This window comes from Nipponia nippon, unplaced genomic scaffold, assembly GCF_047370975.1.
Source record: "Nipponia nippon isolate SJK-2023a ecotype South Korea unplaced genomic scaffold, ASM4737097v1 scaffold_11, whole genome shotgun sequence".
Classification (NCBI taxonomy): Eukaryota; Metazoa; Chordata; class Aves; order Pelecaniformes; family Threskiornithidae; genus Nipponia; species Nipponia nippon.
Genome location: NW_028262302.1, coordinates 14,977,539 through 15,121,717, shown reverse-complemented (window position 1 = coordinate 15,121,717; position 144,179 = coordinate 14,977,539). Strand labels below are relative to the sequence as shown.

Below are 144,179 nucleotides of genomic sequence, written 5' to 3'. Positions count from 1 at the left end.
ATTATAAAAGTACCTTTACATTTCAAAGAAGGGACTAACAGAGTGGGTCACTTTTACCTTCAAGGCTTGAACAACAAAAAAGACCTCTAAAAACTGCAGCTTCTGAGTCTTTTATAATCTTGTGATTTTTTTTTTCTTGATTATCAAGATTTTTGTGAGGGCTGACTCATGAGTCTTGACTGTTTGTGATTGGACAGTACTGAGTAACAGATGGATGATTCATATTCAGATTGTATTTAATTATCTGTGAATTCAGAGCTGTAATAAAATGAAATTAATTCCCTGAAAGTACATAAATCAACCACAAAATGCAAATGTGTCATAAATACATAGAGCAAAAATATCAGGATGGGAAGAAAACCTTGAGAATACTGTAACCAGTATTTTACAGAACCCTTACAGCAAAACCATGCTATATCCATTAGCCGTAATTTTAAGACCAGGTCAGTTAAATCTCATGTCTACTTTGCATTCCAAATAAATAGAAATTGGCAGTTCAATGTGTGTATAGAAAAGTCCGTGTATCTGCTGTGTTTTGTAATAAATATTAAATGTGCTGAGATAGGGAACAGGTGGTGACTTATGTTTAAAATGAAATGTTTCATTCTTTGGTATTTATGTTATTCTTAATAAATTATGACCGCAGCTGAGTAAATAGTTCACAATGAATAATTTATCCAGAGGCAGCTTCTGAATCGGCCTGCTGGATATGTGGAAATAGATTAGGCTTAGCTCTGATGCTTTTGTTTGGGAGCTGATTTCTTTTCAAAGTCTGAGTAATACATTGGCTCACTGATAGATGGTTTAAAATATTCAGAACTGGAGCTCTTATGTTGAGTTACAAGTAGCTACATATATTGAGAAGTAGCATTTCAATGTCAAAATCAGAGGAGGAGGCCAAACTATAATTTAAAACTACTGTGCACAGTAATTGAAAATGTAGTTACCAAGCACCCTTATGGTTCTTCCATTTGTCAACAACACAGTAGATGTTTATTTAGAAATACTTATATCAAACCTGTAAATGTTTGAATATTTGATTGTAGCTCAAAAACCTTTTGTCGTTTTTATGCAGGTCTAACTGTAACTGGATATTCAACTACTAATACAAATTGCTCCCTCTGATGTTACGGAGAAAGCAGGACCGTGAGCATAGCACTTTCTGACAACAGTCTCTCAAGTTGAATGATGCCAGAACAGAAAGGTGCAATTGGTTTAATATGCCTCTCCTAGCACAAGTTTTAGCAAATCTGGCTCATTATCTCCCCAAGTCCTTTGCAACTCTCTCACCGTTTCTTTGCCCTAGATTTCTCCTCCGAAATGAGGCCCACTGGGACATTCACATCCACATTTCCAAGGTCTCTTTGTAAGAGCATATACAGTGCAGAGTGTCAGCTCTGCAAAGGAATGTAGATACCATAGCCAAGAGTAACAGGTTAAGATAAATTTATTGCCCTTTGACCAGTAGAACATCTGATAAAAGTAAGGCCTTGTTTTTGTTAATGACATTGACTCCTTCTGCTGTGCTGAAAATTAACTCACTCCAATGGTTTGGTTTGTCTATTAAGAGACAACACATTACTTCAGGTTCTTATTTAAAACGTTACATCATTTTTATTCAGAAGAAAGAGCACCTATTCCTTAGAGACATAGGGCTTTATATTCGGTTTGCTACTGAAAAACAGCCGCCACCATTTGTTCTCTTTTGAAATAGGGTCCCTTATCAATCTGACCAAAAGTTTACTTAAAGATTTCCTTCATGCCTGTTTGCTCAAATTCTGTTTGTATGTAGCTGTTGATTGGTGCCCACTTGCATGAATTTCCTCTTTCTGCCTTTACTCACAGAATATCCAGACTTCTCCTGTGATGCACTTTCCAGGAATTCTCTTAGACCATTAGTGTCAAAGGCACAGTGGCCTCACAGCCCTCCAGTGATTAGCCATGGTGTGTTTTGTGATGGGATATGCTCCGTTCTCTGGCCTGCTGAGGGTGCTGTGTATTCAGCTGTTCCATGCTGAATTTTGTCTTTGCAGGTATTTAGTGTGAAGGTGGCAGAAAGAGTTGGCAGAGACTTGCCAGGAGGCCTGGGAAAATAAAAAAAAAAAAAAACCAAACAAACAACTGGCAAGAGTTGGAGAACGTGGAAACTGAGGACAAAAGAAAGACATAAGATTTCTTATTCAGTGGGAACGACAGAATAACTGTTTCTACTTAATTAATTTACTTACCTTAGTAATAGATTCTCCTTTTTTTCATAGGATTTTAATACAAGAAGATGAAGACCACATTCTACATAAGTTTGCTACTGGCTGGGCTTCATACTGTTGCCCATGGTCAGCTCCCACCTAACCACCACAATGGACATGATCCAAATGAACCTAAACACCACATGCATCACAGAGGTGAAGCGATCGCTTGCCTCAAACTAGTGCCAAGCAATGCTGACTTTGCATTTCAATTTTTTAAAGAGGTTACACTGGAGGCACCTAATAAGAACATTTTCTTCTCTCCTGTAAGCATCTCCACTGCATTTGCGATGCTGGCCCTAGGGGCTAGATCAACCACTCAGACTCAGATCCTGGAAGGACTCACCTTCAACCTTACAGAGATTCAGGAAAAAGAGATACATGAAGGCTTCCACAACCTTATCCACATGCTGAGCCATCCTGAGAGTGGGGTCCAGCTCAACATGGGGAATGCCATCTTTCTACCAGAGAGGCTGAAACCTCTAAAAAAGTTTTTAGATGATGCTAAAGCTCTATATCAGCTGGAGGCTTTTACCACTGCCTTTAACAATCCCATGGAGGCTGAGAAGCAGATCAATGATTATATAGAGAGGAAAACACATGGGAAAATTACTAATTTGGTCAAGGACATAGATCCACAGACTGTAATGCTTCTGGCTAGCTTTGTTTTCTTTAAAGGTAAGTCGTCTAGGATTTTCATTCATGTTATTCATTCTTATCAACTGATCTTATGTCAGCTACCTCATTTGGAAATTGCTCTGGGGGAAATTTCAAATGCTCTTTGCTGGGCCAGAAGAGCCCCTACTGGCATCCTAGAGGTGGTGGAGAGGTGGCAGGACCCCGCGGCACAGGGAGGCAGCCGGGGACCACACAGGCTTGGTTCTCTCTGTGGCAGCCGCGGGAGCTCTGCTCCAAGCCACAGCCTCCTGTGCAGCCTGAGCTCGCTTTCATGGGTTTACCTGTAATGCCAATTGCCCCATGTTCTTCTACTTTTCAGTGAAGGCAATGAGAAGTATGCATGACCTAATCCTTTTAATGCCTCTCTTTAAAAGTATGCATGATTCAATGGCCTAATTTACTACATACTCCATTTTTTTTTCCTATCAGAGTCCTTTATGTGCACACACTGACATATTTATATATGGAAGAAGCTAGTGATGAACAGGGGAGGACATTTTAAGTAAAAAAGTGGAAACACAGTGCATTTCTGATGTGGGTTAGATGATGTGCTCTTAAGCCTGACACAACAGCACTCAGATATGAGATCCTACATTAATTTTATCTACAAATTGAGGCTTATGATTAAAGTCAATAGAAATGAAATGCATACAGCATATGAGTACACAGATGATGTCAGGTAAGCCCTTAAAAGACAACTTACAGAAAGGGCACTCAGGCCACCTGAACAGAAAAGTAATGGTAGGTACAAAGAAAATGCCAAATTAGTTCATTACTGCTATCTGAAAAATAAAGTGAAATTGGAAACTAATGCACTCTTTTGACCAGGTAAAAGATTCTTGCTTCACTGTAATACACATTTTAAAATGTTATGTTTGAAAACTCTGAATTTAACAAATGTAGGAATGGGTGAATATTATTACTAGTTATATAAAAATCAATTTATGATGGGATGGGACACAGAATATTCAGTTGCATTCTCCTTCTCTTTGTCAGGCAACTGGGAAAAGCCTTTTAAACCAGAGCATACCGAAGAAAAGGAGTTCTATGTGGATGCTGAAACTACTGTGAAAGTCCCTATGATGCACCAGACAGGCAGATTCGACTTTTATTTTGATGAGGAGCTGTCATGCACCGTGGTACGGCTTCATTATAATGGGAGTGCTACTGCGTTTCTGGTTCTGCCAGCAAAAGGGAAAATGAAGCAGTTAGAGCAAACTCTGGTCAAGGAAACCATCCAGAAATGGTCAGACCATCTCTTCCAGAGGTAATCTTCTGCCAGTCAGCTGCAGCGGCACCTAGATTTATAGTCTTTTTTCTTTTTTGGGAATGCAAACATTATGAACTTGCTGATTCTGGGAACTGAGTGGTTTATTTTTGGCTTGTGTGCCCTAGCTGTAAAAATCTTGCAGCTGGTTGCTATTTAACTATTCTCTTGATGTCTGAGTGACTTGCTGCTCCCCCCACCAGAGCAGAGACCATCCTGATGGGCTCCCAGGGGTCCTGAATAGCAAGCCTAGATTGGTGTTTCTAAAACAGTCCACCGACTGAGTGGGAAGGTGGCAATTCTAAAGCAAATCTCCTATACTGAGGTTTCAGCTAATGTGTTTTACCTCTCGTATGTCACCGACACACCGTGACTCAGACATATGTCTAAACCTTAAATAAACCATAACTGAAAGTGTTTGTAGTAATGCATACATACATATGTCCTATATAAATATCTTCCTTACAAGGACCATTGCAGCACACATTGGTTGTTAGAACAGGCTAGTGATTAATTGTGGGTGTGCTGATTTTCTGGCATTTTGTTTTTGAAACTATAAAAATCTAATGAGGTTCTGTTAGCCCCTACCATTGACACTAACATCAGCTAACACATTTTACTGTTTGTCTTGGAGGGAAGAGAACTTAGCACCAGCAGATGACTAATATCAAGTTAATTCGTGCCTAATTTACCAAGCTCTGCCCTGATTCACAACTAATAAGGCTGTGCAGTTCACACCCATGATTCTTGGTGCATTGTTATAGAAATGCCAGCACAGTTAATAAAAACATAATGGGTAGCAAACTGGATATGAACTAATAACATGATACCTCAAATATGAAAAATAAAAATGTATAATTTTCAGCTGCAAAATCAGGAAAATCCTTATCTAAATGAATTCTTGGTGCGAGTTCCTTCAAGATCAACAAAGGAATAAGTTCTTCATAGGAGAGGCTGTGAAAACCAAATGGCAATTTCTGTTCTACTATTATGTTGATGCCAGTGCTAATACACTTGGTCCCATCATCTTCCAGTGCACTAGGCAGTATCACATAAAGGCTACAGCAGTGGGGTTTGGATCCTGTCCATTTTGCTGTTCAACCCAAACTGTCTCTGGATGAGACAGCAAAAGACTTGAGCTACCTAAAGCGTAATCACTACAGTAGGTTACTTGGAGGGTCTGCAGATCCCGAGGCAGTGCATGAAGAGAAATCCAACAGAATGCATACTAAGCAGGAGCTGCCTACAGATAGCTCACAGTCAAAGGCAAACTCAGTTGTGGCCAGCCCATGGGAGGAAGACGATTAAAGGACAGGGTGTCCAAAGGTGCAGGCAACCAGGCACAGACCTTCCCTGGAGCCATGCCAAATGCCACAGCTGTGCCAAAACCACTGCTTTGCTTTGAAGTGCTGGGGTTTGCCACACTTCCCCCCCAGCAGACTCAGTCTGTGCCCCACGTCAGGTCTGTACCTGCTTGGGCAACACGGGCTGTTACCTCCACACCTCATCTTCTCTGGCTGTAAAGAGGGGCTCTCATTGCTGTCCTCCTTTGCAGAGTGCTTTCAGATTTGCTGAAGCAAATTACCAGGTAGATATTACTATTATTATTGTTATTATTATGAGTGACAGTGCCTCTATTACCATGAGAAGCACCAGCAATTGAATTAGTGCTCATTGTACACTCAGGGCTGGTCCAGCCCCCTGGGGTTTGACCCTCATGGGAGTTACACAGCTTTCTCACCATCATTTACCTCAGAGAAAGATCCTTCTCACCACCTTCTGTATTTCTCTTCTGCCTAACAGCCTAGTGAGCCTCTGCTTCCCCAAATTTTCTATTTCTGGGAGCTATGAAATAACGAACACCCTTAGCAAGATGGGAATTGTGGATGTGTTCACTGACCAGGCAGATCTCTCTGGCATCACCGGCGCCCCAGAGCTGAAGGTTTCTAAAGTAAGTCTGTGGCTGTCAGCCCTTTCCTTTCTTTCACGAACATGCAGGAAAACCACTCTGTGGTAGCATCCAGAAACACCAGCTAAATACAGCTCCCAGCTTCCCAGCTTGCCTGCAGCTGGGCCCACACTGGCCTCAGCCTGCAAGCTTACAAGAGGAGTTCGTCCATCAGTGACAGTGGAGATCAGATTAGTTTGCTACACATCTTTTTTTTCCAAGACTGGTATTGGCCGAGATCTCTTGGGGGGTATCTGGAACATGAGAGGAACATCAACCCCTGGCTCCTTGAAGGAAGCTGCTAATGATTCTGGACACACAACAGTCTGTCCTCCCACCCTGGAGACTGTTTTGGAGGTGCAGACAAGCTCTTACAAGTGGAGCCTCCATACTTCATCCAGTCTTTTGGACAGAGGAAAAATAGTCTGGGATTTTTTTTTTTAGGAGATTTCTGTAGCTCCGTCCTGGTCCTCATTTAAAGCAGCCATGACTACAACAACACAGCTCGCATCTCTGCTGCCCCTACTCACTTCTCAGTGGATCCTCCAAAGCAGGGCTGCTTTAAAAGGGTTTGATTGATCTCTCAGATGGCTGTTGTCCGCCCAGAATGACTGTCTGTTTTCTTTTTTCCTAGGTTGTTCATAAGGCTGCTCTGGATGTTGATGAGAGAGGTACTGAGGCAGCAGCAGCAACTGCTGCTGAAATAGTGACAATGTCTCTTCCTCCCACCATTGAATTCAACCGACCCTTCCTCATGCTGATTTTTGATAGAGATACAAACAGTACGCTCTTCATAGGAAAAATAGTTAACCCGACTATTACTAGCTGAAGTGACATATGAATTCTGCTTGCTATTACTGATTAAAGAAGATGTGAAACTGCATGACATGGTTTATTTCCATTTGTAGCAGCTTAGTATATGGCTCCTTTTTAGCAAGAGTTTTCATTCTATGCCATTATCAAAATCTTTTGGTATTGACCATGACACTTGCTTAAGAGGAAGAAAGGAAAATATTTCAAATTCAGCTAGCAAAGATTCCATTTTTACTTGACTGAAAGCCAAGGAAAGACCTAAGATTTGCCAGCATTCAGAGAGAGACATTTGTATTACAATGGAAGACTCCTGCTTAATAGGTGGTTGTCAGCCAGAATAGCAGATAAAATGATTAACACTCTTGCAAACAAAGCAGAAGTGGTTGTAATTTACCATAAGTAAGTGAAGAAGAGATGGGGAGAGTTGGATCAACAATACAGCGTCATGGGAGACTGAAGCTTCTAATGGAGACAGCACTGGGAATGCGAAAAGCTGTCTTCAACGGAGAAAGAAATCTCCTTTCTCCACCAGAAACCTTGTATCATCTGTAGCATTAATCTAGCCACAAATCTTCCTGAGTTTCTTGCAGCTCAAAACAGAGCAGGAGGATCAGATCTGCTCTTGAACCTGAAGACTTTCAACCATGTATTGCCAATTCAACAGACTCAGATAGCCCGTGCGAGTAGCTGACTTCGCACACATGTGGTCAGAAGGAGGATGTAGCTGGATGGGCAGGTGAGGTATTTGGATGGCAGTTACACAAGCATACTGTCAGCTGAGATTTGTGGAAAACGTATAATGAGGGTCTAGAAAATTGTAGATATTCCAAGTGCTGTCCTTTTACAGCCAACAAAGTAGATAGGGAGCACCCAATAAGCAGGTCACCTGACCCAGGGGGTGGTGGCAGGCACCCAGGTAGGACATAGGGCAGCTTGAGGGCTGGCTGGTAACCGCTTTCACCAGACCTGCCTTGGCAACAGGTACCAGAAAGAGCACAGTTATCCCTTTCTTCCCTACAGTTGTGGTTTTTGGAAGGAGATGAAATGGTGTTACGGCATCAGGAATTGCATCAGGAGCAGTCAAGTGGCTTGGGAAGCTAACACAGCCTCAGCAAGGTCTTGTGCGCCCTCTGTGAAATTAAGAACAAGTGTGATTTTATCAGTCTGGTGCAAAGCACTGTCTCCCCTTTCACAGTCAAAAGGAAAGCCCCCTTTCTGCTCTGTGTTCCTAGTAAAACGCTCTTGTTAACTCTCATATATGGTGCTTGCCAGAGGTTTTTGACTAAATAGACACAGTCTCTGTATAGACAAGCGTATGAACAACTCACAAGCATCGATGGCAGGACTCCCAGTGAAAGAGATGCATGTGCACTACATCAGCTTCCTGGCTCCTTCCTGCACTCGCCTCCATCTGTTTGGGTGGCTTTGTGGCCTGACATCCACACGGCGATAATTCATAAGGCACCCTGTCTGACTGTACAGGTTTCTTGTCTTCCTGAAATATGGCTGCATGGTGCAGCATCGATAGGGTCAGCCTTAGCCATTATCACTCCTACTGTTAACTGCTGCTAAAGAAAGGGCATTCAGCAAAGCAACAGTAAAACCCTTAGGGATGAGAGAGCTCAAAGAGGTGAGATCCTTAGCTATGTATTGAATGCCCCAGAGTCTCACCAATTTGCACCAGTTGAAAAACTGACATAATTGATTTTAGTAGAGTGATCCTCAGTTTACATCAAGAAATGTGGAAGAGACAGAGGTCCCAGATGCACAGTTACCCGTGTCAGCCACAAGACTAAATATTGCTCACTCTCTTGTAAACCATTTTGGAGTGGACGGAGACATATACATAAAAACACAGCGTAGTAGGAGGAAGGCTGTCCCCATGTGGTTCTGGGAGAAATTTGAAGATCAAGAGAATCCTTCACATCAACTACATCAGCTTTTGCAGGCTGTTAATCCATAATTTGGGAAGGACACTCCTTTCTTTCCTACCCTCAGTATCTTGGTGTTCTCACAGACACGTGCCCCATTCAGAAGCAGATGTGGGAATTCTGTTCTCCTCCCGTATTCCAGGAAAATGAGGCCACAGGGCCGTAGGAGGGAGGTGCAGGGGCAAACGTGCTGCCACACAGAACTGATTCTCCGCAGGTTGTGCTTTCCCTCTCGCTGCATCTCCTGTATGATTGTGTGTGTGTGTAAAACGTGCTGGGGATGTTGCAGGGGCAGCAGGTGCAGTGGTACCTGCATGCCAGCCATGGGAAGACAGAGTGGAGGCGACGAGGGGTGTCTGTCGTTCCCACAGGGGATTTCCTGCCAATGCCAAGATCGGGAGCCGTCTGCCAGACTTGTTTCATCAGGCAATAGCTCCTGGTGTATTGACATCGTGCTGTGATTTTCCACTGCAGGATTTGCCAGAGACAGTGTTGAAGAAGAGGCAGGCACCACACTTAGCACAAAAGAGCAGCAGACAGCTTGCTCCCTGCCTACATCCGTGCTGCGCTGCGCCATTTGTTACGTGGCCCATTCTCATCTCTCCCCCCGCATCCACCAAGCCCTACTCTCCTAATCCTGCTCTCATCGCTGCAAGCAACACCAAACAGATTTTCCCTATTATGCTTGCTCTTCGTGTTTCCTCTCCGCACCAGATCTTTTTCACAGCCTCCCACCCTCCCTCCTGCAGACTAACATTTTATCCCTCCCACCCACTGGCACCATTTGTTCATGCGGGAAGTGAACGCTGCCGGCTCGGCTGTAGCGCCTGCTCCAGCAGCAGGTCCTGCTCTCCTCCTTCCGAAGAGATGGAGGGTGGGAGGCAGTGGGGCTCCTTGCCTCCTGCAGACCACCTCGAGGGCACTCACAGCAGAGCGGGAAAGGCTGGGCAGGAAGGCAGGGCTTCAGGCCATTGAGCTATTCCCATTTGGTGTGATGGGCAATGTGTTGGTATAAACGAGCCAGAGGTGCATCTCAGGAGCAATTAACGACCAGGTTAGTTAGCCATTGACACAGCTGACACAGCTAATGAGCATGGGGATGGGACTTACAGCTGTGCTTGTGGTGATGCCAGGTTTGGGTGACCTGGTTGTCCCCTAGCCAGGCAGAAAGTCCCATTTCATTGACTGCACCAGGGCCATGCCATCGGCTGTAGGCCAACAGCCTCCAAGGCTCCAAGTCCCATGTCCCAAGACTCCAACAGCCTCCCTGGCTCACACACCGCTTCTGGAAGGAGGCATTTGAGGTACGTTCTGCTCTTTTCTGGCCATCATCCAAGGCTGTACCTGGAGGAGTGGAACCGAAATACCCCTCACTTCCCACCCCACGTCCTTCTGCTGCCCTGCAAAGGGAGAAACTCCCCATTTACATTTCAGGCAGGTGTAATCTGATAGCTCTTTTTCAGCATGAAGACATGGGTCAGCATAACCTTTAGCCTTGCAAACACAGCGGTGTTGTTGCTTGTAACACAGCTACCTGCTTTGTGTTAAACTAACAGCTCAGGCCTCGGGTCTCTGCACTTGTCAGGCTTTGCTTGGACTTGTCCTGGCCTGCCTGGGGTTTTGTTTTAGCTTCTTTGTTTGTAAGAGTAATTATCCAGCAATCAGGTGCTATTACCTAATTTGTTTAAATTTTTCCTTAGCTTTATATGATTGTATGGTATAACATTTACATATTGTTACAAATATAGATATTTGTCTAACTAGGAGATATTAAGAACAAGTAGTTATTCTGCATAGAGTGAAGTGTCTATGGCCCTAGAATAAAAAATGAAGTACAGGCATGGCGGGATGATAGCAGGGTACTCGAGAGTACAGGCGCAGGATGATACTGGAGGCCTCAGGGCTACAAACAGCTCGCCAGTGCTCCGTTACTGATTATCAAAGGATTGCAGCCTTTGGAGCTGCGTAAAACCTGTTTGGGGGCTAACTAGGAGAACAGAGATTGAGTACCCAGTGTATGTAAAACACAGCACAGGCAGTAAACTCAGGTGTAATGTGGACCTGTGAACTAATGAAAGAAGAACAAGGAGTAGAGCATGCAAGGAAATGTATCAAAATGACCCCAAGCAGACCCCAGAACTCAGAGGTTGTACCCACCACCCTCCCGGCATACTCCTCCTGGCAAGGATGCAGGATGCGGCCGTCCTGCTGTCCCCTCCCCTGAGGGCTGAAGCCATTGACCTGAGGAACCAGTGGAGCAGAGAAAGGGTGAGCATAACATCAGAGAATGGGGAAGATACTAAAAAGATACAAAAAAATTGTTTGAACTAATTTTAACTATACTTAACCTGAACTGCAAGTCTTAGTATTGTAACCAGACTAATAATTCTTGGGTAAGACTGTTACAATTTTAAATATACTACTGATAAATTCTCATCTTTGCACACAAGGCATGGGGCTTTTTTCACCTTAACAGGATTTTGAGCATAAGAAATTGGTGCGAATTCAAGCCACCTACTATGTTACTTGGATGCCAAAAAAATGGTAATATCAGCGAGTCCCCTGCACACCTGGGTAGAGCCAAAGGACAGAACAGCCCTACTGCTTTCTTACTTCCTATATGCAATATGAAAATACCCCATATAGTGCAAGGTAATCTCTGAAATGAGTGGATCTGGAGGAGGAGCATGACCAGAGCCCTGGCCTTAGGAGAAGAGACAGGGCTGCCAGAAAACATAGTGCTCCCTTGACTGAGACTCAAGGTGGGGGCTGTTGCAGGCCACAGATGTGAACAAGCATGACTAATATCTCACTTGCTCTCTGTCATTGTAATTACTGCAGGATGTTCAAGATACCAAACAAGACCCCAGGGCTGGGGAAAACGGGAGCTTTCAACGCAGAGGCACCAGCACCCGCTACACCACGACTGTCCACAGCTTCTCTTCCCTCTGCCAAGCGACACCTGAAGGGCTGACATACCACATGCAATGATGTATCAGTGACAACAGACCTGTCCAACTCGTCTCTTTGGCAAAAGGGGAAGGTGGCAGCTGAGCAGCCCCAGGGCGCACCAAGGCTGTGGCATCACAATCCCCATTTCAGCAGTAAAGTCGGAGGATGCCGGCACCCATAGGGAAGCAGAGAACTTGGTGCATGCAGCGCCCCAGCTATGGTAGGATGATCCCAGAGGTTACCTAGTAGGGAAGAGGGGCAGAAGCCCATGAAATACACAAGAGACTCACATGTGGCCACATGCTGGGTCCAGAAAGGGAATGGTAAAGCTGCCCTGGATGCCAGCTTTTGCGGTATTTGGAGCAGGAGCAGGAGTACATCATGGGTTTACCCAAAAAGCAGTGTTTCAGCACAAGATCAGCTTCACAGAGTGATACCAGTGTTCCAAAGGCCCCTTCTCTCAGTGCCTAGCTGATGGCACATAAAGAACCAATGTTTTAGAAAGAAAACATCCCTCCAAAAAACACCACTCCCATCCTTCTCCAAGGACCTTTGTCTGGCCCGCCCTCCCATTGAGGGCCCCTGCCAGGTGTCGGACCACAGGACTTCCAGCTCTTCCCCACAGCTGGGTGGCAAGACCATAGGGGAAGGCTGGCATGGGGCCAGCCATGTCACGGAGTGGTGAGCTCTGGGCGGCTGCAGGGAGGAGACCCTGAGCACCCCCACTCCCCCTGGGTGCAAGAAGACAACCCCAGTGGGAGGCTGTCCCTGAGCCCAGGGACCTTCTGGGTGACCACTCCAGGGCTAGCAGGCTCCCCTCCACTCTGCTGAGGTGGTCAGAGGAGACCTGTCCCATGGACAGTATTTCAAACTGCTTCATTAGTCTGGAAACCGAGGAAGGCAATACAACAGGCAGCAGTCCGACTCCTTTTTCCTTGCCTCCTTATCTTATCTGATACACTGATACTCTGTTATTCAGTCACTAGATATTTAGCAACTTGATCAAAAGCACCTTTTTTTTTTTTTTCTGGATAGCAATAAGAAATAAGATTTCATCATTATTTATTCTATCTTATCTTCAGTAACTGAGCCAGTCAGCTACAGATTAGTGAGAGGCGTCAGCATGCCTCTACTCACTGGCATGGGACAGCAGCCCACCAAGAGGAGGTGCAATCACAGCTAAAAACTCTAGTAGGTTGCTTTCTTCATGCTTACATGGAAAAACTATTTAGAAACAAATCTTCCCAGCCCTAAAGGACTGTGACTGTTCTACTGTGATAGCTACACAGAAGTTGCTGTGGCAAAACCCCTGTGTGCTCTTCCACCTGTGTAAAAATCACTGCTCCTAGAGTGCTCAGCCTCTAACCACAACTGACATTGATACACACAGTCTTGTTGGTGCTGGGGCACTGACAACAGCCAGCATTTTTAAGGACAGCTTGTTGCAGGCCAGGTGTGAACATGGTTGTGTGGGTTATTGGTTGTAGGAGACCAGCATGAGAATTTGGTTGTGTTTGTGATTGCTCTCCAGGCAATCTGAAGATATGAAGTTGAAGTACTTATGTTACAGCTTGATCTAGTTCTATCCATTATTTTATATCCCTGGGTTTGCTATGGTTTTTAACATAGAGAAGTTATTTGCCTGCTAAATGGTGCAGCTGAGAGGTTATTAGACTACCTAGTGTGTTGAAATAGCTGGCTTCAAAGCGAGTGAGATGACTGTTTACTAATGTAACATGTTTGGCCACAGGTAAAAGTCTAGCATGACTTAATATTTGTATAACATCCAAAACTTTAACAAAAGCTTTAGCAATATATACTAGAGGGGTTTATTTTTCATATATTCTCAAAATACATCCTGAGTTCCTCATACAGTACTGGGGAAAAGATACACTTCTGGAATGGCTTTGCGGTGGAAATGAGCTCAGCCTGTCACGCTGGGCAGCGAGGGTGATGGCATCCCCCGTAGCCCACCAGCATCGCTCAGGGGAGCCTGGCTGACTCAGCAGTCTTTCCCAACAGGCAGATCTCGTATGCATTTTTCTTCATGAATTTGGCTTCCTCTGGTCACAGAAGAAAAACTTTCTAATGATTCCAGACTTTAACGAAATACAAACGCAAGAAAGAAACAAAGGGTGTGTTTAATCTGGCGGCTGCAGAAAGCTCAGCCTCCCTGGTTAGCACAGGACATTTCCTCAGCTGCCTTCTGCCCATGGCCACTAGGGCCAGTGGTGCCATGTGTGAGGCCACTTTGGTCGGAAAACTGGGGATGTCCCTGCGGTGAGGGCTGAGGATAAACAGGAGCTCAGGTGGAAGGAGCCACGGGGTTGTGGCTCCCAGCCTCACTGCCAAGCAGAGAGCCACTGACCGTGATGCAAGAGCCCCAGTGTCACCCGCCCTGTGCCCCTGCCTGTGCTGTCCTTCCCCAGGCAGCACAGACGGGGACCACGGGGGAAAGGAGAGACTTGCATGAAGCTGGAAGTCTGAAGTCAGGAGTATAAGTGTGTTTGCTGCACATTTGGAGGTGCGATCTCCCCTGTAGAAGAAATACCAACTTCCAAACGTCCCCTTTCACCTGATATGAGCAAAACCCACATCTTTAGGGTATGACAACTGGGATCACCATGTCATTGCAGAGTCAAAAATACACACTTCAAGACAACAATCTTAGTTCTGTCTACCACGTATATCATACGGTAACCAGTGCAGGTTACATTTACCAACACAGGGCATATCTCAATGGCTTGGTAAGTGCTTCAAGAAGAGGTGAGCCCTGCACCCCATGCAGACGGGGAAATGAGCAAGACGGTACAACAAAGTAGCACAAAATCTGGGCATTTTTGAGATTACTGGGAGACTGTGATGACAGCACTTTATCACAGAGATTTCTCCCCAGCTCAAATGCATCCCTGTTGAGATACAGGAGGAACGGTGGTTCTTAGGACTCTGCTCCCTCCTGCCTGCTGCCCCCCACCACTGAGCGGTGCTGGTGCTGCCTGATGCGCCTGCAGGGCCTCCCTGGCTGGAGTGTGCTCCACCAAGGCATGCTTTCTTCTCAGCTTCCTTCCCCAGATCTGCCTTCAGGTTGACTGCAATTTGCCACCATTCCTGAGCAAAACCTAACGGGCAAAGGGGCACAGCCCAGGTCCTGCCAGCTCTGCGCCTGTTTGCTTGATGTCCTGGCATTTAGCTATGATGTTCAGTGTCATCATATTTCTTTCCTACAGATGCATTCACACACAATTGTGCATGCATGTGCGCACGTGCACACACACACACACACACACTCTCATCTTTTTTGTATGTTTTGGGGTCACAAAAGTGTTAACCGCTGTTATTATAATTAAACCAAATGACTATAGAAGATTGTGGCTAAGACACTCTCAGTGCACAGTGGAGATTCTATGAGAAAATGCTTCGCTAGCTTCTATCGTTGTTTTCCACTCTCTCAGGGTAAATTTAAGATAACCCTCATGTTTGCATTGCAGCTAGCATGCTGACTTTGCATACTTCTTCCATGCCCTATTGCTCGATTTTAAACTAGGAGATAAAACTCTGGGCAAAGACTCCATTGCACAGCTTATTTTTCTTTCCAGAACTGAAAAAGAGAAGAGGCATTTACATTTCATGAGTGCTTAGAATGAAATTTCCCGCCTGGCTTCAGTTGTTAGAGCTTGTTTGCCTGCAGGCTTTCAGTAGCATGCTGCAGACTGGCCTCAACACCTGCATCTATCACATGTACTTGAACTAGATGTGCTGTTACCAACATAAACAACAGCATGTGCATAATTAATTACTAAATTGGTCCTTGCCTGAGCAAGGGCAGTTAAACCCACAGCCTGCTCAGTGAAGTAATACAGTTATGTCATTATACAACTGCTTTATATGGAGACTGTTTATGCCACTTGCCCTGAGCAGCACGAGCTGCGCTGCTCTAAGCTCAGCTGCACCAGTATAACTGCTCGTCCAGGGAGTCTCTCGCTGGCTCAGCTCTCAGTGAGAACTCAGAACCCATCACGCCACGGCAGGTCTGGGCACGCCCAGGGTAAGAGCTGCTCTGTAAGTCAAGGAAGCATGGGAGTCCCACAGACACGGGGGGGGCAATATATCTACTCCTGTGGTGCTAGCTAGCAGTGGAAGCCGTGAGTTTTGAAAGGCTTCACATGTTGAATTTGGTCAAAAAGGCAGAAACAGTTGCACTGATTTCCAAAAATTATATTTGATTAATAATTCCACCTTCACATTAAAATTGTATGCACACAAGAACAAGGTTCTGCTATGATCTGAAGGATTAGTTTAAAACAATATAGTTCTAGAGTTTTAAATTTGTCACCTGGCAAAGAGTTTAAGCTCAACTAAGAAGTCACTCTTACGCTGGAATGAAAGACCACACAAGGATTTGGGGTAGTAACATTTTCCCACCACAGTTCTACTGCATTATTTCCTCACGTAGACAGCCCTATGTCAGTTAAATTGTACGGATACAACGATAAAACCTACCCACACTGGAAAGACTGTTAATTTTCCTCTCTTTGTTATTGTAATGGTCTTCATCTCCTAGCTTTCTTTCTTCAGATGAAAAACATCAGTTCTCTGTTTTTCATGTTCTCTCTAGTGCTTCTGACGTGTCTGCTAGCAGACGTCCATCTTCTGTGGCCCATCATGTAATACATTACCTGGGAAGAACGATTTGATCTGGTACACAATAGCAGGAGTCTGAGCGTCCGAGCACATTGTCACATACAGTCCACGTTACTCATATACGAGTCTAAGAAGGAGTTGAGACCTGACATCTGGAGCATGTTAGACGCAAAGATATTTGCCTATACAGGCTAACCTATATGGAGTACAGACAAGGTGGATTATCACTGGCTCTGACCTACCACAAGTATCAAAGTAGGTCCAATGACTGTATTCTTACTACAGAAAGGGACTGCAGAACATCTTCGTGTCCAGGCTTAGATCTTCCAGTGCGTATTATGGATATGATGAGCCTAAGCTATAAGATAACTATGGTCAAGCTGAAGATATGAGTTTGGGTGGCAAGTGTATGAACCATGATGCTACAGAGTAAAGTCTGTTCTCGAGCACTCTCTTGATACAGAGTCCTTGATTTCATGCTATTCGTGGCGCTCACAAGAGCACTTGTTTTCCTTTTGGTCAGAGAGAGCAAAGTCTTGTTAAAAATAGCCACTCGCTCAATAAAATGTAGTTGAAATATCATATTCAGCCTACGTTTATCTTCTACTAAATAGAAATGCTGGCTGACAAGAAGTCTGACCACAGGACTGGCTGTCCTTTAGAAGGACAATGACTCGAACTTGAAGACACCACTGCTCCCTGAAGAAGAATGGGTGGTGAATTGTAATTTAAACCTCCTGTCAATGCAAATGCTTCCATGCTCTTTACAATGCCAAAAAGAAAAATGAATACCCCCATCAAAGGCAAATTATATGATGCAGAAATCTCACATTCATTCTATAATCAGCCGCTGGCCAAGGTTACTATCATTCACTATGGAGTGACTTCAGTGGTATCCAAAAATTGTTTCATTATATAGGGAGCAAAATAGGTGCTTTCATTCAAAAATGACTAAGAAGGAACAACTGAAGATGCTAGATGAGGCCTTCTGGGAGGTAAGGAGGATGTCTTGGATGTGTTCAGTGACTTATTCTGATCCGGCCACAGACCCAGGAAGTGTCTGAAGTAAGACTGCTCCCATGCTGGAGACACCACTCTCTTTGAAGGAATATATAATACAGTGTATTACAGGCTTTTTTCAGTTTGGCACAAAATCCTGACTGTAGGAGACCGGGAATCTTTCCAAGAACAGGCATATAGAGCAGTGCTGATATTGTGCTTATGGCTGCAGCACAGAAAAGCAAGACTGACCTGCAGCTGGATCTTCACAGAGGCCCTGACGGTGAAGGTACTTTAAGCTGGCCCATGGTCCACGTCCTGCAGGAACACAACTTTCTACTCCAAGTGAGTCAGCGTCCAAAGAGACTGCATTGCCAATGCCAACTACGTGGCAAAATGCTGCCACTAGCCAAGGAACAGTCCTTTAATGGCCAGTTATTCTTCATGGATTGATGAAATCTTGGGCCAGGTTTTGAACGTCTCCAAGGATGGTTACTATTTCTGAGCTCTGTTCAATAAAGTCTCAGCTTCCTGCTACCCTGACTGTCTTCCTTTTCTTCTCCCCTCCTTCCAGCTGTCCTATCACCCTCTAGGTGTGGATACTTATATAAAAACTGCTCAGCATGAACATGTCACACTACTGCTTGTTATCCAGCAAGTGAATATTAAGGTTGCATTTACCTCCAACACACTGATGGGCTTAACTTACCAGCATAAAAATAAATATCCGAAAGCAAACCCATGCACTATTTTTTGTGTATATAAACAGTTGTATGGCCTACAGAATCAGTGAAACCTGGTTTCCATAGCTGCTCTGTTGTGGATTCTCTGATGTCTAACAAAGACAAGCTCATCAGCTCCTCCACAGTGCAGGCCGTAAAAGTGTTTGTGTCCTAGATCAGGTCATTCAGCTTCATTAAATTTGTATGAATTTGGTGTGTTTCAGATTGGATGCAAAAAGAGAATACTTTCAAAATATATAAAATGGAATGGAGAGAAGGCAAGAGAGAGAGAATGAGACAGAGAAAGTATAACCTGAATTTCCTTAAAAAAAACAAGCTCAAAATTCACTGGGTCACAGTTGCAAAGTTGGATGACACATTAGCCAGAAAATATCAGGAACTGGGAAGAGCAACCAAGTGCTGTAGTACTCTAAGGAAGCGTCTCAAAAGAACTATAAACTGTTCACCTGGTTCCCATCAGAAGTGAAAGAGATTCATGCATTTGCTCCATTTCCCAAATAATTTTTCTAATATAAATGTTATTCTCACTAGCAATGTATGTGCATCCTGAAAAAGTTCCATTTCAAAGGTAAGGTTGCTAAGTGACATTAGCACTTAAATCAAGGAAATGAATAATTAACACCTCACATCTGGCACTGCCCACATATTAAATGCAATATTCTTATGAAATATAAAGAAAAGCATATTTTAGTCCCCACAGAGCTCATAGGCGGGCGTTGCTGTCCATTTAACTAGTTCACTGTCTAAATATTTTTCCTTATGGGAAGGAAACAGTGGAAATATTAGTTACAAATTTTCAACTGATAGTAGGTCATCAGTATAATATGTCTGCTTCTTGAAAATTAATTTTATGTATGTGATCGAGTGACAGACACAAACATCCAGTGTTTCTGGCCTTACATTTGAGACTGATCATTATGGATGTTTCTTATATGTAGCAGCATATAATTTATTATCCTTTCAACTCAAACTCACAAGAACTATGCTGTTGCCATATGACAGCTTCATATGGTATTTGAAGAAAACATTCATGTCTTCTTAAAGATTTGTGTATCTGCCTTGCTTCTCCACCTTAGTTTTATTGTTTTCTGGTAAACTCAGATATTGTCTTTAAAAATCTCAAGAAGGGACTAGTCCTAAGACCAGCATGCAGAAATGAATAGAAGCACATGGATGCTGACTTGTCTTATTGAAGACCAGGTAGAGTAAAGTGCTGGAGCAGTTTAAACAAAGATACCAAGTCCCATATGAAAACTAACCCCTCCTTAAATACTTTGTGAAAGCACAGCCCAGTAGGTACATACTTTCTCTAGGAAGAAGAGTTGCTTTTGAATACCCACCCCACGCAGCCTACAGGAAGCCCACGCTCAAGCCATAAGAACTAGTACCAGACCTGTAGCAGCTTACTGTATTGATATCCATGTTTAAAAGGCAAAAACAAACAAAAAAACCCAACCTCACAACACAGAGCTCTTTGCCAGCCACTCTGGGCAATGGGGATAACATTAACTTGCATTCATTTGGTACTTAGTAAATCTCACCACATTTCACAAATGCAGGCAGGCATCTTTTGCTTGTCTTTTACAGAGGCCAAAGTGCAGAGATTTCTTCATTACATCAGGTAATTGCTTCATGACAGACAGTCAAAGAATGCAAGTCACAGGAACTTAACTTGATTACCGCAGCAGTAAGGAGATGCATGCACAGTGCATGTAAACATGGAATTTGGATAAGGAATAGTGGGAAAATACATCATATTCCAAGTTCAGGTGATCAGAAGTAATTGATGTCAATATTTTCTGCCACTCTGAAGATGCAATAATAACTTTTTTTCCCCTTAGACATACCAATCTCTTAACGCACTTTGTAATTCCTGCCTTTAAAGTTGACTTTTTTGCAGGAATTTAAAATAGAAATGCACTTGCATTTCACATCTACTGGAGAAACTTTGAGATGCCCTCCCAGGAAAACAGAAGTATCTTCCAGTGCCGGCTCTTTAACTTTGTGTCTCCTGCCTGCTTAAGTCCTGCCTCATGAGACAAACGTAGTAAGGCACAGGGAAGGGCAGATGTCCAAACACACAAAATTATCCTTCTTGCCATCAGAGAAATAAAGGTTCTGATGACACCTGCTGGCTCCACGGGGACTAGGCAAACACCAGCCACTCCTGCTGCAGCTCTTGAATTCTTGTATGTAAAAAGGCGGGCCAAATAAATTATTGAGGATGCAAATGTTCCTTTGCTGTGACTCAGAGAATCACAGGAAACAAGGCTGGGAGTGATTTTCAGTGTCATTTACTCCATCCCCTGGAATAAAGCAGGATTCATGCTACTTCCATCATACCTCATGGATGATTGTCTTACCTGCTACTGAAAATTGATAGTACTTCTCTGGACACACTATTACAGTGTTTCATCATTTTTGCATTCCCTATAAAAGCTTCCATAGTAAGATGTCCTATTAACAGATAATTATAATTTTATTTGTGTGTTCAAGGACAATTAGACAGCACTTGACTGTGAAGCTGAAAATATAAAGGAGATAGCTACTTCAGCCCTATGTGATGAAATACTACAGCTTTACTGCTTTGTCCATCTGGCATGGTAAGGCACCCAGCCCACCCCAGGTAAGACGCAGGAATACATACCTTTCAAAGATGCTTTCACTACAGGAATCCTCCCGGATGAACAATTGCATAGGCCTAGTTCTCTACAAAAAGGGTCAGGCTTATGAACAGTGTAGGTATGGAGCCACCAGGGTGTTTGCATCCAGCTGATTTCAATTATAATGTGCACTCTTTGAGTGGGAGAAGCAGCAGCCACCTTGATGAATCATCTCGTTGACAAACTATGTTCAAGAGACTGTATAAAGAGCTGTTTTATAACTGTTAGAGCATGTTAGTTTATGTGTTATGAGTAATTTCACAGTGAGACTTCAGAAGAAATATAGATCCTTGAAAATCATCTCTGTGTATCATCTCCTGCACTACTCCTGGTACACTGGTATTTTGTTTAGTCTAAGGAACATGGAAGAGTTTAGATCACATTCAGCCCAAATATTTTCCTAAATTAACACTTTTTATCTTAATTCTTCTCATCAAACTCCAGCCTGGAGAATATTTCTGACTGATCTCAACTAGCTCCATCAAGACAGGGGTAAATATCCTGCATCTACCCTTGAGAAACCAAATGGGCAGCCAGTAGCTGGGAACAGAAATTTGCAGGGCCTTGAGTGAAACGTATCTATTTGGTTATTACCTTGGCTGAGCAAGGCAAGAAACTCAGTTCTAAAAAATCTCTTACTGGGAACCTGGGAAGACTTAATTAAATCACCAGTTTCCTTCACAGAACCTGATCTCTTGGTACTGCAGTCCTGCCCATCATACCTCATAGCCCATTTTGCAGCTCAGCTGTGGTCAAGTTGTTACAAACATTCCTAAAATGGGGCACGGCATGTGAAACAGGGGCATTACCGAAGCAAGCACTATTGCTGTACCAAGGAGCTTGTAATTGGAAGGAACCACAGTTAGCACAGGGAACCTAAGCCCAAAATAAAACAAATATTAAGATGACTGGTTGCTCCACAGTCACTGAAGGTTTCCTAAACCAGACTTGGGAAACTAAGAGGAAAAGCAGCCACTGAAGCAGAAGTGTTGCCAGCCCCGCAAGGAGAACTACAAAAGGATGAAAGGGGCTTATAACAGAAATCCTCTGAATATTTGGAACAAGCAGCTGAGCCTGCCTCTGCAGTATCTACCTCCAGGTACCCGAGAGTCACAGGGCCTTTGGCAAACAGATTGGTGAGAACCTGGACTACATAATCACTGCCAAGTTTTGCAGAGTTGTATATGCATCCAAAAAAACTTGTCTATTAGAGAACAGACGGTCTTTAGCTCAACTGCTGACATATCAGTTGCCTATTGCCCAGCCTCAGCACTGTGCTGGCACAAGCTCCCAGCAGAGACGCAACTGGGCAGCAATACACGTGTATTGCCCTTCCTTGTTTTGGTCTCAGGGGTGGTTTTGTCTTAACCTGTGGAAAAGTACAATTCTGCCTGTGTGACACACTGGCAACCCTCTCCCAGTAAATCACTGTATATGTATAGTTTGTCAGAGTGTTACCCATATGTTGTGTGGTGTTTTACTGCTCAGAAAGCTCTGTTGAATCCAAGGGGCGACTGAAAATATAAATAGCAGTTGGTGGGAGGAATACGTTACTCACGATAGTGTGTGGAGGATACTCTCAGCAAGGTGTTACCCAGCACGAAAAACTAGCAAGGGCTTCATGAGTAACTAGACAGGACAACAATTCCCTCAGATCCCTGTGCGCAGCCAGTACATCTCATAGCGGCTTTCTTTTTCTTCCAGACAAAATAGGACTGATGTGGGTTTTGTGGTCCAGAAAAGATTTAACTGAGAGATTCAACGACTTTCAGATTTCTTCAAACCCTTCTTTTCACTACCATCTAATCAAGACTTCAGCTTTTGAATATTAAATATCAATATTGTTGCATCTTAACTCAGGGAGGGCTTCCAGCAGTGACCATGCGTGCCAGGGTCCTGGTGGGAGGGCTAGGAAGAGGCTTGGGTGCTATTATCATTGCTAATAACAACGCTAATTTTGCTGAGCACGAAAGCTGGGTATGGTTTTGTGTGCATCAGGTTTTCCTTGTAGTGTCTGCTTGGGCCACAACCACAGTACAGCAGTCTCCAGAAGACGCACAGATTCAGAAGCGCATCACAGTAAGACAGCTTTGTTCGACTGTATCAGAAGCAAATTTGTTCCATGCAATGAGAAGACATTTGAATTTCAAATCCAACTGAATTAACCACAAATAAATATAGACTAGGAAGTAGAAAAAAAAAATGTCCAGTCATCTGGACAGAGAACTGAAGTTCTGGAGTCACTGGTATATTCACAGTGAAGCTTTTCATGTTTAGGGAATAGACCGCATGATGTTAGGTCAGGACCTTCACTCAGTAACCCTGTCTTACGTTCCCGTGTTCTTTAATACAATGCCTATACTTGGGGCCTAGTATGATCGGGATTGTTTCTAACTGGAAGAGTATTTTAAAAGAATTTAAACCAAGGAAGAATTTAGGTACCTAGAGCCTGCGACCCTTCACGATCCCTCCGTTGAACTTCTTCAGTGCTTAACACCCACAAGTGCCCTCCAGTAACACGTCCTTGCAACGTGGATGCAAACCTTGTCAGACCATGGAGGGGCTACCTTCAGGTCTTAAGTACTTCCTAATCAAATCTTGCCCTTTGTAAGCAAACACTGTTGTCGCTTTTATAGAAGTAATACTCACCAGCAACAAACAAGAGCCTTTTTGCATGGAGTCCTGGATGCCCAAGTCCTTTATGGGCTTTCTAAAATTTCTTCCTTTTCTCTGGCAATGTTTCCACTTAGACTGCATATAATCTGGTTTTTTTCAGGTCAGTGGAAAAATAGAGACTAGTCCCCTTATCTCAAGTTTTAAGGCCAAATTCTTTGTCTTTTACAATCCAAATCAGAATGAAATGGTCCGTTTCATTTGGGAGTATTTTAAAAAGTAGTTTAGGAGCATGAGGGGAAGATAGGGAGTTCCATGTTTATATTTTATTTGGAATCAGGCCAACGATCAAAATAGTGAAGAATTTAGATCATGCCCACGCTACAGAAATTGCTGAATAAACTATCTGTCTTAAACAATGTGCCTCACCCAACTGATAATGCTCAAGACCCAAAACCAGCCTGTCAAATCTGTCCAAGCAAGACCAACTAAAAATTAAAAAAGTTTATTCTTACTTCCCATAGCTCTGTACAACTTTTGCAGGAACATCAGTTTCCCCCATTTTGTCTTTTATAGGAGAAACATCACTCAGTGCTTATCAGTCAGTTAATTTTGGCATACTGATATGTTATTGAGTAGTCGGCATGCTGTTGAAACAGGGAGTGGAGCCCTGGTCTCTCCTCTAAAAGGGATGGCCGAATTGCAGGGCGAGGGAGCTGACAACACCCCTAAAAACGTTCTGTACCTGCTGCCGCCCTCTCTTTTGTTCCCCCCTGCCTTGGTGAAGAGTGACCTGTTCTTTTACAAAAGGGGATTGGATGCTGCTTCCACCACTGAGTAGCTCAGAGCCTGCCTGTGAAATAACTCTCATGAGCCATTGGATGTGTGGGGCCACATCCTGCCAGGGCGCTGAAGGGCTGGATGCAAAGAGTTTACTGTTCTCTTCTTTCTCATGAAAGATATAGTGTATTTACTGGAATATAACCCTCCCTCATTATGCCATTTATGGGAAGCACAATACTCGGTGTTTATAAAGCAGTTAATTTATAACAGACAAAACCAGATTATCACTCTTTGGAAGAGCAAATATTTGTTGAAAAACTTCTATATGGGACAGACATCTTCATCTGGTTTTTAAACGTAGTTGATTGAGAAAAGTAACAGAGGAGCTACCTAATAGGTAAGACAAGATTTATATGAAGATTTTAGATTGTAAAGGGAAGGATTATTATATTTTTTATATATATACATAATCATATATATTTATCAGCTGTTCTCTAAATGTGATGTTTCAAATGGTTCTAAACCTTAATTAGCATTCTAATATATTTGATTTTTCTCTTGCTCTAATGCCTTCAGAAGAAAAATGCATTTGAGCAAGAAACTCCTTTTCTGATATTTGAGACTACTAGAAACAAATATGTCTTAAAATGGAAAGAATGTTAACTTTGCTCTACCAGTTATGTTTCTTAATGAACTGTCTACTCTATGCATAAAGTGGGTTCTCTAAAATTAGCAATAAGCTTCACTCAGGTCTGAAAATACAAGCCTATAATGTGCAAAAATATCACTTTATTATTTTCAGAACTGTCTTTCCTAGTCCTAGAAGACATGCTCTATTTCTGTTGCTAAAGGCGCACAACAAAGCTGCTGTAATGTTAACTTTAAATTGTTGCAATCTCAAATTTGCAGTGAATGCTTAGTGCAATTGTGACGTTCTTACTCCCGTGATGTTCATAACGCCCAAATCAGTAGCATTTGTGTATGCCTGAGGATGCAGGACTCTTTTCTTGAGTGTTAAATGGTCTGGGATGTGCCTGTAAACAAGGGCTTCTGAGTTTGCCCCATCCTTTCAGTCTGAAACCCATTTGTGCTAGGAAGGCAGAGCCCTCTGGAAGGCAGCTCACCGCTTTCCCCATTCTGTCCCTTCACATGTCCCAGTGGGGATCTGGTGGCCTTCCCGAGCCAAGTACTGTCCCAGACCTCTGAGAGAGAGATGCAACAGTGACGTCTGCCACACACAACACTGTCAGATGTTGCACAGGAATTGCACTACCCCCAGAAAAGATGGGGAAGAGATGGTGCTCTGCAACGTCTAGTGAGCAGTGAGGCCTGATGCTCTTAGAGGGACTGCTGCTGTTGCAGAAAGCCCTTTCTCTGTGACTGAATATGGTCAAAAGCAAAATTTTCCAATCTCTGTCTCTATGCTAGAGCTGACTCGGCAGTGTCCAAGGATACCTCTTTGAAGTAGGGATGACTCCCAGGGGAAAGGACCTCCTTCTTTGCTGCCAGGGCAGGCATAGCATTGTGGCAGGAACAGTACCTCGGTGCCTGTGTTACTTCCCACAGAAGTGGGTCACTACCCAAGGAGTGGAAATGCCTGCAGTTACTGTAACAGCTCTGAACAGCATTGCTTGCCACCCATCAGGGGAGAGCAAGTATCCCAACCCTGCAGAAATTGCATGCACCACTTGGCCAGCAAGGCAGCAGCTGAAGTCAAGTCATCCCCTTTCCTATTCCAGTCCTGCAGAATCCAGACACTGGGAATCTCATTGAAAATAAAGCAAGAGTTAATGGGAAAGAAAAATAAAGAAAAAATATTCACAATCACAGTACGCTTGCATATTTTACTCTGTTCCCTGGCTGCAATGCACTCAAGAGAAGGCATAACATTGAGATTTCACTGCATCCCGATTAAGTCATTACAACCCATCTGTGTTGCACCAAGTACAGAACGTGACCTATTATCTCAAAAGAAAATAGCACAGCACCTGACTGCCAATAGCACCCTGTGACTTGGCACCCAAATGTCTCAGCACTCACATCGACATACCTTTTCAGGACTAACTCCCACAGCCTGAATCAGGCAACTGTGAAATTCAGCTGAACTCTGAATAAACAGCAATCAAATAAAACCAGCTTTCCCATATGCCAAATCACAAATTATACAATAACCATAATTTGCTGATATAGATCCTTAACTTAAAAGGAGTAGTTAATAGTTGCCATGTGTTTTCTAGATTGTTGAATCACTTACTACTTTAATGATGGGCCATATAATCCATCTTTTCATCTCATTTATCCATTTGCATGCCACTGCTATACAAAAGGATTCTGTGCAGGCATGCTGGTCTTGAACATCCTGTTTAATTTACAATGGGCAAATGTGTCTCCAAAGATCATGGCCATTCAAGATTTTTCCATAAGGTGCAATTCAACGCCACTGTATAGGGCAGAAATTCATATATTGCTTTGATGGAAAGATGAATGATAAGCATATTTGCATTTTATGCTTGAAAAGTGCGTTTGCATGTGCAAATTTACACAAGCAAAGCCTGATGCTAAAGTTTGCCTTAGGCCTTCTGTAAGATGTGTCTAGTTCTCTCCAAATGTTGTTGGACAGATGAGAGACCCTGTATTAACTTTGCTCAGAAATCACATCTTGTGTAGAATATTGTATTTTTAAGCACAGAACAACAGTTTCATCCTTGTGCTATTTGATATTGAAACATGGTATTTTCAGGGAGGAGACAGCACTGCCAAACCTGCTTCAGCATTTGCTGGACAGTGAAGTATAAAAGAACAGGGAATCCTATGGCACGTGATCAGGAGAATCATCTGAATGGAGTAATAAACAACCTATAGCAGAAGGATGAAAAGTAAAATGATGAAAGGCAAGCATTCCTCACAATGACATTGTATTTTCAGTCCTGGGCCCCATAATCTTTGCAGGGCGTGGTTAAATTTCACATCGACTCACTAGAAACAACAGTTCACACCAGGCTCTCGACAGAAGTACACTGGCAGCTGCAACACCTTGCTCTGTACAGATACTGAGGTTAGAACTTCAGCCTTGTTCTCTTGCTGAGCTAGAGGCTGGTCCTCTTGATGCAGCCATATATTAAGGTGCTATCCCTAGGGACTCAAACACAGTAGCCATAATGTCTCCTTGACCACTGCTGTGCACGTTGCATACAAAACCTGGTATGTCTTAACAATGTTTATCTAGGTTTTCACAGAACTTTGACTTTCTTTCTGAGGTTGCTTTTGGCAGTGGAGTGCCGATCAGGTTCACTGGCAAAAATTTCCTACGTCTAAATCATTCCTGATTCTCCAGGGTCGCATCAGTACGCTCTTCACATTTGTAGAAATGCTTTACCTATTCCTTCTCTACTAAGCTCCAGATGTTTTATCGATACTAAAAATGAACTAGACGATAGAAGGTTTTTTATACTTGTCATGAGAGCTGAAGCCCAGCGCTCCAACAACCTACAGACACAACGTATCAAGGGAAGAGCTGACCGGGCAAGAGGTATGATTGCAGATACCATTAAAATCTGCACAGTGCCTCATTTTTTTCCCAAATGAACTTTTCTGTAAGTAAGTGAACCAAAGAGCAAGATACAGGATAAAAGCACTTAACTATGGGTGTCTTTGAGCACAACCTTTCAATAATAGTATCCCTGAAAGAATAGCTGCTTGACAAAGAGCTAGTGGTGCCACATTAACATTACGATCTTTGTTTTCCTTCACGTATGCGAAAACAGCTCCCCTTGACTAGGTGTCATTACTTTGTAATTCCCTGTTATGCTATGGCTACCTATTTCAAGACTGTGTTTTTTACTGGTTTAGATGAATGAATGGCTAAACGTCCCACAGGCACAGATTCTGCCTTGCCTTAGACCAGCTTTGTGCAATCTATATATCAGTGGAGTTAATCCTGATTTATTCTGATGAGTTTGGCTTAAGGCAGTCTCCTAAAGACAGACTGGTTTTGTCCGATTTTAATTTTCTACATAACCAGATAAATACATCTTTCTAAAAGAATTTTCTGGGAAAACAAGGCATAAATCACATGGCAAAACTCTGTTTTTCAAAGTCTGTAAAAATAATCTGCATTGCAGAACTCCAGCATTCTCTGAGTTACATCTGACATATTTAATAAATATTTACATAAATAAATATTTTTCTGCATGGTTCTTGGAAGTTACCATTTCTGGAACAAAACCTAGTGGCTGTAGTTTGATTTTTGTGTATACAGGTATTTAAGTGTCTGTTTTAGAAAGACAATTTTTAATATAATGTTCCCTAACTCTCAAAACCAGATTGTTTGCTGTGTTGGCATTTATCGTACTAGAAAATCAGACACTTTTTGTGCTTCTCAAGTGTTTTTTTCCCTAAGGAGTTGAATCTTGTTGATACAGCTTGCCACTAATATAAAACACGTAAGGCAACAGATGTTAAGGGTCAGCATTTCTACAGACGGGATGGTAACTGTCGGGCCACTACCACTATCCAGGAAAAGATGGATCCAATAAGAACGGCAATCATGATTAAGACACATACCATGGAGAACACAATCCACCTGCCAGTGCCAATGAAGTGCAGAAAGGGAGTTACAGGTCTCTCAGCTTTCAGTAGGTCACCATCCACATTTTCTAGGATTAGTCTGTGTCAGAGCTCTCCGGGGAAAATGTCATTTCCATCACATGCTGCCTGGAATTCTTGTGCTTATAGATGGCATCAATTTCACAGGAGCGAAAGCTGCAACACAGGTCCAACAAGCCAAATTTTTTATCTTTGAGCTGCATATTGTACTTGAAATCAGGGTTTGATTTTGTAAAGGATTACAAGTTAGCAAGGGAAGATCAGTGAAATACTTCCGACATGAACCACCAATACCAGAAGATCATGATATTTCTTCTGGATTTACTTAATGATGTTGGAAACCTCTCTTTCACTGATCTAAACTTGACCTTTCAGATAGGAACCAGAACTTAGGTTTAGATTATATACACGGAAGATGCAGAAAGACCACCTCGCTACATCTATGAACTTTTTGCATTGTGAATAGAAGAACAAACTAAAACATCATTGTGTTGCCTTTTTTTTTTCTTTCTCCATTTTCTTTACTAGAAAAAAAAAAAAGAGCTCGTTACTGGATGTCAGCATGAAAACAGGAATTTACCTACTTCTCTTGAGTGAAATATGTGTTGAAATCAGCAAGGCTGGTATCAAACCTAAAACTCCAAAGAAGGAAAAAGAGAATAATTTCTTGGAAAGAAATAAAAATGTCAATATTTCTGAAGAGTGGCATCATCCTAAAAATATCTCTAAGCCTTTTGAAGAGCAAGGTCTCGAAGAGTTCACTCTATACAACTTCACTGAAAAGACTGCAAATTTTGGATTTAACCTCTACAGAAAAATTGCAATGACACATGACAACAATGTAATCATCTCTCCTCTTTCTGTGTCAGCTCTCATGACTGCATATATGCTGGCAGCCAAAGGGGAAACACACAGACAAATAGTAAAATGCCTAAACTTCCATGCTTTGAAGGACAGAGTGGATCGCCATCATTTACCAGCTTTGTTTAAACAACTGAAAGATAACATCACAATGAATGAAGAACTTCTCCTTGTGCAAGGTACTCTTTCTTTTATCCAAAAGGACTTCAGACTCAAGGAGTCTTTCCTCAACTTATCTAAGCAGTACTTTGATATGGAATTCCTGCGAGTGGACTTTCAAAACTTTACACAGGCAAAATTTGTCATAAACCAAAATATTAACAAAAGTACCAAAGGAAAAATCCCAGAGCTTTTTGAAGAGCTTGACCGCCATAATAAACTGGTACTTGTGGACTACATTGTTTTTAAAGGTAACTGTTGTTTTTATTTTGCAAAATGATAATTTATTAGAAGAATCAGACTCTAACTTCAGCTACATTAGGGGAAGTTTAAATGAATTCAGATGTCCTCTTTTCTCTACGTCTCTACCTAGATTTACTTTCTTCTATTAGGTTTATTTAATAGGAAATTATTTTTCATGATAGGGAACCACAACTTTTCTATGCTTTCTTCCATACAATAGAGTCTCAAAAAGAACAAAAAGCCCTGCATCGAACTATCCCACTCCATCTCCACACGATCCCTCTTTATGACTAAAAAGGATGTTTAATTTTCACTCACCAATTAAAATGAAAAAGCCTTAATCATGATAGTCTTTTGAATGCTGGATATTGGGCATAAAAGCATTGTCTGATTTTACATAGTACACAAAATCATGAAGACAAAAATAATTCCCTATTTCAGTCGAAAGAATCTTTTTCCCCAGAGGAACAAAGTACCCCATTATATTACCTTACAAGGTGAGGGAAAGAAACAGAGACTTCTGTGGAGAGGTCCTCTACTGCCAAATATCTTATGCTCCTTTTCCTGCTTTTGCGGCCTTTCTGACTGTTGGCTTAGAAGATAGATAAGGGACCCCAAAAGGAGGTCCTGGCAATGACAGGGAGCCCTAGCCCACCCTTCACTCTGAAACAGCTGTACAGAAGCCAGAGACATGCAGTTAGGTAACAAGCAAAGACAAAGAGCTAGGGCGACAAAGGGAGTGAGAGGAATGCTGTGCAGAGAACCCACCGTCACAGCCACTGCTCCAGTCCAAAGCACTCAGCAGATACCACCCACAGAAACACTACTAAAATAAATGCACACAGGAGAAGAAAGAAAATTACCCCTCAGCCATACAGCCTCCCTACAGACTGAGTTTATTTTTTCATATTTACAAAAGTGCAGTTTGTCCAGTGCCAAGGTTACTATCCCTGGCAGAAAATCAGAGAAAAGAGATAAATGGCTGTTGCTACGTTTAAAGCAATGGTAGAGATCAGAAGCATTAGTATAGAAGAGGTCACATTCCGGTGCACCTTACAACTAAGTGCACTGCTGAATCCCCATCCAAGACTGTATAATTAAGTTAAAAACAGGATGTTGAACAGCTGGTAGAGAATATCAGAGAAGGTGACAAGTTAATAAAAGACAGATGCTGATATGGCATTCAATAAACAAAAAATATATCAGTTCTGTATTTGACTGGCAACTAATCAACCTTAGAAAAAGATTTCCCTTCTTTCCCTGCAAATGAAGGAGTTTATTTTGTGGATTACTTCCTTCTCCTGCTGTAAAAAATTTAAAGCATATACACTAAATATACTGCAATTGTCATCCACTTAGCACAGACAAAATTGGCATCCACTTCAACTAGATACAGAAAATATCCTATATTTTTATTTTAAGGGTTTCTGAACATTTTTCTGAACAAGTCTGAATGCACATAATTATTTTCTTTCTGCCCTCAGGGAAGTGGGTCTACCCATTTAATTCCAAATTCACAGAAATGGAGACTTTCCACATAAACAAATACAGAAGCGTACAGGTACCCATGATGTTCAAGTCAGATAAAGTTAATTCAACTTTTGATGAGAACTTAAGATGCACTGTGATAAAGCTACCCTACAAGGGGAAAGCCCACATGCTGATTGCCATCCCAGAGAAGGAGGGAGATTACATTTCACTTGAAGACCATCTGACTACAGAGCTTGTGGAATCCTGGCTTGGAAACATGAAAACCAGGTATTGCTTTGACACCTGTTGGTCTTAATGTCTGTCTATTGCAGAAAAGCAACAAAGCACAAGAAAGATCAGCTGGTTTTCCTAACCCTTTTCACATGCTGGTGTCTCTGTGGCATTAGGTATCTACAGAGTAGAGGACCTTTAACGGCCTACTCACAGCCCAAGTGCATGTGAAAGTTTCTGCTCTGAGGTGGCAAGGCTCACTTAGAAATGTCTGTCTCTCTGAGGGCATAGCCGACCAAGTGGTGAATGCAGTTAAATCCAGTTGGCAGCCAGTCACAAGTGGTGTTCCCCAGGGCTCCACTATTGGGGCCAGCTCTGTTTAATACCTTTACCAATGATCTGGACGAGGGGATCCAGTACACCCTCAGTAAGTTTGCAGATGACACCAGGTTGGGTGGAAGTGTCAATCTGCTGGAGGGTAGGAAGGCCCTACAGAGGGATCTGGACAGGCTGGATCGATGGGCCAAGGCCAGTTGTACAACGTTCAACAAGGCTCAGTGCCAGGTCCTGCACTTGGGTCACAACAACCCCATGCAATGCTACAGGCTTGGGGAGGAGTGGCAGGAGAGCTGCCTGGCAGAAAAGGACCTGGGGGTGCTGGTCGAAAGCCAGCTGAATGTGAGGCAGCAATGTGCCCAGGTGGCCAAGAAGGCCAATAGCATCCTGGCTTGTATCAGGAATAGTGTGGCCAGCAGGACTAGGGAAGTGATTGTCCCCCTGTGCTTGGCACTGGTGAGGCCACACCTCGAGTACTGTGTTCAGTTTTGGGCCCCTCACTACAAGAAGGACATGGAGGTGCTGGAATGTGTCCAGAGAAGGGCAGTGAAGCTGGTGAAGGGTCTAGAGCACAAGTCTGATGAGGAGCGGCAGAGGGAGCTGGGGTTGTTTAGCCCACATAAAAGGAGGCTGAGGGGAGACCTTGTCACTCCCTACAACTACCTGAAAGGAGGTTGTAGCGAGGTGGGGGTCGGTCTCTTCCCCCAAGTAACAAGCGATAGGACAAGAGCAAACGGCCTCAAGTTGCACCAGCGCAGGTTTAGGTTGGATATTAGGAAAAACTTCTTCACCAAAAGGGTAGTCAGGCATTGGACCAGGCTGCCCAGGGAAGTGGTTGAGTCTCCATCCCTGGAGGTATTTAAAAGACGTGTAGATGTGGCGCTCAGGGACGTGGTTTAGTGGTGGACTTGGCAGTGCTAGGTTAATCGTTGGACTTGATGATCTTAAAGGTCTTTTCCAACCTAAATGATTGTATGATGCTATCATTCCAAGTCTTTCCAAATTCTTCCTTAGGACTTCCCTTGTCTCTCCTTAAATTTAGCACTGCCAGGCAAAGTGCACAATAAATCTAGATATGCAGTATATTTATGAAACCCTTCCGACCAGTGGAAACCCAGAGTAATGGATAAATTTGAATATGAAAATGTGAACTCAAATTATTCCTGTGAAATGTGATTCCTGAAGTCACAATTCTTTTCACTGGTATCAGGGCACTGTAAGTGCTGGTGGAATTATTTTATACAGAGAAGGAAATGATTTCTAGCACCTTTGGCAGCCAACAGGTCAGAGATGATGTTCTGCCAAGCTAAATTCCAGCAAAGACTTTTTAGTTTTTGCCCCTTTTTTTCCTGCATAAAGCTTAATTCCTGAGTAGCGTGCATTTCAGCAGTCAAGTGACCTACTATATAGTCCAAGTTTGCATTGAACTTTTTTTTTTTCCAAACAGAAAAGTGGATATTTCATTTCCAAAGTTCAAACTAGAGCAAAAATACAAAATGAAGAAATTGCTCCATGCTCTTGGAATTAAAAATCTCTTTACACGTACGGCAGATCTTAGTCATCTCACAGATCAAGGATATGTAGGAGTTTCACAGGTAAGTCTTCTAAAATTATTTGCTATTTGGATTATAATAGTATATAAATGGCCCAGCCAAGAGACTACGTCATATACACTTACAAGGGCACTAATAGGAAAGAACCTCATCTTCCAAGTATATGCAATCTGCACACCTTAATCAGTATGGATCCCACTTCAAGTATGAGGTGTGTAGAAGTAAGGGGTGGTTACATTTCACATGTGCTCAACACCTTCCAAAGCTAACCCATCACAGGAGGAAAGCTCTGCCTCAAGAAGAATATAGCTGGCAGGGAAGGAGTACAATTAAACAAAAATGGTGAACAAGAAAGATATTGTAAATGACAGTCAAATGGCAAAAGCCAGAGGAAGGAAGGAAATCCAAAGGGGGAATCCTTCACACACACTCCAGGAACAGGTATTCTTCTTAACAAATAAAGAACTTTAGAAAGTTCAAATAATAAAATCTAAAAAAGGTAACAGTGAGAAAGGAAAGGCAGTCCTGCCTTTTCTTCTGCATACCTTGGCAGAGAAAAACCAGAATCTCACAGCAAAGCATAAGCACAACACAGTTGTATTCCAACCCATTCCAGTGTTCCATTTCATACACCGAAACTTTTAAGGATCAATACTTAAAACAGGCAAATGCAAGGGTGGTGAATGGCTAAGAAGAGAGGAACACAGCCCACATGAAAAAGAGGAGGAGAAGATAACTCAGTACCACTGTTTAAGGGAGAGCAAAGATGAATTTCAGAAGACCGACAGAAAACAGAGGCAGAAAAGAATGGAAGAGAAAGGACTTGACAATCACACCAATGTCAAGAAGGAACAGGTCTATGTGACCAGAGATGTCCCATTAAGAAGAAGTGGCTAGTCTATACAAAAGACAATTTGCTGATGATAGAAAATTAAGAGGCATGGTCAAAGAAAGAAGATAAAAGAGATACCACATAGAGAAACTGGTGACCTCAAGAACCGCAGTGTCCAGAACAAGATGAAATGCAATTAATGCTAAGTGCAATGTCACACATTAGAGTAAAAGTAACAAAATTTCTGCAACAAGCTGGATTTATAAACAGTTGAGGAAAAAAGAGGCAAATGAGATTAATTTGACACAGGATTTAAAAACATAGCTTTATAAACCTATGTAAGGAATTTATATAATGCAACTGCTTGTGGTTGTATAGCGTTGATAACCTGGGACCATAACTCTGGGAAAGACTTCACAGAATCACAGAATGGTTGAGGTTGGACCTTTGGAGGTCAGATGGTCCAACCCCCCTGCTCAAGCAGGGCCACTAAGAGCCGGTTGCTGAGGACCATGTCCAGATGGCTTTTAAATATCTCCAAAGAGGGAGACTCCACAACCTCTCTGGGCAACCTGTGCCAGTGCTCCGTCAGCCTCACAGTGAAAATGTGTTCCCTGGTGTTCAGAGGGAACCTCCTGTGTTTTGGTTTGTGCCCACTGCCTCTTGTCCTGCCACTGGGCACCACTGAAAAAAGCCTGGCTCCATCCTCTTTGCACCCTCTCTCCAAGTATTTGTACCCTATCAGCAAGAATCCTTCTAAGCTACTGGTGCTGCTGTTACAAGTCTCCCTACACCTACTCCTTACAGAGGCCTTTGTGATTTGCCAAAACTGTTACTAGGTGGTATGATAAACGCTTCTATACAAGCTTCAAAAACTCTAGACCCTGAACTACAGATTTTCAAAACTGTGCTGACTTAACAAAATAACGTTTCTGGGAAAATGTAACATCCTAAGAATAAATATTTAACAGATAAAATTGCACTGATTTTCAGTTTGGTATAAACTATTTCACTTTTGGGAAATACAATGGCAAACGGCAGCACTTTTCTCCCTTCCTTTTGATCATATAACTATTCCATGCTGATTCTCAGCAGTTAATTCTGTTGTCTTATGAAAAAAAAAAAAATCACACTCGAATCGTAGCTGCTAACTGATATTAGAAGCAATATGTGCATCAGCTACAAAGTGCCAGAGGAGCATCCTGTCGCTGTGAATCATGATAGCCAGCTTCATTATTTAAGAATGTTTAGCTGAGAGCTCAACACTGAAGTCCTTCAACTGTCTTCACATAAGTCATTCCTAGAATTAGGAGTCTGGGAGTTGGGAATGCACTAGCTGACTAGGCAGTTCATCAATACAGACCCAAATACAGGGGAAGTACTCAGAGGTACACGCAGGCTGAAAGAACAAAAAGGGAAAAGAATCAGATCCTGCCAGGCTGCAATTTCAGTGGGAAGGGGAAGTCCTCAGACCAATCCAGGATTGTACCTCATTGCTGTACATATTTACTCCGTGCTACCAAATGTACAAATTAGAAATATACAGGAAAAAAGCCAAGGTTGGTGCATTTGCCTAAGCTCTCACAAAATCAGCTGTGAATGACATATCCAGCCAGTCAGTGTTTGTGACTGATGAAAACACACCTCCCACTTCTGAGAAACTCTCCCTTGTACAGCCAGGTGTCAAAGAGGAGCACTGTACAAATGCAATGGCTGCTTCACGCTACCACCTGCAACAACAAAATCTCTAAGTGAGGCCTATACTCAGAAACATGTAGAAGCACAATGACACCTGAACTAGTACCCACACTGTAAGTACTGTGGTCACGGTGGCTGTACCACCTCCTTTGCTGCTGAAGTAGACAGCATATGGGTCTACCAGTCTGACAGACAGAGCTAGATTGCACAGACAGACTCATTTTAATCCTTAATAGAAGCCTACTTCAATGAAATGCCCTGCACTTTGCAAAACATTCTTCATGTTAATATTTATTTCTGTCATGTTTTATTTCTACTTTGCATTTCAGGTTGTCCAAAAGGCAGTAATCGAAGTGGATGAAGAAGGAACTGAGGCCACAGCAGCTAGTGGGTCAGAAATAACTGCATTCACAGTGCCTCCTGTCATCAAGGTGGACCGCCCATTCCTTTTCATGATTTTTGAAGAAACTTTTAAAACATTACTGTTCATTGGCAGGGTGGTTGATCCAACACAGATGTGAATAAAGGTAACAGTTTCTATTTTGGGGTATGTAAGAGGCTTTTTTTCTATTTGATTAATTTACATTAGAATAAAAAGACAGTGAAATATGAAAATGTGAAAACCTGTTTTGTCTCTCCAACTAGCAGTAGGTCATCCTCTTAGTATTTTATTAATGCCCAAGTGACAAGGTAAATTCACTAAGGCACTAAGTGACAAAAATATGTTCTGTAAAAGCTACTATGCAAATTAAAAAATCCCCACAGAACTGAACTTTTAAAATTCAACGTTTTAGTGATAAGTCTGAATGAAAACCAAAGATTCATATGCCAAAATATTCAGGAAGCTCATTCCCAAACACTGGAGCTTGATATTCCTCAATGTTATCTTCGGTTGCAATGAGACTTAAGAGCCTACTGACCTCAATGTTAGCAGAATTTTGCCAAAATGTTTCAGAAAAATATTTCCATGATATAAATACAATTCACCTTATTCAAGTAGTGCAGTGATTCCAATAGAACAGCAAAATCTTTAACATTTAGTGAATTTTAATTAGTGGCAGAGTCCTATATATAAAGTTTTAAACAACACAAAAAGCTACTTCTAGCTCTATATAACAGATCTAAGCATTATTCTACTTGTTCATACAGCCTTCACAAAATAGCTGCCCAAAAGGGGGCAGAAGAGTTTTCAAAATCATTTGGCACAGAAGCTTCAAAGGTGTCTATCAGTAAATGCACAGACAGATGCATCCGCAAGAGAAGATACAACACATACATTACAGGGTAAAGCTGGCAAACATCACCTCACTTACCATTAGATGCCTACCCACAGCAACCCAGACACTGGTGTAAGCCACTCACAAAAGGATTTAGCAGGCAGACTGAGGTATCTGACTAGACTAGGAAGGTGCATCTAACCTAACTCCACACTGCAATATGAACGTACCCAGAAAGAAAATCACTCCTTCCTGCCTCCGAATGATTAACAGGAGGACTGTTGCTACAGAGAACCACTCAATTATCACTGTACACTTGACCTCCAGCTGTTATTCTGAGTTGCAGGTAAAAACAATGCTACGAAAGGTTCAAAAGTATTGGCACTGTCCAACAGAAGTAACCCAGAAGTAAGCAGCCCCGAAAAAGATTGCTGGGAAGGAGGTCTGTAGTGTGAAGGACTGATGAAAGTATACACGAGACAGCAAGAGTATTGTACAAGAAAGATGTGCAGACCAAAAAATGTCTAAATAGAGCATTTAAAGATTACACAGCAAGAATTTAATACATTGTAGGCTTATTGAGTGGAGCACGTGTTATCAGCATTAAATAAATCAATCAGTTAAAAATGACAGACAAATGACAGCCAATAACAAATGACAGACTGTATACAGAACTCATTACATGCTTATTAAGGGGAGAAACAGCTTGGATTCAAGTTTCTGAACTTACTGGCTGTTCTACATTGCTCTACTAAAGGCATCTGAGGGTCAAACACAGTTTTGAGTACTGTCCTGCAGCTGGGTACTGCTGACCTGAGTTTGGTCCCTGGCAGAAGTCAGGCTGAGGACAGATTGAGCAGTCTCCTGTGGCCCATGGGTGAGCAGCTGTAGCTGTACGCTGAGTTAGTTGTCCCTGGGGACCTGGGAGTATCTGCTTTCATTAATGAGACAAAAGCAGAACCTGGGAGGAGCCAGCATAAGTCAATCCATATATTTGCATCAATATTGCATGTTAAACATCATAATACTTGAAGAAGCTTTTAAAGAAATCTGTGATTTACAAGATCCTATGCCAGGCTGCAGAACAAACTGAAAACCTGAATGTTTCCACAGAATCCAAACAATGTCTGTGACTAAGGACAGAGAATACACCTAAATCCAACTGCACTGTGAGAAGCTTAAGAATTCAGACAGTAAAACACTGCTAAATCCAAAGACGCATTTTGTACTTCACACAAGACAGTGTACATCCAGTATTATTACTATTTAAAACAAATACCTTCTATAGGCAAATGCTTTTATTTATTTTAATTATAAAAGATGCCCTGAGAATTTTTTTTCAAGAACATGCATGTACAGCATTGTCCTAGGTTTTATTTTGAGTAAATCATCATTCATATTTTTACATTATAAAAAGTAACCACACACGCATATGCATTCACAGATCAGATCATCTTTATCATACACCAATAAATTTTAAAAACCACATATTTCTGATATCAATATATTTATGCTGCTTCCATTCTGAAATAGAGAAGCTGACAATAGCTTCATAGGCTCTCTCTCAAGTATTGGCATAAATAGAACTTTTTAAAATAGAATTGCATGTTTTTCCACAGACAATTTTGATAGAAACATTAGCATTAATACAAACAAATGCAGATGACATCACTGAAGCATGATAGCTTGCAATAGCAGCTGATTAAAAACTAGATTCATCATTATAAATTATTCAAGTGAAAATACATTCTGAAATACTAAAAATGAAAACAAGTATTTATACAACAAAACTTATTAAATAAAACTTTTTTTTATATCATCTGGAGACATCTGCTTTTAGACTGCTTTGAAACTTACACAGGATTTTTATGAACTTTACCTAGTACTTGCAAAAACATTACCTCCAAATTCACAGCACAATGCTACTGAAGTTTACGTTTTTTATAGACTGCTCAATGGTTCTGGACTTTGGTTTGAAATTAGGTTTGAAGGTTCTTTAAAATGTGTGATTACTTTTTCACATTCATAACAATTCCTTCTCTTTCTTGCATAAAACATGGGTGCTAAGAATTGCTAGAATTGTAAACAAGCCAATTAAGTAATAGATATGTGCATTCTAAATCCAAGAATTTGAACTACAAAGGCATAATTGAAGAAAACAAAATCCTCTCTTTAGCTGCAGCAGTTAAGAGCACATAGCTGAAGTTATATTTCATAACATTTCACTACAACGTTAGAATTCTGCAACCATTACATTACTTATCGGGACATATTTTACAGCTTGGGATTTTATTTAAAAGATAAAAAGTTTTAACATTGCAAGATGCATTTTATTCATTCCAGGCATTAAAGAGTCCCATCTGCTGCTCCCACTTCATCGCACCAGAACGTTGCTTCCACCAGTCTCTGGTTCCCTTCTTTTTCTGTCAGAAGATCTAAGAGTTTGATTTTCTGTTTTTTCTTCATACAAAAGAAGAAACACATATACTATGTTGTTGCTATATTATTAAATAACATAACACAATAAACTGCTATTGCATGCAACATTTTAATATAACTCTTAGCTGCTGTACTTGAAAAATCACTAGCTGCTCTACTGAACCCACTGAAAAAGCCAGATGGACACATTCTGAGGGCATTCTTCATAAGCAGGGTGTGTTTCTCCATTAAGTTTTCTACAGAAGGTCATGTAGACATCCCTCTAAGTGGGATGGTTAAGGTAGTACAAGCAGTCTACTCGTGGCTACAAATAATGCCAGAGGTCTCCAGCTTAACCCATGATAAAATCTGAGGAAAGTGGAGACCAGGAAGAGAGAGAAGCTTAGAGCTCTTTACAGTGTTATTTCTAGGTCTTCTGTTGATCATGTCACTTGAGCAATTTCTGCACTTGTCATAGCCTTGATTTTTTAATCTTTAAATATACTGTTCTTCAGGTTTGCAGAGTTGTGGCTATGTCAATTAACAACTGTTTGTAATGGTCAGAGACTTTTGGAAGAACAGGGCTTAACTTTCAGAACTCTGTGGAAGTATTTGCATCAATATTTTACAATATCATTTACAAACAAAGCAAGACATTGTTCTGTTTCACCCTTTTAAAACTGCTGATGGAATCTTTCATGATAATACACCAGTGTTAGGATACCTACTAGCTTCGTCTTAGAAATGGCACCTAAATCACATGCCAGTCCTGCTAGACCTCAGAACTCTTACCAGCTTAAACAGCAGAAGGAAAACATGATTAGAAGCTGTAAGTAACCACTCAAAGCGTAGTAGATCAGTGGCAGAACTACTTCATCTTGTGCTCAACTTCCTACGCAACTATAGGACTGGATGAAAGACACTAAGATACTTATGCATGTAATTGTTACAACATGGTCACACACCCATGTGGATGTCTTAAAGGTCAGTTGTGGACATCTTATAAAATACTGATATCAATTTATTAGTAAGAAATTGATTTCTATGCAACAATAAATCTACTCCCACTTTTTACAGGATGGAAAACCTGTACCCCTCTTCTTGAACTAGGTTTTAATTGAAAGTCAAATAAAATCAGGCACTATCTGTATGTCTATAGGAAAGAAGCAAAATTCTTAAATGCTGTTTATAAAGCTGGGTATTTTTATTGATGAATCTATAAAGTTCTGGAAAATAGTTTTAACCAATTGCGTGTTGAAATCAGTCATATTACAGTAATGTAAACTCAAGCAAAACAGCAATTCTCATCCTAAAAGAAAATATCTTAATCTCATAAAAATGAAAACATTTAAAAGAAGATAATAAAGCTGCATAGCCTAATAATACAAGATCGGACTACTTGATGGAACGCATTGTTTATGAATCATATCAATTTCTGCACTAGGATGATTCATGATCTAATGGCAACTCTTCAACAGAAAATTAGAAAAGCACGTTTGCTCTACAAAAGTAAGGTCTCTTGTGGGATGAAATACTCAACCAGTGCTCTTTGTGATTCTTTCCTATTCCATAAGGTGCTTAAAATCAGGTACTCATCTCTTGTGATTCACCACATCTTCAGCATAATTCTTGCATTTTCTATTGTCTGAGTATTACCTGAGGTCTAGCAAATGACACTAAAGCTAATGGTCATTTTCTTATCACCTCCTTGTGAGTGCCGGATCAGGATTTACTGAGCTTTTCTTTTTCTGGCATCTATGTTATTTTCAAAAAGCAGGAATATTTTAATTGGCATAAATATCTCTGAAATGGGGCAAACAAAATGTTTGAACTCATGAGTATGGTAAGTAAAGGCCTCGGTTCTGCACCAAAGTAACTTTGTGTTTTGACAAGTTCCTGGAACAACATGAATATATGAAATGAGAAATTCTTCAGCCCTGTTGGTATTTTAATCATTAAACAACATATTACTGTCCAATCTTCCATTCTTCACAAACACACATAATTACTTAGAAAAATAAACATCTTAGAAGTTACCTTACTCATGTTGCAGAGCAAATAAACTAAAAGCTAGGATTTGCCAGAATTAAGATGGTCAGTGCAAGGTTTAACCAGCACATATGTAAATTTACATTATGATGACACAGTCTAAATATATACTCAATTATTATTCTCTCACAAGTTCCCTGCCTTAGTGAGTGCATAGATGGTGACACTCATTCATGAGCATCTATTCAATTGCAACTCTCATTGTACAATTTTCAAATTCTTCTCTCAGTAAGTGTCATTTCTGTCAACTGCTTATATAGTTGGATATTAAATTTTTCCATCATTCAAGTCAGAAAATAATGTTTCTTTGGAACTGACTTTTTTTGTATTTTAGTATGTGTATATTTAGCACCAGGAGTGACTTTCTGAACAAAAGAAAGATAAAAGAGGTACACCTGAACATATCTATGGTCAACACGGTTACGTGAATGAACGCATTTACCACCAACCGTTCCTGTATCTGTATCTCTTAGTATCTCCTTATAGAGCTGCTCCATTTTTTTTATGAAAACAATTAAGTATTGGGCTAGATTACAATAGAGAAATTGAATCTACAGTGCAGCAGATATTATACCAACTTGAGAGATGTGTTTTCCCATAAGAACACAGAACATTAAAACTCTTATTCAGAGCTAAATGTAGGTCATCCTAAGCCTGCTCTTCTTTCTCCAAAAATGTTTTTCTTCCCCTAGTATATCCTCTTGGCTTCTGACACCAGGCAGTTCAGGGACTTTCTGAACTAGACAGGGCATCCAGATCGTTGTGTTTGATCAGATACCTACTTTCAAATAGTCTGCTGTTAAGGTATTCACTTGGGAATGGTACACTGAGACTTGAAGCTGAGTCTCTTAAATTCCACTTTCCTGACTGAGGACAAATGTACAAACTGCTGTGTGGGTCTTTTTCTGTCCCTTTGTATTCAAACAAAAGATATCAGTTTCATTTTAAGTGACAGATAGAAAAACCTTTGAAATTTGGAAAAGTTTTATGTGATGTAAAAAAATACGTCTAACTAATCTTTGCATCTAACTGCTTTGTGAATACTAATCCATTTGTTTTCCCCAAATCCTTGTGAGACGGATGAGTAATTGGAATTTCTACAATGGTTGCTAAAAAAAAAAAAACACCTTTGAACTAATTTCATGCTTTTAAAGAGATGGAACAGAGCTATATAGTGATTAGGGTGAAAGCACATGGGGTTTTGAGCACAGCTAATTTTTGAAAGTATGTAGCACTGTATGTCATTTTATGTACTAAGATACATGTCCCGTTTATTTTATAGATAGCTGAAAATTTCAGCATGGCTACTAATTTAACTGTTGAATTTGAAATCATGCACTTTGAAATAAGTGACCACCTAATGATCACCTATAAAAAGACTGAAGTCAGTACTGTGGGTAATATTTAAGAGAAGGCATTAGACTCTGACAAAGACAGGAATCGAGTGCAATTTGACTTGGCGCCTAAGTGTACTTCTCCTGTGAAACCACTGACTCAGCACAAACAGTCCACCTTCATTCACTAATCTTCCAACCTTTTCTACAAAGAAAACGCTGTTTTAAAAACAATAGGTCACTATGAGATCTTGACTTCATTCCGTAACAAATTTATCTTGTACGGTGAAGGTGGTAAAATTCCAGTAGAAAAAAACCTATGTGATGACACAGCAAGAGACTGTATCATAATATAATGTATACAAGTAGCTGAATGCAAGCTGTTTAGAGAACTTTTTTTTACATTTGTTAAACTTTTGAGTGTTTCATTTTACAATTTAGGTATTTTATGAATTTATATCTGTGAGTAAAGTTAGCGGGGGATGGGTTTGGTTTGTTTTTTAAAGAAACCTGAAAATACTGAAGTGGAAAAATATTTCATACAGATACTTAAGTCACCAGAAAGGACCACTCAGGAGATATCACTATCACGATTATTTCCTCTTTATACCTGGCAAACCCATGTAAGGTGTTTCCTCTTTCCTGTCTATCTGGTGTGGCCTCCATATCTCAGCTCCGTTATCTTTGACCAGCAAGTCATAGCTTCACATTCTGGACTCTCCTTTCATTCTTGGTCTCTCATACCTATTCAGACTTCCAAGGCCCAGCTTGCATTTCCCCATACTTTCCAGCTTCTAGTTCTAGTTTCTATCACACTTAAGTCTGCTTTCTCAAACCTCCTTTTCTTGCTATAGCTGGCTCCTCTCCTTTCTCCATTCTGCCTTGGCTAAGAAAGCAAACCTCTGATAGCAAAGAAAAATCTCAGTTTGAGCACCCAAAATTACAGCTAGTCCAATGATCGTAATTTAGAACTACAAGTTATAGTGTAAAAGGAATCTGCAGGGAATTAGCTGCTAGAGTCTACAGAGATTTGACTGAGTAAGTACACATCAGAGCAATTTTCTAAGACTGTTACACTTTTATCACAGGAGCAAACAAATTCATCTTTGATTTTGTTCTTGCAAAACATTGAACAGTTTAAGCTGATGTTTAAAGAAAATCAGCCTGAGGGAGATGCCTAGCATTGAATTTTTTTTTTATCTAAATGGTTAAGGTAAGGCAAAGAAGGCAGTCTCAATAACAAGCAGCCGTACCAGTTCATCATAACTCTCAAAATTCATCATGAAATTGTTACATAATAATACATAAACATATATAAGCACACAAAAAGAAGGAAAAGGAAAAATTAAATCATCTAATAATACATGAATTCTATTTCTCCAACTACAGGCAGCTAAATCACTGTAACTGTAGTTATATCAAATGCACTAACTTCATTTTGTCCCATTCCACCCTCCCCATAATGTACCAGCTGAATGCAAACATGTGCAGGAGAAACAGTGTGGAAGACTAATTAAAAGGGAATGCAATCTTAAAAACACTTGTAATTGCACACATCACATTTCTACCCTGCTATTTTAGTATTTAAAAATCTAGGCGCAGAAGTATCACAAATATAGGCTTAATTTTACATGGCTCTTTTGAGTTCCCTTTGAAAATGTTACCCATAAGCTTGATTTAACCTCTTGTCCATCACTTACATGCTCATCTTTCGGGACTGACTCTCCTTATTTCCATTGTTCTTTTGGTCAGGTGAGTTAAATAAGTTGCGAGAAGAAGAACTGGAAGGGAAGGCAGCATTCCCACTGTTACCAGTAGAATGAGTCCTGAATGAATCATCTGAAATAAACAGTTGTAGTTTAGACAAAGAATTTTGTCTGAAAAAAAAAAAAAATACACAAAGAGTGAACAGAATGAGCTGGTTTTCCTGTGGCAATAGTAGCATATTTGCTATGGCAATAATCCAAAAGTTTAACTTTCTGTAAGGGAATGGTTTCAACTTAACATTTCTTCAAGTATTTTTATGAAAAAACGCTAAATAAAAATAATTAGAAGACACACTTTGGAAGAGAAGATTAATACATTTAAAATATGAAAATAGTGGGACTTAATTGGCCAATCTTTAGCTGCTTAAAATTGAGCTATTTCATCTAAGCTAATTGTCTAGTGTCTTTTGGTAGTGACTGGAAAAAAACAACCTTTTTATGACATCCAAAATGCCAATCAAGCAATGCCAAACTCATTTTACTTTTACTACTTTTACTACTTTTACATGTAACTTTAAATGAACACGTAACAAAAAAAAAGAATCTGAAAAATAAACTAACTAGACTAGCACTTAAGTGCTCAAACATATTGGAGATCTATTATTCTACATTATTCAGGACTGTGATATCTTACAGTACGCCTGTTTAATGGGGCCCACATATTCAGCACCTACACAAAAAACTAATGTAAAATATAATATAATAACCTACTTACCACTAAAGGATAACATGCAACTCTTTCCCATTCCTGATACTGAAGATGTATATCCTGTAGCGGAGCTTTTACTTAAAAAACAAAGAAAACAAAACAAAACCAAATTGCTTATTACAGAAAAGTGTTCTTCTCAATTGCATCATCCTGCTGTTTAATAATATTTGAGGTTATTTTGAGTATATATGAAAAAATTAAATGAGAAAGTTATGCTGAAATTTCTTTAAAAAAGATTTTAGATTTAGCAGTTCATATTGAAAAATATTTTTAATATATGATAAAAAGGTGACACACATTAACTTAAAAGGAATTCCTAAGAATGGGTAGGCCTCAGCATGTGTTAAAATGGTATTTCTTCCCTCATTTCAGAACTGCATACTGTGATCAATTAAACAGAAAGCTGAAAATTTAGGTCACAATTCAGTGAGCAGATCACTACTTTCATAGATTGACGTGCATATAATTTCATAACATAGTTGTCTATTAGGCTAACAGTTGCTTATGAGGTAAGCAATGAACATAATAAAGATACTTAGGACACTTGTCTATGTTGCTGTATTTTGGATGTAGCGCTTGAGTACTGAAAGACTGGCTTCGAACCAACTTGGACTTCTTGTCTTCTTTGCCTAAAATTAGAAGTAGCAAAAAATTTTAACATGGACTTCATTGCATTTCCTCAGTAACTAAGAACACTTTTTAATATAATTTTATTATATTTAATTTAATATAATTCTCAACCTATGCTAGCTGAAGGAACAGATTTAAATACTTCAGTAACAATAAATAAACCTTATGTCACCTATTTATGTACTAAAGAATAAAATAAAACTAAAACCCATAGAAAGCACATTCAGTTCTAGGAGTAGAATCTTTTCCTACGTGCAGTAGGTGAAACTCTGGCCCACAAATGCCAACAGCAGCTTTGCTGGGTTTTAACCTGCTGATGTGAGATCAGAGCATTCTAGAAGAGCTTTTAAAGAGTTCTTACCTGCTGATGTACCAGAAGAGCTTCCAGGAACAGAGAGTGTGATACTTTTTGCCAACACTGATGATGTTTTACTGTCTCTACCTAAAAAAAAGTCTAGTATAAATACTTCTCTCTTCAAGCTTAACTTTAAATAAAGAAAGAGGACATAACATATCACAGTCCTGGGGTAAAAAGAAATAATATCTAATCCAGTGCTACTAACACTTCAGAAATACCACAGAAAAATACTTACATTGAATCCCAAAATGAAAAATACCAGAGAACTAAAACTGTCATGTATTTTATTAACAAATCCCAAAGTCTGCCTTCTAATATAATGAGGCTAGTTTTAATAAATATCTTTAGAAATATAAAAAAAATTTTGCAGAAGAGCAATGCATGCACAAACAATATGTACACAAATAAACAAACTTACGCTTCTTTTCAAACATTTTATCATTAATATTTGTAGATCTTCCTTCATTTTGCTGCTTCTCTTTTTCTAACTGTTCCTAAAAAAATGAATAATTTTCTTAGGTCATACTCAGAAATAAATAAATAAATTGTGTTTTAATTAGGGATTGCTTCCAAATCACCAAAATAACAGTTAATTTCTACTCTATCCTGCTATTAGTAAAACACCTAGCGAATATCCAGAGAACCAATTAAATAGTACAGAATGAAATCAGGGTACATATCCTATATAAAAATCACACCCAAAAATGTTGACTTTAATTATGAAGGATCCTCAGAGTTGAAGTTCGCATTTATAACTTCTTATTAAAATTATGCCTGGCCTTCTTTTGTTTAGTTAAAAAGATACAGAAATTGGCAGCTGACAATGTAAAATTTTTGTGCTACAGATACTCTGATAATAGAACTAGCAATATTTTTAATTCAAACATACAATTCAATGAAAAGGTTTTTCTCAAATGGTAAGGTGCGTCACAGATGCTCCAACTTTTTAAAGGTCTAAAATTAACATCTACAGTTGATAAGCCTTTATGCAAAACAAACCCAAGTATTACAATTCTTCAAGTTTAAGGAATTTATTTGCTTTTCTGTAATATTAGCTAGCCTTAGAATACCTTTTGAGAGCACATCGATAGAAAAAAAACAGTGTTAACACAGCTACATCAATAATTTCAAAAGCCAATACTTGCTTCATATTCTTGGTGAATAGATATCACTCCAACTTCAAAAAGCTATATAATGTTAGCTTATTTTCTGTACTACATTCATAATAAGAAGTGCCAAGTGAACCATAATTGTTCTACTCTATTTTTTCATTTCACTCTAATTAATACCCAAGTTAAAAAAAAAAAAAAAAAAAAAGAGGTAATTAATTCAGGTCAAGGTTGCTGGAATATAGTTTCTACTAAGTCAACTACTACAATTAAGGAAACTTATTAACATATTCAGTATTAAAATCTGTAGCAGTCAGATACATTTAATCTGGGTTCAATGGCTCTTCATCTATTTGGGACTGCAACATGTCACAGTGTACTGGGTACATCTCCAGTTCCTCAAAAGCATGCCTCTCAGACAATGCTAAAAGAGACCTTTGTGGTACAGAAGATATGCCCATATCAATGGGATATATCATAAAAATACAGGTGCTCTTCCAAAGTCTAGCTGTAGAAACAGGGTAAAAATTAATGTTATCATACAATACACGGTAACACAGGGCGCGCTGGAGGCTATTTTACCACAGTCCCAAATGCTTTCACTATAAAAACATTAATTGTATCTACCTAAAAACTGCTAAAGCTAAGTTCAACTCTTTAAATATGTGTATGCAGGTCCTGAGAACAAAGCTTGAACCTTTGGCCCGAGCTAATGGGAGGTGGCAGGAAGTACATGAGACAGGTATCATGAACTGAGAAAATCAACTGCCCAAGAGAAGGCCTGCAGTACCTATTGACATCAAAGTCGGCCACAAACATAGGCTCTGTAGCAATCCCAAAGAGGAAAAAGTGGCATTTTTTGGACAGTCTTGAACCTGTTCTGGTTCTCTACAGAGGAGTTCAATTCCTACAAGTCAGAGAAACCGTGCTAATGAAATTCAGCCTCTTCTAAATCCTATCAGCTTCTTAGCTTCTCCCACCTGCGGCTGGAGAGGAGGCAGCAGAACGGAGGGCTGCAATAGTCTAATCCAGGCGTTGTGAAGATGTAGTAGGCTATGTGGTGAAGCGCCTGCTGCAGCTTTTGCTTACAGCCATGACCGAAGATAAATAGTTTTGGAAGTTGGAAAAGCATTCTGCAGACTTCTCGTCCAAATCCTAAGTAACTTGTAGCTCCTTTTGCTCTATACAACCTGCACGAAGTCTCCCTTCTGCCAGGCTGAAGATGTCAGTGGCCTTTCTTTCTTTTTTTTTTTTTCTGGCTAACAGGACAGCTTGTAACACACAGAGCCTCCTTCAGCTTCCTTGGCACAAAAGAAGTTATGACATTAATTTCTTTGCCTATGGAAGTTGTATGAGAATTCTGAGGTGCTTCATTATTCAGTTTATTGTGTTATACACACCTGACAAACTGCTAAGCTCCCTCAAAAAGATTCCATACAGGCGTATTGAAGGGCTTGGGATTTTAGAACTATAGAGACATCAAGTGTGAGTACTTTTCAAGAAATTCCAGTTCGCCTACCTAATTCATACAGAAAAATTTATGCGGTAAAGAAAAGGAAGTTATATGTTACTCTGAAAAAGTGTAAAGTGTAGAATGAAACCACACAGAGATTATGAACCTACCAGGTGTCTCCATAATACGCACTTCACCTACCTTAAAATTATTGCCTTATTAATATTTAGCTACAAACTATTAAAAAAAGGACAGATTGTACTGATAAAATATACCATTTCCAAAAGGAGATGTTCTTGTCTCTCTTTTTCTTGATCCAATAAATCATTTTCGTAAAATCTTTTCTGAAACTTCAAAATAAAATCAATAAAAATAAAAAATCACTACATGAAAATGGGAATTAAAAGTATTTGGTAAATATTAAAGTTAGTAAGTACTTACAGCATCTACAGAGATCTCCATTCTGTCCAATTCTAACACTGTCTATAAAGAAAATCAAAACATTATTTATCCTTACTCAACAGCACGCCACACTTTTAACTAAAAAACTGTCCAGATAAGAAGCTTAGAATAGTGATATTCAAAATTGAACATGCCTTTTCTTCCTAAACGCTTGAAGCCTATGCTTGTATTTTTGTGCTACAAATGCAGTTAAAAACTGTCAGAGAGTATTCTCAGAGCCCTGCCGAGATTCACAATGAGGGACTGATAGACTGTCTATATGGAATTCAAAATACACTCAAGGAAAGCACAAAAGCATGAATGGCTGGAGCATGGACCTAGAAACCAAGACTGAAAAAACAACTCAGGAATCTGTGAATAAGCCAGGATGCTCTAGGCAGGTGTTCATCCAATCTCTCCTGCAGACTGGCTCTATAAGGAAGTGACCTACTTTAGCTACTTCACTTCATGGCTTCTTTGAAACGAAGCATGGGCATCCCTTAAAGACGTACTTTTTTGTGAATGCTGACATTATAAAGACATTTGTAACATTTCAAAATCCTGCAAAGCCTTTATCCGTATGTTGTAAAATAAATAGATTAACAAGATATCTCTACCTCAAAGACTTGATCATTTTTACTAGGGTCAACCTTTAATCCTATCTTTAGTCGTCTGCTGTTTTTTCACAAATGATCATTGAGCCAAAATCCTGCATCCCAGTCACTAGAAAATAACTGCAATATAAGTAACCAAGGAAACACCAACTCTCTTAAATTTGACAGAATGCACTATACTACATCTTCTCTTAATTGTTCAAAATTACATAACAGACAATAAAATTCTTAGTTTCCTGTTCTTACATTAAGAGTATCAACAGAAAGCATAACTTTGATCATCTTAACTTTTAATAACCCCAAGACAAAATGCTGCCGGAAAAGAAAAACTCTTACTCTTTTTACAATAGTCAGGACATCTTTGTCTTTCTCTTGACACAAAAGTTTCCTTATACATAATTCCAACTGCTGAAGTAAATGTTTATCAGTGGGAATCTTCAGAGTAGATTTAACTTTTGGCAACAAATAGCATAGCTTCATTCTACAAAAAAAAGTAAATAATCAACTTCTGATGCAGATTATTAATTATTAATTATTAATTTTTGTATTGCATGCTAGCATTTGACATAAAACAATTAAGTTAGTAGGTCTTATTTTTCAGAAATGATTGTTGCTTATGTGTTGTTTCCAGACATACTGTAACATTTTCAAAAACTTCTCCATAGATCAGGACTACAGAACTGTAGCTGAAAGTCAATAAAGATTTCTTTGGTTTTGCTTTTTTTTAACTTAGAAAAATAAGCAGACCTCTATATTTTCAAAATGATCTACACATCTACTCTATCAAGTACCTAAATACCCTGAAAATCTGCTCCAGCAGTACAAAGGAGCCTGTGTCTCACCAAAAGCCACATGATTGCAGTTCCATACAACTGCAAGGATGAAGGTGTATCAATAGACTAAAAGGATTTAACTATTAACTGGCTCCTAAAAGAAGAAAGCCCTTCTTCTCCCTACCCTACCTCCCTGCTTCTCTCTGGAGGCTCCCCCTGCTTGTGCTGTTTCTGCTACTGGATGGACATCAGCTCAGTCAGCCCAAACTTCAACTGACTAACATAGCAGAAAATCAACTTACTTGAGAGGGGGAGGGCAGAAAAAAGCGGACAGTTTTCCAATGGCTTAGTGAGTTTAATCAGCCTAGCCAAAGGTCCAATAAGCACTCCTCAAGGCAATGGAAGGGGTGGACAGTGTGGTTAGGAATCAGGATGAAAGAAAAGTAGTAACAGGCTATGATGCATTCAGAAGCTGTGAGCTACTCTATTGACCGAGAATGCAATTTTAAATGCAGTAAATTCAGGGAGAAAAATTATTCATATAAAATAACCAAGAACAGAAATTTCAAGCTTAATACCTTTCTGCTCTGACACTGCGTGGATATATTTTTTGCTACTAGAGTGCCCTTGTGAAGTTCAACTTTGCCTGCTTTCAAACTGAACAGCATGAAGTACTTAGGTGAACTTAACCACATCTTTTCTGTACTAAGGATTGAAATTGTTCTCAGGGTACCCAGTCCCTGAGCTGGAAGACAGGAACAGGGAGCAGAATGAAGCCCCCATGATCCAAGGGGAAATGGTTAGCGACCTGCCACACCACTTGGACACAAACAAGTCTATGGGCCTGGATGGGATCCACCCAAGGGTATTGAGGGAGCTGGGGGAAGCACTCACCAAGCCACTTTCAATCACCTATCAGCAGTCCCGGCTAACCAGCAAGGTCCCAGTTGACTGCAGGTTAGCAAATGTGACACCCATCTACAAGAAGGACTGGAAGGAGGATCTGGAGAACTACAGGCCTGTCAGTTTGACCTTGGTGCCGGGGAAGGTTATAGAGCAGATCATCTTGAGTGCCATCACACTGCACGTACAGGACAATCAGGTGATCAGGCCCAGTCAGCATGGGTTTATGAAAGGCAGGTCCTGCTTGACTAACCTGATCTCCTTCTATGACAAGGTGACCCGCTTAGTGGATGAGGGAAAGGCTGTGGATGTTGTCTACCTGGGCTTTAGTAAGGCCTTTGACATGGTTTCCCACAGCATTCTCCTGGAGAAACTGGCTGCTCATGGCTTGGACAGGCATACTCTTCGCTGGGTAAAAAACTGGCTGGATGGCCGGCCCCAAGGAGTTGTGGTAAATGGAGTTAAATTCAGTTGGCAGCCAGTCACAAGTGGTGTTCCCCAGGGCTCAGTGTTGGGACCAGTTCTGTTTAATATCTTTATCAATGGTCTGGACGAGGGGATCCAGTACACCCTCAGTAAGTTTGCAGATGACACCAGGTTGGGTGGAAGTGTCAATCTGCTGGAGGGTAGGAAGGCCCTACAGAGGGATCTGGACAGGCTAGATCAATGGGCCAAGGCCAGTTGTACGACGTTCAACAAGGCTCAGTGCTGGGTCCTGCACTTGGGTCACAACAACCCCATGCAATGCTACAGGCTTGGGGAGGAGTGGCAGGAGAGCTGCCTGGCAGAAAAGGACCTGGGGGTGCTGGTCGAAAGCCAGCTGAATGTGAGGCAGCAATGTGCCCAGGTGGCCAAGAAGGCCAATAGCATCCTGGCTTGTATCAGGAATAGTGTGGCCAGCAGGACTAGGGAAGTGATTGTCCCCCTGTGCTTGGCACTGGTGAGGCCACACCTCGAGTACTGTGTTCAGTTTTGGGCCCCTCACTACAAGAAGGACATGGAGGTGCTGGAGCGTGTCCAGAGAAGGGCAGTGAAGCTGGTGAAGGGTCTAGAGCACAAGTCTGATGAGGAGCGGCAGAAGGAGCTGGGGTTGTTTAGCCTGGAGAAGAGGAGGCTGAGGGGAGCCCTTATTGCTCTCTACAACTACCTGAAAGGAGGTTGTAGCGAGGTGGGGGTCGGTCTCTTCCCCCAAGTAACAAGCGATAGGACAAGAGCAAATGGCCTCAAGTTGCACCAGCACAGGTTTAGGTTGGATATTAGGAAAAACTTCTTCACCAAAAGGGTAGTCAGGCATTGGACCAGGCTGCCCAGGGAAGTGGTTGAGTCCCCATCCCTGGAGGTATTTAAAAGACGTGTAGTCATGGCACTTAGGGACATGGTTTAGTGGTGGACTTGGCATTGCTAGGTTAACAGTTGGACTTGATGATCTTAAAGGTCTTTTCCAACCTAAATGATTCTATAATAACTGATTTGCCACGATTGCTAGATACTGTTTCTAAACTGGTTATATAAAAAAACCATGCCCATTGCTTTTTATATCATTAAATCCAAAATGCTCTGCAGATTAAATAAAAAATATTTCATACATTTAAGAAAATAAAACCCACTGCATTTGATCAGACTGTAATAGCATGGAGTAGTGAAAAGCCTTAAGGAATAGATAAAAAATCCTCAAGAACTCAAAATGGTGATATTCTCTGCTGTTCTCAGATTCCATTGGCTTGTGATCAGAGACAATGCTGTGCCAGACATAGTAACTTTGTGATTAACAACACTCAAAAGAATTTTCTTATATGAATTCATCTTACTGTTTTCATACCTTCAAAACATTTTAACCTTTACAACTTCCCATTACAAAGAGTTACACCACTCTGTAGAAAGCTAGAATAATACCTCCCTAAGTTAGTTTTTAAAATCATGAGCTAACAATAATGTCTGACTTCTAAAATTCAGTCCACCACAGACAGTCATTCCTTTTGAAAAAGTGTTAGGGAACAATCCAGAAAAGAATTATGACAAAATTAATTTTAATGTCAGTTACGAGATTGCAAGTTATTTCAAGTTTCCATTAAATTTTAATATTGTATCAATAGAGCTTTAAATTAAAGTGTTTGTTAAAAGCAATAATCTACTTCAGATTGTATATAAATTTAGCTTATTGTTTTAATATAATCCTTTTAACTTAAGGACATGAGACATGAATGTTAACCTATATGCACAAAACGGCTCAGTTTTTAGGTCCGGTATCCTGCTGAATTGACATGTGGTAGTTACACTAAACACAAGGTTTATTTAAACAGTTTCACTTGGTAACAAACTGTACTTAGTGAAGCTTACTGAATGAAGCACACATGTATGTGCAAATTATGCTTATGTAAATCTATGCAGCATTAGCATTAGATGTTCAGATATGTTAATGATGACAACACAAGTTACACACATCAGAGATAAGATTAAAAGCGTAAAATCACACAAAATGCATGACTAAAAAAAGGAACTATTTTCTTACTGGTAATAACTGCCTGGTCCCTATCTGTTTCGTGAAGAAAAAAAATTTACTACAAAAATAACAGAAAAAACACTGTATAAAAATGAATAACATACCAGATTCCCTTATATTTTTCTATTCTTTTTCAATTTACTTTAACAATGAAGTAGAAAATTTTTACATAAGTTAAAACCTATGTTAACTTGTTAAGACACCTGGAAGAATTGCCTTTGTGTTTTACTTTACATATCATGATGTTGAAATGGATGGAAATTAATAGAGACTGAAGTTACGTTTCTCTCTACACCCATGAAAGAGTGTATTATTTTCTTCTCATCTATTGCTGGCTCCTCTGCCTCAGTGTTCCTTTCTCACTCCCCAAACCTGACACTTCGAATCAATCCCCCAAACACTCAAACTGACCTGCTTCTGTGGTTTTCTAACATTATTCCCGTAGTCCCCTACACCTTTAATACTAGTCACTCTGAAGGCTCTGTCCCTTTTTACTCAAGTCCCATTATTTAAATAAGACATAAACCCTGTAACAATATTTCTTAATATATTATTTAAAGCTTTTTTCCTGTACACTGCTACATACTCTTCTTACAGTACCTCACATTTGCCACTGGATCATGTGTAAGTTCAAGCACAGGTAGAAAGAAGTATTTACAGAAGAATGATTTTGAAAACAGTTCCATAATGAATTCACAAGTATCTAAAAACCGAAGTCTGTTCCAATAACTTTTTCCTTGGCCCAGTTCTGAAAAATAACAATCCACAGATATAATCTATTAAGTTTGCAGTGTCAGCTAGAAAACATTTCAAAGGCTAACCTTTGACTCAAAGATGATCATCACAGTCATCACAAGGCACACCTTCTCAGCCTATCTCAATTCTTTCTTTCAGTGAAAGCCTAACCTGAATTCAATGACTACTTCTGTAAGCGTTTTTTTTTTTCAGAAATTCAACCTGTCCCTTTAACCATTTGAAAAAGCAAAAATAGCAAGTGAACTAGCTACTGTGTTGAAGAAAGTCCTGTATGCCATTCAAACCATGTCACAAGTGTAGCAAAATTACTGTGTAAACATTAAGGATTGCTAATGGGAACTATTCAACTTTCTAACCTATCTTTAAAAAACATAGCATGGACTGGAAAGTCAACTAGGGTGACTAACTCATTCATAAATTAATTTCAGAGAAGATTTATTCAGCACTTCCTATGCTGAAGCCTTTAGAGAATTTTAATTCTACAGAGGAACTCTGCTTTGTATATTGCAGCACCTACAGCTAAGCAATTTTGGATTCAAGAAGTAGGGTTGGAGGGGTCTTGGCATATTATCAATTTCCCATATTGCCTCTTTCCCAATTCCTTTGCATAAGCTTCAGATATATTCCTCGCATATGCACAATATGTTTTGCCTGGTGATAATGTGAGCAACTGAATGTATTCTAAGTGTAATCCCACCAATGATGGCAGGAAGTTACACTGAATAAATATAACCATAAATAGATCCTCAGTCAAAACTAACTTGCATCTCTAAGTAATCAAGGAAAAATTATCTTACGTTCAATCAGTTTCTGAATAACCTCATGCCTCTGTTCTTGCTTGCGATTATAACGTAAATAAACACAGAGAGTTCGAGCAGCTGCTTTTTGCACTGGTAAGACATTCTTGAAAGAAATAAAGGAAACACAATTAAACATACTTGAAGAAATATGACTAAAAATGTATAAAAATTCTAGAAGTAGAAAAAATAGCTAAAGATTAGCCTAACTTTATAAATTCTGGAATGAATGGAATGAAATTTGGGGAAGTTCAGATTGGACGTGAGGAAAAGGTTCTTCACTGAGAGAGCGGTTGGTCACTGGAACAGGCTCCCCAGGGAAGTGGTCATGGCACCAAGCCTGCCAGAGTTCAAGGAGCTCCTGGACGACGTTCTTAGTCATACGGTTTAGTGTTAGGTAGTCCTGCGAGGAGCAAGGAGTTGGACTCGATGACCCTTATGGGTCCCTTCCAACTTCAGATATTCCATGAGTCTATGATTCTGTGAAATTTTGAAATAACTGGCATAATGTAAGGGAGAATAATGAAGTCTGGCCAAATTTATGAGACACCTACTTCTTTATCCCTTCTGCCTAGCCTGTTTATTCAACTATTTCATAAATGCCTTAAAGTATTGCGTGTTTGGAAGGTACCTTCTATATTGTGGGTGTTAGGAAAGAAAACTTACAACATCTTCTCTTACAAAAAGCAGTTTTACTCTTGAATTAATTCAATAAAATTTCAGACCAGTAGCTCTACATAATCATTCATTTTCAGAATTAAGTGTTCTTTCATAAAGAATGGAACACAATGCAATGTAACCTATGGAATCAAGAAAAAGAAGGCATATCTCAGAGGAAAAAGTTTTGATTTACCTAGAAACAAACTGATAATAAGCGAAGGGAAAGGGAAAGGGAAAGGGTCTTGGGTGGGAGGAAAAACACGACAATCTGCCAATCTAAATTTTGCTCCTCAAACCGGGGGGGAGTTCTCAGAGCAATTTCTCAGTCTTACATAAAAAACCACAGCCTGATACACAATTCAATGAGAAATAGTATTTTAAGATTAATATAATATATTAAAGTGCTACACATAGCAAATATCTAGTGCTAATTGTTCTAAATACAGTAAACAAATGAAAAACAACAGGAAAGAGACAGACAGGCTCACATTTGTCAAAATGATTGTCAACATTCTGTGAAGAAAACGGTAATAAATCTGATCACTTGATATGATATGAGGGAGACATGCATATTTTTGTAGTAACTTCTCGTGAGTTCTCCACTTTAAAGAAGTTGCTGCTCTCTGTTCTGCTGTTGTTAATGCAGGAATCAAGTCAGGAATAGACAATAACTAGAAATAAAAATATAAACATTAAAGTAATTTTACATCTTCTAGCTGTATGTCATGTTACCATGCTTAAAAAGCACATCGTAACAATGTAAGAAGGGAAGAGATTTTAAGGGGTCAATTAATTCCTCTCCTCAGACAGGATCAGCTACACTGTGACCTTTTCCAGTAAATATTAGTCTAACTTGTTCTTAAAAAAAATTTAATGATCGGGATTAAACAAGCTCCCCTAAGCAGTAAATTCCACTTAACTAGTCAAAAAGCTATTCCAGTACCTAACTATACACACTTCCATTTCCAACCCCTCCTCCTGACAAAGAAAAACTAATCACCGTTCTCTTTGTAATACACTTTTACAGTTATGAAGACCATTACAACAACCCTCCCCAGTCTTCTCTTTCTCAAACCAAATAAATCCCATTTTCCTCCTAGCCTCTTAAACTTTGCAGTTATTCTTCTCAGCTCCCTAATTAATTTTAGTAGGAATTATACACCTTTTCTCAATAGGAGACAAAGACTTTATAGTAGCCAAGCTAACTTCTCTTTAGCACTAAGCAAAGTGAAAGACTGCCACACTTGACATGGCACTTGTTATGTGTTATATACATTTACAGCTGTCAACATCTTACAAATTCACATTTTAAATTACACTCTCAACTTTTGTCCATACAAGAAAATAAATTTATTCAGTTCTTATATTGTTGGAATATTTCAACTTCTCTATACATTTAGGAAGTATGCTCAAAACAGCATCTTGAAACAGGAGATGATCTTTTATCTTCCATTTTACAGGTGAGGAGTCACTGAATAAACCATCATCCAGAGCCACATACAATTAAATTAGCAAAGTTGGGAGCTGAATATAGATCTCCTAAATCCTAAATCAGTGCCTTTACCTCAGGAAACAGGCATCCTCCTAGCAGAAATTGTGTCTGAAAATGGCAACCACGGGCAGTTGCCACATCAATAGTAAAAAAAAAAAAAAAATAGGTATTAACTATCACTCCTTTAGCATGAAACCAAGTTTTGTTTTAACTTAATGATTGTATTTCAAAATTTGATCTATTTCAGCAAATCTGTCGTTAAATAGAAAAAGAACATGGATAAAAAAAGTGTTCCTTTTTATATTAAGTCTAATCTTTCAAAACCTTTTATTTTATTTTAAAGTTTATAAAGTCAACAAACAATCAAAAAACACAGAAACTTTATATATCTCCAAAGCAGAAACTAATCGTGAAAGCCTCTTCATACAATATATGTCTAAACAACTTTGCTACTACCTTAATTTAGAAAGCAAAGGAAAAAAACATGAGAATACCCACCTTGCTTTCTGATCCACTGTTTTCTCCTCCATTAGTCATTAGTTCAAGGATTTCAGGAAGGTGACCTACCAGGGCATCTAACACCTATTTAAAGAAAGGCTGCATGAATGAGGTCTGTAAATTAACTTGACTCAATTTTTATCTCTCACCAACATAGCCCTGCTGACATCTCTTATGTTATTGTTCTCTCACATCCATCTTAAAAAAAGAATGAGGTGCAATGTATTTGCATTGACGAGGACTGGGATTATAAAACTTATGTTTTAATGTAGCGAGTAATATAAGTATTATAGGTTTCAGTTTAGGAAAACAAATTATAGTTTTGATTTATATGAATACCACAGTCAATGCTTTCTAAACTATTCACAGCATAGAATATTTTAAAATGAACATTCATTCTTAAGAAAGATCTGTATTTCATAGACAGTTAAGTAAGAGCCTCGACAAACACAAAGAAACATTTTTTTATATATGTCAGCTCAATCTTAAAAGCAATTTTTCCTGCTTTAAGAAAAACTGCAGTTGATAAATTAAAACAGAATATATAGGCTATATTAATAGAATAACCTTACTTTCAAATGTTGTAATACTTGAAACTAGGCTAGAAAAGTACATAATTAAATATTTTTTGGCACCAATTCTGACTAAGGTGGTACATAAGATAAAGGATTAAGTATTTTTTATTATTTAAATAACCGTATAGGGATCAAACCAAGGAATTTTTCAAAATGACCAGCTGCTTCTGAGTCTCAACTTTCAGGTGTTCACCCTGAGAAATCTTTTAAGATGGCTCAGAATTTCATAAACTGTAAGTAGATGATCTATGAACACTTTTAATTTCCTTGAAAATGTCTAAGAAAGGGTACCAAAATAAAAAGGAGCATCTGAAAGCAAAACTCATTTTTCCATGCCATATCCAAAGACCCTACACAGAAAACAAAAAAGATCAACTATTGGAGTAACTAGTATCAGAGGAAACGGTGATTTTTGTCTCAAATATTTATATTTGTCTTTTTCAATCCAAAAAAGTCTCACTATATTGTCTGTAATATAGCTAAGTGATTCATGTTTTACGCAGGTTGAAACCAAGGTACACTAAAAACCGTCACATAAACACTCACAGATTCTGTATCAGATCTTGGCCTGAAACTCTTTCTATAAATCTTGATCTTTGAACCATACACAACTTCTTAATCTCCTCTTCAATTGGAGGAATGAAAATAAAACAAAGGAAAACCCTTGAACACTATCAATGATTATTTTAATACAGTATCAAAACCAAATCTTTCCACAGAATTTGTAAGGTAATAATATAGCAATTAAAACAATTTAGAATGAATATTCTTAAAAGCTAATAAATTCAGTGTGGGTTTACTAAATTCAAACACCTTCCTATTTTCCTCCTTTTTATTCACAGAAGGCTGGCATCGTTATGAAGCATCTGAAACAGAAGTAAAAGCTGTTGATCATTTCAAACAGTTACTGTACTGTCTTACTGCAGAGTTTTTAAACATCAAGATAATCTGCCTTAATGTAGCAAGTAAAAGAAAGTTCCAATGAAAGTATATTACCTCCAGTGACTCATCCTGTAATAGTGTAACCAGTTCTTTATGTATTGTATACACACCAGAATTTAAAAGCTTAGCAACCTAAAAAAATGACAGTAAGATAGCAAGGTGAGACATTCTGTAGTTCCATTGCACTACAACAACTATACTACATGTGCTTACTTTACAGCAAGCATGAAGAAGGGAGGCAGAAAAATTGTTTAATGTCAGCCTTCTAAAGTTGTGTACTTTCCCATTGATCACATTAAAAATATGCTTATATAAAAAATATGAGTCAAGAAACAGGCCTATTACCTAACCATGAAACATGATTTTAGAATTAATTCTATGTCACATTTACTGAAAATTTTTAAGACTGCACTGTAAGGCTAGAAAAATTTCTTCTGGAATATTCAAATGTTGTACTTCATGGTCCTTAGGAGAGTTAACAATCAGTCAGCTATGTAATTTATAAAAGATAAAATACAAAAATTGGCTTAGTCTGTTCTGGATTTTAAAGTTTCCCCAACCTTCCATCTGAAGTTTTCACTCCTTACTTCTTCAAGGATTTTTTACTGTGATTCGTAAGTCACATATAAATTTCTAAAAACCACCAAAAGGCCATCTCCACACTGTTAAAAAGGTTTTATAGCAAATATGAGAAAAAACTGAGGCATGAGATTTTTGCCATGTGATGGTAAAACCGATAGATGATGCTTTTTAGTGGTTTTCTTTGTTTATATAGGCAAGGTGAAAATAAGACCTTACTTTTAATCAAGATGAAGCTTCAGAGAAATGGCTACAGAGAGTTTATTTGAAAAAAATAAAATAATCCACCTAGCAGTGAATGCCATAAATTACTCATTTCTGGCTGTCACGTGGTTGCAAATTATGGTGTTAAAAATAAATCAACCAGCACTAAATGTATATTCAGACCACGGTATAACTTTACAGGTTTTTTTAAATGAGATAAAGTACTTTTCTTATATTCAGGGAGTACCTTAAAAGTGTTACACATCTGACATGAAACATTATGCAGAATTATATGCTAATTTTATAATTTCAACAATTACCTTGGATTATCATTCCTTAAGACAAGGCATCAACCATCCTTAAGATGATGGAAATAAAGCCACCTTGGTTTCATTTACGCCTCTACTAGTGATTTAAATATTTTCAGCAAGCTGCTTAACTTAGCAATTTCTGCAGCAACAAAATGGGATAAAAAGCTAGCTCGAGGACTGAAACACAAGGATTCTCGGTAAAACACTATGAAAACCTTGAATATCTCCCTATATGGGTTACAACCATCAGGAGAGAAAGTATATTCATTTCTGGAATTCACCCCATATAGTTAATAATATCTATGCAGCTGTACATTTTTGAACTTTTATGAAAATAATACAGTGGAACTTATGCAAACTGAATAGAATAATAAGAATACATATGCTTTTCATCTGCATAAATTTCCAAGTAGTTCCATATTAAATTTGAACATTTAACTTAGATTTGATACATATAAACATTCTCCACAGAACACCAGCATAGTAGCAAACTGTACAGTTCTGAAGGTTTTCAGGACCATAAGTGGCAAGTTCCTTTCTCCTGTTTGTCTTGTTATTTTCTAATAGCATTCAAAACCTTAAAATATTCTAATTAGTACAATTGCTTATGTTTGTGGTACTAGACCAGTTTAAGTTTCTTCCAGCTTTTGCTCCTTAAGAGCTCACCTAGCAATAGGGTCTTGTAGCCAAATGTCACACAACTTAAATACTAATGTGTGTATATGGGCTGTATTTACTTATTACAAGGGTCTGAACACCTTTGACAAACTAAATTTCAACAAGTTTTCTCAAGTCTTTTTCTTTTGGTTGAACAGTCACAAATGTAACCTTAAAGAAGAAAGCAACATAAAACAAAAACATATAAGTACTAACAAAGTACCTTTGTAGACTTACTTCATAGAAGCTTATGGCCATAGTATATCTGACGGGAACTTCAGGGTCGTGACAAAGGCAGAAGAATATAGAATATAGTTCTAAATGGAAGTTCTTTGGATCCACAAAAACAATCATGGCCTGTGGAAAGATAGTCTTTTATTAACTGTATAGCTAAAGGACCACATTATCAGAAATTATCAGATGAAAACAGCCAGCAAGACATTTGGGAGATAACAGGTTGTGATTTTAAAGAGGAAGTGTGGCATTTTTGATGGCCATGTCAAAACACAGGCATCAGATAAGTTCTAGAGTTGAGAACTAAACTGGATTTATATATCTTCCAGAGATGCTGCAGGCTTGTTTCCTGAAGACATAGATTAAAAACACAAGATATAAAACCTTAGTTTTATAAATATTGCTAATGCTTCAGTACGCTAGTGGAAGCTACAACTGGAGATTTCAAAAACAAAGTACATGCTAGCAAGCAGTAAAGCAAGCATCTGAATTTCAACATAATTGTGTGTGTACATACCTCATTTTTGCTCAAATAAACCAACAGATGTCTACCTATATACATGGTGCTCGTCTTTAAAAAGCAGAATAAAAAATGTCTACTGGCTCTTGGTATAAACATATTTTCTTTAAATATAAATGCAGAATGTCAAAATACAAAGTAGCTTTGCAGAAACATGAGTGGTAAGTTTGAAGACCTCACATAAACTTGAAAAGACTTTTTGTGTTCAGGCAGGAACATGACTAAAACATGAATCTAACCATTCAGATTCCATCCTCAACTCCCTGTAAGGCCACAACACAGCAAATGTGAAAACCTAGCTTTGAGTGGTTTGAAATTGAGGACTCTGTTTCACAGCCATTTTCTCAATGCCTTTGTGCTAAGGGTTTAGAGAAAATGTGTAGGAAAGAATGAGACCAGTGACCTCTTGGGACAGCATTCTTTCAGTCAAAACCTGCCGATAATTTTCTGAGGCTCTGCAAAGAGGAATCTTTCCTGGTAATTCTTTTGGATAACCTCTACTTTAAGCCATTAACTTGAACTTTCTAGAAGAGAGCTAAAATCTAGTATCAATGTACAATTTGGCAATAACTTCTCTATCATTCGTGCAGTCCTATTTAGTGAACTATATGCATGACACAAACTATTTAACCTTAATTTAAAAGTTACTTACTGGAAAATTGTAAGCACAGTTCTTCCTTACTGAAATATACTTCTTTTCCTGTTCCAGAGTTTGAAGTTGTAGTTGATTATCATTGTGTCCATTTTCCTGCTGCAAACCCAGCGTGGAAAGCTTCTTATAAAATTCCAAAAACCGTAAGTGCTGTTCAGGAGTAAAAATGCCTGGGAGGGGCATGGGGGGAAAAAGTTTACTTTTCTCATTACAAATGCAATTAATAACATCCAAACACCAAATCTCATTTACAAATCTATCAAATAGGCCAATTTTTATCTCACTCCCCTCCCATTATTGTGAGTCTAGTGGAGTATCATCAGTATACTTTATACAGAAACAGTGATTACAGAAAAGTGACAGCTAACTAAAATACAGTGAATCCTAATTTCTGTTTACATAATTCTTGAAGTACTCAGGATTTTAGCTGCAAGATTGTGAATGTATTTGTTTGTTCTACTGATACTGGTTTCTTCTTGATTAAATTTTTAGATCTCTATGGAGCTCAGTCACATGAAGAATGAATGTCTGCAGCAAGTTGAAAAACTAGGCTATGCTGCTACAGATAATAAAGAGATGTAAGAACAAAATTAGAAAACTCAGAACAAACTGGAAGGCAACTAGCAAGATGACTTCAAAAATTACATTAGTAATATGAGAATGATCAAGGGAAGGCTCAGTTTTTTACTCAAGAGAGAGAGGAAAGCTATCAGTGATTGGTACCAAGAAGGCTGAAATGCTTGATGTTTTTATTTTCTTTATCAAAATCTACTAGTATCATCAGGCTCAGTACAATTAATAACAGTGACAAAGATGCAAGCTTTAAGTAGAGAAGAAACAGGTCAGTGAATATTTAAACATGAGAGGTTTTCAAAATGTGCAGGGTCAGATGTGCTTCAGTATTCAGAAGTATTTAAAGTACTAGCTGCTGAAATCTTAAGCAAATGAGATATCAGAATGGAAAAGGGCTGAGGTGGTACAGATACTTAGTAGCTGGAGAGGGGAAGGACAAGCCATATAACTACAGATCAGGCAGATTACTTCCAAGTTTTTTAACACATTGGAACAAAAACAAAACAAAAAAATCTACCTGTAAATACCAAAAAGGAAACAAGAAAATGAGTAGCAGCCAACATGGCAAAAGCAAAATTTGTCAAACTGATTCCATTTCCTTCCAGTACTGGATAACAGGACCTGTTATCCAGCACTAGATATCCTCACTGAATACAAAAGAGGAAGTAAAGGTCATGTTTTTCATAAGCAAAATAAGGGATCGGGAAAGAGGGAGGAAAAACTATAAAGCTGCTGCAAAACTGCTTGGTAAAGCAGTTAAGAGAAAGTTCCCCATGGTCACTGACAAGATAGGCAACTGTATAAAGGTCTGTCCTAGTCCTGGTACTATTCAGTATTTTCATTGGTTTTTTGGATGTTGGATTAGAGAATACGCTTATTAAATATTCTGATAACATAAACCCAGGAGGGATACTGTTAGTTCTTCAGAAGATAGAGTTTAAAATGATCTTCAGGAACTGGACATATGGTCTTAAAACTTTAGACTACTATTCCACTGGGACAGGGGTAAGGTACCATGCTTAGCCAGGTATGCATTGCGTGCACAAGGCCAGGAAAGAGAAAGACTAACTAGGTGACAGTTTTATCAAAAATAAAACAACAACAAAAATCCCAAACAAACAAAAAAATCCCAAAACCACAAACCACAAAAAACCCCAGACTTCTGAACTACTTCTGTTTATAGGTTGCACTTGAACAAATAATGTCAAACTATTGCACACTGTTGCAAAAAAAAGGCAATTTTTCATACTGAAAAATGCAAAGAGCAATACAGCTTCCAAGACACATGACGTAACCCTTTCTCTTTGTTGATCTCTCCTAGGGCGTAGAAAAACGTGAACTTGCCAGACAGTGTTCGGAAGTGAAGAGATATCAGCAATTAAAGTCAGTCACCCTAGAGAAAAGATGACTAAGAAGACATGATAAAAACAGGTCTACATTTCTGTAAATAACAGTTTGACACTGTGGAACAGCTCTTTCGAGTTATTTGTAGTGAAGCAACAGTCACTCTGATAGTCTCTAACAGGACCATAAAGGATCATTTTAAAGATCTGTAAGAAAGATGAAAGGATTTAAGAGTCTAGGGGGAAATTCTCTATAATGTAAAACCATGATTCTGTGCTGCCCCTCCACAGCCAAGCTCTGTGTAGAGGGTATACAATGGGCAGAATGATCAAGGAAAGATCTGCTGTGCTCACGTGCTAAGGTACAGAAAACCACAAAAATTATGGGTTCTGATTTTGCCTCAGCTGCAGCTGGGAATCCACATGCTATTGGGTCTCTCTTCTCCCCTGAAGTTCATTATGGGCCACACTCTGTACTGCGCCTCAAAAAGGATATCAGGCACATTAGTGAACATACACAGTTAACATCATACTGTGTTTTCAAAGGTTTCTATTTTCAAAAATTCAGTCACCCAACTCACAAACTCCAGAATATCCAAGAGGAACCAAAATAAATCAGTCAAACCAATAAACACAAACCACCATGTTTCCATCTCTGTCCCGGTCTAAACAAAAACTCTGTCCCTGTTTAAACATAAAAAACCCAATAAACAGATAGACACCCAAAGAAGAAATTCACAAAATCCAATATTTATGCAATAGATGATTGCAGATTTTTACTTCCATATTTCCTTGTCTAATTATCATTTCATTTGATACATTCAAATCTGGCTATTTTCCAAGGGCCTCAAATTCTCCAATCTTCCCTCATTTTTAAGATCTTTTTTAAAAAAACATTAAATCATACCATATAATCCATTACACAGTTTCCCTAAATGGAAAGATAAAGAAACTAGGATAGATTCATCTGCTTTGAAGGACTTTTCACAGAATGATTTCACTAAGGGGAGCACAGTTTGACTCTTATCATCTGAAAAACAAAAGAAATTTTTAAAATTAGCCATTTGTCAACACCTAAAAAAAGAGCACGACTAGTGGATTTCCATAATAAGTTATGAAAAATATCATTTAACATGCTCAAGAGTATTTTTGGCAGGCACTCACTGGAGGTAGCAAACAAGAGGTATAGAGAATGGTGAACATACTATCACAATACAGGTCCTAAATTTTAATACCTTACCTGTTTTGTCTGTTTGTTTATTTTTAGGGAAAAGGCATCCCCCAGTAAAGGATGAGACGGAGAATAAATAAACAGTCATTAACTTCTCCATTCACCAAGAACACAGAGAGAGAAAGAATACTGCAGTACTCCCACAATAAGATTTCCTACAATAGTAGGAAAGACCAAACATGACCATGACAGTAAAAAGAAAAATCTGGATATGCTGGAAGTGAATTTTTTCAACCTACTGAGAAGAAGGCGTTGAAAATCTTTTGGTAAACAATAAATTCACAGAGAAATAAAATAATTAAGGGCAGAGGAAAGAAATGAAATCATTTAGAAATTTAAGTCAAATCCAAGCACTCTGCCTCCTTATAAAAAAAAGGAGTAAATGTTCAAAGAAATTTATGTGTTTTGATTTGTTTTAAATAAAACCATTGTATTGCAAAATATTCAAGTTTTAAAGGGATTAGGATGTTTTAACGGTAGATCAACACCAAAATTCAGCAAATAATTATGGCTGAACAAAATATTTAGGTTGATCTGAAGAAGTATTTTGATATTGTGGGAAAGAAAGCCTAGGATATAATTTTGGGTCATCTACCTTCAAAATGTTCATTTTCTAGCTCAGCCACAAAACCAAAAACTACACAAATCAAATTTCTAGAAACACATTCCTTACAAACCTGTAAATAATCCCCAATTGCTTTCTCTAAGCTTTTCTCAACCGTTAAAAGCAGTAGTTACAGCAATTGGGGGGTGGGGTGGAAGGAGTGAAGACTGGGAGGTGCAAAGAGAAGCACAAACTCAATAGCATCAATGCAAAGGCTCAATAATTTGAAAATTAACCTGTCATACTTATTGATACAAGCACTAACTGCTAAAAAGTCCATTTATGGTATTCTCCCCAAAACTACCTTATTTCTTTATGTACTCCTCCATATGGCTTATATGCAATCATGTATTTTCATAATTCATCATCAAGATCCTGTAGAGTAAATATTTGCTCCTCACTTATGTATCAGGAAGGAGTAGTATAGCCAGTAAGATGGGAGTGGGAAATGTGGTGCAAAATACAGAGTTGCTAATGAAGATAACTCAGGAGTTTGGAAAAAGACACTATAAAGATCAAAGTGGCAAATAATGAGCAGTGATCAACAATAAATATTTTTTCATATACACTACAGCAATGATCCATCATGTACTTTGCTGCCTTGTACATTTCCAGTTCTCAAAAAAACCAAAAAACCAAACAACAGCAGAGAGCACAACTGATACAGAGCCAGAAAAGCTGGCTGTTTTTGTCTTCTACATCGCCCTGAAAAAATAGACAGAGCAGTTGACTGGAGCAGAAGGCACAGCGGTTACCCAGAATGTTCCCCTATACTGGAGCAAGTCACAGCAGCTCTCCTTAAAGTTTGCCCCAATCAAGGTTGAACTGAACTTGTGATGAGAACCCGAGAGCCATGGATGTAGGTAACCCACCACCACTATGCCAAAGAACTGGATACAGCAGAGAATTTCTCCTTCCTCACTTGAAGACAGAAACTCACCCCTACACCTGGAGAAGCATGATATATGCATGTTGATCAGAGGAAAGATATAGAGCACTGAGAAAAACACAAGCATTTACATTTTCTGTCTTAAATACAGAAAAGCTTAAATACAGAAAAGCAAAAAATAATATTTTTTTTTAAATAAAGAAAAGCAAAAAATACATGCACTTTCTCATTGCAAAGAAGAAAGCTTTCAGTGCCATATAGCCACAAGTTTAAAGGCATTTAAATAGTAATTGCTGATGCTTAGTACCTTTAAAACCAATCAGTTCTGCACACTGTAGTTTATGGAACATGAAGAAATATTTTGTGTTCCAAAATTTACAAATGTATTTGACATATAACACTGGATGTTAAAACCTGCAAGTTTTACTGTTACATACCATTGCCCTAGTCTGGGCTGTTCAGCTCAGAAGGCAGGCTGCAGTCTGTAGTTAGGACTAGCTTTATTTCAGTGAAGAGGCAAAAAGTAGTTAACAGCAAAAAAGCACAAGCAATGGCATCTGTTGAGCTAACATTTTGTATTCTGTGTATTGATACCATTAAGTAAATACTAACAACCCAATATTCCTATCTTTTATACAGTAATTTTACTCATTCCGTTTAGCCACATTACATTAGAAACTTGGAATAAGATAACTGGTTCACCTTCCTTAAAACTTACTATGTATAAAGCACTGCAAGACATGAAATGCATAAAGGATAAAACAATAAAGAAAATAAAACCAGAAATGTCTGAAGAATGCAGACAGAACAAAAAGCATTTAAATACATTTATAGGATGCATTAAAGCATTAAGAACTGGGCTAGTAAGCCTAAATTAAATTCTTACCTGCATCAAACATATCGAGCAGATTCACTAATGTCTCAAAAGCTGCAAGGCGTACACTGCTGCCCTCATCTCTTGCCAGTTCTACTAACTCAGGAAGCACCACAGTTTTTGTTAATTCTGTCCTGCAAAGCGAGGCAAGCAATCAAGAGAAAACATATAATGAAACAATATTTCCACAGCAAAACAGAATTCTTCCTTGAAATACTCATTTAGATATTTTTTGGGTAGTCAAGAAGAAAAAACTGACAAAGTTGTAAGGAAATGAAAATTAAATAAAAACCTCCAGTCAACCTCAGGACTTTTTTCTTTGTCAGCCAAAGACACGTGCAAGTTTAAAATGCAAAACTTCAGCACTAAAAAAGCATTCAAATTAGCTCAAAATAAATCAGAGAAAATACAGGCTGAAAAAACTCAAAGGAGTCCAGCTACTTCACTGTGTCACTAAGAAAAGTCTTCTTATCAAATACGCAGAAACTGCTCAATGCGATGGGCCAAAGCCAAAAATTATTAAATATGAGTCATGGTGGATTGAAGTGTCTGAAAATCTTATGCTTCAAAGATAAGCCTTTTTACAGAGGGTAAGCAACTACTGCTCGGAGAAAACACAGTTTCCCAACTAGTCCAAACACTAGCTTTTAGGCTTGTTTTAAAGTAGTAAAGAAAGGGTTCTGCTTGTCTCTTTTTGCCTTGGTAATTACTGGCACTATCTGCATGTGTGACGGTCCTGACAACTTGAGTCTATACATTGGCAGCAGACGGCTGTATTAGAGACTGACTCTGAAATCAGAGTTTAATCAGAGAGGTGACTAAGGAGGAGTGAAATACTCTTGACAGAGAAATATTTGCGCAGTAAGGTGACTGGCATAATTAAGATCAAAAGAGATTCGCTTCTTGGAGCAAAAGTATAGCTTCTGTAGAAGCTACCAACCAGCATAACTTCCCATGTCCAGTGTATAACTGATTCTTGATTGCTTTAAGAGATTAGAAAGATCTTTTCTGCAGTCCCACTATCAACAAGAACTGGGAAGACATACCCAGTACTTCCACTTTTTTTTTTTTCTGTCATGCTAATTCTTTTATTTATAGTAGTCAAGATTTCTAGTATTTGAATTTGTCTGCATTTGAGTTAGAAGCCCACTTAGTCCTGTTCTCATGTACGAGCTCTTGGTCTGCTCGTTAATTAGTGAAAGCTGTTGTAAACACCACATCTCAAGAATGGGACCTCAGCAATTTATAATAGCCAGGGATCTGGCCCTGAATGTTTATACTGCCCAAAACATAAAACTGCAGGGAAACACTCCGATAAAGTTACACTACGTGATCATTAACCAAGACAACAAAATCAAAACTATGTTTGACACTTTGAGCAACTGTGTATGAAGAATTTAGACTCTGTCATTTCAAAGTTTTTAATACAGAACTAATCACAACCTCCAGGATGACAGATTTTTACTGAAATAAAAACGCCCAAAATACCCCTTCCAATCAGACTAAACAAGTAACAGCTGTCCCTTTTGTAAATCAATATGAACAATAATACTTTCAAATGTTTATAATCAGAATCAAAGTGATTTACACCTTACAGAGTTTATTATTGTTACCAGCAAATCAAGATGTAGCTTAACAGTATACTTCCAAACAGGTGATTAATCATTCATATAAAATTATGAGAAAATGACATGAGAGAATTTAGTGGAAACATCACTAAATAGTAAAAATAAGCATTGGGACTGTTGTCACATCATGCCCTCAACATTTACCTAAAAATGTGCTTATTTCTGTTTACTTAATTGTCTTTATTTTCCTACTACCTGTTCATCCTCAGCATGAAACATTGCAATAGTTTACATACTGAAAATACCGACCGTTCACCATTTCTTATGAGATTAGAGATTAAAGCATCTAAATCATTGGGAAGGGACTAGGCAAAAACCTCAGAGAGAAAACAGTGTATATGGATACATTAATGCTAAAAAATAAAAGTTGGGGAGGAAAGAATTAAAGAAAAATAAACGGACCACTAATTGATGACTATATATTTAGCCCTTTTAAACCACTATTCTAACGCTGGGTAAATTGCCAGTAATACTGTCATTTGCCACTGCATAACACCTATCTTAAGACTTAGCCCCCAGGTATAATAAACGCAATTTAGTTCATTTTAAAGACATTAAACAGAATGAAGAAAATTTTACTTCCTTTCCAAAATGGTCACTTATTAGTATAAGATATAGCCACCTTGCTACAAATGAAAACAACTTTTTTGTTTCTTCTTTCACACTCCTTAGTATACGTTGAACTTAAACAGCCTTTGGAGGAGGAGTGAGGAAAACGACACAAATGCACATGTTTAGTTCTTATTTGAACACCTGGCTGTACATATACCTATCATAAATGTAAAACAAAACTGCTGAAAACAAATTCACACAAACTGTGAGTGCTTCCTAAAGGCTACCACCAATACCGTTTTCTGCTTCTCAACAGACTAAGCCACAAGGCAAGGAAATCTGTGCAGCTGTACATTTTTAAAACATAAAAAATGTTTCAGTAATATCTGAAAAGAATATTCACTAACTATATGTATACCCTAGATAAGAGTTTTTTTACTCAGAATAACATACTTACACTATTTCTTAAAAAAATTTTTTTGCTGTATTAAGTGTCACAAATCATTTTCAAAGCCAAATTCATATGAATACTTCTCAGCTCTTGGCTATAGCAGAGGTTAACTGAGAAGGTTATAGGAATCCATGGAAATGCAGGCAGTATCTCAAATAAGACACCAGAAAATCTCATGGGATTGAACAATAACAAATGAGAGAAGAGGAAGGAAGGTGATTGAGATAGACAAAAACATACGGCATAGGAAGGGTCAGGGGAGAGAAGGGCAGGACTACATCCTAAATCAAGACCCAGAAGTCGGGGGGGGGGGGGGGGGGGGGGGGAAGAAAGGGAAAAAAATGCTTTGCAAATATGTTTCTGTGGATTTCCATTTTGGTGGTATCAAAAATCTTCAAACTAATATGACAGCTAGAACCATCCCTCCCTTCAAAACTTGGTTGTTATGGAAAAAAAAACCAACACCTGATCTCTCCCTGATGGTAAACAGAACCCTCTCTTTCACTCATTTTTAATCTCCCATTAAACAGAATTCAATTTTAACATACATAAAGATACATGAGATACATGCACACAGTAAAAATAAATGCAAACTCAAATTATTCAGTAATTCAGTTTAGTAAAATAAGTGTTAAGTTTTCAATTTTAACTATCAACAATATCAACAAATACTACCTTTCTTTTTTGTAATCACAAGTTGTTTTAAATTCAAAGCCATTCAGTATGGAAAATGTCAAAACTTTTTACCATGCTAACCTACGTTTTGTTGTAAAAGATAATAGGTACAAAAACAAATTAGTAACTTTACTGAGATGAGTAATATTGTGTTTTCACATTATTCACATCCTCTGAATTTTTGCAGGACAAGGACCTTGCAGAAGAGGTACCTAAAGCACATATATAAAATTATTTTCTATGCAATAAAGACAATTTTATCTAGGAATCTAGAAATTACTATCCTGCATGACCTTACCAAAACAAAGTTAAATTAAGCACATGGCAGTAATGCTTAGTTCTTGCTGTGAATATTCATTCCCTATATCTGAGTAAGCTAAAATACTGCCTGAACATAGACTTTTCCAGTACTCCACGGCTGAGAGGTAAATTGCATTGCTTCAGGAATTTCTGGTGTTTTGGTTTTGTTTGTTTTAAATAACTCAGAATCTAAACCACAACATAATTCTCCATTAAAAAAAATACATCATTCCACAGCCACAGGAAGGCAGCTTTTCCACAAACACCAGTACTAACAAACCAAAGTGCCCATTTACCATATCTTTCAAATTACATTTCAGTTTCAGCCTCTTCCTTGAATTTGCTCATAAATTCACAATTTTAAAAGCCAGAGGGACTCTTAAGACCTAATCTATCCTTGCTGTATAAGACAGGGCAGGGAACCTTACTTGGTAATTTCTTCAAGTCTGTAAGAGAAGTTACTGCTTTTTTTTTTTCTTCCTGACCCAGTAACAGGTGGACAGACCTGGAATTTTAAAATATTGGTTCACTCAGAGACCAATCCTGTGTGGCTAGTTAACACGTTCTATTTATTAAAATAAAAGTTCCAGACTTTTTCTATTCCTATATGTGAAATATTAAAGGTCTTCAAGCTTAGAGTAAAAGTTGATACTGAACTGAAATTTGCTTACAAAACACGTTTCGCCTTTCGCAAAAAACTGCACAGTAATTAGCAGAAACTGCTAATACTTGCCATAATCCTCTTCCATTTTTAAATCAGCCCAATGACATGAATGGATAATTAAGATGATTTCAAGAAGTTATAGATGAGCTCATTATTTACAAAAAACTGTTGTTTGTATGGTTCAGCAATTTTACTATCAGAGAGAAACAAAAATCTGAGAATGGAAAAGAGCCAACTGCCAACAGCCAATTCCTAAGAACACATCTGTACACTCCAAATTCATTACTGAGTACACATGAATTAAGTTAGAAACCTTAAAAGGAGTTTTTAGGTTACCATTAAATATTTCAGAGAAAGATTTTGCATTTAGAAGCAGTTATGCAAATTGTACTTACCCTACTCCTTGAGCTATATGTTCCAGTTGCCGACACATGCAAGTTCTAACTTCATATTCCACATCTTGGCACAGTGATTTTACCAAAGGAAGAATCTCTCTTTTAATACTAAAAAGGTGAACATTTTTTATTAATATACAGAACAAGAATATATAAAATCCACTCTGTAGTACTCAAATTTTACCCATATATTACTTCTAATGGCAGGGGGGTTTTTTTTTTAATTAATTTATCATACATGGTAAGTGATTTTTCTGAGAATTTGCAATTATAAAAGAATACTGTACATCAGACATAAATGTGTGCTATAAAGAAACAGAAAATGGATTATTTACAGTCATTATAATTTGCTCATATTTCATCTATTATTTTCTTAAGCTACAAAAATAGTAGGTAGGCTTAGAGATGCTGTCCTCATTTAATAACCATCTTCAGTACAATTTTTGAACAGCCACTGTAAGAATACAAAGAATTATATAAATGGAAGTGCAAATCCCAGTTAATTGTCTTTAATACCTCATCTTTGGTATGCATATATCAAAGAGATATTTGGGAAGAAAGTAGAAAAAGAATTTAAGATTAAAAGCTTCAGTACTGCAAAGTCTTTATGCAAGTACACCCAAGTATTCATGTTAAATCAATGGCAGATACAAAATAACTATTTTGAATTCTGTTTAACTAAAAACACATACTACAATTTGGCAGAATCAGCCATTGTGTTTCCTTTCACTGCCCAAGATGCTGTCATGAGTATTCATAAAATATCTCTATCCAAATCCTTATGTTGTTGCAAAACTCAAGAGAAATAATACGAAGCCACAGACAAGCAAATTTTCAAGCCAGCTTGCACAGCCTCCACTCATCCCAGTGAAAATTAATTTACTTCTTAGAGCAAAATTTGGCCTCAAGTTTCAAAAATTGTATGAAGTCTTGGGAGTTTGGCATTTTAGAATACTCTGAAGTAGAGACTAGTTCCAAAAAAGACTTGTTTTTAACTAGCTGTTGGAACAGAGGGTAGAAAAACTAATGTTCTATTCCAAGGTTGGGACTTTCAATACTCTATAAAATAACCTGGGAGTCACGTGAAATACAAAAGAAAGGTTTTTAATTATAGTATAAATTTTATGAGGAAAAATGGTGCCTTTCTGAAGAAGAATGTGAAGATATGCTTATATATGGCCTACTCCTGCGGCCAGACACGTCTCCTGAGCCTATACCAAGACCCCTCCTGCAAGGGGAATGAGTGTGTCATGCATCTTACTCAGCTTGCCACATTCTAAACCTGTGGATCCAGGTCTCTTTTCAGCCCTCTGAACTGCACTCAGAGCCCTCTACCAGAGCATCAAGATGTCCCAGAAAATTCTCAGCTACCTTCTTAACATGTAGCTTCTGTACAGAAATGGTGCTACTATCTGTTCACTGAAATGAGGGGTTTCCTATTTCTGAACAGCAAGGAATCATACTAAAGAAACCCAACAAAAGAAAATATGATTATTTGAACTTATTATGGCTAACACTATTATAATTTCTCATAAGATTCCAGGTGATCTGGAAATTCACTTGATTTTCATGAGAATGTAACATCAAATAAATAAAAGCATTTGTGAATTCTGCCAGAATTCTACGAATTTTGAAGACAAAGATTTGAAGGCTTTAGTAACATTCTCAAAAAATACTACTTTACCATGCTTATTAACTTTGCATGTCCGACAAGTGTAGTCTACAGAGCAAATGAAGGTATAGATAGCTTCCTTTTGGTTGCTTCTAGTTCTTTTTTATTGAAGAATAAAATCATAATTTAAAGAAATTTATTCCTACACATCTTTTCATATCGTCCTGTTGTTCATCTTTTCTGTTATGCTGAATTCTCGCATTTTGGGGCAGATCAAAATCATTATTAGAGCAGAATTCCTCAGCTAGGCACGGTTTCTGTGCATTTAGTAGCCCTCACTGGATTTCTTTTGTAATGCAAAATCACGTGGCAAATTGCCTGGACAGGAAACACATTTGGTGAAATGGTCCTAATATCATAACACTGCATAAACTGTCCAAAGACTGCACCACACCAACTGCTTTGAGCAGATAAGTTATTTAGATTTACTTTCATCATTGCTTCCCTCTTCTGCACCACTGTCCAAATCCAGACAATCCAAATCTAAGAGCTGGATAATATCAGGCAACAACAGTGGCTCCTGATACATCTCCATATAATTAAGGATAGAAAAAAATATATCTACATGTTAAATTTGGTTAGACAAATAAAAAGTTAGGAACAGGATTCTTCTCTTTATGACAAGAAACTCTAAAGGTGATGAAGTTGTATTTTGTCTCTGCAAATTGCAGAGAAATCCACTGTTTGGCTTACTCCCTAGTAAGAAAAGTGATGAACATCAGCAAGTCTGAATATGCTACTTACATAATGAACATTTTTTTATTATTAATTACTATCCAGATAAAGAGATCTGTAAAAAGAAAGCATTTAATTTTTGCAATAAAGTCTACTCTTCTTATAGTAACTTTTGCCCACTAACAGAGAAATACTAATATATACTGTGGAATTAAAATATATGTGCAGTCTACTTACATATGAGCTTCAAATTTGTTAGCTAATTTTCCCATGATTTTACAACTAACTAAGCGGGACTGAAGTGTTTGAGAAAGCTGTGCTTTGGAAACAAGTGGATTCAGGATCTATATGAAAGAAAAGAGAAGAAATGTGAACAGAAGAAATGTGAGCAGTAAATAATGCATTCCTTTTCTTAAAAAAAAAAAATCTAGAAAAACATATCCCAGATGTCATCTACCCCTTTCATGGAATTAATCAGCACTAACAATAATAATGCCTATGTACATTAACAGTCTATTGGAAATCTGGTTTTAATATTCAGTGCTAATTATAGCATATTAAATCCATATCTTGGCCCAAATAGCAGTTTATGATTCACATCACAGCCACAGTTTTACATCTGTCTACTTGTGTCTTTATTTTGAGACTAAGTTGTATATGAATATTTATAGCAATTAGCTGGTAATTTTCACAAAAGTTATTAAATGTACTCCTGCACAAGAAAAAAAAAATGCAGAGAAAGGAAAATGAAGCCTCTCTGAGGTTCTTTCTCCTAAGTTTTCCCAGGAAACACTACTTCTGACATAAAGTTTTGAGGCAATGATCCCTCTGGATTATGCATACTTCAGGGATCTGTAGGGAAGAGGTTTCATTTCCATACAGATGCAGAAAACCTGCATCTTTATTGGAGTGCTTCTGTCATTTGTTGGATCACCTCTATGGTGCCAGAAACAAACTAAGAAAGGCCTGCGGAACACCATATTTAGATATATTATTTTTTGCCTGGAAATAATCACAGAAATCCAGGTGCCAGGCCAAGAGGAACATTACAGAGAGTATCTCCTGTAGTCTGCCACAGTTCCTCACTCAATCTCTTTTGCAGAGCTCCACAAAAGGATAATATACAGGGCAGGAAAGTCCAACAAAATTCTATAAAGCATTTTTCTCCTTCTCTTACCAGCTGAAATTTTGAGGTAAAGAGAACCTTACCACTGTAAGGACAGATAGATCACCTAGACTAGAATTAGTACGTAAGGTATGCTTCTAACTATAACACTGCATAAAGAAACATATCATGAGTTAATGGTATATTACTTATTTGGTCTTTGAACTATGACAGCAAACACACCATGTCTAGTAATACTAACTCCAATTATTGACCTAGACACAGTCTCTCCCATGAAGTGGCCATTGCCAGAGACAGGATACTGAGTTAGGCTGACCTTTGGTACGACACACACACTTTTCCTTATGTCCTTGAAATTGATGACTGTCCTATGATTTTTACTTACAAAAATAATTAACAACTAAAATATTCCAAGTGTTCTGATACAAAGATCCTTCAAGTAACATAAAAGGCTGCTTTTCAGATTCAGGTTTCTGTATAGCTGCTGAATCAACACTGCTTTATCAGTCATGATCTTCCCAAAACAAATTTTTGTGGAAACTTGTAATTGTGTTCCTAGAGACAAATCAGGGGAGAAACTCCATCTTGTTTAAATGGCATCTTTAAAATTAAATTACAATTAGATTTTGGAGGTGACTAGAATAATTCTCTTTTTTTTTTTTCCAACCTAACTTTTCACCCTTTAGAAGTTTATTTTTTAAACAGTGCTGGATTTCCATTACCCACTAATTTTAATAAGTATTTTCATACTACACAAATGATAATATATTTAAAACTCCATATTGTTTTAAATTATAAACACAGTAAAATATGCCTGTTGCAAAGCTTTTAAACTTAACAATGAAATATGAATATTCAAAACAAAACTGAATAAATTAGCTGAGTTAAAGGGGAGTGACATTATGACTTAGTGACAGATTTCCCTCCTCTTTCTTGAGCTATACAGTGAAAAATGAAGAGTGTTTGCAGGGCATTAGGTTTTTGGTACACCAAGAACAACTGAAATACACAAGGAAATGGATCTCTAGCATTCAGTCCCATTTAGCAGAAATCAGAATTTTAGTCCCATAGCAAACAAAATGTAGTTCTTTCATGACGACACAGAATGAGATACTATCCTGTAAATCAAAACAGGATACATGAAAACATGTTACTGAGAATACTAAGTGCAGTGGAAGTGTTAGAGTAAATAGTCTTTATTTGCTGCAGAACACTAAAATTTTTTAAGGTGACCTTCCTGTCTCGCCTTTTAGCACATTCCTCTCTTACAGTATGTTCCACAAGCATTACTGTTTTCACAGGCATAGAACTGTCACAAATCTTAGTAACATGAATGAGACTTGCAGGGAACTACAATCTTACAAAATATTCTTAATTTGTTGTTAGCATAAGTGGGAGAATATTATTACCTCATGTCTGATAGTCTCTTTTGGTAAAGCTTCTATTACAGCAAGAAGAGTTTCTAGCCATGCATTGCTGACACCTGTTAGAAAGAAATGGGTTATATGTTATGTTGTACATATAATTAGTATAACAAAACACACATCAGTTTTACAAAATTAGTTCTCATTTTTTAAACTCATCTCTTCAAGGAGCTATATATCTAAAAGCCACTAAATTAACATTCAAGACTTCAAACACTCATTAAGAAGCAGGACAGGTGAGAACCAAATTCTGTCCCCATTTCTTTTACCTTTTGAATTCCAGTAGAGGAGAATAATTATCCTGTTTGTTTTGAAAAGACAATTTCCCTCATTTAGAAGCATATTCTCTTCTTATGCCCACTGAAAATTTCTAGTTTTACAATAGGCCCTTCTTTCTTTATATCCTAAAAATAGTGTCAAAGTAGTTAAAAAAACCTAGTAATTACAGAAGAAACATCAACCATTCTCCCTCTATTTTATCAGCCACAGAACTCTGGTACTTCAATAGAAGCTTCAGTAACAACTTTGGGATTTAGTCCTTCAGACAAAGTGATTTTCTTTGCTTCAATCAGAATTACATTTAAATATAAGTATGTAATTGGTCAGCATGAAAAAATCTTTTCATTCATGCAAGTCTATAGATACAAAGTCACAGTGACTGCACTCACTGCTTTACACAGTATTGTACAGTCACTAAGGAAACAAAACATAGAAGTAGTAAGTCATCAGCATAGTTGTGCAGCCCTGACCTGCATCTCTGTGTTCCAGGTTCTGGAGAATGATGTGTAGGAAGGAGTGTGAGTATGTATGAATGGACACCGACTCCTCTTGCAGAACAGTCAAAAATGAAACAGCAGCTGTTAACTGCATTTCCACTCCTGCAACATGCAGCACCTCCTGTATAATTACAAATTATATCAGTTTAGAGCATGAAGCAGAAATAAACTGAAACAACATTTAAATTTTTACAATTCACTTTTAAGAGTGAATATGCAACAACCTGGGTAAACTACAAAGTTGGCTGTAAAATTATTTTCTCTTAAGCGCAGTTACTTGGAGATATTAAAATCTCTTATAGTATGAACCTTTTAAGAAAAATAAAGTTAATTATAATATTTTTTGTACTTTCAGTTTCATCAGTGCATATGTGTGGATTTTTCAACTTTACAAAATGAGAAGTAAAAACAGACCAGCCAACAATTGTACTTCTGCTGTTTATGCACATGAATAAAAAAAAACAACTTCATTCATTCAGTGAGAGATATTAAAATAGCAGAAGGCAATTTAAGTTTCGTCCCTTGCCAACTGACATGGAACACAAATGAAAATGTGTGTGTGTGTATATATATGTGCGTGTGTGTGTGTATATACATATAGTCTTAAGAATAAGGCAAGATGTATTAGAGTATTTATCTAGGTAACTCAGCATTTACTAGTACTTAGCTTTAACATATAAGAATATAATTAATTAGGCCATCTTTAAAAGCATCAATTCTAAAGTTAAACAAAGATAATGTGGGAATGAAACAAAAAGGAAATTTAAATTTCAGATTTATGCACACGCCAAAGAGCTTGCAGGATGCAATCGATGACACAGCATTCATTGTAACTATGCACATATCCATCAGCTACGTGAACATTCCATTCATTTACTTCTCTAAATGTATCTATCTCATGAGAAAACAAAGTGCATTATTCTACTACTAAAGCATTACACTCATTTTACAAATGATTCCAAACTCAGCAAGAGTTTAAAGCCCATACTACCTATTTAACAATTTATATACATGGTTTTGTTTCTTTTTTTAAAGTGCTTGAGATGAACAGTGTTTTCTCAGATCACATATCAAAAATCAACAATAAGGTGATATTTTAATTTAAAAAAAAAAAAAAAAATCAGCCTAGACCAGATTAAGAAAATACCCATTATGCACCTAAATATTATGTAGCAGAGGAATTTTGCTGAGAAAATACAGTTTGCACAGAATATCTGTAAAATTATTTAGTAGACTTTGCTTACTTCAAAGTAAAATAAGAAGTTTTCATTACACAAATGCCAACCAGTTTGTGTGTGCAAATGTATAATTTTTAGTTTATCTGATTCCAATGAGAACCATTACTTATCTCTCAACAGGTGTTTCAGTTTACAGACGTGTATATTTGTAATAGCATTTTCTGTGCCCCTACTCCCCCAAATGAAAAAAGAAACAGCATTGCAGCTTAACCAAAGTGTGATAAAACATTTGCATTCAATAGCCATGGAAACCACCCTCTTGTTATCTCCACAGCCTCTCTCTCTCCTTGCTCCTCCATTGTTATTACAACAGTCGCAGCCAAGAATAAGGATGCCTACCAATTTTGTAATTTGAATGTTTCTGGGATCAGAATACCTGTGCATACTATATTCTGGGATTTTGGCTCACCCTTGCTCAAAAAACCATCCCCAAAATAATCAAAAGAACTATCTACACACTGTAGATGCTAAGACACCCCTGCAGACCAGAACATAATGGAGCTGAATTCAATTTTATGTAGGGGTTACTTACCATCAAATAAAGTTTCCAAATAGTCTCCTCCACAGATCCACACAACTCTGGATAATCATGTGTGAGAACACATTCTCTGGATGTGCCTCCTCATGGACCTCGGGAGACATTGAAATGTAAATTTCTAGATTGCTTACACACCTGCTTGCATTGATGTTTGCACTCAGAACTGTACAGTTCCACATATGAAAATGTATGGGTCTCCTCATTCCAATTTCACTGAACTCAAGTTGAGTGACTTAAATTTACTTAATATAAATTTATTTATTTAGAAAGTAACGTATTTTTCTACACATGGATCCTCCACAGATTCTGACTCTGGAGGAAAAAAGCTTTTGCTGTCTATCTTATTCGGACAAGTGTATTTAATGGAATTTAAGGGTATTAGCATGTTCTTGAACTACTCTAATGTCTGCAAGTTAAACTCAGGCATCAAAACTTGCAAAATTTAGAGAGCCTGGCTTATTTCATTAATTGGAAAACAGAAAATTCACCTCTAGTTTAATGCACTTTATGTCCTGCAGCAATAGAATTCTCTTGAAAGAATGCTGCAAGCAGAAACATAGTCAATCATTTTAGTAACTGCATTGATATGACAGAAATCTTCATTTAGGACTAGAAAGACACAGAAATAATGGAGATTACAGAAGCTCAAAGATACAGTGAGGATGGACCTTAAAAATCAATGTTAGGTATAAGACAGGGTGAAAATCACCCCACCTCTTTTTAAACTATAAAATCAACTAGGAAAAAAGAAAAGCTTTCAAGGGAAGACTGATATATTAGGAAAATAAGTAACTGTGAAAATTAGTTTGGAACTAATCAGACAGCACCAGATAAGGCTTGATATATACACTTCACCAAGAGTATCCATAGTTTTCTGCAATCACAGCCTTTGGAAAAATCTCTTATTAATAAGTCAGTCAGATAGACACCTGCAATCTCCCTCCACTGCTTCTGGTGGCAAGGCCCAAGGATGGAAAACAGGGAAAACGTTACTAAAATCATTTGAAAGGAGCCATTTGGGGCACAACCAGAAATGCTGAGATGAATGTCTAAGCTTTCCCTAGATCCACATTTCAATGACTTCCACGGTGCATGAGGAGGTGCGTGCAGAAATCCAGAGAGTGGGGATCTCTATGCAAAAAAACCCATAAAGGATGCCACTTCATTTTAACTGGAGAATTTAAAAAAATATTTCATAATCTCATTCCTACGTTAACATCTAAATGATATACAAGGTATTTGTTTTATTAACATAACCAAAACACTGACACCCAATTTAATCATTGCTTACATCTGGCATATTTGTTGACGTATTGTATGTTTGATTTTGCTCATCTCAGACCTAAAACACTTAATGTTAAATATATAAGGGATATTTGATATAATTTTAATTTAATTAGGTTTTAAGGAATGATAAGCAATTTGCATATAACCGTTTCTGTATTTATATATAAAGGTAACCAGGTTTACCAGTTTCTCACAAGGGAAATAAAAATTTGTTATGTATCCAGCCAGAACATTCCTTGCATTTATTTCTTCTTGTATCTATTTTATCCTCAGGTCTAACAAAAACAGTATTTATTTTTGCTTTTGGGTTTCTGTAAGTATGCTAAATAAGTACACTGGCTTCCCTACCCAGTTATATAGTGACAATACTTCCAGATAAATAGCACCCTGAAACTACTATACAATTCATTTTTCATGTGCAAATTTTAATGCACAAATGATTTTTCCCAATCTACAGAAGTGAAACAAAGTGCAGTAATTTAAGTCAGCTTACTTCCCTGCAATGCCAGACTACATTTGCAAGACTTTAATGGCAGTTGAGTTCAATTATGCCTTTATAACAGTTTCCATTTAATGGTCAGGACTATTCCTCCAGTAAAAACAAGGATAAGAAAAAAAAAAAATAGGTCAAGCGCTTAATGATGCCAAATACTGCTTTGCAGTTAAAAGTGCAGTGAACATGGGTAAAACAGAACTGCTCTTCTATTACAGATTAAATAAATATTAGATAACAGAGCACCATTGAAGAACCTGCTTTATAAGAGTATAGCCACAGAAAGAAATTTAACTCCTATACATTCCAGAAAGTTTTAATTTAAAAAGCTTAAACCTGAAAGGAACATTTAGATTTAGACTGGCCTAATTATATTTCACTCTTTTACCTCTGCCTTGAGCCCATTAACTTAAGTTTCATTTAATTTATCATCTAGGAAGGCATTCAGTTTGGATTTAAATGACACTGCAAGATCAAAATCACTACTTTTCTGTTATTTGCTCAAAGATTGATCAGATTTATAGAATTATTATTAAAATTGTCTGCTTCATTTCTAATATTTCTGTCTTCAATTCCTAACACTTTATATACTGTTTTCAGTTGGATGTCCTTTAATATTATGCAGGAAGATACTTTTACAAAGTAATTTAAGTACCGCCTGATCTAAACACACTGAGCTCCAACTCCCACTGTACAAATATTTTCCAGGCCCTAGGCTCTGATCATGCTAACGATCATCCTTTTACATTTTTTTCTCCATCCCTATATAAAAAAACTAAGACTAGAATAAAAAACTGTATTCCCATATTAGATTTTTTATTAAAGACAGAGAGGCAAAGACTACCACTTATCCACACCCTGACAAATAAGGGTAAAAAAACCACAGCGTTTCTTATTACTCCTTCATTTCAGGAAGAACTCTGCTCTCAAAGCAGAAACACCAGAGACAAAAAACAGACTCAGTATGTTAAACAGAAAATGAAAAAAAAAAAAAAAAAAAAAGCAACAAACTTTTCTTGAAGCCAGTAGGTTGGTTTAGGAAAGAATGCATTATGAATGTCAGAATAACATGTGGTAGTAACTGCAGAAACTTGGTGTAAGTTAAAGGGGTTTCAATTACTTTGCAACTTCAAGACATTCTTTTTCTCAAAGCATTTTTTTTAATACACATATATATATTTAAACAAAATGCCTATTGGCCTGCATCGTATAGCACAGAACATGATAACTAGAAGTACTTTAATGTTTTCTAAACAATCTGTCAGTCTACACTAGTCCTCAGTTCTGAGGACAGCTATAAATTCAGTAAATGGCCAAGAAAAAGAATCATACAAAAGTTGGAACAGCTCCTCTTAAGAAAGAGGAGTCCTCTGGGATCACAGAATTTTCAGGAGATAATATGAAGTTGAAAGGTGATGTCTGATATTCACAGAATCACAGAATGGTTGAGGCTGGAAGGGTCCTCTGGAGGTCATTTTGTCCAATCCCTCTGCTCAAGCAGGGCCACCTAGAGCCAGAACACGTCCAGACAGCTTTTGAATACCTCCAAGGAGGAAGACCACAACCTCTCTGGGCAACCTGTGCCAGTGGCTCAGTCACCCTCACAGTGAAAAGGTGTCTCCTGATGTTCAGAGGGAACCTCCTGTGTTCCAGTTTGTGCCCATTGCCTCTTGCCCTGTCACTGAGTACCACTGAAAAGAGCCTGGCTGTGTCCTCTTTCATCCTTCCTTCAAGTATTTATATACATTGATAAGATCCCCTCCAAGCCTTGTCTTCAGCAGGCTGAACAGTCTCAGCCCTCTCAGCTCTTCCTCATAGAAGAGATGGTCCAGTCCATTAATCCTCTTCATGGCCCTTCATTGTACTCTCTTCAGTACGTTCATGTCTCTCTTGTACCAGGGAGCCGAGAACTGGACACAGTGCTCCAGGTGTAGTAGAGGGGAAGGGTCACCTTCCTCGAACTGCTGGCAATGTTTTGTCTAACGCAGCCCAGGATGCTTTGTGGCAGGGGCACGTTGCTGGCTCATGATCAACTTGGTGTCCGCCAGGACCCCCTTGTCCTTTTCTGCAAAGCTGCTTTCCAGCTGGGTGGCCCCCAGCATATATCGGTGCATGGGATATTACTGAATACATCTACCAGATGGAACCTAAGACTCCTCTGCAGTAGGGCTTGTGTTTAATATCCTACAAAAGAATATTTGCTAAGTAATCATGCTGAGGACTACATACATATTTGTTCCTCATCTGTCAGTCAATCAATTCATAACAAATGAGCAGAATGTAACTCATTAAATTAGTTTTTCACAAATACTGAACTGTCCCTTGAGCAGCCTCTTTGTTAAGATTAGGAGATAGAGGGAGGATTCTGTTTAAGACCAATTCCACAAACAGTAAGAAATACACCAACTAATTTTTCATCATATGATATTTTTTTCTGGAATTCTTTTATTAATTAGGTAGGTGCCTTAAAAGAAAAAAAAAAAAAAAAAAAAAGCTGAGAGACATATCCACAGAGCTTTTCAATAAAAGCAGCAATTCATTTCTTCAAAACTTCAGCAAAGAAAACAATGACATATAAATGAGAATTTACTGGAACAAACAAATATGGGCATGGGCCCACTTTGCTATTTAGTAATCATCTCCTCGGTAGATAGAAAACTGTATAACGTAAGCATGTGATTCAGCCATGTCACCTTTATTACTAATATAATTATATACTTTCTTACACTGGCGATGAGTATCTGATACAGATATAGCAAGAAAACTCAGAGCAGCTACTACAGAAGACTTTTTCTTCTCATCCTTAAAGTGCTTGAGATAGAGAGGACAAGGTAGCTGAGGAGATTCTTAACATAACTCAAACTTTCACTTCAACGTATTTTAGATCATCAAATTCATATTTAGCTTGAATCAGTAACTAGTTAAACTCTTTCCGTCTTTCTGAAGTAAGTGAACTAAATATTCTTCTTAAGCATTAGTTTGCAACAAGAAAATAACATTCCCGTTGGCAAAAAGGGAGAGAATTTTAAATTACATCGGGAAAAAAAACCCCTAATTTCTACAAAGCATCCTGGTAAAATCATAACTGAATCAACTACTGAAAATGTCAAATGTATCTCTAAAAATGTATGGGGAAACTGAGTCTGTCCATAAAATTATGGACACAACTCAATGCGTTGAAAATAAAATTTCTACAAGAAACCCTCGTGATTTTTACCTCTTTTCCCATAGAGAGCACATACATTCAAACAGCTACTACAGCCAAACAGCTACTAACAAACACAATGTTCCTTTAGCTGACAATTTGTATAAATTAGAACCAGGTTAATATCAAAGTGATCAATTGGACGAGACCAGGACAGAGACTGTTCTAAATCAAAACTTTGATTTGATCACATAAAAATTATCAATGGTATCAGAAGAGACTGACAGTACACCGATCCCATGAAAGAAACCTCAGAAATTTGCTGTTACCAAAATAAACTTTCAGATATTTTGACAGTCAAAACCAATGTACTTTTCCACTCAGCTGGTAGCCTTAAAATCAATGAAAACCACTCTAACAGGCACGCTAACATAATCAAAGTCTTAATTCCTGTTGTAGCCTTACATAGAGTTATTAGACTTATTTAGAGTTATTTAGCTTTAGAGTTATTAGGCTTTGCATTTGCACTTGTTCCTGTCTGGCTGAAGCTGCTCCTTAAACCACACCTTAAATGAACTTTTTCATTTCTTCTATGCAAGGGGTCTCCCTGGAGCCTTCTCCAGGTTAAACAACCCAAATATCCTTTATACAAACATATATGTATATAAAAATTACTGTATAACATTACATGGCCAGCATCCATCTACCACAGCTAGCAGTGGCTTACTAAAAATGTGGAGGGCAGCACATGGAACTTCAAACAGCTAAAAGCAAAGTATACTTTTCTGGATAGCAGCATGAAAATCCTAATGTTTGGATGGAAGGAGACTGAGAATGTCAAAATGAACCATTATGACTGGCTGGTCCTCAAAAAGAGTTCCCAAAAAGCTGTCAAAACACTGGTAAATCTTTAGAATATGTAAATTGTATTAATTCTGCTTTCTTTTCCTGTTGTAACATTTTTCAAAAAATATAATACCTGCAATACTTTGTAAATTCAGTGAATTAATGCGGAAGATCTACTGGACATACCTCTCCTAGAAAGTGAGTTTGCAATAAAAGTGGGATTTTTTTGCCTTTGTTAAAATACTTATACTGGCAGAAAAAGATACATTCAAACCTCATTACACACAACTTACTCTGATTTTCGGTAATACCCGACGAAGTGTTTCTGCAGGATTCTGTCGCATCAGGACCGGAAGATTTGCCACCACACTTGTTCCTTGGATATCCTGGCCAGAACTTACAAAAACATATACATACAATACCTTACTCTCTATGATTGTTACAAGCTCACAGCTTTCATTTAAGAAAAAAAAAACAAAAACCCAACAAACCCAAACTTCCCAGGTTATTCACACAATAAGTCAAGAGAGGCATTACTTGTTTAATATAATATGTAGTAGAAAACGACATTAAAGTATCAACCATAAAAGCTGTTATGTATCATTTCTAATATGGAATGTTCTAATTTTTAGTGTAGCTTTGGGAAAAAATATAAAATGTCTGAAAGATCTTTTCAAACTGGATGATCAAGGCAGTGGTTTTGTGGAAGTTTTTATATTTTAATAGAAGTGGTAAAGCATAAGAAGGGGACAAATAGAAGATATAAATGAAAACTACATTCAACATACAACATTTTAACAGATAGCTACTATTTTTTCCTTTTTGTAGGGAAAAGAGTCAGATGTATCATCAGATGTATATTGACAAACATGTTTAAAGAAGGATGCCAAAACCTGGTTAGATTACAGATCTTGTACATTTCTCCTCATCTCGCCTCTCTCAATGGTATCCCGCAATTGAAAAAGGGAAAAAAAAAAGCAGGATGGAAGGGAAAGGGTAGGCAGGAATGAAGAAAAGGCATGAGATGAAAACAAAAGCTACCCAAGTGGATAAACTTTTAGAACGGAATCAGAAAGAGAAAGGGTCTGGATGCCAAAATGAAAAAGAAAACTAAACATCAACACATCCTTTTTCCCATTTAAATGCATAAAGTCCATTTTGTTAAACAAATTCATATTTCTTCCAACAGCTAAGCAGCTCATTTTTAAATAAGCATGCAAAGCTCAGCTGTACACATGCATGCATTTTTCTTTGTGTTACATTACAATTAAATGTACAATATGATTACACACATAATTTAAAAAAAAAAATCATAGCAAAACTACTTTTAAATACTTTCATATACCACTCCCCATATGTCAACATTCCAAGTTTTTTTAGTGAAACACATGAGCTCAGGAAGGGGACTAGGCACATAAATTGGTCACAGGACAGTAGATTTGCACAACGACCTTCCAGTTTTGTTCTGCCTCTGAAGTATATTAGGCAATGCAAGATGCATGTTAAGATGCAAAGCCTTCCTGCAGCACTTAGAGCTGAAAAGATCTTTACACATCCCATTAATGCTCTACATCATCCTCAACATTCATATCTTTCAGAAGATCAAATGGAATTACAGGTACAGCAGGCCAATTTAGATCTATTTTGTTAAATGCATACAAATGTACTTTTAAAAATGAGGATATGTTTGTAAAATAAGCAAGAAGCAAAAACAAAAGCTTTGGTTAAAATCAACAGAGACTAAAACACCCCAACAGAAATACTGTAATATCCTACTGGAAAGATTTTTTTTTTTCTTTGCAATCTATAATTTCCCAGGGAAAATATTCAAACAACAATTAGGTATCACCAACATTAACTTAATCGTGTTTAGCAAAGTGCAATTTCAGTGTATTTTTGAAAGAAAGTATTCTTCACTATCCTCGCAAAGATGATTTTCCATGTTAGAAGGCAATACGTTCTGGAAGATTAAGTACAGGCTAGAAGGCAGGAATTCAGGAGTTCAAATCCTCTCAAGGTGCAGAGTCACGCACCCCCCAGTTCACTTCTGTGTTAGGTTTCCATTCTGCAGACGAGTGTAATTACCTCACTCACCAACTACAAACTATCACTCTCTATAAGGGTCTTAACATAGGAAAACTTCTGCCGTGACAAAACCTTCCCCTTCCAGAAAGAGTAAATCTTGCTATGGCAGATACATCTCATTTTTTGTATAGAATAACACAAAGTGCCTGTAATTTGAAAGCATGTGTCTAAAGCATATATGATACAATTAACCTAATCTTAGATTGTGTGTGTCTGCCTCTAAGATAATTTCCCTTTAATACCAACAGAAAGAAACAGGACTCAAAATAAAGAGCAATTTACCTCAACCTAAATAGATGAGATGGACACCGCCACTGAAGTGCCTGTTTCCCTCTACCGCCTGTAAAGGCACACACAATGACTAACTATCCTGCATGTACTTGTATTGTAATTAAATGATGGCTCCTGACCACAAAAACACAACACAAGCCTTAGTCCTACAGGCATTCGTGATTATGCATAACTTCACCATTGCAAGTAGTCCCGTTGATTTCTCACCTAGTAATATATTAACATCTTTAGAAATGCTTGTGTGATTATAGCACCTAACTAATATAACTCATCTGGGACAAAATAAAACATTCCTACTTCCCTGAGTTCCAGAGCAATCAAGAAGGATCCATCACAAACTTAGACATGGCAATAACTGTTCTAAACGGGTGCTATACACCATGAATGCCAGGAACCAGCATTTTTGTCTTTTTTTCAATGGACCATATACACCCTAAATTTTACAAAGACAAGAACCCAAACAGAAGAGTTATCATAAATTCTAAGACAAGTAACAAATGAGCAGAAAGCTGTGAGCCCTGTACTGAGGTTAGCACACATTGCTGCCATCAGGGCTGCAACATCCTGACCCGCTGAGAAAAATTTGGGAATGATTCCCAGAGCGGAGACTTCACCTTTATTGCACCTATACATTTACAATAATAAAGAGTGAACAAAAGCACAGCTGGGGATGGAGGTCAACACAGATAGGAAAAAAAAAAAAAAAAAAGATACTGTGAATTTCAGTGTAAGAGCAAAAATATTTATAAACAAAATTCAACAAGTTGAAAACGGTACAAATTTAAGATACATAATTTTAAGGTTAACAAGAAAAGGCTTGACAAAGCATAAAAGCAACCACCATTTCCTGCATTTTTTTAATATGGGTTATCTTCTTCTCTTGGTATCTACCTTTCTTTAGGAATACAGGAAATTACAAATCCAATACTGCATTTTTTTAAATACAGTGTGTATTCCAACTGAGAAAATGTATCAGTATTTTTGTAGTTTTTTAATCCTCTGTTAAGACTACTACTAATACAAAATTAAGCTAATGTGATTTTCTTAAAAAGTATTAGGAACCAATTTTCTGGCTAGTTACCATATACACCACTCTATATTTTTAACTGTTGTCTGTAAACACAAGAATATTGGCAAGTTTTGACAGGGCAAAGCTACACCAAAGCCCTTTTTAATGCCATTCAAAACCAGCAAGAATGGATGAGAGTACAGATTTTCAGGCTGATTTTAATATCAGCATCCCTGCAATCTTATTTGGTAAACATGTATGAGCTCCCTCAATAAAAACACGTATCCAAGTAACATCTAAACTCAGTGAAAGGACAGTATTCTGTCAACTACTGAAAATGGATTTAAATTAATGATTAATATCTGATCTATTTACAGCTTGCAATATTTTTGCATTATTTTGCATTTTATTATCTAATTTAAAGCCATGAATATTTAAAGGCAGATTTCTCTGAGTATCACATACTAATTCCAACAAAGCTTTAAAGCAGAACTGAGAAATCTAGAGCTCTGAGTTGAAAAGGGTCACAGGGTGGATGAGGTCCACAACTTCTTATGATACAACTTGCAAGGAAAAGATGTATACCTTTGTATTATCCAGCAATAATGCAAAAGGCCAAGATAACTTGGAGAAGCTATTTAATTGAAAATTTTATTCATGTTGATCAAGATGGAAGAAATCCTAACTGTTAAAAAATGCAATGAAAATGCAACTTTTATCCATCAGAAATTTAAAGAAAAGGGGAGTATTTCCCTTTAAACCAGAAATGCTTAGTATCTGGCTTTCTGCCAATTAAGAATGTGAAGCAGGAGGCATTTCAACACCTACACAGGCTGTAATTTTCCAACTGCGGAAGATTTTTCTTCTATTTCTACCAAAGAAGCTGCATCATAGATTTTCTTTAAATCTTAAAGACTACAGGATTATAGCAAATTATTGCTAAATGCTCAGATTTAGACATTTTTGTACTGATAAATATTAAATAAATATTAAAATAAATGCTAAATCTTTTCCTCAGAGCCACAGTAAGCTCAATGTAATGAAGGTGCTATTCCTTTCTTAACATTGCTAACTATAGAAGGACTCAACAGAGCACTATACTTAGAAGCAATTTAGCTCAACCTCTTTTGTGCTAGCAAAATCCACATAGATAATATCATTTAAATATAAAACTTCAGGACTTATCTTCTGAGTTCATCCTACAGGACATCCCAGTGACTACAATGCTGGGAATCCTCAACCAGGGGGAAAGCTCTCACACCTGAACACTTCTGTCCTAATACTCACTGCTGCTGCAACGCCAGCCGCTCGCTGACAGCCGGTGGTACCAGAGCTGGTCTAGCTACAAGGCTCATTGAAGAGCTGGTACTTCTCAAGTGCAAGTGTAGCACCAAGCCTCTCCCTGTAGCCCCTACATTTTTTACTTGTTTTTTCTACCCTCATAAAATGAAGTCTACGTTATATTTGAGACTGCCTTGAGACTGGAGCACATCCTCCTAGAAACCGTTTACAAACATACGAAGGACAAAAAAAAGTGACTGGGAGTAGTCAGCCTGGATTTGCAAAGGGGAAATCGTGCCTGACCAACCAACTTGATAGCCTTCTACAACAAGATGACTGGCCTGGTTGGTGGAAGTTGTGTATCTTATTTTAGCAAGGCCTTCAGCATCAATATCCTTATATACAAATTGATGAGGTACAAGCTAGATAAACGGAAGGTGATGTGGACTGAAAACTGGCTGAACTATCCAGCTTAAAGGCTTGTGATCAGTGGCAAGGCAGCCAGCTGGAAGCTAGCCACAAGTGGTTTACCTCAGGGGTCTACCCTGGGGGCAATACTGTTTAACATCTTCATTAATGATCTGGATGATAGGACAGAGTCCACCCTCAGCTAGTACGCAGATGACACAAAACTGGGAAGAGGGGTTGATAGACCAGATGGTTGTGCTGCTTCAACAAGCTGGAGAAACAAACCAACAGGAATCTTGGGAAGTTCAACAATGGGAATGCAAGCCCTGCAGCTGTGGAGGAATAACCCTGTGCACCAGTACAGGCTGGGGGCCAGCCATCTGGAAAGTAGCTTGGCAGGAAAGGACCTGGAGGTTCCAGTGGACACCAAGCTGACCAGGAGCCAGCAATGCATCCTTGTGGCACAGGCCGCTGACAGCATCCCGAGCTGCACTAGGAAGAGCATCACCAGCAGCTCAAGGGAGGCGATTATTCTCTATTCAGCACAAGAAACTCACAGACAGACAGCAGTGAGTCCATCAAAGGGCCACTGAAGTGATTAAAGGATTACAGCATCTAATATTTGAGCAGAAGCTTAGACAACACGGATTTTTAGTCTTGAGAAGAGAAGGCTTGGGATCCTTATCTAATATGTATAAAATCTGATGTGAAGCAATAAAGACGACTGAGGAAGATTCTTCCCAGTGGTGCCCAGGGACAGGATGAGAAGCAATGGGGACAAATTCAATATACAGGAAATTGCACTTAAACCTTAAAAAAAAAAAAAAAAAATTCTTCTATGCCAGGGTGCTCAAACATTAGAATGAGTTGCCCAGACAGGTGGTAAAGTCTCCATTCTTAGGATTCAAAATCCTGAGTTCAGGATAAGACCTTGAATATATTGTTCTAATTGACGCTGCTTTGAGCAGGAAGGTGGACTAGATGATCTCCAGATCAGTATATTCAGGATACGTGTTTCCAGGTTCTCAAACTTTCAGCAAGCTCAGGGCAGACAATAAGATTTCTTATATTTAAAATAACTAGCTACTTAAAATGGGTGCTTAAAAATTCAATTTGAGTTTTATTTTTAAAGCATTTTTAAAAACAGATTCTGCAAAACAGGAACAAAAAGGTTTAAAAAGTCCCTGGGTACTCAATTAGGAACATTTGTATCTGGAAAGGGAATGAAGGACTACAGCTCCTTCTACAACATGAAGGAAGATTAGTCACTGAATGTTCCCCAAAAGAATATTACCACAAAGGAGTGTGAAAAAGAGAAGATAGATTTACATCTCTCCCTCTCCTTCATTTGCACTAGCCTGTAAAACACAATGACAGGAGCAGAATACAGCATTATAAAAAAGACTGAGGTACAATGCTTACACAAGCTCTAACTAAAGCACTGTGTTTATGAACTGACTTTTCTTTAATGCTGTGGCTAACTGTATCAGTTCGGCAAAAATGATTTGCTAAATAGTCATTGTTGAATCAACCACTGAAGTCCGTGCTTTGCATAACTTGGTTTTACAAAGCTAGAAGTTCTGATGGATGGCTACAGGGGATTACAGTGTTAACACCCTGTAAGCAATGCTATTTTCAGTGCAAGATTCCAAAATGCTTTGTGTTGGCCTAAATCCGCATTTCTTGAAAACAGAAATAAAAATTTACCAACTTCAATGAGTGAGGGATTAGAACAACAAGATAAAAAATGAATAAAGTATTCAATAACTAATTAGGTATTAGGAAAAAGAAATTCACAAAGAACATTGTCAAACATAGAAAAAGGGTGCCCAGAGGCTGTGGGTTCCTTGGAGACCCTCAAAACTCATCTGGACAATGTCTTGAGCAACCTGCTCTAACACCAAATCGTATTAGACCTGGCAGTTGGCCCTGCTTTGAGCAGGGCATTGGACCAAATAACCTCCAGAGGTCCCCAACCACCTAAACTATTCTGTGACTGTGATTCGTAAATCCTAAACTTAATTTCCTATTTATATAAAAGCTCAGTATCTGACAGGATTTAGCCTATTCAGAATGATTCAGTATCAATTCTCTTTCCAGGATTTCTGTTCTCCTGTACAATATACTGGTTGCCAAGGCAAACTAGAAATCCAGATAAATATTTCTGTCAAGAACATAAAAGTGCTTGGCCCATAAGACTTCCTTAGAGAATCTTCTTTACTTTTATTGTGAAGATTTTTATATAGCAATCTTTCCTATGCAGATGCGGAGACACAGACTTAAAATTTATTAAACTGCTTTCTACTCTTCCTAAGTAAAAACTAACACTTTTACAAGTTTTATTTTTTTTAATTTTGTCTTTGATTGGATAATTTCAGGTTTTTGGTAACAAAAAGGAGAAAAAATTCCAGAAACTAGAAAAATGTCTTGAAATCACAAATATTGATCAGTGATTTTAAGACTAATTTTCATTTTATTTCAAGGTGAATATTACTTTGATAAAATACAATCTGGTATTTTCTGTGAAAGTACAATCCTTTCTTAACACCGGTGTAAAGCAGTACCTTTCCTTTTATTTCATGTTATGTACACCTGCATTTTAAGTATACTCTGTAAACATAAATTATACAACAGGAGCCTCTGAACATCTATTTGACATACATTGTAATAAGTATTTTGTAAACAGACCCAGTCCCATGGAAGGATCTGTCATTTCATTAAAATAACTTGCTTTAAGGGCCTCATTTGAACAAAGACTGAGAAGCACATGCTGTACAAATATTAACACAGTCTTGAAACTATATATTACAAGGAAGATTTTATAGACCACAAATGCTGTACAAAATTGTTTGTACATTATTCTCTACCACGTTGTAAACGACAAATAAAAGTATCTGGAATCAAAATGATGTTTTCTCTGATAGTTTGCCCTAGGACTTGAAACTGCAAAGATACACAAGATATTTGGGATATATTTTTAAAATCAGATATCTTATGTATCAAACTGCTTACATTTCTGGCATTGTACAGTAACTGCTAAAAAAGAGGATTCCTTCTCAAAAAAGCTAGTACAAGAATTTTAAAAAATTACTCATTTAGACACACACATATACATAATTACAGACCTATGTATCATATTAACTATTTTATATATTATAACCCAATCTTCTGTATTAAAATAAAATATTGGGGCTCTTAAGCTGTGTGCTGCACTTTCTTCACTGTCAGAACATCTTTTGAAGACCACATTTAGCTGCGCACCATATGTAATAGCCTCAAAACTAATTTAAACTGTCCTAGAAGCCAATGGTCTTTTTCTGTATGTACTAATACACTACAACATTTATGGGTGCAAGCCTTCATATAAATGAAATTTATGATAATATGCAAGATTCTAGCATAGGGATATAAACCAGACTGTAACTAAGTCCAAGACTGTGGTGGGGCCAAAGAAGAATTAAGCAGCTTTGCCCTTTAACCCTTCCCTCCCTCCCTCTGTTACCTGTCTAGCCAGAGCAAATAAAGAGAAGAAACTTTATTTTCAGGCTTCTATAATTTTGCTGAAAATAAGATAGAATAAAATGAATCTGAAAATGTAACACCTGATTAATATCCATTTTCAAGAAGTCAGGAGTCCTGATAACATGACAGCATGAACACCTCCTTGAAATTGACATTATAACCCTTTTCTATTAAAATCTCATTTTCAAAACTATTTTCCCATCCTGATCTTTTACTTCAGATATATGCACCCGTGCTCATTTTACAGCACATCTGAATAAAATCTACATGATCTATATATTAAGAAGAACTTAATCTGATCGTAGTACGTATCTGAACATGCACCACTACACATGAAACGTCTCGTGCAATTGAAGTCAGAAGTAAAAACCCAGATTTAGCTGCACAATAGTTTCATATTCATAGTAACCTTGTTTACCAGGATCAGTTCGGTCAACTTAAGTTTCTTATTTCTGTTTGCTTGTTGAACAACTGTCGATGACAGAAAGGATTTCTAATTCATACAAATACTCCCTTCTGTTCCTGAGCCAAAACAAATGTATTATAATGACACAATAACTTCATTCTTCCTAATATCATCAGTTTCTGTGAGTTTAGACACTAAGTACTATGAGGAAATATTAAGCTTTTCTCCCTTGAATTTTTAGAAAAGTTCAATAATATTAAAAAATCCCTCAAAGGAACACATTTTTCCTCTCGAATATTACGCTAGTATCAATGTTAATATAAGTGTTTCCTCTTCCTTAGGTGACTTACAACACATATTGCATTTTTTACTATCTCTGAGTAGAATTCATCTTGGTGTTTTTTTACTTTGAGTCTAAATTTGAAAAGTAAAACCAGTCTTTTCACTCCAAGATCAAGATAATGCAATTTCTAATTCCTAGGTAATATAACAAAAACAAGCTAGTAGCTGATATTATTTTTCCCTCTGCCCAGTCCTCATTCACTGACTCAAAATTTGTAATTCTTCCTTTCAACAAGATTTGTCATTTCACAGCATGCAGGATATGATATAAGTCATATTCTGAAAAAGTACAAGGCCTGTAATTTTTCTACACAGAAAGTGAGAAAAAAAAAAAAAAAATCACAGATGCTAACCAAATTCTAGAAGGGTAAATTACTTCTGCTGACCTAAATTTATCTTATAGTTTAATTTAGACACAGGATCTCTTTTCATTCTCCAGTCTTATTTTTTGTATCAGTGTATTTCATCCACAGAGTTAGTTGTTTGTGGTATGAAAGAGATGAACACTTCAAATGACCTAACAAGTACCAAAATCTACTTAGAGTCTTCTTCAACTCGTGGGTCTTATAAGTGTGGGGCATCATACATAATAGATCCAAAGCTCCCACTTTATTACTTATCTGTGTGTCTTTCTATCATGCGTTCTCATCCTATCTGACCATAACATATTCCATCTTGTATCAATTCCATATTTTTTTTCATAGCAACTCTAATCTAATAGTTGTGGAAGTTGATGAGGATCTTCTCAGAAATATTTAAAAATTCTTGATCCAGAAAACAGTATGCATACATTTCAACCTCTCCTTTAGAAAACGGACTTGCAGGCCTAAAAAAAATTGTCTGTCTCTTCAAGATCTGTTGACTTCTCTAACAGAAGATATCAATTCCCTTCTCCTCAACCCTTGCTATGAGTCTCTTCAATCATTTAAAGTGGAACTATGCTATACTAATTTCATTCGGAATTCCTCTGCACACCCTTAGGAAAAGCACAAAGGTTATGAAAGCAACTGTTACTGGTTTATTTGTCTATATCTGCATTGCTTCATAAAAAAGCCTTTTCTGTATAAGCAAGAGTCTGTTTTATATTGAAGAACATGGTAAAAGCCTGAAATTTTTCACAATGAGGGTGGTGAAACACTGGAACGGGTTGCCCAGAGAGGTGGTAGATGCCCCATCCTTGGAAACATTCAAGGTCAGGCTGGATGGGGCTGTGAGCAACCTGATCTAGTTGAAGATGTCCCTGCCCATTGCAGGGGGGATGGACTAGATCATCTTTAAAGGTCCCTTCCATCCCAAAGCATTCTATGATTCTATGAAATAACCATAACCTTCTAAGACTTAAAGTAAAAGTAGGACTTTTGAGCCATCTTCCAAAAAATTCAAACTTTTTAGAAAAGGCTTATAAGATCCAGAACAACAAAATCTAAGTTCCTGCATCTACCACTATAACATAGACAAATGGTACATAAAACATACTTCGTATGAGTTGACCATCCATTTTCAAAAATCACACAGACTGCATCAAAAGAAAACGCAAATGTAAAAGAGCAGTAGAGACATTGTAAAGAACAGAGTACAGAATGAATGAAAGTACACTGTATGAGTACAATGAATGAAAAGCCACAAGGAAAACAAAAATAAAAAAGTGTAAAGAGACTGAATCCAAGGGTTCGAAGCTATTGCTCACAGCATTTTCCCCCCATAAGCAAGAGAAATATACCTATATATCTGTAGAGATATTATAAGTGGATAGATACCAATATATAATAATAAAAGCTGAACTCATGTTTCAATTTTTAAAATATGAGACTAAAATTGTGAGCACTGAAAAATATATCTGAAATTTTAGAAACTCTTCTGAAGCTTTAGCTGTAGATGCAGTTCTTTTTTTCCCAACTAAAGAAATTTGACTGTGACCTCAGAATAACTTCAGTTAACACTAAATTTCTAACAAATTATTGCTGTCATACTCAAAGGGCCTGGTGACTCAAAAGAAAAAAATAATTAGAAAATGAACACAAAACTGTGAACTTACTCCTCATATAAGCTGGCTTTTAGACAACTCAGAAGTGGAAAGCCTTGCTTGTTCGCCTTCTGTTCATTATTCAAGTATTTTCAAGAACTACTGGACATTACTTCAGACTGATGCAGTTACATGCATCAGCAATACAATGTCAAACAACTAACTCTAGTGTTGTTTTTCCATTTGTCAGAAGCAACCATAGATCAAAGGCAGCTTTCTGAGGTAAACATGCAAATAACTAAAAATTACTTCAATTCCAAGCTGTTGCTGATTCACGTTCTGTCAAACAAAAAAGTGCTTTACTTGATTCATGTTCACTTTGGAAAGTAGGATGAAATTCAGCTACTTAATTAAAATGAAGAAAGAGTCAGAGTCATGTCTCCCAGAAATATATGAGATTTGTTCCATTGACGGCATACAGCTTGGAGTGGACAGATAATCAAACCAGATAATACAATTAACATAATAAACAAATTGAAGTGATGACACAAGTCTTGCAAATCTCCAGCTCTCTGGCAGAATAATTTCAAACAGTAGATAAAAATGAGTATTATATATAGAGATAATTCATCTGTATTTACCTTCCTGTTAAAATCATTATGAGCACATCATCAGAATCCTCCTGCCTACCCAACTCAGTTTAGGTAATTATAATCCACATAACGTTCCCTACTTTCAAAATCACTACAATGATCTTAAACAGCCTTTTGTTAGACTATTTTTTCCTCACATACTCATATTTTAACTTATTTCTAATGGTACAATTATTCCAAAAAGACTTTGACATTCTGCAATGGAAAGAATAAATAAAGCATTTACCAGTAATTCCACCCACATTTACTAAAATTAGTTCAGAATCATCTCTGGAAGAAAAGACTATCTCTCTCCTTTGAATGCATGTCAAATATGCTCAACTGCATAGATCGTTCACAGCATACCACTGTTAACCACCAGAATATCTAGCTTATATATTTACTACGTTAGTATCAATATCTTTCTATGGAAGCAAAAGTAACATGGAAAAAGAAAAATTACAGTAAAAGGCAACCACTGATACAATATCATTTGCACACCGCTCCCCCTACTCTTTCATTTGTTTGTTACTGAAAATGAACAGAATTAACTGATCACTAAAAGGTGTGGGACAGTAAATTTTTAGTCTAAACTCATTGTGGAATATTAACACAATCTATTATTTTCATGACTAATACTTTTATTAGGTATCTGATATGGCATCCATGCAAATGGATATCTACAGGTAGATTTTACCTTAAAAACAGCACACTGTGCTTAGAATATCAATGTTATTTCAGTGCATCCAGAACTCCAAAGTTCTGTATGAGTATCACAGGACCAACATAGTCTTTCAGCAGTCACACAAACCATCTCACCTGGTATTCAGTGTGTAGTCTCCTGAAGATAATGAGCTTAAGGCAAACCCTCAGTCATAGGGATGGTGGCAAAGAAAAGGAAAATAAGATGCACACACTTGCAAGGGAAGGAATAGTATTTGGGGAACAATAAAATCAGTCTTCTGTATGTTGGACCCAAAAAGGGGGAGCAACAGAATAAAAAAAAATACCTAGTACTTGCATCATTCACCAAAAAAAGCACATAAAGTAGGTCATTTGGGGTGTTCATGACTCAACAAGTACTAAAATCTACTTAGAATCTTCTTCAACTCATGGGTCTTATAGGTGTGAGGCATTATACACAATAGATTCAAAAGCTGCACTTTCCAACTGTTCGTTTAAAAAAAAAAAAAAATCACCCCCTCCATTTAATCAGGAAGTAAGATGAGGCACTGGAAAAGTAAGTACTAAAGCCTTCAGAACTGACAATAAGTAAGTACGATACGGAGATCTGGATATTAATTTTATCCATCTGTCTACTCTCCAACACATCGCTTTCAAATAGGTGGGACAGTTTAAGTGATCAAAGCGCTAGTGCATTTATCTGCCCTTAAGAGTTGATTTTTCCATACAAGTATGCACCTAATCATTTATTACAAACTCAAGGTGCAAATATTTTCTTTGTGTGTAATACAACAAGCATGCAACGTTCAAAATAAGTTATAAGCAACCCTTAAAATGCACTTACAGCTGGCCTCACATGGTGATAAGAGGAAATAGACATACTCTTGGGTTAAAACCTGTACTAAAGAAGCAGGGTAATTTTAATTAGCCATCATTCTTTTCTCCATTGATTTAGTGGTTAGCACTTGATGCAGCTGTAAAAAGCAAAAATAAAAATAAATCTTGCCCTGAAGCCTACACCCTAAATAACTTCTAGCTCCCAAAATGGCAGAAAAATACGTATCCTAATCCTGAGCTTTTAAATGAAATTATATAAAGGAGATTAACTGTTTATAACAAAAGAATTTTGGTGCAAGCAGCAATGAGGCTGTGACTCATGTTTTGCTATTTAATATGGACATAAATCCTCCTCCTCAAAAAGCTCAGTTACAATTTCAGCAGTGAAAATGGCATCTTTTCTGTTTCTCCCTTTAAAGCCAGCATTTTTATCTCTAGGCCTGCACAATGTAAGTAATATTACCATGTAAATATGTATATTAAAGTAGATGCCCTTCACATTTCTCTTTTACATATGTTTCTTCTTTCAGAGACAATACAATCAATTCATATTCACAACAAAAACATAGTGAGCATTTTTAAAGCATTTCTTTACAGTCCCTAGTCTAGCCTCCTCAATATACTCTTCGTAACAGAAGTTATCAAGCAATTTCACTAGGGGCAGGGAAAAAAAAAAAAAGAGAAAAAGAAAAAGAAATAAAAAAGAGACTTTGGAAAGTCAGACCACAAGCTGGTCAGCTGCACTTCTCATTCAGCACAGGCAAACAGTAAATCATCCCATTTTGCAGACATAACCCCTTGCAAGCAAAATGTATTGGTATTACTGAATGCAACAGTGCTTCTCCTACTGTGCAGCTCTGTTTATATCAATTGAGTTATCAACGCTTTGACCCAGCTTGAATCCAACTTTCTTGCTCTTCTCCAACTGGTAGAGAGAAGTGTGCTGGAGTTATACAGGCAGCTTTGAACAACTTCTATTTAATCTTAGCATAAATTGATGGCTCCAGTGCTTAATGGTGTTCTTTGTTGTTCAACAATAGTCGGGGGGGGGGGAAGCTAACTGATACCTACGCAAATTAATTCACTGTTTTTTCTTCAAGAAATGTGGACTCAAAGCTTTTTACTAGGGGCATAATTGACAATTTGTATACAAAGCTATTCTCATAAGCAAAAACCCAGGAGCTCCAAGACTTTCTGCTTCTACCTTTTCTCATGCTCCTGGACTGCCACAGAAAACCCTGTGGCAACTTTTGCAATTCTGTTCACAGTTAGAGTGCATTGCTGTTCAAAAAAATAAAAAAAAAATTATATCATTCTGATTTAAGATACACTGGGGAAAGAAAAAAAAAATCCTATGGGGTTTTTTCACAATCAAGTGGAATACTTAAGTTTAAAAACCTATGAGAAAAAATGCCTTAGGAAAAAATGCCTGGTTTGATCTCTTTGCAAAACCAGAAGAATTCTTTTAAAACCAGATGATTATTGAAAAATGGATAAGGACAAGAAGAATGCATGAATGACTTTTTTTTCCCCCCATGAGAAAGAATGTAAGACTATGCTCTTTGAGGCTTCAGTCTTTCTTCATCTTTATACATTATTTGGTGATGCTGGTCACCTTTATTTATATAATCTCACAGAAAATGTAAATTTTAAAAAGTGTCTGAAGACCTACAAATACCTTCCTGGCTACTCTAAGCAGATAAAAGTCAATAAAACAAGACGCCTAGTTACTATACTCAGCTTGGGTTCATACACACTTAAAATTATGCAATTCCATTCATATCAGTTCATCTATCCCTGCTTACACACAGCCTGAATCTGACTTTCTTATGCTATAGTAAATTTAAGAACAGTGAAAGAACAGCAAAGTAGGAATTACAGATAAACACTAGGACTAAAATCACACTGTAGCATGTTTCTGTAAACAAAGAATGTGTAGTTTTGGAATTATACAATGACTAAGAAGTATTGCCTACCTGTAGAGTCTGTTAGGAAAGGGGTAGGTATCTAAAATCCGTCAGTATGTAAGGGGTAGATGGGCAAGACATTTCCAATAATAGTTAAAAAGTTCAAGAAAACATCGCAATTCCCCTTGGTCCTGCTGTGAGTTGATACGACCGACAAGGAATGACTCAGCTAATCTGCACATGGGAGTTGTACACATTCTCAGAACCCACAGCCACACAACAACATGTAATAAAGAAAACTGCTCCTGAAATGACTGCTACCAAGATAGGGAGGAATATATCCAGAGCCTGATATTTTTATTCCTTAAGATTAACACCTCATAGGGTAATGCTTTGCAAAAAGAAACATGCAGAAACATTTATTTGAATGCAAAAGAATCTAAAAGGTAGAATTTAAATAAGAATATCTGCATCATCAAGAGTCCATTCAAATAATAACATGGATAGGAAATATCTGGTACATTTTCTTGCTTGTATAAAAGTATCAGCCAGAGGCAATAAAGCATGCCTCAGACAGCTATATCTAAGATCTAGCAGAAGTTTCCAAGTGGTTCTTTGTCTCTTTTCTCATTCTGTTTTATTATGACTCATAAAGCAGAAAGATATTTTTCTTCCGAAGACAGGGGTGTTCATCTGATAGGCTATAGGGAATTAACATTCAATGGGAAAGACTCCATCTTGTCAAAAAAGGTCTTCATGAGACCAGCAAGGTTATTCACACAGAGAGGAGCGACTTCAAGAACTGCAGTGAATGTGATAGCCATGTGAAACTAGTTTTAACAAACTGAGCCATAAGACATAGAGAACGCTTATTTTCAAAGCCTGCAAAGGACACTGTTATTGTTCAGACTGGAAAGACCCATACACAACCCGGTCTAGGAAGGTAATTATACATCCGGGCGGGGGGAGAAGGGAGAGAATCAAGATGTAAGAATGCCAGTGACATGTTAATTCTCAAAGTGTGAGTTTCAAGAACAACTCAGTTAAGTAGCATTCCTATCACTATCACGTTCAAATGAAAAGATTCTTGCTACTTTTGCATCACTAGCCTGTCTTTAAAAACCTTTCCCTGAGGGCATAACTCTGCCTTTGGCTAGAGTTGTCAGTTGTGGCACCAGTTGTGGAATCTGAAGAGACCTTCTTTTTCAGGCACAGAGTCTTTTATACACATAGTTGTGTATAATTTAAACAGTTGGTTCTTAAGCTGTAGTATGGGTTTTGCCGGACTATGTCAACTGAAATCCTCACCATAGAAATCGCTTCCAATTTCCTTTTGAGTTTGTCGTCAAGGCCTAAAGAGAACTTTTCTTACACAAAAAGCTGCCCCTGAAAGATTAAATAAGACGGCCCTACCAAAGTAGGAGAACTTCTCCATGAATAATGGAGACCTCCTTGAATTGCTGTCTCAAGAACTGTCTACATTCCCATTCTGTTTTCCCAGTGTAAAAATTTCTGTTTAAGTGATGAAATAATCCTGGTTTCTTTCCTGTGACGTAAAGGTTTGGGCTCTGAGGCTTGACAAAGATCCAGCGTAACTTTACTACAGTGTTGGCATTTAGACTACCAGCTGGTGGAACAAAGACAAAAACATTAATATTACTAAAGTTAACTCTAAAAATAACTAAATAAAACAGTTCTACAAGTATACTCCAGAGAACCTGATTAATATTAAATCTCAATGAAGCTATTTCTTGTCTCATTCCCAATTATTCCTGTCATAGCATAACAGCTGAGGCACAGATGCAGGCCCAAGCCTGCAGTCCTAGTTCCTGAGGTCCTGGTTCCTGAAGTCCTTAAATTATAATCAGAATTTCACCTCAGTAAAACAACTTCCTTTCACACAAAGTTTACGAAGTGCAGCAATGTGAACGAATACATAATGGGGTGTTATCTGCCTCACTTTGTGGAGATTCAGAGGAGTATCTGAAAGAGCTCTGAATGTAAAAATATGTGGTGTATCAGCACTAAGAATCATTATTCTGAAGAGTCTCGGAGTACTCAGATTTTTGGGACAGGTAATGGTGCACGCTACTATCCTGATACTCAGAAAATTTAAATGTTTACTACTGCTTTTAGGGGAAGAGTAGCTGGGCCAGTACTAACTGCTGCTGCTTCTCTCTGTCAGCAACAAATGAAGTAGAGTCAGAGTGCAGGGCCATGGAAGCATCACACCATGACATGTGAAGGGCTCCCTATGCCTACAACAAAGTAGTCCTCAAAACACCAGGAGTTTTCAAGAAAATCCACTAGATACTTGTTTCAGTCACTAGCACGACAGTCATTATATTACAGGGCACCATTGTGTGAAAGTGTTCTCAGACTTGCCATAAACGGACAGCTTGACCTACTCTTTGAGGAGTTTGCACCTTTGATATATTCTAACACAAAACATCACATTTTCCCATCTATATACTCAAGCAGTTTCCATTGGATGCATCTCCAGGTCCTGACATAAACTACTGTAATACTAGTATCTCTTGCCAAATCAGGCAAAGGATACAAACATAAGTTAGTAATATTGAGCAAGCATGAGGATAAAAGCTCCTTACAAGTACAAAATGTTGTTATAAACACTTGGAGCTTCCTAAGGAAGGTGATATAAAGGAGAATTATTATACTTACACATTAATTATGTGCCATCTCAAAATGAACTGTGCAGCTGTTAAAGTTATTTCTTAAATACCAGTGCTCATCTAAACAAAAACAAAACAAACTCAGTCTCCTGCTGGGCAACATGCTATTCCTGTATGGGATTTGTCATATAGAAAGAAAGAAACATTGTAAATAGTTAGCTGAATATTCCTATACAGATCTTTTCTAGGAGAGCATGATAAGGTTTTCCCAGGGCAACAGAACGATTTTTAGAAGTTAAGAGAACCCACAGTTCTTTCAACTGTGTTTACTATTAAAAAAGGCATCCAAACAGCTACCTAGTTTCTCCTTATTATGTCATGCACAAAGATGCTCTGAAACATAAATATAATTGACATCTCCAGAGGAGAATTTGACAACGCATAAGGAAGAGCTACCACTGATCTCACTCACTGCAGCTCTCATGTAGACTTCCAGAAGTCCATTTAATGTCAAAGGGCTCATTAAATAAACTACAGCTGATACTTCATACTCTCTCATCATTTCAACTAGTACTTGACTTCACAAATTCAAAGTATAGATTCAAGATTAGCGTAACCTGAACTAAATCTGTTCTGCTATTGATGGGAGAGTGATCTGCCAGCTGTGACATGTTCTCTGCTCATGCTCCCGCTTACATTAGCACAAGCAGTCATGCAGTTGCACATTTTGTTGGAAGCAAGAACCTGAAAAATTTGTTAGAATTAGTATCAGTTCCCTAATCTGACCGAGACTGCGTGGCTGCGATAGCATTAGTGCTGGTGCACAAAATGTATCAGAAACACGCGGTCACGTAAGGAAAGAAGAGCTACTCTTTCTCATGTAGGAAGAGCTTCATTCAGCTTAATTTGACTATGAAACTATGCACCAGGAAACCTTAGCATCAAGAATACCATAAGCCAGCCAAATGTAGTGCTAAATCTCAAAGCCATTTGACCCACTCCCAAGCCCTGTTCCCATGCTGCTGCACACTTCTCTTGTGCTGGCACAGGGCTTTTTTCAAGTGCACAAAGTCCTGGACCACACAGTTAATCTGTTTTAAAACCAACTGTTTTTTTCATGGTTTGCATCAGATAAGTTGTCCAATGTGCTGTGCAGGCACAAGGGCAAATGTAGCATAAACACTAGAACAGGGAGAGGACTGGCGCTGCCATCTTCCTGCACTGACTGCGTGCGGCCTGAGAAAGAAAACAGAAATTAAGGTTTTTCTCTCTCTTCTCTTTTTTTTTTTTTTTTTGAGGTTTTTCAGAGCACTATATTAACTCTGCTCCGTATATTTACAGCTCATTCCTCAGCTGTAGCTTCAACTCAGCAAATATGATCAACAGAAGTACTTGCACAAATCTAAATATTAATAGAAGTATGTGACTTAGCATCATTTCAGAAGACTACAGGTACACCTTTCACTTCAACGTGAAAGAATCAATTTCATATACATTAATTTATTTGCATAACAGAGTCAAGGTCAAGCAACTAATTTATCCATCCAACTAAAGGCATCAGGAATGAAACTTTTATAAAATTTAAGTTGTAATTTACAAAATAAAAGAAACTATTAAATTAGGCCCAGGAAAAAAAAAAAAAAAAAGACTGAGGAAATACTTTTTATGTTAGCATTTACAGCTTGCCAGCATAGTTAGTATAGTTGGAAGAATTGTTTTCCAACGTGCTTAGCATGACAGCTGGATCTTTCAGTGTACTATGCATGCATCAGGACCATAAATTCAGAAGCTGTATAATCTGAATAGAGTAGCCAGGTCTCACGATTATGTAACAAAAAAAAAAATTGACACAATGTTTATATTAGAAAATCAGCTTCTAAAGTTACATTTAAATGAAAGCTTTCATTTAAAATCAGAGGTGAGTTGCCTGCACCTACAGAGAAGAAAAAAAAAAAAAAAAAAAAATCTCCAAAACTAACATGATGAAGACTAAAAACTAAAAGGAAAATAAAAACTAAAAAAAAAAAATCTTTTAAATAGTAGTGGTTTTGACACAATTAACAACATATACTGTATAAAAAGATGTTTAGAATTTGAGAATACTCTAGCTAATCAAAGATGGCTACAATAAAGTACAACTTTTTTTTTTTTTTTTTTAAGACATGCTAAGTTTATAGGCATTGAATTCTTTCCAATCTAGATAAAGTATCTATTGTGTCTTCAAAAACTGTGCTAAATATTTTGGAGGGGCATTGTGTTGTTTGCTAAACTGAGAGATAGGATCACTCCAAAACCAAAGTACCGTATGTTCCCAAAAGGGTGAATAATTCAATCTTCCACCTTGATAACTCATTATTACCCTGTTATTTTGAGTATGACAGAAATGTCAAGGCCTGGAAGCTTTACCACTAAGCAGGCACAAATAAACAAGAAGTAGCTGAATACAAAATAATACAGTACACACAACAATGTAAAACCCCTAGGGAAATCTATCAGAAAAGTCCTCAGGAAAACAAACCATGCTACAGCGTGCATGCCAGTAAGCATCCTTGTATCCAAACCAGATTAACATCAGGCGAAGAATATATATTTGGGCTATTGGCTGTATGCCATAAAAGGGTGAGCTACAGTAAGACAAATAAAAATAAGTAATAACATCAATCAAACATCAGCAAACATGGAAACTAAGATGACAGGCAAAAGTTCATAGCAGGAATACAACATACTGTCCCTGAGCTGCTTCTTGCCACTGTCCTGGTAGAGGTCACGATGCCCTGAAGTGGAATGCAAACTATTCAGTCACTTCAGTGAAAAGTCTGGCAGCTTGTCTTCATCTGCTGATGGTTTTACAACAAGCGATCAGTCTTGACACCGACATGGTTGAGATGCACATAGCTATTTTGCTCTCCTTGTTCTTCCGTCGGGCCAGCAACACCCAAAATACAGTCAGAATACAGCTCCTCAGCGATTCCAGTTAGACCCTCCAGAAATCCCCAAGCACTCAGGTTGAAGCTCTGAAACATAGATCCTAGGCACTCAGATGCCTCTCCCTCTTCAGGTACCTAAATCCATTTGATTTCCACGGCAAGTTCATAAACATCCCTGACAAGCTGGTCTAAGGAAGCCCAGTTCCTCAACCAGAATCAAGGTTAATTGAGATTATAACAAATAACAGCCCAATTTGCTACCACATTCTTATTAAATTAGAACTTGCTCAGTCTAATTGCAGAATGTTACCTAATTAAAACTGAGTACTCTGGGAAACAATGATCTAAAGCTGAAGTTCACCCATGCTTATGTCATATTGAAGTGACTCTGGCCACCAGGAGAGCTATTGAGTCCTTTCCTCTTGTTTGCACAACTATTCCTATATCCACATGATGAGTCAAATCAAGGAGTTGATTTAGCTGAAAACTAATCTGACTAAAAATGATCAGCTTTAGCTAGATCATCTTGTCAAGCTACCTCATTACTTAGTTATCTGAACAATAGTACTGGCAGAAAAGGGGAGACTGAAAGCAAAGTCATCCCCTAAAAATAATAATTAAATAATATATATATATGTACTTGTTAGGATTATCAAAATTACAATTAGCACTTTAGAACGTAAAACCAAACTATGATAAGTAACAATAGAAAACCAATTAAAATGAAGCCACATTCCTGTGAACGTGAGGTTGCAAACAGGATTAATGTGTCAGTGTACTCACCACGTGCTAAGAACATTTGTAGACATATATTTATTTCACACTCACCAGAAGACAACAAACAGAAATTTACAAAACCTATGACAATACATCATGGCTAGATACAGACAGACAAGACCTTGCGGAAATACAAAATAATCATTAGATGGATACAAACACATACTAGACAAGCAAAACAAATAACTTTACAATACCAAGAAGTAAAAGAGCATGTCAGAAACCCCATAGTACTACTGGCAAATGAGAAGTAATACAAGAAGTGAAAAAAGAAGAATGAACTGATGAAACTGATTGGGAAATTAATACCTCCTCATATACACAGTATAACAAGAATCAGTCACCAGAAAAGAAAACATCCAAAGAAAGAAAAAAAAAAAACAAACAAAACAAAACAAAACAAACAAAAAACACTATTCAGGCACCAAAAGCCTCAGACAGTAAAAGGCTGTACTACTCTCTCCAACTAGGATGTCAACGTACCTGTTTTCAGACTACCATAGTAAAAGACTTCAGAAGCAGAAATCTAGAAAAAGCAAGTATCTACTACAACATACAACAACTCTGCATGTAAGCAGACCGGAGTATCCAAGTTCAGGGGTGGGGAGAAGTTGGGAGGGAAAGCAGAACGCAAAGAGAAGAAAGTGGTTGAGGTTTTTTGTTCAGAATGAAAGCCATGAAAATGTGAGGACTCTCTTTGGACTTTCACAAAAAATAATTACTAAACATTAGCTTTGCTGTATCATACAAAGGTTTTACTCAGTATTTGTCAGCTCCATTGTACTGCACAAGTAACACTAAAGATATCCTCCTCAGTAAATTAAAAATCTCCAACTTGCAGGTTAGGGTTACATAAATAAGTGACAACATAAAAGACAATGTGGCACAACATTAAGTACTTTGATACTACTTGTAGATATTTAAGAAAAGATATTTGCTTTCTATTATTGTTCTTGCATATTTTTTTAATGTATATGGAGATAGCATCATCCTTTCCAAATGGAGCACTGCACAGACATCATTAACAATTCATTTCAATCTCACCAAAGCAATTTTTACAGTGGGATTTTCAGAAAAGGCAGTGTCTTTTTAGGATAACATCAAGGAGCATCCCACATAAGGGACAATGAAGGAGAGCAAATAATGCATCTGTGTGAGAAAATGAGGCATGAAAAGACCAGACTGACATTATTGTCACACTGGAACAGGCAGGGGTATTGTATTATACTAGATTAAAAAACGCCAGACAAGCCAAAAATACGTATCTTTGTACATTATATAAAGGATACTACCTGTGTTACAGGCAGCTTTTCAACTGTGTTTTCTTATACTCCACTCGGTACAGGGAATGCAGTATACTACTGAACAGCAAAAGCTTCCACTGGATTATTGTATTAACATACCTGGACAATCACAGCAAGTGATTGCCTTACAAAAAGCTTATCAAGCAGAGATGAAGCTACCTTTCAGCAATGAGGACAATGCAGAGGCAAAAATGAAAACTTCGCCACAAGGAAAAGAATATTATGTCCCCAGAACAGCTGTTCAAGTAGAGAGAAAGCAGATGAAGATGTCAGGAGAAGTTCAAGGCCAGGCTGAACAGCAATTAGTAAGATGAAAGATACGAAGTGGAACCTTTTACCCTTTAACAAGGCAACAATCCAGTAAAAGCATATTGCTGGAAACATGATCTTTAATTGGGAAAAGAGCAAAGAAATTTGCTGCCACACAGGGAAAGGAAAGAAAAAAAAAAAAAAAAAAGAGTCAACTATGCTGATTGCTGTGAGGTAAAAACCAAAATTGATATGCATCCTCTGCAATGATATGCACCACATGCAAACTGTTTCCTCTGAATTTGCCTAGAGTCAACAGACCGCTTTGATTACAGGAACTATTAGCAAAGCAAGTTTTAAAATCCACTATTTAATAAAGTTCAGCATTAAAAAAAAAAACATAAACAAAATTCAGTATCAAAAGTAGTATCAGTGGACAAAAATGCTTACCTAAAAATAAAGCCACATGCCCCAAAAAGAGAAAATTAAGGCACTGAGAATATGTACGCTAAACATTGAGGACAGGCACAGACTAGAAGAGTACTTAAAATAGCAGAACAAGCAAACTGAGAGGGAGCTGCAGCTGGTTCTCCAATTACTAGCTATTGTTTAAAAATGCACATTCAAATCAAAATCCCTCAGAACATTTGTACTCTCAAAGATGACTTACACAGTAGTTGAAAGATCTGTATTTTAAACTATCAAAATGGAAGTTATTCAAGTAGCTGCAAATAAATACTCTAAAGAACAGGAAGAAGGAGGTAAAATGAAAAAACAGAACACAGGGAAGTATTAACATAGTATCTTCTACAGTATTTCCTAACGACTATAAAACTAATCTCTCAAGTTTTCTCTTCTGAAAGCTCAGACATATGCAGTATGCTCAAACAGCTCTGTTATCAGTCTGTGGTAACTGCTCATGCCTTAGAGTGAACATAAAGTCACTGAATGATTGGTGTTATTAATGTTAACACTCAGGAAATCTTGAAAAATCAGCTGCAGGGGAAAAGAAGATGAAGTATAACTCGGTGTTGGTGATGGCCATATTAGAAACTCAGAAATGTTTATACATGTATACAGGCATCCTATTCTATGGTTTTTTTTTTTTTAAATTACAGTACCTATTTTTATCTTGTTTATACGTTTAACGTAGCAGAAAGTAAAAAAACTACTACTGAAAGACAGAAAATAAAAGGAGTGAAGAGTAAAGCATTAAAAAAGCCGTATGTAAGCACAATGGTCAGCAATGTTTCACAGTAACAGTTTAAAAAATACCTGAGTAGATAAACAGCCCTTTCAATATCACTGAGTTCTTCATCAACTGTCAATCTTTCTATTTCTTCTGGCGTCTGTCAAGCGTGAAATAGAGATTATGAGTTTACAATGTCTTACTATTTCCTAATTTTAATCTTCATAAAACAACCCCTTCCTCCCCACATCCAGAGATAGTTCCATGAGTAATTTGAATTTAACCCTTGAAATCTCTAGCCAACATTTCAGATTCAATCAAATAAATCTTTCACCAGGAAAAGATGTGATGTAATAGAAGTACAGTTCCATATCAGACACTATCACTATTAATCAGTTAAAGTATAAACAAGTCACATATAAAATTAAAGACCTAAGTTAGCCTATTTTTTCCAGCTTAATATTGTTATACCGAAGATATTAAGTCCCTGCTATACAGAATTCGAGACTGTTTATTCCAAAATGACCGACAACAATTTTTAGTATCCTGGCGCTGTAAAAAAAATAAACTGCCTATTCGGTTAGCTGTGCATAAATAAAACAGACACAATTTCAAACGGATTTTAAAGCATCGTTCTATTTTGAAGTCTATACCTTCAGGCTCCTGCGTACTGGCCTCTCTATAATAGTTAGCTCCTGCAGGTCTTCTATGTATCCAAACAAATTGCTCTGACTAAAATCCATTCTGGAGAAGAAGATTATCGGATGCATGTAACAACCACGGCCTTTGCCAACCGACGCTCTCCCCGGGTCTCACATCGCACGGGCGGAGGCAGGACCGACACGGCGCAACACCCCCTCCGCGCGCGCCAGCCGCCCGCCTCCCGCCGCCGCCAGGCCGCCGCCGCCAGCAGCCTCGCCTCAGCGCACACACTGCGGCAGCGCCTGCCCGCCCCCGCCGAGCCCCCTCTGACGGGAAACTTTCTCCGGCCGAGCCGCTCTGCTGAGCCCGGGCGGGCGGGGAGCGGGGCCGGCGCCTCCAGCCCCCGGCACCGGGAGCCCGGTGCAGCCGCTGGTGCCTCGGCGCGGGGGGGGGGGGGGAGTTCCCAGCCAAGTTTCCCCTCTTCGCGGGCCGGCCCTGTCCGCAGGCGGGGCGCGGGGTCCAGGCTGCCTCCGGGCGCGGGGAGGGGGCGGCGCGGAGCCTCGGGGCGCAGCGCCCGGGCTGCGGGGCTTGCTCCTCACCGACGGGGCAGGGCGCGGCGCGGCGCGGAGCAGCCCCCCGCCGCGGAGCCCGGGTGCCGCCTCTGCCCCCCCGCCCCGGGAGGAGGGACGGTCGTTGTGGTGCAGTAACGCTCCCCGCCCCCGTCCCGCTCCCGCGGCGCAACCCCCCCAGGCGCCCTCCCCGGCAGAGCGGGGGCGAGCGCCGCGGCACCCGGCCCGGGGCAGCCCTGCGGCCCGCAGGGCGCCGGCGTCCGCGGCGGGGCCGCCCCAGCAACGCCGAGCCGGTCGCCGGGGCAACGCGGCGCTACAGCGGCCTCCGCGGGGCAACACCGCGCCCGAGCGCGGCAAACCCCGAGCGCGCGGGGGGCGCCGCCGCCCCCTCAGCGGCCGTTCCCGCGCGGGGCCTCGCCTGCGGGGCCCGGCCCCAGCACCCGCCGCCTCCCGCTGCCCCGCCGGGCTGCCGCCGGGCTGCCCCCGGCCTGCCCTGGCCGCCCGAGGGGCTCCTCTTCCACAGCTGTGGCCTCCACGGGCTTCCCCTCCCACAGCTACAGCCTTCCCGAAGCTCCTCTTCCACTGCCGCGGCTGCCCTCACGGGGCGCCTCGCCCGCTGCCACCGTCTCCTCAGCTCGGGTAGCGTCCCTTTCCAGCCGTCCTAGGACACCTCACCAGCGTCCCGCCCCGCTATCGCAGCTGTTTCAAAGCAGAATTACACGGAAGAAACCTATAAACATGCTGATTTTAATGAAAAGTCCAAAGCAGGTTCCTCCCCCAATGAATGATTTTGTATTAAAGAAAAAAACCAGACCGACCTTTGGCGTCCTTGGCAGTGAATTGTGAATCTACACCGAAGGCATCACTTCCACTCTTCGTAACTTCTTATTCTTCACCTCTACAGTCCTTTCCCAGACGCAGGTTACACACTGCTCATACCTACAGCAGGGCAGATTTCAATACCGATATTCTTCCCCAGTAACTCTCCAGGCCTCAAGGCAGTGGCCTTTGCGATGATTATATGGCACACAACTAAACAATCACACTCCCACCAGGAGTTAAAAAAACCCTGTAAACATTGTATAGGGGCTTACTTGAGTGGGTGCAATGTTTCACTATTACCGTGAAATGCCCCCATGACCCAGTAAGCTTTGCTGATGAAGTATAAAAATAATTCCAGAAATTGTAAGGATTAGATAATACTATCTAGTATATTGCCCAGAATCTGATTGACTTTTATTTTATGATTGGTAAGTACCTCAGCTTTTATTTAGCAAAAAATAAATGTGGTCCTTATTTCAAATGTACAACAGAATTACTAGCAGAAAAATCTAATCCAAAGTACATATAAATAATTAAACTGTTATGTAATAGAAAACCAAAACCATTTGGAGTTTTCAAGGCACGATGACGAATTAAAATGAGAAACACTATTTTGAACATTTCTGCATTGTCCTTTGAACCAGGGAACATCATCAGACAGCAAATATAATAGTTACAACTGAACCTAAGTGCCCTCTGAGTAGTTAACTAACTCACTCCACAAGGGGGGAAAAAAAAAAAAAAAAAAAAAAAAGAGTTTTAGAAAATGTTCTCAAATTCAGAATCCTGACATGCGGGCTTCTGCCAATGACAAGTATTAGGAAAACATACTGAAATCCCAATCTCAATTAGTTAGAAAAAGGCTTTTGCAAGTTCTTTCACAGCCAAGTTGTGGTTATTTCACCTTGCAAGTAGTTCTCATGAATCTTAAAGATCTTATGAGACCAAAGACATTTTCTTTTGTGTGCCTTGAATTAGGAACTCACTGCAGTTTTCAAATCAGGTATTTCATAACTCAGTTTTAAAGACTAAAGAACGTGGTGTTTGGATATACAATTAGCCTGATTTATCATACTATGTTTTACATAAATTTTGTAAGCCACTAAAGAAGAGGGTTTTTTATAAACTTGTAAACAGCTCCCTTAATGCCTTTAAAAATCTGTCCTTATAACTCAGTGCAGGAAACACTGTGCAGGAATGACTCCCATTAATTTTAAAATCAGTAGATATGTCAAAGAGATCTAGAAATATCCTGGAAATGTGAAAAGCAGAATAAAAATAAGATTATTTTTTTTCTGTAAATTGAATACTGGACCAGAATAAAGATCACAGAAGGAATAAGCTTGCCCAGATTCAATATAAACATATCTCCTTTTGACCCACACATTTGCCAGATAGAAAAAAAAAAAAAAAAAGCTTGCATATTTTGTTCCAAAACCACATATATAAAAATTAATCCCCTCTGATAGTAACTCTGCAGGCATATTTTCCCCAGTGGCCTGTCATTCTCATCTGTGATGAAAGTCACGCATGACTTCCCTTCCACTGCTGCTGCCTTCAGCTCCTCCCTTTTCCACTACTCTCTTCTCCCAAATAAAGCTCTACTTTCAGCTTCATTCTAACCTTGTCAAAGCTATTGTAATAGAATGAAGAGCTATTTCGTATTGCTTTTGCAAAATCCAGAGTGAATTGGAACCTGCATTTTAACACAGGAGCTTTGTAAGCTTGAGAAGCCAAAACAGGGCTGTTTTTAAATAATCCTTCTACTGATGGAGACAACTGCAGAGCACCTGGGAAAATGGCACTTGTACCTAGTGGCAGAAGAGAAATAGTGTTGTTCATGCCTTCTAAAGCAATAAACTCCAAATGCAATACAGACTAAGATAAAAAAAAAAGACAAAATAGATGGGAGAACTTTGTACCTGAAGTATTCTTCAGGTACACTGGCTCGACCTAAGGACTCTTGGGTGAAGGGATTTGTCATGTTGCACAGATGCACAGTTCTCCTTTGCCACCCAGCAGTTAGGTGTCTGCCTTCTGGAAATTGCTCTAAAAAGGCTGCGATTCTTACTTTACCTGTTACCCGTTCCCAAAGAACTAACCTGTAAATCAAATTATTCACAGAGAAGTTGAAAATTTAGGAAGTCTCAGCATGTATTGCAATGCCTGAATCAGCTGAAACATGAAGGAACCGGTTTGGGGGATATAGAAGGACATGGCAAGAAATGCTTTCAGGCAAAATGTGTGCACTCTAGATTAAAAGCCAGAATTTCTTATGCAATGGCCAAACCAAAAAAGGAGGAAAAATTCAGCAGAATATTTTTGGATTATGTTGGAGGGGGGGGAGGCAATACATTTTGGGTCAACTTGAAAGTAATGCTTTCTTTTGGGGGTTTTTTGGCTGCTTTTTTTCTTTTTTTTTTTTTTTTTTTTTTTTTTAAATAGACTACTGAAGAGCTTCCATAAAGGTCAAAACTAAGTTAAACACTTAATTCTTCTTTTCCCCTTTTTTCTCTTAATTTAATACTCCACAAAAAATAAATACGCTTTCATAATGTACACTATGTAGATTATGCACTGAGTAATCACAGTTCTGCTCAGGACTCAGCACCTAAACTGTGCAGAAGTTCAATTCAGTCTGTTCACCACCACTGAGAGACGGCCAGAGCTGGATCAACCAGTGCCCACCATTTCCAAATGAGCAACCTCTGATTGGAATGGCTTGCCTTTTTTGGTTTTTTACAGTTCACCAAACCCTTAAAAAATGCAGCTGTAATGTTCCATCTAATGCCTTAGCCTTACAAAACAAGACTTTTTATTCCATTCATACATCAAGTAAGAAAACTCCATGTCAAGGCACAACCTGTAAGAACATTAATCTAAAAGAACCACGCACAAAAATCTGGGTCTACTTCAGAACAATGCTTGGAACATAGCATATACAAAGCTCAGCAGAAAAAAAATATTATTTAGCATATTTTCCAGTTTGTTGCTAAGAAACTGTTGCTTCATTTTACTACTGTCATTTGCAGAAAATTTCTGATTGTTCTTTTGCCACTTTGGTCATCTCGTTCTAACAGCTATATAATTAATAATTAAAAGGGGTATAAAGGAAAAAACACTGGAATGTACTCACTGTGCTTTCTTTGTCTGTAAATTAGTGTCCCATATCCTTTCCTGTAACTTAGTACCCTCCAATAAGATCTAAAAAGCCAAAGAGTATTTTACAAGAACACAGAAAAGATCCTTAAATTTTTGTTTTTATGTAATATATGAAATTTGTAAGATTGCAATCACTGCGTTCTTCATGTCTTTCTGTAAGAACTAGTAATGTTCTCCTCCTACAGTGTCTAATCTGCTGCCCTCTGTCCAAAAGTAGTTAATAGCACGTGCACAAAGAATAACAACAGAGCAAATAATAGAAAGTGCCATTTTTCCTCTTATCTTCCAGCTATTTGTAGGATATTTGACCAGACAGTAGGATCTAATAGCAAATTGCTTTATGAAGTTTAAGTGAATTATTTTCTATTGCAAAAAAGAACACCTTATTTTGGCCAGGTTTACTATTTTTTTCAAACATCCGCATAAAGCAGAATGTATTTACATTTTAGAAATAGGAACAGTAATGGCAAAAATTTCAGTGCCATCAGTATTTCAGTAGGGAGGTCTATACCATATTCTACCAGGAATTTCCTCAACCCTTTAGAAGGAGCAGGGAAGGGAAAACATCTCTGGAACGAGGTACAGCTTAAACGGTACTGAGCATGGTACAGGGACTGGAGCTCAGTCTTTCACAGAGTGGAATTGCCAGTGTGGTCCCCAAGGCCAGCCCGCACTCTCCCACAGGGTTCCCTGGGTTAGCGCCAGCCCAGACACTTCCCTGTAGGCAGTAAGGATGCAAGCGCCCTAAGTCGGGAGGTTAAGAGAGTTTACCAGTACGGAGATGGTCAAGCCACACCAGCCTGCCTCCAAGCCAAGGACTGGCACTGTTACATTCATAACATAGAGGTAGCCGATAAGTCCAGTTCCTTGCTATGACAACCATGAACACTATCTGTCATATGCATGTCAAACTTTATATTAAAACTAACAACTTTTTGCCTTCAAGGATTCTTTACTCATTGGTTGCCATGGAAACTTCTTATTTCCTACCTAAAATTACTGTTGGCCAGTTTACTGAGTTTCTTCTTGTGCCAGTGTTGTCCTTTACTTTAAAATATTCTTCCTTTCCTGGTATTTAAAGACTGCAGTCATATCTGCTGTAATTCTGGGTTAAACAAGCTAAGCTCAGCAGTTAGTCTTCACTCCTAAAACAGGCTCTTTGTTCCCCTGATCAGCCTGGCAGTCCTCTCGGCGTCTGCTGCAGTTTGACTTCACCACTCTTGAATTAAGGTGATCAGAATATAGTATTGCAAATAAAAATTTCAGGGAAGTAATACCTCCTGTGAAGAATGAATGTCTGTACAGGAATTAGTTTACCAGATATACTACATTGGCAGCTCACAGTTAGCTTGTGATCAATTAATACATTAGGTCATTCTCATCCACAGCGATCTAAAACTAACTCCCATCTTACCAGTATAAATTGTCACTGTTAGCCCTAGCTGCACTTTGTATGAGTAAATTCACACAATTATTCTGGTCCTCGAGGTCCTTTCAATCTGCCTGACATCATAATTCCCCTCTGTATTAATAACCGTGTCATCAGCAAATTTAGTATTGTATCACAGTTATTAATGAAATAAGATTAGTCCACAAGACTTTAAGAAACTCCTTGAATAAACTCCATACACCTGATAGGTTAATCTATCGATACACACACCAATATGCTCTCCCAAATGAAACATTCATTTCCCTTCCTCTTTAGCCAACTCCTTTCTAGTTCTCTCCTATTCCTTGCTATTAATCATTTCTCATATAAAAAATACTTTGAGGATGTCCAGATAGATTAGATGAACTTTATTTTTCTGCCCAGAAAACCAGTTACCTTATCAAGTGACATGGCCTGATTTCCCATTTCCCCTTGGTTAACCAGTACAGCCTTTTATTTCCTTGCCGGTTATCTTCCTAACTTCCTTTATCATTCTTCCCTTCAGAATACGTGCTGAAGTATCTATTGCATCTGACTGCATTTGCAACCATTGCAAATGTTTCCCTCATCTTAAATGAAGGTGTCTGTGCTATTCTTCAATCACACAGAAAGATCGTCACCTTCATATATCTGTACTTGAAAAAGTCTTTGCTATTATAACTAGAGTTAAATGTGCCAGTACTCTTAAATCTCGTGCCTGGAGATTATCTTGTTCTCCTGGCTTTGTGAATGCATTAGCTGAAGACGCAGCACTATGTCTTTGATAAAGCACACTATATACCAAAGATGCTTCACAGAGATAAGTAAGGAACTCATCTGCAAAGTTAGAAGAAAGAACAAAGAGAGAAAAAGAAAATAAAAGCAGCCCAGGCAAAGGGGTATATGTTTTTAAATGAGGTTTAACGATAGAGAGCTAATAAATTGGAGAAACATAGGAAAAATGTTCCAGAATGCTGCAGAAGACAGGAAGAAGAGTCCAACCTGGAACTCTGCTCCAGTTAACAACCCATCTCCCAGAGTTACTATTTTTATGGTGCTATGTCCTAAGATCGTGTCAGTCCTAGAACTATGTTCCAGAACTTCTGAATAAGAGAACAAAGCCCTTGAGCCCAGGAGAACCAAGATTTTGCCCTTCCACTTCAGGACCAGGATGACGGGCCTCATCTGGCATGCCAGAAAAGACAGAAGAGCAAATTCTACAGCCTGCAAAGCACAGGAGGCATCAAGTACCCCACAGGCCAGTGGCTGCATGTTTTTTCATGCACAAAATGCACCCTGAGTATCAATCACTGTATGGTGACATTCTTTTATTAGCAGTAATGGCTATTAAAATCAATAGTTAAGCAGATACTGATCTTCCTGCAAGAGAAAAAGAAAAAACAAGAGAGAAACCGAAGGATTTGATTACTAAGTGAAAACCTACATCAGTTGTTCACATGCAGATTCAACTGTTCCTGGCGCTGAATTCAGCTACCTGAATCCCCAAATTAAAGGTGTGCATCAAAAAGATATCTGGCTTGACCTACCTTAGTAGAAGTCTTTTATATTTTACAACATCAAAATGTTAATTGACAAAACATATAATATCTAATATATAATATTGCACAGCAGGGACCAAACCATGATCTCTCGGCTTCTGATCTGTAGGACTGTAAGTTTACAGCTGGGAAGGACAGAAGGATCTGTTGTCAGCTAAAGTTCTGTAATAAAGACATCACACCCCTCAATTTCTCTTGGGCCCTCAAACATACTGGCTTAAATCATTTGGAAATTATTGATAATCAAATACATATGTACTGACATGAGTTATACACGCATACGACAAATGGCATGATTCCTTAACTATTATTAATACACGTTATTATCTTCAATTCACAGTTTCCTGGTATTGCAGTAACTGTTGACCTAAACAAGTCAGGGGAGGGAGGGGAGAAAGCGGACTTCTGCTTTGTTTGCTGTTGGCATTTTAACCAAGAGCTCTCTTTGCACCATCAATAATGGAATTGTACTTACCAAGAGCGTAACAGCCGACTCTCTGGCATGACACAAATGCACACTTCTTGTTGACAAAGCCTTGTCACAACATACCAAAGCTGTGTCACTTTCGGGTTACAAAGGCTCAGGAAGATTAACGTTACTCTAAAACTAAGCAAATGTTTAGTTCCCTTGGTTATCCCTTTTCAAAGCAACTCAGAAAATTAATGCCTCTTGTACAACCAGGTCACACCATGGCAGTAAGAGGAGTTACCACCTCTATGTAGGGAAGACCATTCTGAACCTCCATGCTCATTACAAATAGGCGTGTGCCTTCTTTCAAATTAAGATTTAGGGCCTCTAATTCAGTCCCTTAGTCTATAAATAGTATATAGAGCTCAATACTGATAAAGAAGTCAGCTGCATCCACAAATGGATTCTTGAGGAAAAAATCAGAATACGCCTATGCCCTGTAAAAATATGTCCATAATTACATTAAAAATCATAATTCAGCATAATTTGGCAAGTCATTTCCATGTGTCCTGGTTTCAGCTGGGATAGAGTTGATTTTCGTCTTGGTAGCCGGTATAGGGCTGTGTTTTGGGTTTAGGATGAGAACAATGTCGATGATACACTGATGTTTTGGTTCTTGCTAAGTAGTGCTAAGCTGTTGCTAAATAGGTGCTAAGTGGTGCTCACACTGGTGAAGGACTTTTCAGCTTCCCCTGCTCTGCCGGGTGCACAAAAAGCTGGGAGGGGGCACAGCCGGGGGGTGCTGAACCCAGACTGGCCAAAGGGCTATTCCATACCATGTGACGTCATGCTCAGTATATAAGCTGGGGGAAGAAGAAGGAAGGGGGATGGATGGATGGATGGATGGATGGATGGATAGATAGATAGATAGATAGATAGATAGATAGATAGATAGATAGATAGATAGATATTGGTTTGATGGCGTTTGTCTTCCTGAGTAACCGTTATGCTGATGGAGCCCTGCTTTCCTGGGGATGGCTGAACACCTGCCTGCCCATGGGAATTAGTGAATTAATTCCTTGTTTTGCTTTGTTTTGTGTGCACGGTTTTTGCTTTGCCTATTTAACTGTTCTAATTTATTTTACTTCAATTATTAAACTGTTCTTATCTCAACCCATGAGTTTTCTCCTTTTTACCCTTCTGATTCTCTTCCCCCATCCCACTGGTGGGGAGTGAGCGAGCAGCTGCGTGGTGCTTAGTTGCTGGCTGGGGTTAAACCGCGACACCACATTAAATCTTTCTTTCAGGACAGAGCTGCAAACTCTGAAACTATGTAAGGTCAGATTAATAGCTAAGAACTCTCCTGTCCACGTTTTTTTTTTGTTTTTACACTTTATTCAGGATCAGCAGTAAGTCAGCCATACCAGAATTTGAGAGTAATCAGTTTCTTTTGCTTCTGCAAATTTGCTTTTGCTAATATCCAGTAAAATAAAAAGAGATAAAATGGAAACATTGTAAACTAGCAAAATTGTCACTTATGAATTTGAATTACACAAGCTGGAAGGAAAGATGCTTTTAATGAAGGAATGCATGAAGACTGCTGAGACCGCTCATTAAACTTGACTGTGAAGATGCAGTCACAGCTCCTATTAGCGAGCTAGTGCTATCAGTCATCGCTATCTCCAGTTCAGTACTGCATAAATAAGGTTTGCTGGTGGAAGTGTTAAAGCTACCATAACAAATCCTGCTCCCTGAACTCACTTCGGGACTCTCGCTGATTTCAACTCATTTCTTACAGACCATGAGGACAAAGCATCAAATGCTCTTTAGCCTTGCTCACATGAGGATACGAATTGGAAGCAACTCCTCATGTTGTGCATTGGCAGAACCTTAAGGATGATTACCTGGAACTGTACTTGAAAACATTTAATATGCTTACTTCTGCCCTTGGCCTTAACACATTTAAAAAACAAACGAACTCCATTTTCCCGTCTTCTCACAGAACCAAGAAGCACCCGCAGACACCACAGAGAAGAAATAATTGTAATTGTTGCTGTAATTGCACCTTTATCTACTGCCCTGGTCTCTATCACCTAGAAACCTCCTGTTTTTTCCTCTCTTCCCCATGTCTCATAGCAAAAGCAGTGGTTCAGAGCATCTGCCAATCTTTTAGGAGAAATAAAAATCTTCTGTTATCATAGTATATAATTTTTGATGTCCTCTTCCTACACCAAGATCAAGCTGCAAAGAGCACTTGATCACGCAGGAGGAGAAAAAATCATGCTGTGACCTCAGTAGTATGCTTGCTTCTATAGCTATTTGCAACTCTTCTCCAAATTGCATTACTTTACCCACAATACTCCTCTAAACAGGGAAGAATAAAGAACACATTAACACATAAGCAAGCATGAATAACAAGTCTTTTATTGAATGAGCAATGCTGATGACATTCAACCTTAGCTGCTAATTTTGGAGTTGAAATTTAAGAGGCCCTTTTTGCATTATTTCTTGAATGAGATGTATTATGCACACAATAATACAAAAATGATCTATAGAGATGTTGATTATATTTTGAAAGAAAATTTTCAGTTGCAGGAAGGTAAACAAATTTTCCTAATCCTTCTTCGTCAGGGGTGCAGCAGTATGCCTAATCTACACTTTAGTATTATTTATGAAAACAGCACCATAGCTACTAATGCACCTGTGAAAGACAAAGGCAGTGCCGGATTAGAAAAAAGGTATGTCCTCCTCCATGCTGGCAGAGTAGGGGTCACGATCAGCACTGCCAGCCCAAGGGGACCGCAAGCCACAGCTAGCCTGCTGTTTGCTTTGTTGAAAACGCAGGTTGCAGTACCAAGTTGACAGTAACGCTACCAAGCAGGTGTTGGGCTCCCGTCACCCGAAAACTCGAAAGAAGAGGGAGTATCCTCATTCCTTCACGTTAGGTGGTGACACGTTAGAAAGCTGCTCTCATCAAGCCCATGGAGGGAGCCTAGAGCACTCTTGGGGGCCACGTTAGAGCACCTAAACCGAGGCCTTGCCGAGAACGGTCCTCACCCTTGCCCAGCACGCACGCTTTGCCTCTGGGAGACACAGCAGCCCGCAGCGCGGCCCAGCCAGCGCCAGCTCCAGCACCACCGCCCCGGCCCCGCACGCCCCCAGCCAGCCGCCTCGGCGAGGGGCCAGCCGAGCCACCGCCACCGCGCCCCGCAGCCGAGATGCACCCGCCGGCCGGCGCGGCCACCCGGCCGTTACCGCGCGCGCTTGCCCTCGAGCCCTTCGCTGCGCAGGGCCGGCTGCCCGCCCCACGCGGCCCGCGAAGAGAGGGCACCCGGGACCCTCCCGCAGGGCCCGCAGGCGGGGCACGAGGGCGGGAGCAGCCCCTCCCGCGGGCAGCGCTGCGCTCCGCTCCGCTCCCCCCTGCCGCCGCCGCCGCCGCCGCCGCAGGCGCGCGTGCGCACGCCGCCTCCTCCCGCCGACCCGGCACCGCCCCCTGGAAACGCGGGCGCCGCGCCGTGACGTCACGCGCTAATGGCGGCGCCCGCAAGCGCACGAGGCGGACGGTGGCGTTAGCGGTGGCGGCTGCTGGGGCCCCGCGGTCGCTCCCTGTCCCGCGGCTGCAGAGCGCGGTAAGCGCCGGGGGGGAGCTCCTCGTCCCGGGGACTGCAGGCCGGAGCGGCCCCTCGGGCCTCCTGCCGGTCCCGGCAGGTGTCCGGACCTCCCCGGAGTTGCCGTGTGCGGCGGCGGAGGCCGGGCCGGGCCTTGGGCGGGTGGCAGCCGGGGTAGGCAGGGGCGGGAGCGCTTCGCGGCCTGCGGGGGCTTATTCCGGCGATTTTAGTTTTATCCCCGGAGCTGTTCGAGGAGCGAGGCTGTAGGCCTGGCCTGCTGTCGTTACATTTAAGGCCATTCATGTTATTTCCGCCAAAGGAAAAGAATTATGCCTTGCGTTCCCGCCTGTTTGAATATCAGCAATGTAAGCCTTGTTCTTTTGATCTGATGCCCTGTTTTTTTACCCCCCATTCTTTTTAGGTAAAAATGAAGGCCAAAAGAGGAGGGAGATTTAAGTCTTCCTTTAAACTGAAACAAAAAGGTATTGAAGTAATAGGAAAATGGAAAACTGTGCAAATCGACCCTAATCTATTTGCTGATGAGGAGTTTCGAGATATAGTGTGCTTGGAGGAACTTACAGAGTACAAACTAGTAAGTTCCTCCAAAGTGGGGAAAGTAAAAGAGAAAAAGAGAAAGACTGAGAGTGTTTCAGAAGAAGGCCATGAGGAGGAGGAAGAACCTGTCGTCCCTCCCAAAAAGAAAAAGAGAAAAAAAGATTTGAGAAGCAAAACAGATAAAAGCGGTGATCCTAATGCAACAGAAATTGATGTGCTGGCTCATAAAGAGGCAAAGTGTAACAAAATAATTGAAGCAGCAGATTGCGAGGACCATGGACATGTGGCTGAGAGCACTTCAAGCATAAAAGATGCTCCAAAGAAAAAGAAAGTACCTAAAAATAAGACTTCTCAAGGTCAAGAAGCTCTTCCATCAGTAACTACTTCTAAAAAAGTTAAAAACTGGACAACAGAAGTTTTATCTGCATCAGCTGATCACAAAGCTGATGTGTCTGCGTGGAAAGACCTGTTTGTACCCGAACCAGTGTTGCGGGCCTTGAGTTACCTGGGGTTTAGTGCTCCAACTCCTATTCAAGCCTTAGCCTTGCCTTCTGCCATCCGGGATAATATGGATGTTCTTGGTGCTGCAGAAACAGGTACAAATCCGTTAAACTGGTTGTATATGCTGGGAGCTTCCCCTCTTTAAATGCAGCTTATTGTTATGAGGTTTTATATGTAGCAGAAGAAGCATTTATATCGAGAAGAGCTTGTATTTTCTGCATATCCAATATATTAGTAATGATTCTTTGTGAAGCGTTAAAACTTTGTAACTTACAAACACAGGACATTCCATCTTTACAAAGTACAGCGTGCAAAGCTTTGAAGTCTCAATGAGTTTTTATGCTTTTGACAAAAGTCTCTTTTTCTGTTGTTTCTCAAATTGTTTCCTATTTTGGGAACAGTAAGGGGATATGCTATAAAGGGCAGAATTATTGAAACAGAGTCGTGTTCCAACAGCCTAACTTCCATGGGTGTCCCTGTGCCAAGGCAAAGCAGAGAACTGCGTTCCTCTGAAGATGATTCAGTACTAGCTTGGAGTGGTAAATAAGTAGTAGGCACAGTGTTGGGCATTGTGAGTATAGCCTAGGCCTTTATCATAGCAAAACAGGCCCACCCTGTGCCCTGTCTCTGGGCTCGTCCTGTACGTTGTCACCAGCCCTTCTCACTGCTTGTGCTTGAAGTATTACGTTGATGCATTAACTGGAGAGGTACTGTCTCTTGTCTAGCTTGTGATCAGCTCATGCCTTTGAGCATTGCTAGCCTTTGTGAAATCTGTTATAGCTTCTTTTTTACTTAAACAATGATATGAAGTCTCAGAGCATTACTTTCCCTCTAACTTTTTTTGCTGCTCATACCTTTGAAGTTTTGTCTTCTTTAGCAGTGAAACATTTTTTTTCCCCCATAAAAACTAAAAATAGGAAGTGCAATTGGAAGTTGTGTTGGTTTAAAGGCTTCAATTGCATTCATTTCATCTGTTCCAGTTGCCTTATCTCACTGCTTGTGTTGTAAAGCCATTTACTGCTCTCGAGCATAAAGGTATAGTAACTAATAAGATATGCAGTCATTTGCATTTTTATTTTAATTAGAAGCTAGGCTGGTGCTATTAGCTTTAATAAGATTAGAAAACCCTGCAGGGAGTGTTTTTGAAAATGGAACTGAAAATTTAAATGGTGTTTTTCTGCTGCAAAAAAGTGCCATTTTGGCAGTGCTGGAAAGCAGATCCCTCTCTAGCTGCAGAGTGGAAAGCACGGTTGGTGGCAGGTTGTGTTGTTGCTGTCTGATTTTGCGTAATCCTGAGGTAGTAGAACTGTGTTTTGCTCATTTATTTTCTTCTTTATGAAAGAGAGCCAGGTTCTCTCAGAGAGCGCAGTGGCTTGCCAGTGTTCCTGTAGAAACTTGGGAGAGGACGTGGACAATTGTCTGTTAGGAAGTGTTGCAGCTGGGAGAGGCTGAAACTCTCCAGTTCTTTTTTCTACGTCCTACAGCTTCCCGTAGCATTGGGCCTGAGGGAGGAAGGTGACAGGTGAAACAACTTGTGGTGGGTTGACCCTGGCTGGATGCCAGGTGCCCACCAAAGCCGCTCTATCACTCCCCTCCTCAGTGGGGCAGGGGAGAGAAAATATAATGAAAGGCTTGTGGGTCGAGATAAGGGCAGGAGAGATCACCCACCAATTACTGTCATGGACAAAACAGACTTGACTTGGGGAAATCAGCTTAATTTATTACCAATCAAATCAGAGTAGGATAATGAGAAATAAAACCAAATCTTAAAACACCTTCCCCCCACCCCTCCCTTCTTCCCAGGCTCAACTTTACTCCTGATTTCTCTACCTCCTCCCCCTCAGCAATGCAGGGGGATGGGGAATGGGAGCTGTGGTCAGTTCATCACATGTTGTCTCTGCCACTCCTTTCTCCTCAGGGGAGGACTCCTCACACTCTTCCCCTGCTCCAGCGTGGGGTCCCTCCCATGGGAGACAGTCCTCCACAAACTTCTCCAACATGAGCTCTTCCCACGGACTGCAGTTCTTCATGAACTGTTCCAGTGTGGGTCTCTTCCATGGGGCGCAGTCCTTCAGGAACAGACTGCTCCACTGTGGGTCCCCTTTGGGGTCGCAAGTTCTGCCAGCAAACCTGCTTCAGTGTGGGCTTCTCTCTCCACGGGTCCTTCCAGGAGCCTGCTGCAGTGTGGGCTCACAGCCTCCTTCAGGCATCCACCTGCTCTGGCATGGAGTCCTCCAGGGGCTGCAGGTGGGTATCTGCTCTGTCGTTACCCTCCATGGGCTGCAGGGGGACAGCCTGCCTCATCATGGTCTTCACCAGGGGCTGCAGGGGAATCTGCTCCGGTGCCTGGAGCACCTCCTCCCCGTCTTCTTCACTGACCTTGGCCTCTGCAAGGTTGTTCCTCTCACATATTCTCACTCCTCTCTCTGGCTGCAGTTGCACAGGTTTTTTCCCCCTTCTTAAATATGTTATCCCTGAGGCGCTACCACTGTCGCTGATGGGCTTGGCCTTGGCCAGCGGTGGGTCCGTTTTGGAGCTGGCTGGCATTGGCTCTATCAGACATGGGGGAAGCTTCTAGCAGCTTCTCACAGAAGCCACTCCTGTAGCCCCCCCGCTACCAAAACCTTACCACACAAACCCAATACACAACTATTCATCTTCCCTTTTTGGTAGCAACATAGGGGAGAATGGCAAGATTTTGCTGTGGCAGTAGATCCCTGTGGAGATCAGATGCAGAGAATGTTAAGGCTTGTTGTTTTTGCAGTGGATCTAACAAGTTCTGTTAATTACCATGTAGAACTAGTGAAGTTAAGGAACCAAATTTTATCTCTGTAAAATCTAAAACTTTAAAAAAGCATGAATTAGCTTGAGCTGTAGTATCTGGGGGTACGAAGATACACTTTTCTCCTGGTTTTGCAGGCCTGGCTATGGTATATGATCTGTGTGTTGTGAAGATAATGTGCCCTGTGAGGTGATCATTTGTTTTAATTTGTGAGTGAATCTAGTGCCTGCAGAATAGTCCTGATTATCACAGACATAATCTAGCTGGGTGCAGTACTGACATTTGCACCAGCCAAACTGCATTACATTTAATTCAAGATCAGCAGTGTTCACCTTAAAAACAGATGTTCTAGTAATACAGAATCTTATTGTATAAGTGCTCTGCAAATGCAGATTATAACATTTTCTGCTTCAAGTGCAGAAGTCAAAGAGACCTCCCAGACATGCAGAAAGGTGGGGAAGTGGATACGAGGAGACTTTGCAGCAGTGTTGGTCAGGTTAGCTGTTCATTAACTAATATTAAGGTTCTCCCCTAAATAGGCAAAATTCTGTGTTACTGAATTTGGCAAACCATTACAGGTTTGTGATATGGAGAAATGATGCTCAAGGAATTGAGATGAGATTTCCAGAGGACTGCTTCCCAGCTGCGGCCTATTACAGGAATGGTGTGATAGTGTTTTGTGCTCTGGATGCTGCTTTTGTGATCAATGAACTGATATTTATGAGAACCTCAACTGGGGCGGCTGTGCTACCAGGCTTCTCCTGGTATCTTCATTAGTGACAGATAGTTCGGAAGGGAATATGTGGCAGGGATGTGACTTGCAGTTTGGTACAGCGAACCCCTGAAATGAAAGTTAGGGGAGCATTTTTGTATTTGACAATCACCTTCTCTCCAAAGTGGATTATCTGTTCTAAATCAGATTTATGTGTTTTGATTATAAAAATGTGAGCTGGTGATAGATCAGAAAATTAGACAGTGGACTACTTCAAAATACAGTTTCATAGAAAGTCGTAAACACAGTACTGTAAATTGAAGCTGGAAGTGAATCCTTCAAGTACATTCCAGTTTGTCCTTGGCCTCATTTGCTGTTCCCTTATTTGGAGAACATTGATCAGAACTGTCAATTAGGGCATGGTATTCTCCTTACGGGCATACAGTTCTTTAAAAATATCTTGGCTGCAACTGCAGCTTTTAAAGACCGCTTTCAGAGCAAATGAATCTGCCTGACCTGCTAGAGATTGGAAAAATACCTGTTCCCCAGGAAGTATGCTATTGGTGATGTCAAGGAGATGTATAAAGGGAACAGGAGAACAGATGCTATTGCTGCAAGTTTCTGGTCTTCTAAAGATCAAGAGTTTGTGTCTGTTACAACTGTATGTTTTAAGAACGGTGTGTGATTGGCTGTTGCTTGTCTCATCTTTTAAAATAAATGACTTCTCGGTCTGTATTCTTCTTGTTTGCTTTTTTTAGGAAGCGGCAAAACGCTGGCATTTGCAATTCCAATGATTCACTCTGTGCTGCAGTGGCAAAAATCAAATAGCTCAACAACCAGAAATGACAGTGTTTCTAAAGAGTCCCATCAGCATCATGATGAAACAAGATGGGAAAATGAGGATGAAGCAGAAAAACTAACCCATCAGCAGGCTGAAGATAGTGGAGATGAAGATGATGCATCTTTCACAACAGGCTGTGTGAAGGTGCTGGAAGAATTTGATTCCAGTGACGAGACACATACTATTGGCTCCCATAAAAAGAAACCTCTTCTAGGACTGGTCCTTACTCCCACAAGAGAATTAGCTGTGCAAGTAAAACACCACATTGATGCAGTTGCAAAGTTTACGGGTAGGTAGACCCCTCGGGCCATGTCCCAGATTATGCTGGGTTTGGATCTTGACATCGGTGTTGAGCCAGAATGTGTGCCACAGTTTCTTCTGCATCATAAAATTGGGGTGACTTTTGAAGGGTTGGGGTTTGTAGTCACTAATATTTGAGAAATGCATTAAGATTCTTCATTGAGATCCAGTGGAACTAAACAGTTAATGTGGGATATTTTGCTTTAAAATGTTTCTTCCTTCAAATAGCTATTGACTCGTGCTTTAGCAACACAGAATCAGTGCTAGATACCCAGCCACAGCTAACTTTGTCCTGGTTTTGGATGATATAGGTAATACATAAAGAATCATCTCATTATATATATATATAGTTATATGTATTTCATAGTTTCCTTTTTTGACAGATATATCCATCAATATAGATAACATATATATCTCTCTATATATAATTTTGCTCTATCTATCAAAAAAAATATTATGGCCATAAATTTTAAGGGTAGAAGGCATTGCTGGATTCTCTGACTTACCTCTTACAGTAGTCAGGCCGCAGCATATTGCTGGGTAACATGCGTGATGAAAGCAATTCCATCTTGTTCCTTCCTCTTCCAAACGAGAGGTCAGCACATCTGTTGAGTGAATGATTGATGATGTGAAACTGTTCAAGATGGGGACAATTGGGAAACAACTCCCCACTTCTCCAATAGTAGTATTTGTTTATTTATTGAAGACGATACGTAGCGCAGTAAACTGCTTTTAAGCACATCTTCCTTTTGTGTCTATATGTCCTGCTGTGCTCATCAGTCTACAGCTGATTACAAGGCTAATTTTAACTCCTAGCCTGAAATAATCAATTTATATCAGTACGGTGCCGATAGGAGCAGTGCTATTTGGGTGTAAAAATCTGCTGCCCAAGTGATGTATGGTTGCTGCAGCAGGAAAGAAAACATGTTTTGATGTGGGCTTTCTTTATTGTCTCAAATTCATTTTGAAAAAAATCCCCACCTGGAAGCATGGAGTTCCACAAGTAGGGAAGAGAGATCTGTGGTAGCTTGAATACTGGAGGAATCTTGCACAGTAGCATTGAGTTTGTCACGGGCCAGTGTATTCTTTGAAGAAGTGGGGTGAAATAAGCCATGTGTGGAGTCTGTGCTTCCAAAGCTAAATTCCTTTTAGTACCTGAGCAAATAGCTTAAAGCTAACATAGGGTCTCTGCGCTACTGTGCAGTCCAGAGAACCATTCATTGGGAGGGAGCATTCTTGTTAGGATTATTCCATAGCAAATGAGCAGTTATTAGCAAGACAAGCATTTCTCAGTCTTATTTTTGGAGGAGCCTTCTGGTTACTCATAACAGGAACATGCTTGTTCATACAGATACAATTGACAAAACATGAGATTCTGAAGTACAGGTAAACAAAGCTAACAGGTATGGGGGACTTACATGATTCTTCCTGCTATTGGAAGACAGGTGCACTAAAAGAAAGACTACTTTATTTTTGGCGTCTAACTATAATGAGGATTTTTCTGCAAAATTGAGGGCATTGCTGCATGTTCAGTGTTACATAAAACCCCTGAAGTTTCCTGGCCAAAATACTTGCTGAAAGTTGCAGTATAGACTTTTTATAATACTTCTTTGAGTGGATGCATGTAAAGACATTCACTGATAAATTAGTGAGATAAAAACTATTATTTATATGTTCTAGGCATTAAGACTGCAATTCTAGTTGGAGGCATGGCTGCACAGAAGCAAGAACGTGTACTGAATCGAAAGCCAGAAATTGTAATTGCAACCCCAGGCCGTCTGTGGGAGTTAGTTAAAGAGAGACACCCACATCTTTCAAATCTTCGGCAGCTCAGGTAAAGGTGCCTTTTAGACTAACTGCTGGATACTGACCTGGGTGTCACTGCATACTGATTATGTTTACTAACTGATTACATAATTTAGACTATGTAAGATCACTTATTTTTTTTGCCAGAGTGTTTTATGGAAATGCACAGTAGTTATATTGATGGAAGGAAATGTCAAGTAAAGCAAGTAGCAAAACCCTCATTTTTCCTTTAGAAACTTGATTTTTCAAAAAGAAATGTGGAAGGCTGCTGTAGCTACCCCAGCATACCTGGTGTTCCTTTGGGTTTTACATGCAGAACTTCCCTTATGTGTTGAGCAGGAAAAGTTCTTTTGAAGTGTATCAGATTTGTATTTATCTGCACAAGTGTATTTTTACTGTCTGTTTTCTATTTGACAGGTGCCTTGTGATTGATGAAGCAGATCGAATGGTTGAGAAAGGTCACTTCTTAGAGCTGTCTCAGTTGCTGGAAATCTTAAATGATTCACAGTATAACCCTCAACGACAGACTTTTGTGTTTTCTGCCACTTTGACTTTAGTCCATCAGACTCCCACAAGAGTTTTACAGAAAAAGAATGCTAAAAAGATGGACAAGACCACCAAACTAGAATTGTTAATGGAAAAAGTAGGAATAAAGGGCAAACCCAAGGTGATAGACTTAACAAGGAAAGAGGCTACTGTTGAGACTCTGACAGAAACCAGAATCCACTGTAATACAAATGAGAAGGACTATTATCTCTATTACTTTCTTCTCCAGTATCCAGGAAGAACCATGGTCTTTGCAAACAGCATAGACTGTGTAAAGCGCCTCAGTTCTCTCCTCACAATCTTAAATTGCGATCCTCTTCCTTTGCATGCCAACATGCACCAAAAGCAAAGGCTGAAAAACCTAGAAAGGTTTGCTGAGCGAGAGAGGTGAGTTGATTTTCTGCTTCCTAGTAAAGAAGAAAAGAAATCGTGTAAAGGGTAGTGAGGAGAGGAAACAGCTCTGTTAGAGTAGGAGCAGGTTGGGGGAGTTGGCTGGGGATGCAAGTGCCCCATTCATGAGCCCAGGTTACTAACTATTAAGGATGAGGTTTCAGAGGATGGTTGAGGTGGTCAACTGGAGCAAGTTCAGTGGAAGGCCACCAAGATGCTCAAGAAGCACTTGCTCTGCAAGGGGAGAAGTTGAGGGTACTGGGTTTATATCACCTGGGAAAAAGACTTTGTGGGGACCTAATGGCAGCCTTCCAATATCTTAAAAGAAGGTTATCAAGAAGATGGAGCCAGGCTCTTCACAGTGGTGTGTGGTAGGTGTTTGAGGGCTAACAGGTGCAAGTTGAAATGAGAGACTGAGGCTGGATATAAGAAGGAAGTTTTTCTCTGTGAGGACAGTCAGGCATTGGAACAGGCTGGTTGTTCTTGGAGGTTTTTGAGACTCAGTTGGATAAAGCCCTGAGCAACCTGGTCCAACCTTCTAGCTAATCCTGCTTTGAGGAGGAGGTTGGACTAGAGACCTCCCAAGGGCCCTTGGAGCCTGAATTATCCTGTGGTCTGGCAGCTCATTGCTGCTGAAGGAGCTTTCACTTGCCCTGTTTTCAGCCATATGCTTTTATAACCATCTTGCACACCTCTCTGCCCCTGTGCCCTGGCTCTGCAGCTCATTTGATCCTTCTGTAAGTTGGTTCATCTCACTAAGCCATCAGAAAACTAACCACTTGTTGCTGGGTTAGGGTTTTGCAGGTTTAGTTAGATGAATTAGCTTCCTGATAGTAAAGGTGTCCTAGAGCAATGCAAAAGAAGGGGCAGTTGTGCCTTTCAGCAGCAGTGGGCAGTCAGGTTTACTAAGGCAGGCCTGTCCTGCCATTTTAAGAATTATTGTCTCCTGCTGGCTTTGGGATGGCCTTTGGGAGGAGGTTGGTGGTCTCAGTGCTTCCATAATCCAGAAGCCTCACAGTTTAGTCCTGCTGTGAAGTGCTGCGTGCTGTCTGACTGTGTGGCAATTTGTACCTTGGTAATAGACTCAGGCAGGGAGAACAGAGCGTGAATTGCCGTGATAGATCTGCAGTATCCCTTGGCAAAATGTAGTATCGATAGCATTGGCCTAGGCCAGACGGGGCGTTTTCAGAGACTGCAGATTTTCAAGGCAAGAAGAAATCTATGAGACCATCTATCACGGCCTCCCGCAGATTGCAAACTGTAGAATTTTCTCTGTTTATTTCTGCTTTGAACTGTGTAGCAATAGAGTGTGCAGTCAGATGCCATAAAATCTTAACAAATTCCCATTACCTACAAGTAACTCGTTTCAGTTGCTGGGAGATTTTTTTAAAACTAATTGTTCCATACCCTAGGGAAACTTTCATCTCTGTAGTAAACTGTTTATATAAAAGAATGACTTGTTTGAGTAGTTCTTCATTTCTAGGGGTAAGGAGAAATACTAATTGTCAGAACAGAATCCCTCCTCTTTATATTTCTAGCTTTTAATTTACTGAGAGAACTTATTTGAGTGCAACTTGGTAGAAGATATTTCAGCCCCAGAAAGCTGTTAATTAAATCTGTAATGTTAATAATGTGATTTTTCTCGACTGGTGAAACTTGTAATAACCTTTCTGTCCTGCCAAAAGGACTGTGTTGTTAATGGTATGGTCCTATCAAGCTAAAGATATTTTTAAACCCAACCTGGGCAGAGCACTGAGAAATGTGATGAAGGGGAGCATACCCTCTTGCCAAGTGGTTGGATTAGGTCGTTGAATAGTGATTTGCACTAGCATTCCTGTGAATTGGGAGAGAATAAAAGCATAGGAAAGCAGGATCCAGCAAGGTAGTGAATTTCTTTATTGGGAACAGAATAGACCTGCTGAAGGTAACATTTACATTTTTTTCTTTAAGAATTGCTGTTTCAAGATGCCTCTGATGTAATATTGGGTATTGTTTTCTGCAAGGGCAAACAAATAGCATATTTCCAGCAGATGATATAGTAAAAATCTGTTCCTTAAATTGCTGTCGTAGAATTCTGGGTCGCTGTATTTTATGTTCCTTGGCAGATGGTTTACTCTTCAATTTTATGTTCATTAATTGTTACCACTTTCTCAGCTGTGTCCTCCTGACAACAGATGTTGCAGCTCGTGGTCTTGATATTCCCAATGTGCAGCATGTCATCCACTACCAGGTTAAATATTTTTAATGTTTTTGCTTTTAATGTTTTGGTTTTTAAATAAGCTTTTGCTGATCCAAACCCTGAACACTATAAAGCTGTAATTCTTGGTCCTGTGTCTAGTATAGTCCCAAGTATAGAGATTTAATCATTATTAATGTAACTGTCCTGTAGTGCTTTGTACTTAAGGATCTCATTGCTGCAGTGCCTGACTGTGGTAGGTAGCACTGCATGAATGTGTGATTATATATGAGAAATGACAACAGATATGATTCTCCTTGCTTTTTGCTTAACTTTGATATCCAAAGTTGTCACATGACTCAGCCTTATAACTCTTTTCTGAGGACGGATACAATTTTTTCCTCGTTTGCAAATGAAATGGCAGAGGGTCAGAAGTTAGGAGAGACTCACAAAAGATTATGGAAGGAAGAATACTGGACCAGAGAACAAGAAGTGTCTCTAGACATGATCTTTTACTTTACCTTCAGCTGTATTACATGCAATGTACCATGTGTATATAAAAAACAATATTCTCTCAGCGAAAGCATGACAGGTTGCTGCTAGCTTTTCATGGCCAGCTTCATGGTTTTTCTGAATATTTGCAGGTCCCTCGAACTTCTGAGTTGTACGTACACAGAAGCGGCAGAACAGCCCGAGCTGCCAATGAAGGCCTTAGTCTATTGCTGATCGGCCCTGATGACTTGATCAATTTTAGGAAAATTTATAAAACGTTGGAGAAGAATGAAGAGCTGCCATTTTTCCCCGTTGAAACCAAGTGCATGACTTCTATCAAGGTAAAGAAACAATAATCTTTTCAGCCTGAGTAGTTGCTTGCATACTTATATTACTGCATTACTCATCACATTCTTTCCACGTTTCAGATTAAATTTACCCTTCAGCATGTGGATTTGAAAATGAAGTTAATCACACTTTACCTTTTTTTAAGCAATATTTGTGATGTCTCCTCAATAACTGGCCCAAGAAGGGTGTTGAAACATAGACATTACTTAAACATTTTTCTTGCATGTTGTTATGTAGAGCTTCTCATGACTGGATTCCCCAAAACAGTGCAGGGAAGCAAGTATGTTTTGTGACTGGGGAGCTGGGATGGCTTTGTTAAGTACATTGCTTAAAGCCTCTTGTGTTAGGACTGGAGAACAGTAGCAGGTCCAGGGATCTTCAGTGGTCTTCATCTGCCTCTTCTCAGTTGAAATAATGAGTTGTCTGCTTTTCTAAAAGTTCCTATACTGTGAGGCCACAGCTGCCATTGAACCCTGTCAAACCAGGTATGTTTCCTTTTTCTAGGTTATTGCCCATTTTAAGGAGAATTCAGTCATTCACTAACTCACCAGACAGCCACTGGTTAGGATTTACAAAATGATATATTTTAGAAAGCATCTAGTCACCACAGTACTTCTCAAATAAGAGGCCATTTCATGTCTTAGCATTCTCTTAACAGTTTGTGTGACGTCAGCCATGTACAAATGGGACATATTTAAATACTGCATTTGAAAGGAATTCAGCTGGGGTTGGAGTATCTGTATGCTGCACAGTCATTGAGAACAGGAGAAAAATGCAAGCAGTCAGATAATGCAACAGATACCTTCCTTAAGGTATTCTGATTCGTGCTTATCCAGTTGGCTTGGACTGAGCCCAGGGTTTACCCCAGTGGCAACAGCAGTATCCTCACCTTACGAATGTCAGCAAGTTTCAAAGCTCAGGCTTGCTGCAAATGGGGTATTTAGTGTGAGTCTTTCAGGAGATGCAGCTTTCTGGAAGAGGGAGAAAATCAAAGAAATGCTTCCACAGACTCATTTTTCTCCTCTTGGTAGTAACAAAGAGAATTTGATTCCCCCCCCCCCATCTTCCCCCCCCGCCCCCCTCCACCCGCCAAATGTTTCTGGTTACTGAAAGAAATCTGTTGTTTTTAGAGTGTTTCTTCAGAGGTCCCTTCTGTGTTTCTTGATGAGTAGTTCTTGGCTCTTATCATGCTCTGTCAATTAATGGGCAAATAAATATTGTTTACACACTTAAATTTTCCTGCCACCATCTCACGATCTTCTCTCCTATCCGTAATAGTGCTCCTCTCTCCAGAAAATGTGTCTTTGTAATTGTAATTGCAGAACTCCAGCCTCCTAGGCCCTTCACATGGTCAGGTCTCATTTACGCTTTGCCCTGGGCTTAATCACAAAGCTGTTGTAGTTCGGACTAATAGTGCTGCTGGTTCTGTATCTGTCCCTTTGGCATGCTCCTTCCCTGGTTCTGCATGCCTTCATTCAAGTTCAGGAAAAGTCTGAAGGTATTTCACACTTGGGAGGAATAGAATTGGTGAACCAGGGTAGAGAAGAGAGGACTCAAGTTTTACAAAGATGGAAAAACTATTTAAAATTTCTTCTAATGATTTACGGAGAAGTGACTGACTTTTTTTTTTTTTAATTAACTGCAAGTTTAATTTCCTCTCTCTGTGTGTTTTAATTATCCTGGCAGTTCTGGCTGGTGCTGTTACTGTGTAGCATCAGACTATTCTGTTGGGGTGGTAGGGTGTCAAGCACTGGGTTTGTTTTGTGCAACCACAGGCACATTCCAAACAGCAGAACTTGCTGCTGGGTTCATTATTATTTACTGTCAGTGCAGATTTTCTTTCCGTAATGCATTAGGTATTTAAGACAGCTTGACGCAGCTGGAAGGCTGCAGGTCAGGTTAGGTTTGCTGGACATCTTCGTTCCACCTGTGTGCAGCTGGGAAGAAGGACAGGACATTTTGTCCTGTGCCTAAACAAGATCAGGTGCATTTCTGAAAACATGAGTAGCTCCTTCCACATGGCTTGCAGGAGCTTAGTTCTTCAAAGTTGGACAAAGCTAGCAGCTGCCCCTTATTGCTGAGACTAGTAACTTTAAGATCCAGCTGTACTGTGTAAATATGTAACTTGGAAATTATTAGTATCTGAATCATGATTTGTCCTTGATGTCTCTGAAGTGTTTGTAATGATGGGTTTAAAGAATGAGGAGTTAACATTCAGGCATGTTTAGTAGTTGAGATGGTTTAGAAGTCAGATTCTATCATGGATCTGAAGAAGGAAAACACTTTAGCAAACAGTGACATCGTTATTACATGGGGCATCTGCTGGGACAGCAGTAGGGAACAAAAGCATGTCTGCACCTCAGTTGCATTGTAATGCATGCTCTGATTCTGCTGAAGTGCCCCACAGTTAAACCTCATCACGTCTAAAATGTTCTTTTGTTGCAGGAGCGGATGAATTTGGCACGGCAGATTGAGAAAGCAGAATTTTTCAACAGTCGGGCAAAGCAACACAACTCCTGGCTCCAGCAAGCTGCAGAGGCACTTGAGATTGATCTTGATGATGACATGTTAATGGGCAAGTAGAAATGCTTGTTTATGGGTGTGCTCAGCTGGTCCCATAGCAGTGGCGTCCAGAAGAAGCCCCACCATGACAGAGGAACTCTTAAAACCTGTAGGGCAGAAGGAGAAGGAAAGGAGTGTCGTTACTTAGTACTGTGTGTTGCTGGTGTTTTCAGGATGATTGTGCAGTAGATAGTGCTGGAGCTTAGGGACTGAGGTGTGGCAATTCTGGCAAGTTGCAGACAAGTCCACATATCATAGGACAAGAACTGTTTAGCTTCTGGCAAACGTTTTAGGGTAATCTAACAGCCCAGTATGTCCTGTTTGAGTCTTGTCCCCTCTGTGTCAAAGTAAAAACTGTTTCTCCACTTCTGCCTCTCTCTCTTATGCCCCTGTAGTCAGGCAGCAGGACAGGAGCCTGACAGCTCTATGTGGGAACACCCAGGAAACACTAGCAAACACCAAAAATTATGTGAGCCTTATGTAGGTTGAGTTGTGTGGGCTAAATGGCCAATACTTGTTGCTGAGGTTTGTGGTGGTATGTTAGAAGTAAATAATTTCTTCTATTTTTAAAATTAAATGTTCTGCAGGCTGTGCCTGAGAGAACGTGTAGGGCCATGCAACTACAGATGCCTATTAGTTCAGTGCCATGAAGATTTGCACTGCTTAGATGCACTGCAAAATGCCACATTTTGTTCAAATTTTAGGAGCTGAAGGTATGATTTCCTACCAGTTCTTTGAAGGCATGCTGAATAGGGGTGCTGCCTGGGTCACTTCAGCTGTCTCTAACCTGTTAGCTGCTAAATATGCAGATGCCTTAATTTCGAAGCATGTTCAGATTAATGTTTTTTCTCTCCTTTATTCATGACTGGACTAGCTTGTTCTCAACCACTTTGCAAGCAAGCACTAATCGTCTCTGTCCAAACTGTTCAGGAGAGCTCTCAGATAATTAGCACTCTGCTGTCTTGTTTTGACACAATCTGAGTATGCTGTGCTTTGAAATGAATTTCAAAACAGCACATCCAGTCCAAGTAAGTTGTGGCTCCCGAGTGAAGCACTTTGTAATTGCCACCCAGAATCTTGCCAGATTCGTGCTTTAAAATGTATTCAGTCTCTGGTTCTTCTGTAGCTTGTTGGAGACCAATTAAAATCTCAGTCATTCTTCCCATACATGAAATGCCTCTTGCACTGTTACAAAGGATTTAGTAATGTCCTTTCAATTTACATTACAGCAACCTTGATTTCATATATTCTCCCCAGTTCAGGCCTCTGACCATATTAACTATCTCCAGTCTTTTCTATGCCCTTCTTTCTCCTGTGTTATTAAATCTGAGCACCTCATTGTTTTTTACGTATAAGGAGGAAAGGGCTTCCTGTTTTACAGATGCTGAAATGAGGCATGCATAAAGTAATGAAATACACAGAAGATTCTGCCTGAGCTAGGAGCCCTGGGTTACCTTATCCTGGGCCCTCTTTCCTTGTGTTCGAGTCTGTTCTGGGTTGAGAGCTAACTGAATGATTTAGCAGAATGATACCTGGGGCATAGTTACTCAATAGTCAGGGTTCTTCTTGATCTTGTTATCTGGGTGATCTGGAAGACTGTATGGGAGTTGAGTGACCTTGTTAGAAAGATGAGATTAGCATCTGCCCCTAGCACTACAAAAGCCTGGTGAAAGAGGTCAATGCAAGTTCTTATCTTGTTGTAACATTCTGTATCTTTGATTTCTGCCCCAAGGAAGAAAAGCTAGCGAGGAAGAAGAAAGCCAGAAGCAAAAGATGCTGAAGGGGATGAAAAAGCAGCTAAAACATATGTTGTCCCAGCCACTGTTTAAAGTCCTTATGAAAACTAAGTACCCAACACAGTCTGGAAAACTACTCTTGCCTCAGACATCAGTGGGTATTTCAGAATCTGCTCTGGGTACCGTGTCCAAACAACAAGCCAAGAAGAAGAAATCAGTAAAATTAAATTAGATAACTGAACAAGGTCACTCAGTGAGACAGCAGCAAGGACAATCCTTAGCAAGGCTGTCAGTGCTTATGGAGGAACTCAGCTAGAAGACATGTAGTATCGGAGGATGTTGCCTGTGTCTTGGTTGTGCAGGCACAAAGCAAAATGTTGATTTAAAGGGCTCTGTTAACATGCATTTAGTTACTGTTGAATCTTGCCTTGGATCTTGTTTCCTTACGTTCTTACTTATTTTTTCTTAGTCTCTGTATTAATAGAAGTTAATTAATTTTGAAATCGTTCTGTTTATTACTCCTTTTTGTGAGATGGGTAAAAGTTATTGGGTAAAATTCACTGTGGGTGTACTGTAATGATAAAACTTGATTTGAATTTTAATGTCCTTAAAGGAACTGGGAAGGTAGGCTGTATACAGTCTGAGTACAATCTGAGCTGGTGGTAACGGGAGATTTGGCTTTTACGGGAGCCAGCTCAGTGAGCAGGGCAGCAAATATAGGTAATGTTACCAGCAGATCTCCAATTCTGGTTATGGAAATCTCTCCCAATTTTCTTTCTCCTCTGATAATATTTATCTTTTCTGTTCTCCACTGGGTCCAGTTCCCTTAGTCCTGTGTTAATATGTTTTAGAATGTGCAAAAAAAGTGAAGGTGGCAATGGGCCAGGACTGACCTTTGGAGATGTGTAGATTTTTGAGGAATAAGTGTTGCTACTCAGTGTTTTCTTAATTCATATTTGGCGTTAAGTTTGTATTTGAAAACATGTTAGAACCATGACCTTTGCTTTAATGGAAAAGATGATGATGTTGTGAAATGTCACTTTTGAAGAGTGCTTCCTGATAATTATGCTTTTAAATCATTTTAACCTGACTCGGGCAAATAATTTTTAAAACTATTTTTAAAGATATGTCAGAAAAATATATTTTGAATTTTTGTTAAATTATATCTGCTATAAAACCCAAAGCCTGTGTCTGTTTTCAATCACTTGAGATTTCTAAATTCCTCATAGCTGATGCCCTTTGCACTTAACATGCAAGGAGGGGGGAAAAGCACCCAAAAGGTAAGACATAGCAGTGGGATCTGTATTGTTGGGAGCACAAGGAACGTTCACCTGCCGGCTCTAGATTGTGCTGAGGTTTTGTGTCTCATACAGTATAGAATCAGTGTCACGGCAGTGACAGGAGGCATCGGTTTACTCAGCTAGTCAAAGAGAAATCTGCCTATGGAGTTGAATGCCCCCTCCAACCACTTGCTGGTTGTGTGAGAATTGCAAACTCTATCTGTGTAAATAATCGAAGGCCTCCCCTACTTTTCCCTTGCTTCCTTGCATTACTGAAGAAGAGCTGTGACAATTTGATCATAAGCATACAAAGCTTATCAATTACATATGAAGCGTTCCTTGCAACGCACTGTTTGTCTCATGCCCTTTGGTGCAGAGGGGGGAAGTTTTGGGGAGGAAGAGATGGTAAGGTGCTGCTTCCTCATGGATGTGAGAACACGACAGATCTTTGGAGTTAATGTGACATCTGAGAAGAAAAACAAGAATTTAAAGAAAGTTCCTTGTAAGGAAAGCTGAAAAAAGGACCTGACCAAAGGCAAGCATACCCTCATTCCTTTTCTGTGCTATTTTAATCACATTCTTACATTATGAAAAGGAAACTTGCATTGATTTTGCATCCCTGAAGGCACTGAAGACCAGGTGGGCCTTTTCTGCATCTTGTGATATATTTCTGCTTAGAATTCATCAGCAAAATCAAGGCTGGATCCTGACACTAGAGCTCTGCATCTCCTCCCTTGTCTGAAAACCTGCATGAGGTAGGACAGTTTTGGCAATTTCTAGTTCCATGTAATCATGAGGAGAACTGAATTAGGGGACTGAAGAGTATTGTTATTTCCTCTCCATCATTGCTGTGAAGTTTTTCAGCTGCTTCTGTTTCCCTGTGTTTAACAGTCTAGTCCTCACACTCCCACCCCACTATCTTGCTAAGTCTCCCCAAGATGGAGCATGACAGTTCTGCCCTCCTCCTCGCCTTCTTCGTGCTTGCCTGTGGCATGCTCTGCTGCTCATTTTCTCCTGCAGCCTCTGATGTGCTCAGCATGAGCTTTCAATGCTTAATCTACTGATGCTGCACCCCCACAGGAGCTCAAGCTGAGCCTGGACCCTAAAAATATCTCAATGTCTTAAAAAGAATACTTGTCTAGCGCTCTCAAAGCTCTCTTGTGGCTGCCTGCTTTGCCTTGTCTTTCTCTTACAAGGATACCCTGAATCTTCTACCTGGAGGAAAAGCCTTATGCTTGTTTTAGCTAATTTAAATGAATTATTATGCAGTAACTGGAAAATGTTACCACTTAGCTGCCCTCCTCCAACGTGAACTAGGTTACTGCAGGAAAAGAGGAAGGCAAAGGATGTTGTTTTCTTCAGCTCTGATTATTTGCATGTGTATCACTGGTGCAAATTGGACATGAAGAGTTTTACATCAAGTGCATATGGGCAATTTAATTTTAGTATTTAATGAAATATGTAGTATCGAATGGTTTCTGTAATGCTCTACTGGCACAGCAGTTACACTGAGGCCTCAAACAAGTAATCTTGTGTTTTGTGGCAGCTTATGTCTGCTAAAGTACCCATTAATTAAAGGACTAATTAAGTCTATTTTGGCTGTAACAGCAACTTCTAAGTAGATTAATAAAAGCGTGAGTTCAGCAGTGTTGGTAGGGGCCAAGTTGCTACAGAGCAACCAGTACTACGTAACAGAGAACTGAAACCCTAATAGCTTCTGAGCCTTCATTTTTATTTTGTGAACATGTGGGGCCAGTTGACCTTATCCTTGCCGCAGAGTTCCTGAACTGTCATATGCCTATCAAGAGAAGAAAGAAGCCCTGTAGTTTAAGACATCTGCTGAGGAGATAGTTTGGACAGGATCTCACATATTGGACAGCAAAGTTTCCTGACATTTCCCTAGCCTTTTCTTTCTCTCCTCCCCTGCATGTTAGTAAAACAGCAAGTTAGCAAAGCAGAAGCTGGAGTGCTGCCTTGCCATATGCCAGCAGCCCAGGCACACGGCTGGCCATGTGGCACAGGGGAGGTAATTTGCACCTAACGCACGCTTACCGCAGTCAGTCTGTGTATCCAGGTCCGTAAAGGGGAAAGAGGGAAGGAAAAGCACGCTTTCTGATAATCTCACCTCATACTGCCTGATCCCAGGGGGAAAATCTGGTAAGAAACACTGCTTTCTTGGGTGTTAAAACACCTGCTACTTTGTCCTGTGCTAGCAGGGCACGTTTTGGGTGCCTGAGCGATTCCAGATTGTTTGATGAATGGCTTGGTGAAGGAAGGAGCTCAGGAGACCATGAGTTGAGTGACTAGTAACAGACTGATAATGTAGCAAGTAACAATACGTAAGAAATATCTGATAGTCCTTTCAGAAAAGTGGGATGTTGTCAGAGGTCATAGGACTGGGGAGACGGGAGGCACCAGACAGAAGGGCTCTCTTTTCAGAAAGGGCCCTGATTCTGTCACCCTCTATAGATCCCTTCCACCCCCCTTCTCATACTCAGGCAGATGTTGTCTGATATTTTTCTGGCCCGTGTGAGATTTCCTATTCCAGCTGCCTTTTGTGAAAGGTACTTCAGGGCTTCGGTGTTTTCTCAAGTCAATCAAAAGCTGCTCATGGGGTTGGCCTCACAGAGTGGATAAGAAAGAGGAAAATAATCTGTGACTCCTGAGGCAAGTTCATCGGCCTGGGGAGGCAAGTGAACAAATAGAGCTGCTACACTTGTTTGTCTTGGAGTTCAGCAGCTCTTGCTGTGAAGCTGGAAGAAATTGTAGCCTGTTTCCAGAGCAACCAACTTCAGAAGGTACGAATTGCCAAATTTCTGTACGTGAGCGCAGCAGTTACAGAACACAGACCCAAATCCTGGGTTGGAAAAGGAGAAAGGGCACTGCGAAGTACACACAGGCTTTGGTACTACTGGGCTAATTGGAGGTCTGATGTTCTTGTATTATTGATGTAATTATATCAGCCTAATCAGTAGTGTGGATGCTTTTACAGGAGTAGAGTTTATTTTCCTTTCTTCATGGGAATACCTACACGAGTATAAGCAATTTTAGTACTGACAGGTGTTACGGATTTATGTATGCCAGCCACCATAACAGGGCCTGACCCTGGGATCCCGCTGATTAAGTCCAAGTGGAGGTTTCCAATTCCTCTTTTCACAGAATCATAGAACACCAGGTTGGAAGGGACCTCAGGGATCATCTGGTCCAACCTTTCTAGCACAATCAAGACAAGATGGCTCAGCACCATGTCCAGCTGAGTCTTAAATGTGTTCAGCGTAGCGGAGTCAACCACTTCCCTGGGGAGATTATTCCAATGATTGACTGTTCTCATTGTGAAAAATTTACCTCTCGTGTCCCATCGGAATCTCCCTGGGAGTAACTTGTACCCGTTACCCCTTGTCCTCACCATGTGACTCCTTGTAAAAAGGGAGGCTCCGTCTTCTTTGTAACTACCCTTTAAGTACTGGTACATGGTGGTGAGATCACCTCTAAGCCTCCTTTTCTTCTTTTATTAGCTCTCATCATACAGCTCGAGCTGGGTGCCTCTGGAGAGGGACCCCTACCCCAGATCACACCCTTCCATTATACCTGTTCCACCCATCACCCAATCCCCAAGTCCAGTCACTTAATTCTGGTCAGTGGTCTCTTGATTTCTTATTGGTTTTCACTGTGGCTGGGCTGGCCTGCTTCTGAAGGTACCTCATTCTCTTGG

At 39.2% G+C, this 144,179-nt stretch overlaps 4 protein-coding genes across 10 annotated transcripts in view; 3 read left to right on the top strand and 1 right to left on the bottom strand.

The window, feature by feature from the left end:
- Window positions 1–6,968, top strand: part of LOC104014798 (alpha-1-antiproteinase 2) — a 9,657-nt gene extending 2,689 nt beyond the window's left edge. Inside the window, exons 3-7 of the mRNA XM_087746981.1 lie at window positions 1,076–1,204; window positions 2,259–2,924; window positions 3,921–4,191; window positions 5,995–6,142; window positions 6,774–6,968. Coding sequence (XP_087603107.1) covers window positions 2,276–2,924; window positions 3,921–4,191; window positions 5,995–6,142; window positions 6,774–6,968 — 1,263 coding nt within the window. The 5' untranslated portion in view covers window positions 1,076–1,204; window positions 2,259–2,275. The remainder of the gene's footprint in view (window positions 1–1,075; window positions 1,205–2,258; window positions 2,925–3,920; window positions 4,192–5,994; window positions 6,143–6,773) is intronic.
- Window positions 6,969–24,396: 17,428 nt separating this feature from the next.
- Window positions 24,397–48,827, top strand: SERPINA10 (serpin family A member 10). Its single transcript, XM_009467474.2, has 6 exons — window positions 24,397–24,674; window positions 29,411–30,153; window positions 31,630–31,903; window positions 33,630–33,777; window positions 36,595–36,792; window positions 48,531–48,827. Exons 2-5 carry the CDS (start codon window positions 29,445–29,447, stop codon window positions 36,784–36,786), a joined length of 1,323 nt encoding a protein of 440 aa, XP_009465749.1. The 5' UTR covers window positions 24,397–24,674; window positions 29,411–29,444; the 3' UTR covers window positions 36,787–36,792; window positions 48,531–48,827.
- Window positions 38,837–112,548, bottom strand: PPP4R4 (protein phosphatase 4 regulatory subunit 4). 6 transcript variants are annotated; one of them, XM_087747611.1, is made up of 25 exons: window positions 111,915–112,548; window positions 111,348–111,421; window positions 87,109–87,211; window positions 79,242–79,389; window positions 78,478–78,551; window positions 76,180–76,286; window positions 73,596–73,703; window positions 68,943–69,064; window positions 66,240–66,362; window positions 63,417–63,586; window positions 62,248–62,367; window positions 60,314–60,391; window positions 58,743–58,826; window positions 57,241–57,423; window positions 56,093–56,198; window positions 55,140–55,287; window positions 50,700–50,844; window positions 49,750–49,791; window positions 47,165–47,240; window positions 46,750–46,830; window positions 46,294–46,387; window positions 45,765–45,835; window positions 44,984–45,122; window positions 44,712–44,754; window positions 38,837–39,942 (listed from the first exon to the last, which is right to left on the bottom strand). In XM_087747611.1, exons 1-25 carry the CDS (start codon window positions 112,029–112,031, stop codon window positions 39,829–39,831), a joined length of 2,670 nt encoding a protein of 889 aa, XP_087603737.1. In that variant the 5' UTR covers window positions 112,032–112,548; the 3' UTR covers window positions 38,837–39,828. The 6 variants fall into 6 exon arrangements, with proteins under 6 accessions (XP_087603737.1, XP_087603732.1, XP_087603734.1 ...); XM_087747606.1 differs by lacking the exon at window positions 44,712–44,754 and adding an exon at window positions 49,584–49,658 and having other exon boundaries at window positions 111,915–112,546; XM_087747610.1 differs by lacking the exons at window positions 38,837–39,942; window positions 44,712–44,754 and adding exons at window positions 40,051–40,269; window positions 49,584–49,658.
- A 10,799-nt stretch (window positions 112,549–123,347) lies between these two features.
- On the top strand, window positions 123,348–140,364 carry DDX24 (DEAD-box helicase 24). 2 transcript variants are annotated; one of them, XM_087747605.1, is made up of 10 exons: window positions 123,348–123,461; window positions 123,862–124,591; window positions 128,749–129,120; window positions 130,812–130,965; window positions 131,355–131,870; window positions 134,028–134,103; window positions 134,694–134,882; window positions 137,335–137,464; window positions 138,326–138,479; window positions 139,184–139,315. In XM_087747605.1, exons 2-9 carry the CDS (start codon window positions 123,868–123,870, stop codon window positions 138,430–138,432), a joined length of 2,268 nt encoding a protein of 755 aa, XP_087603731.1. In that variant the 5' UTR covers window positions 123,348–123,461; window positions 123,862–123,867; the 3' UTR covers window positions 138,433–138,479; window positions 139,184–139,315. The 2 variants fall into 2 exon arrangements, with proteins under 2 accessions (XP_087603731.1, XP_087603730.1); XM_087747604.1 differs by lacking the exon at window positions 138,326–138,479 and having other exon boundaries at window positions 139,184–140,364.
- Window positions 140,365–144,179: the final 3,815 nt, after the last annotated feature.

Bases quoted from the DNA above. Each gene is read 5' to 3' on its own strand.
- PPP4R4 (XM_087747611.1), bottom strand. From the start codon at position 112,031: ATGCATCCGATAATCTTCTTCTCCAGAATGGATTTTAGTCAGAGCAAT. The intron at 111,422-111,914 runs GTATAGACTTCA...CACGCTTGACAG, and splicing joins CAGTACGCAGGAGCCTGAAG to ACGCCAGAAGAAATAGAAAG. The intron at 69,065-73,595 runs GTAAGTACAATT...CTCGCTTTGCAG, and splicing joins CATATAGCTCAAGGAGTAGG to GACAGAATTAACAAAAACTG.
- SERPINA10 (XM_009467474.2), top strand. From the start codon at position 29,445: ATGAAAACAGGAATTTACCTACTTCTCTTGAGTGAAATATGTGTTGAA. The intron at 30,154-31,629 runs GTAACTGTTGTT...TTCTGCCCTCAG, and splicing joins GGACTACATTGTTTTTAAAG to GGAAGTGGGTCTACCCATTT. The intron at 31,904-33,629 runs GTATTGCTTTGA...TTTTCCAAACAG, and splicing joins CTTGGAAACATGAAAACCAG to AAAAGTGGATATTTCATTTC.
- DDX24 (XM_087747604.1), top strand. From the start codon at position 123,868: ATGAAGGCCAAAAGAGGAGGGAGATTTAAGTCTTCCTTTAAACTGAAA. The intron at 124,592-128,748 runs GTACAAATCCGT...TGCTTTTTTTAG, and splicing joins TCTTGGTGCTGCAGAAACAG to GAAGCGGCAAAACGCTGGCA. The intron at 129,121-130,811 runs GTAGGTAGACCC...TATATGTTCTAG, and splicing joins TGCAGTTGCAAAGTTTACGG to GCATTAAGACTGCAATTCTA.